Genomic DNA, 144,179 nt, shown 5'->3' on the forward strand with positions numbered 1-144,179 from the left:
AACAGTGTGATGTATGGCTCAACCAATTTTGAAAGTGCTCTCTTGGCACAGGTCTTTTAATATCACTAGGCTTTCTGAATGCAGAGCATTTCACTAAGGGCCTTATCTGAAACAATCCATTCGCTGATATTGGCAGCAGCAGCAGCATGTGCTATTACCGTCCGGTGATAAAATGCTGCAGAATGGGCTCACCTTATTGGCTGAGGGCACCTGTTATTCTGCGGAAACTTTACAAAGCACTCTTCATTTACACGCTGTACGGAGACAAGGCATTTAATGTAGTTTATTACATACATAAAAAATAAGATAGAAAAATACCGTATAAACTTGTAACAATGGCTGTTGATACAGACATACGTATTTTCTCATAGGCAATACTTGGGTAGGGGCACACACATAGCATGAATCTAACACAGAGACAGCTGTCTGGAACACAATCACTCAGATGATAAGGAACATTCACAGATAACTTGAAAAATTCAGGAAAACTTATTTGGAAAAGCAAAACAACCCAGATTTATACGTTCTTTGCTACTGAGGGTAAAACATCATGCGATATTGATTATGGTATGGCTTGCCCACAAATGGATCTAACCTGTACTTTACTGTTCGGATTTATTTTTATTTTTCTCTCCATAAAACATTCTTAAATTTGATCCGTTCTCATCATCTTAACTGTTAAAAACCAACATGTTTTCGACATACAGGCTATGTTTTAATTTTTATTCCAAAAAACACATTGGACCTTCATAATTACAATAATACTATCATGGCACTGCAGAATCGGAATCAGAAACAGTGGTGAAGTGAGGACGGGACAGGAAGACATGTTGATACAGAGACTCCCCACAAGACGTCAGAGGCCATTCTGTTGCATAGTAAAGAAAGGTTTTGGAGTGGGGTTGGGGGGGACACACCACAGTAGTATGGTGCAGTCCAGCAGGGGCAGTGCACACAGCTTTCACTGGAGAACAAGTCTTACAGCAACACTGGAGGAACTCTTGGGGCTCATTACAACCCATATCTCCTCTGCTACATGGACAACAGGTTTGTATTTTGTAGGCACCAACTCATTCAGTATTTTTTCTGATATTATCGTTATCCAACAAAGTTTGTTCCCCTCTGGCTGCGGTAACAGCTTGTACTGCTCTAGGAAGGCTTTACACTAGATGTTAGATCATGGCTTTGAAGATCTGATGGCATTCACCCATGGCAGCATTAATTTTGTCAGGCACCGATGTTGGAGGATTAGTTCTGGATCAAAAAATGCCGCTCCAACTTATTCTAAATGAAGTAGATAGTTTTCCATCACTTGATATCCATGATGCGTCCATATCTGTGCGTTATTTAGAGCTGCATATTATCATTATACCGTCTTTTTAGCTGTTTCTCACTTTTTGGCATAATATGAAAATGCCAATATACTTCTAGATTGTATAAAATTCTTTACCTTAATTTACATTTAAAGTAAATGCTCAGTATTTCACTTTGATTGTTGGGTTTTGTCCCAAAAATGATCTCATATATATATATATATATATATATATATATTTGGAAACCTCATACAGAGAGCAAATAGATTGATATTTGACGTATAAAATTGCTGGCAGGAGCCTAATTTCCAAATTAGTAACTTTTTACAAGAAAGAAAATGCAACTCATGTTGATTTTGGACTATTTCTATTGGCTCATATGGGATAATATTCTAGCACAATGTAAAGGGAGATACCTTGTGTGAGAAATTGCGTAAAACAAATGGAGATACAATAGGTTTTGTCTTAGAGATAATATGCAATTTAATTCTGGGGAAAAAAAAAATTATAACTGTGTATGCAGTTCCACACTCCACTACATAACTACATCATTACAGATTAGGTCCCAAGTAGTTTACAGTGGTTGCTGAAGAGTGGTCACTGAATTTAGATTCTCAGCAGGTTAGACCTTCACCCATCTTTTCAAACCAGGAACTGCAAGGTCTTGCTGAACTGCTGGGACACAGGAGGGAGGAGGACGGCACATTCTACAATTTCATTCCTCACCTAGAGAGAGCTGCGTGCACTGAGCTGTGGTCTGCTCATTCGCCACTAAATATGACACATTCAGATTGAAGAAACCATGAGAACCAAGATAAGGCACTTCATAATATTTCCATTTCAACCCCCCGTCAGCAGGCCGAGAGGGTTGTTTTGGTCATCCGTTTCTACATCCAATCACAGAAAACTGGATTGTTTTCACTTCATAAAGGGTTCGGTATGATTTTTGTTTTGTTTTGTTTTTTTATTCCACTTTACAATACTGTATAAAAGTCTCATTTGTAAAAATATATATCTGGTCTCTTCTTCCCCTGCACCGGAGGATAATAAAAGTTTTCTTCTCTGTACATGTGTTCTTTAACTCATGTGGTTTTAGTTTGTTTTCTCTTGAAATGTGTTTTTTTTTTATCTACAAATTTCATACATTTGTACAGCAGATAGGCAAGCATGGCTTATACATCCTCAGAGAAACTCGGCCACTGGAAAGTGTTGGATTGATTGATGGGGAAGGGGGTGCCTTAAAGAGAAATCTCTTCTGTTCTGCGCTATGAGGTCTTGCTAACGTTCCCTTTTGATGCATGTGTCACATTTCAGAGCAGGAGACGGAGCTGATGCATGCACCAACACACAATACATTCAGATAGAGCTGTAACCAACTGATGGGCAACAAGGGCCCTGTATCCTTTTCCCCATTGACTGGATCTGGGGTCTGTGTTGCCATGGTGGTCTACAGTCCTGTGTGACGGACTGTAGGCAGGTTATAGGGAAGTCTGTAGCCTCCATTTGGCGGGGAATATGGGTGGAGACGAGTGGGCTAATCGTTATTGCTTATTGCTTTTACAAATGACTGAGTGCAGGTCTAGAGTGGCAGGGTGGTCCGCATCGAGCTGGCCAGTTTGAAGGGTCTTCCAGCCGCTGACATGCGTCCGTACATCCGGTGCTTCTCCACCGCCATTGACCATTGAAGGCTGTTTAATACTCGCTTTCTTTTGTTCTTTCACTCATTGGTTCTTTTTTGTTTGTTTGTTTAGAGCAGAGAAGTGATCTGCAGGCAGGTAATGGGCAGGTCGTCATTGGGTAAAGTTGAGAGGTCAGAAGGTCAGGGGTTAGTTGCCGGTGGTGGCTGGGTGGGTTAGAGAAACAGAAAACAGAGGAAGAGGAGAGGGGAAAACAAGAAGAAAGAAATAAAGTGGGAGGAAAGGAAAAAAAGATAAAGAGAGGAGATTAGTTTCAGCTAGTGAAGGCAGGATGACAATATGATAAAACTGATCACAGTTAAGGGCTTGTATCATAATTTAGAACAATGCCAACAGTGGCTTGACTAGAGAAATGTTTGGCCTTTATCCGCACAAAGCCGTAAAATCAAAGCATGATTTTACTGACAGACAGCCTGGTCCAGTAGGTCACATGCTAAAACAGGAAGTAATGAGAGAAAGAAGATGCTTCATAAATGAAAAGAGAACACAACAGTGGTAAACATGTCTAATGGTTAGTAGTAGTCAAGTGAAGTTTGTAATGAAATGAAGGAACTGATCTGAGAGCAGCCGACACAGGGTTTGTTACCCGGCTGCTATTAAGCACTAGAGCTCTTCAGAGGATCAAGCAGCAGGTGGATAGTTATGATGGAGACAGATTAGAGTGTCATTTTAAGACTAGAGGCAGAAGGAAATTTGAGAATTCCACATTGAACAGCGAAATAATTTAGGGCCAAAACAGGAGCTGGTTGTTCTTTTTTTTTGTACTCAATAAAATTTTTATTGCCTTTTCAAATTTTTTTTCTCCTTCTATTTACAACAACATAAAAATCATGGCCTTAAATGATACAAAGCAACACTACAATGTATTCTCTAGATAGCATAATAGCCATGGAAACACAAGCTGTGGGAATTTTTAGCCATTACCCTCAGCATTGCAGACTATTGACAATTCACAGGACACAATATAAAATGCTTTTGCATATAAACACTGAAAAAGTCCTGTCGTTCATATATAAAGCCCTAACATATATATCCAAAAATATAGGAAATTCTCTAAGGTGGTGCTATAAAGCCACTATGATGCATATTGTTTTTTTCTTTCCTACAAATAGCCCTCTATAATATCATTGCTATCTCTTTGTAAAATACAAGTAAAATCTGACATTTCATATACATTCCTGCTTTTATATTTTTTCATATATATTTATATATTTATATATTTTTTTAAAGAAGCCACAAGTAAATACTATTTTCTTTGCAACAACAGAACAACAAAAAATAAAAAGAAGCTTACAGTAAAATGTAAAAAAAAAAAATAGTAAAAAAAAATATCAATCAATCACTGTATCAAGTGGAATATATACCATGAATGCATTTATATTCTCCACAAAGTGGACTCTGTTAATGTCCGCACCACAGTGGTCAGCCTTAAGACTATGCGCCTTTGTACTTGACAAGTTCTGGTCAGTTCCATCGTCTGAGGTCTGATGCAGTTTTCACGTTTTTCAACATGTCCGCTCTTCGCGGAGCAGAGATGAATGCTTCGGACTCGTTCAGTGCAAAAAATAAGTTGTGCCGTGTTGTATGTCTTTACAAAATGAGGCAAATACAACAGGTGGAAATAAAATAAAATAATAATAATAATAAAAATGTAACTGAACAGCTAAAATAAAAAAAGTGAGGCCTCTGTGTAGATTGGCAATCCAGTAAGTAATGCACAGATTGGAAATTTTGGAAGTTCTGTGCAAATGGGTTCTCAAAAGTAGACTTTCAGAGCAGTAGTACCATAATATAAAACATGTACAGTATAAAATAAACAAACAAAAATGTATGAGAATTGTAAGTTAAATGAAAATGAAAAAAAAAATCTAATGAGACAATTTTGAACTGCTTGGCATCCAGGATCTGTTTGTAGTGCCATGGTAACAATGGCATCCATCATGCAATCTTTACCTTCTCATACATAAGCTAGTCTTAACTAGGTTGTTTGACCTGGACAAACTATGTAAGTACCACCTGGACTCTACATGTCAAACAGAAGACATTTTGAGAAATAACCTAAACCCATGCATTGGAAACACAGTATTAAAGACTCTTAATTTCACAGTGAGGGTCAATAGCAGTGAACTGCTGGAATGAATGTAGAATTGTGGTCTCTGAGGTTGAATCATGTATTTCATGATAACTCCTTTCATGACGCATTCTATCATTATTACTGCAATTATCTGTGGATGTGGTCACTTCCCCTTCAATTAAATGTCTACTGAGGTGTTTCAGCAACATCTGCATGCTATTCCATAACGTCAATAACCTCAATGAGGATACAAATCCAGATTAAATTAAAATATTAACCTGCAAATTCAGCTTTTCAAACATGAGCATGTGTTTTTACAACAAAGAAAATTCCTTTCCAAAGACAAGGATTAAGGAATAAAGAAGCCCATTCCTGCCACAAACACCTACAACAATTTCTTCAAAACAATTACATTCTTGAAAATTTCAAAATCTTTTTTAGAAATATTGGCTTAGTATCTAATAATTATTTATTACATTGAAATAATGACATGGCACACAGATCTACTGATCTATTTATTTACTTTTTTGAGCAAATTACAATAGCTTTTAACCAAACAATAAACAATTACTTTAAGATACTAAGCCAATGTTTTAAAAAAGAGCCCTAAAACATGAAGTTGACAGACCTACATTTTGAAATATTGCTACCAGAAACAAAGAAGAAGAAAGGCAACGGCATAGGTGACTTTCTCCTCTAGCTGGTGGGAATTAGTTTGCATATTTTTGGTGTTGACTATGTATTACTGATACAGACTTCAGAATCAGGAAATTGTAGAAAAATGTTGGGACACTTTAGGATAATCATTTAAATATTCATTCTTTAAATGTTAGGGAAGTGACATGTAAGATTTTTATAATAATTTGAAAGATGAGATCACATGTGCCAACATAGCTCATCTAGTTGTTTTTAACCTGTAAAATCTGTCCAGGTAAATTCATCACAATGTGGCCAGAGCCACATTTGAGGAACTGGACAGAAGGCTCAAAGTTTTACGCAAAAGAAACAGCATCAAATACATTTGCAAGAATTTGGGGGCCAGAAAAAACAGCATGTTTAATCTTACATGTGGCTCCTTTAACAATGTCAAGCCTGTTATAGAGAAAGGTAAACATGCATAGAATATAATGACGTTTTTAAAATTGTACAAAATGTTTATTAAAACGTAATCCGTTTTAGGTTTAAGCAAATATCTGTAAACGAGGGTCTGTAAAATAAATAAACATAAATAGTGGATCATACCAACAAAGAGTGCTGGTGAGGCTATGGGAATCTGAGAAGGTCCATTATTTGTCATCAACGTCATGTCAGATTTACATGGTCATCGAAATAATGGAAGTAAGTCAACCACTTAATTACTACACGGCAGGTGCTCTTTTTCTTGTACGCATGCTCTCGGAGGGTAAGGGGCTTTTATAGATATATATAATATATATATATAACAAAACAAAACAAAAAAAAAAACCCCAAAACACAGGGTTCAAAACCAGGCTATTACTATATGTGGTGGAGCTGAGAATAGACCAACAATATAAGAGGTGACTGGTGAGGAAAACGAAAGCATGGGAGCTAAACTAACCTCGGTCTGTGGTCACTACCCTTTGGTAAGGATGGACCCGCATTTCGTGCCTTCGAACTTTAGTTGTCACTGCACCTGCTTGGATTGCAATAATATGACCAAAAAAAAAAACAGATTAGATCAATCAAATCACACAGTTTTCTACAATTCTCAATTTAAGATCAAGCTGGACAGATGTCATATCTGTATGACCAAAACATGTTTAAAAAATTGATTTGCAAATAATAATAATAATAAAACAAAAATACAAGTTAAGGCACAAATAATACTTGTCTTTCATCTGTAAAACTAGCAATAGAAAACCAACAAACAAACAAATAAACAAACAAAAACAAGGATGCCTTCATCCCAAGTGGATCCATGCGTTGCTTGGATACAGTATGACAGACATTAGCTACAAGCACACACATAAACACACTAACACACATAGAGGGGAAGCTTTACTAGTCACATAATCCTGCATTGAAGCAACAGGGAAGTGCATGTCTCCAGTCCCACATTTAAATATAATACTGATATACTCGCTCTCTGAGAATAGGCACAGAGAACTATAGCATTTAGGCACATCTGCAGTAGTAAAGAACAAACCAAAGGAGGCTAGAAAATCAGTGATGTATTAAGTGATTAGTAAAGCGAGATAATAGTTCATGTGTTTCAATCATTTCTCCGAAACCAGTAACCAACATAGCAGTCAGTAGAACAGTCCTGTGACTCTGCAGATCGGTATATATATATATATATATTTTTTTTTAACTGTTGATGGAGCATTGTGCACACATATATGTATAGTACATATATTGCTAAATGACATACATATATATGTGCTATGAGCTAAACCTCTTTGAGCACAGAGTGGCCAGTGTAAACAAAAACAGTAGTGTGTCTGACTGACTGCTAGACTCATATTCATGGTTCATCAACAATCAAGAAATAACAAGGCCTCTGTGAAACGAAAGCGCATGTGTGTTAACACTCAGACCGGATGAGGGGCTCAGTAAGGATCCTCAAAAGCGCTTTTAGCCTTTCGTGGGGAAAGCCACACCTAAAGAATAAAGGAAGGGAATGGGAAATTAGTGCCAGGAGTGTCTGTCCTTGGGAAGCAGCATTTGCATTACTGTTGCATTACTGTTGAATTTCCAAAGCTGTTGTAGGGCAGTCCATATCTCAGAGAATGCAAAGAAAGGCTACTCAGAGCCAGTTTGGTCACATATTTCAGGCCTGGTGTCAGAAAGTTAATTCAGTTAAGCCTCACCAACCAACCATCATGCCCCAATAAAACCAAGAGATTTAATAGGTGGCTCTAAAAAAATCAATCAAAGTGAAATGCACTTCAACTGATTGCAGTATTTCTGATACAAAAAGGCTATGTGATTTAACATGGTGTGATTAAATGCATTACTTTTTATGGGACTGATTTTTAAGGATGCAACCTATAATGTGAGAAGATAAGTAGATTTCTCAAAAGTTGAGGAAAGTTTCACCTATGCATTATTTAAAAAAAGAAGTGGTAAGAATCCAAGTGGCTTCTTTGAACACAGAAACTATACATATATATAAAGATTTTTTTTGGTGCGAATACACCTTTCCCCTATCTCCCTGTGGTTTTCAGACACTGAATTCATGATTTACTTCTGACACCATTCCTGATATGTGTTTTACCTTTGTTCTTACTGAACTACAAACAAACCTGGGAAGACTTATCAAACTGTCCTACAACAGCTGTGTGAATAGAGTTTTATTCAGAACAGATGTCCCACCGTAACATACCCCACCACTCACTGTCTCCCAAAAGTAGCCCATCTCTGACCCCCACTGTCCCCTCACCGTCGTCATGTTACCCCTCCTGATGCCCCCTCCGGAACTGGCTCACCCTGAGAGAGTGCGCAATGGAGGGAACATCTAGAGAAGGATTGCAGCAGTTTGGGGCTCAGTGCTTTTTTTTTTTTTTTTTTTCTTTTTAATCTCCCTCATTAACAGTACACACAGTTTCCACACAGCACATTTCCGTAAAAATGAAAAAAAAAATTAAAAACAGAACAATAAAAAAAAATTGACACAAAGCGTGGTTTCAGAAGAGAAACAATGAAAGAGCCTCCAGGCAGCCGCTTTCCGGTCAGTCCAATAAAGACAGGCGGTTGTGGGGTGGGGACTGCAGGAGAGTGAGGGGAAGAGGGAGTGAGGGTGAAAAGGTGGAAGGGTGGGGGACTCTGTTTTAAAAGGGAGGCCGGCTGGTCGGCTCTCCGCGCTGGACAGTGATGGGAAAGTGACAGGTCTGAAAGCCCAGGTAGAGGGGCAGCTCTTCGGCCTTTGAGGACGCTGTATAGGTGTACACAAGAGAGAAGACAGGGTGAAATCTTCCACGCTCCTCCCTCCCCAGACACTCCTCATCCCTTTTGCCCTCTCACAAAAACACCATCCGCACATATATGGATATTCTCTTTCCCTCCCTCACACCCATATGAACATGGTATTTTAGGTAATTTACAGTTACATTTTGAAGAACAATGTTACAAGATCTTTTAAAAAATTTCACTGTGTCAACTCAAAACACAGTATTTTGGGTTCTGGGATGGTTAAATTTTCTTTTTCTTGGTATCTCTGACGACCGTATCTTTACACAATCCATCCACACCCTTTTGTTTTTGTAATTAAAAAAAAAACTAATTGCAGTTCTTCTCAGTCTTAGACTTAATATAATTGAAGTGATTTGAAACTGTACGATGCATTATCACCTCCTCTTGTGCAGACATGCATATATGGCTATGTGGATACATATTTGAAAACATTATTCGTATGAATGAACACAACAAATTATAAAATACATTTTCAGTAAGGATGTCTCTCAGTCTGTAACACTGAGTATCCATCCATACTGTATGATATGATAACTGTTTTTCCTATATAAACAACTGTGCAGGAACAATCCAATCCAGTGTAGGCTGGATATCCTAAATGGCCAATAAATGATACAATAATATCACTTCATTTTCAGCGTGGAGAACGTGTGATGGAAGCTCTGTGACTGGATTGGGACAGGTATCTCATCAGAGATATCCGTATATGTGTGGACAAGGCCTAAAGCATCCACAGCAAAAACAGTCCAGCCCACCCCCAACCCCCTCACCCCCCAGCAGAAACACATTGAACCAGGCCTGTATGTCAGGGCTACTATAGTGGGCTTGGAAAAGTTGGGAGCAACCGGCTCGATCTTGGCTAAATAAAGGCTGCTTATTGGACAGTAGCTAAACCCTGCTTCGGCTCATCTCATTGGACACGCCGCTCTTGGCATGGGGACGCATTTTTTGTCATTGCTCAACTTAACACTGCGCCTCTGGGAGCAGCCTGTGTTAAACTGGCGGAATGCTGTTTGTAACATGATATTCATAATCGGCTTTTCTCAAGTGCCTTAATGAAGCCATAGAGCTTGTGTGGAGAGGGAAGGACAGGGCCTTTGAGAGGGAGCAAGAGAAAGCGAGAGGAAAAGGAGAGAGAGAGCAAGAGAGAGAGAGAGAGAGAGAGAGACAGAGAAAGAAAAAGAGAGCGCTTTCTTATAATTCACATAAAGCCGGCAGAGCACTTAACAGCCCAATCATTTATGCACACATTTCTTAAAAGGATTTTTTTAGCTGCGAGAGAGGACTTTTATGACACTAAATGGATTAAGTGGAAAAGGCTGGCAGTGTTATTGTTTTTGTTCTTATTTTGTTGCCCTTTTTACTTTCCCACTGTAATAGATGAGGATGAGGGCGGTGGCAGTAACTTTGGAGTTATACAAAGCGCTATACTATAATAGGGGACTGTTTGAGGAGGGACTGAGGGGTGGTTGGGCTTAGGAAAGAATGGGTGTGGACATTCAAATATGCAGATATACAGACCAGCCATAACATTATGACAGCCTCCTTGTTTCTACATTTGTTGCCCATTCTCTCAGCTCCACTGACCAAACAGGAGCACACTGTAGTTCTACAATTACAGACTGTAGTCCATCTGTTGCTTAGCATACATTAAGTGCCACCTTTCACCCTGTTCTTTCATTGGTCAGGACCCCCACAGCACAGGTATTATTTGGCTAATTCTCAGTGGTGATTTATTAGAGTTTGTTGTGCTGGTACATGTGGGTCAGAAAAGGTAGTAATACAGCAGTTTTTAATCACTGGGCCCACTCATCGTCCACTCAATTAGGCACACCTATGTTGTTGGTCCACCTTGAAGATGTAAAGTCAGAGAGAGTAGCTCATCTGTTGCTGCACGCACACTATCCCTTCATCAGTGGTCACTGGATGCTGCCCACAGGACACTCTTATGTTGCATATTTTTGGGTGGTGGACTATATTCAGTCCAGCAATGACAATGGAGGATTGAAAAACTTACAGCATCACTGCTGTGTCTGATCCACTTTTACCAGCACAACACAGACTAACACACCACCACCACGTTACTGTCACCGCAGGACTGAGAATGATCCAGCACCCAGAACATACCCACTCTGTGCGGGTCCTGACAACTGAAAAACAGGGTGAAAGAGGCAAACCAAATGCAGAGCAACAGATGTACTACAATCTGTAATCGTTGAAATGCAACGTGATCGTATATGGGCAATGGAGCTGAGAAAATGTAATGCAGAAACAAGGGGGTGGTCATAATGTTAAGGCTGATTGGTGTATATCTGAACTAAAATTTATTATAATGTTCCCTAACTATGTATTCAAATACTGCATATTTAATTTGGTTTAATACTAAACAATTGGTTATCGAATTGCATTGAGCATGTAATTCGATACTGCACCTGCAGTGTTGTGCAAAAGTCATAGACCAATATCTAATATATTAAATAATTTACTCTCCAGTCAGTTATTCATCCAGTCTTGCTTCAGATATAAAGAAATCAACAGGACCGTCTGTCCATCCTACCAATCTCAAGGAGCATTTCCAAGTGAAGGACAGAAAAGAAGAGTATATGTAATCAAACAATAAAAATGCTGGTGCACGGTTAATGTACTGTCCACCCAGGAGCCCAGACCTCAGCGTCATTAAATGTGTTTGAATTTAGCTAGCTTGAATCTTCGGGACCAGGAAATATAACCAACTTCAAAAAAAAACTTTGGAGAGATTGAAAAATATACTCTAAACTACCTTTGAATCACCTTTGAATATGTCCAAAAAAGGACTGGAAAATGCCAAACAATGTAGTTGTTAAGGCTTCTGTGTCATATTCTGTTTTATTTCTTGTGGTTAATGGCCGTTTGACTAGAACTTAAATTAAGGAACCGGGGTCTTTGACTTTTGCACGTGACTATGCTAGAAAATCTTTAGGAAACTTCTACATCTTCATTTCTATTACACCTCACACTGACATATTTCTGGGATTTCCAAACAAAATCCTTTTAAAAAATGTGTATATTTAAACAGTTCTAAGAGTAAAAGCTGCTAAAATGCTCATCCCTAGCTGAGGGTCTAAAGGGAGTGGTGCAGGATGAGGGCGGGTGCTGTGCTGTGTTTGAGGAGCAGCGGTGGACACTTGCAGGTGCAGCCGTGCTTACCTAACACTCCGCTGGAGTCGATGGGGTACTCCAGGATGGACGTGGCAGGTGCCAGGGTGTAGGGGTACTCATAGGGTGTGGCGTAGATCAGACCGGCCGATTCCGGGCCGGGTGGCACCAATGTGGCAGCGGTGGCTGGGTGGGCTGAGCCGTTGGGCATGACGGTCTGTATCTGGCGGATGAGGGGCATGATGGTGGGGCCGGCGGGGGTGGGGGTCCGCAGAGCGGCTGGCGGCAGGACGGGGGCGGGGCCAGCGATGATGCGTGGAGCCTGGGCACTCGCTGCAAGAGAGAAGGCAAGGGCAGCTGCGGTGAGCAGAGGAACGTAGAGGGGTGAGGAAAGAAGGGAGAAGGAAGAGGAGGAATAAAGAGGGGCAGGGGGGGAGACAAAATCAGAGTTAGTCTCATGCATGAGCTGTACATGGCACATAAAGCATGTCAGCAAAGACAAGAGCAGCCAGACATTAGTTAGTTAGGGAGAGAGGGGGGCCCAATCCAGCAGTACTTATACCACTGCTAATATAAAACTCCACAGGGAGGCACTTCGTCAACAAGCAGTGAAGCAAAGAGGGGAATAGCGCAATGTTCTGTGACATGAAACGAGGCTTTTTTCTCCTCCTCTTTTCTGACTGTTTGCAAGCTTTCGCAGGCTCACAGCTTACGGTGGCAATTTAGAATCAAAGCACTGAGTGCTCTTATCTGCAAATCAGGGTTACCGGAGAGTGCAGGGCGGAGCATTAAGAAAAGTTGGGATCGTGCAACCCTTTTAACCATGCCAGCAATGGTGGTGCAAACAAACCTTTGTCAAGAAGGGGCACTTACGTGATTTAATGTTGGCGTCCCTGTAGGTGCCGTTTAAAATGGCCAGTTCCATCAGCTGCATCTTCTTTAGACTGTCCTCTCCTTCAGCCTGGTAAAAACACAGAACGTGAGTAATCAGCAAGTGCACTGCACCTCTTTATGCGCACATCTCTCAAAGCTGCAGTAGAAAATTACTGTGAAGGCGAAAATCACCATACATTTCTGCACTTTATAAGACAGGATCAACAGGAAATGCTCCATCAATCTTTTTGCACTACCTCACTTATTCAGATTCGAAGGAAACGCCGGCTGAAATCTAATCACAGCGCGATCTCTTATATTTACGTCGGCTCTAATCTGAGTGGCTGGCACTGGGAGGAAAAATAACAAAGCTTTGTTTCACTCCCCACCCCAACCCACAAACCCCCCTCCCACATCACAGCTCTGTTTGATCACTCACAGGCCTGCAGCAGCAATTAACTTGCCAAGTGAAACGCTATCAAGACTTCACTCCGTCCCCCTCTTCTGATTTGTCTGAGGGTTCTGGGGACAAGGCGGGGAAGGGGATGCGTGTTTTGAGGCCTGTCGCCGCACGCCCGTCCCAGGGCCCCGATGTCCCTCCCAACCCCCCCAACTCTGCAGAGATGCTGGAACACCGAATACTCCCCTGCTCCGGCTGCGTCTAAATATCAATACTTTATTAAGTCAAGAGGCTGGTGATGAATCGCGTGGGAGGGAGGCAGGAGAGCTGTTATAAATCACTCTCTGTCTTTATGTAATCAGCCAAATGTGCTCTGTCCTTGAAAAGCAGACGCTCCAAAGGGCCTTTGGGGGGCTCTGCGACTTCAGGCCACTCTGATTTGCAAACATACAAAGGCCCTGAGTATGAGGTGAGAAAGTTTGAACGCTCTTTAGAGGCAGTGGCCTATATAAGTAAGCGAGAAATACAAGCAGCAAAGTGTATGAAATTGCCAGGATAGGATTTGAATACATTTGTTGGACTCGTTCTTCTCTGTTTGCAGAATAATTCATAACGATGCTGGCATGCATAAAATAGCGACAAAAGGAGAAATCGTGTCTAATTTTAAGGCTAAGGAAGCAGTGTATTATAATTTGAGGACTTATGAGATGATACAGTGCTGTGTTAGTTATCAGCCAGTGAGAGGTGCTGTGTTGTCATTCTAGCTTTCCGACAAAGACTGCCAATACAACTACACACCACAATGAATTGTAACGGCAACCTCAACAGCAAATCCCTCCCTCTCTCTCTCTTTCTCTCAGTGCATTACTCTCCACACAGGAACCTGAGCTCCTCACCAAATCCAGCCAGAGTTAGAGAGAGCTGTGGAGCAAATCCAGCTGATTCACGCTCTGATTTATACCCACCCCCCCCTTCCTTACCTCTCAGCTCTATTCTACAAATCAAAAGCTGTTTTCTTCATCCTCTGTAGTTGTGCTTCTGTCTTATCTCTCTCTGTTCATCTCTCCACAGCTGAACGTGAGTGATTTCACTGTGCTCAGTCCCCCCCCACCCCCCTGCACACCTCAGTAATCTATTACAGGTCTGCTGACTATCTCACTCACACTGGCCCCCTACCCCATGCCTCACTGTCCCCACTATTCCATGAGCCTATCTCACCCCATAATTCTCCCTTTCTTCTCCTTCTTTCACAGTTATCATTCCATCATCCTTGTCCTCTCTTTCATTCGCTTGCTCGCTCTCTCTGTGACAAACTTGCCCAAAGCATCCAGACAAAAGCCGAGCAAAGCCGAGTTCTCCGCTCTCCAGCTTTTTCAGTGATTACGCGAGTGTGTGTGGTGCAGGAGTTTGTCGCCGCTCCCAGCAAACATCAATACGGCTGATCTCAGTTTAATATAAAGGATGCTCTAGGATGGTGAAGCTACTAAATCTCGTTCGCCGTCTTCCGCCCAAGGCTTTGGCTGATTGTCTTTTTCTTATGCGGAACCCTGCTGTATTCAAAAGCACAAGACAAAGAACCCCAGCTGCACATCAACACTCCCTCTGAAAGCACCCAGCAAGACAACACAAAAACAGCTACATAATTAAGTACTTTCCAGAAAGTTCAGTCTCAAATCTGGCCAAAATTATCACGACAAATTGAAGAGAGCCATTTTGGATTCCTAGGATAGATTTGAGATTTGCAAGCAGTTGGAGTGATGATGGAGTGAGATTTGCAGGTAGCTAGAATCAGACTGGACTGAGATATTCAGGTTGCAGACGTGAGACCAGAGCGAGATATTTCTGTTGCTGGACTGAGATCTGTAGGGGGGGCTTGAATGAGACCAGCATGAACTTTTCAAGGTGTTGGCGTGAGATTGGCAGGGGTCTGAAGTGAGACTGGATGGAGATTTTCAGTGGTCTGGACTGAAAATTTCAAAATTTTCAAATCACTCTGGAGGCATTTACAGATTTGCAAAGTATTTTTTTCGGTTAAATAAATGCACCTGTCATAAGATGAAGCTGTCCATGGTGCCCAACTCCAAATTCACATAAATATGCCAGGCTGAGAGCACACGTAACAGCTGATGAGCCTCTAACAATGCTCTGAAGTAATGGAGATTTATAGGTATTGTGGTGTGGGCTCTATCCCCTGGCCCAGGCAGAGAGAGGGCGGGAGAAACTCGGTAAAGAGAAAAGAGCGAGCCGGAGCGGAGACAGTGGAGCAAAAAACGCAGGTCAGCCGCAGTGGAATGCTTTTTATGTCGGCCTGCATAAAGAGGAATCACTCTGGACCTATTCAGGCTGGGATCATAATGACCTTTGGAGCACAATGCCTGCCTGCCTAACCCTCTCCATCACAGCCTGTCAGGCTCTCTGGGCCCACATCCCCCCACTCCCCCTTTTTTCCTTTCTTTTTCACTCTTACTCCTTCTTTTCTGAACTCTCCCTTGCTCTCACCCCCTCTTCACTATCTCTTATCCTCTCTCTCGACTAACTTGCAAATAACAGTGTTCTTATTTCCATGACATTGTGTGTGTTTTAACGGTGTCATTTTTGCTATTACCACTAAAAGGAACACTAGGCAGTAGTTTAAATTAACATTACAGTTTCAGAATCATTAAAATCACAGAACTGTAACAGGGAGAACATATCATCTGCCATTGCTACATATAAGTTCAGCCCTGCAGAAACTGCACTATGTCAACTGTGGTGGGAGTCCAGGGGGGTGCGGGGAACCACCCCATCACTCTTGCCTTCCCATCAATTAATTACACTCTGTAACTGTAGGGGGAGTCCAGAAGCAAAATCACCAAATGTTACCTCATGTTCCTTAAAACTAGGGCTGTCCCAAATACCATTTATATTCGATCAGGGGTTGGGATGCAGTTGGGATTGTATTATTGTCATTCAGAAAATCTGCACCCGATGCTTGCATTAAAATCCCAATCTCCAGGTTGTGCTGCATCTAATTTAAAATACAAGGCTAACAAAATGAGCTGTGGCACTACCATGTTTCACTGTAAGTATGTTGCTTTAAGCTTCATTTGTTTTATGATGACAAGCCTGAATATGTGTGGAGTGGAGCTATGCATTTCCCTATAGCCTACATAATATATATATTTAAAAACCGAATACCTGCCCAACAAATGAATATCTGAAAAGCAGAATATTCTGAGCCAGCCTCAATTTTGTCAATTTGTTTAGCTTTTCTGGCAAATTCATATATAGGTTTTTCATTAACTACTTGCAGATGCTCTGTCAGGCCACTTGCAGGATATCGAAAAGAATTATGGTGATGGACACACCTCACAGACCTTTCTAAAGCAGTTTGACTGGGTTAGGTACTGACTGTCTGAAGGAGCACTGAAGGGTTTAGGTGTGTTTATTATGTTGCCGAGTTCAATTATCAACAGTCATTCTCTGAAATCATACAGAGCTCCTTAACATTTCAGGGGACTGGGCCATTTTCATAAACACCTTAATCTTCTTTTTCTTCTAATACATTATTCGAAATGTACTTCAGTAAAACATTTACAGTCAAAATTCAACATGACATTTTTCAAAGGCTAGGTGACCACAGACCATTGACAGAGATTGTGAAATCTGTCTTGCTATCACACCATCATTCTTGTACTGTCCTCCCTTTTACTATCATCTTCACTGTAACTGTAAGCTGACCTCCAAGTAACTTTTGTGTTTTCTCTCTCTCTCTCTCTCTCTCTCTCTCTCTCTCTCTCTCTCTCAGAGCAAACCACTCTGGCGATTGCTTTCTTAACAGCACAAAATATGATCAGATTTGGTACTCGGTACTCCTCCAAGCTTGATCCTGTTATGCGAGTGATCTTATTAGTCATGCTCTTTCAAGGCCAATGACACAGGTTGCTTCTGTCAGACGAGGAAGTGATTTGATTGGCTGAGCTTGTGGACAGAAGGACAGAGGGGCGTGGTGATTGGCTGAAGGAGGACTGGAAGGACATGGTCTGTGTGAATGGAAACCGGACGCCACAGCTCTAAGAACGTCTCCCTCTCCCAGTGTGCACAGCTGCTCTCGGTGAATGCGAACACGTACACACACCCTTGGCTGAAAGCCACAGAGTCGCCTCATCCCCTCTCCAGCCCTTCCTGTCTCCTTTCGCCACACAGGAACTCAGAGCATTCTCCCAGAGCAGGATCTATTGCTCGCTGCTGTCTCTTAGATACAGATGGCCTGATACTTTTTCCCACTGATCTCAGTCATATCTTTTAATATGTGTATTTTTGGTGCTTAATACAGAAAGCTTAGTTTAGCTTTGTTCTGATTTGGAAAGATTATTTTAAAATAGGTTACATGTGTGACTTTTCTATTTCAAACTGTACATTTAGCACCGTCACATTTTAAAAATAGCTAATTTAATAATAAATAATAATAGCTAAATAATAGCTAGTTCCACTAGCCAGCTGCCAGAGTCTCTCACAATCACATAATGCTATGCTGAGAGAGGGAAGGCTCTAACTCTAAGTCATGTGAAGCTGCTACATCTTTTTTGGTCACTACATCATGCACCTGACAGCTCAACACACTCAGAGGAGAACACTAACTAACAATTCTTTTAAAACAGGTAACAAATGCCTACACTGGCATCTCAGTGAGATGTGCTTTAAAATCAGCCATATTTTGCTTTTAGAATGGACATTTAAAGCTCAAACCCTTCAAGCAAGCTACTATTCCACAGAAGTATATACAACAATCACATCACACAACGAAACTGATATTTTTGGGTGCATTTCTTACAGGATTATAATGGATTATTATCAGATTTATTCTTTTTATCCCCCCTCTAATAAGTGATCCCAGATTTTCCACTGCTATTGTCTAGTACAGATACTGACTGACAATGATACACTATTTCTAACCACTTTAAATAATTCCAAATCACAGATATTTAGGCTAGCTGACAACTTTTAAATAAAATAAAAAAGCTGAATATACTGGAAAAAAGCTTGCAACTAGGTCCATCTTATTATATCTGATACCTATTCTTCATTCAGAATTTGGGAGGCTGAGAGAGCTCAGACATCTGAGATGAGACTGTGCAGCAGACACAGAGAAAACCCAACTAATGTGGAACCCATTCTGGATGGTTTGAGGAATTGACCTAAAGTTTAGCACCACTGGCACTGTTCCAGGTTGAAAGCAGTTTTTTTTAACCTGAAAAGCAGTGAGATTCCACTGCAGCTGCAAAAAAGCTGAATTATATCCCACTGAGACACACAGCAGAGCTACACAGGCTGGAGAGCACACGCTGATTTCTGTCTCTCGCTATCTAAAGTCATAAACACATGCACACAAACAGAAACCCGCAGCTCACGCTACTCAATATTAGCCCACTGTTCATCTCAAGCTCTTCACAGACTTGTGGGAATAATTGCACCTTAATCCACTCTTAATGACAATCATACTTGCAGCACGTCACATAATTGGGAGGCTTAATGTGCTAACTGAAGAGGGGAAAACACACTCTGTGCTTCTTAGATTCCCTGGGGGGTGCTAGCACAGGAAAGGTGAGCGACTGGCTGTCACCAATATGCCCCACGATAATGAGCCACCTCTGATACACGTCTGATTGAAACGTTCTGTTAACGGTGAAGAAGCATCAAATGATTTATTTATTTGGAAAGGGGTGCTGTCTGAGCGACAATACAGAAACACAGAGAACACCAAGCTTTCTAAATAAAGATACACAAACACACACAGGTTATAAAAAGAGCAGGAAACAGCCTTTCCTGGATGCTTGGTACCAAATCTCAAGACCCAGGGTCAGCAAAGCATAGCAGACAGTGAGAGAGAGAGAGAGAGAGACAGAGAGAGAGAGCAGGCGAGAGATAAATGGGAGGGGGAGTGTTTACCTGATATAGTTAATTAGAGTGAGGTGTGTGTGGGAGGAGGATTACGTACACTGAATTTGCACGTTTGGGGAAAGAGTGTGTGAGCACGCATCAGCTTCAGATTTAACAGCAGCCCTCTATGTGTGTGTGTGTGTGTGTGTGTGTGTGCGTGTCTGTGGGTAAATAACAGGGAGATTCCAGAGGGCAGGTGACTGAGAGAGAAACTCAGAGCTCTCCCTGCATATCTACCACAGTAATCAGGAAGAGTGCAGCAGAGCCACTGTGCTGCTGTTAATTGGCTTTGAGAGAAGGACGAGGTGGAAGCGTCCCTTGTGTTGCAGCTCTGCGTGCGCGTGTGTGTGTGTGTGTGCTGCTAATGTACTGTGAATGCTAATGTAACATCCTTTTTTTTTTTTTTTTTTTTTTTTTTTTTTTTAAACAAAACCATGTCGGGTCTTGTCTGGCCGCATGGAGAAATGATGCAACACCAAATAGAAGCCAACACAAACGCTGTATTACAGTAATAAGGCTTAATACATAAGTGTTTTTTAATCTTCTTATGCTGAATCTGTAACAAACGGTTGATTACCGTGAACAGCAGTTTTGACCCATTTTCTTGTTTCTACCTCATGATAAAGGACACAGAAAAATGTAAGCACTTACTATTGTTGTTTTTTTCCCCACAGAACATAATTACAAGATGACTGATGAGTGTCCTGTGTTCCTATTCGTACATTTATTGACTGTGAGGCAGGTAAAAATATATAACACAGTAATCAGTCATGAGGGATCCTGCACTCTCAGAACAAAAACAGGTGCAGAAGAGGTACATAAAAATGCAAGTCTCAAAAACACAAAACATTGAAGTTGAATAAGTATTGAATACGTTCTGGGTGACTTCCTCTTTAAGCTAGAACCCTGGAACACATCTTGATGGACAGAGACTGAGCTGATTAACAGGAGTGGCTATATGACCGAAAATCAAAAGAAACCTCCTTAATACTATGTAGTTTGCCCTGGACATTATCATCAAATACAGCGTGTTTAAATGGCCTTTTTTGCATTTGATTGTTTTATTTTTGAAATAATCCATGACAAGAGGAGAAATATATAGTTATAAATATCAGAAAGATTAATCCCCATGTTTCACAGGAAGCTCAAGGCTCTTTGAGGAGGGGGCAGGCTCTCTCAGACTCCCCTTTAATTCAAACACTTGTTTTGAATCAGCAGGATCATCCATGTTCTCTCCTAAGTAAAGAGATATTTCTGTTTATGGTAATCAAGCATGTGCTATAGATGCTTCCTTTGTGCTACAGATGAATCCGTTTGCTCGTAGTCCGCTCTGAGTCATATCCCACAGGAGTACATCCAATTAAATGAAAGCAAACCCATGTAATCAAAGGGCCCTATATAAACCAAAGATACTCCCAGACACTAAACCTTGAGGGACATGATATATTTCAGAGCTGTTATTTCCCCGATAAACTCAATAGCGGAAATTGCTCAGTGTATACAAGTGAATGTCAAAGAAAATGAATACTGTTATCATCTTAACAGCTCACCTATTTGATTCCCCAGCCCCCCCTCCCCAAACCTGATTTGTCACTCTAGTGGAAAGCCATGCTAAAGCAAACCACACAGAGTGCACAATTTGGGTCTTCTGCACTATCTGTGAGTGGAATCAAGGCCTTGGGGTGTAGGATACACAAAAAAAAAAAGAGTTAAAAAGAGTCTTTGATGGCGATTCTGATTCGCATGAGTTGCCTGCACTTGGAATAGACGCCTCATGCGTTTTGTGTTCCAAGCTGTTGTGCCTGCCAGATCTACACAGCAAGACACCAAGGATTTAGCATAGAGGATGTGAGACTGAGTACGCCCATGATTTTTTTCTTACACACACACACACACACACACGTTTGTGTAATGCACATACACAAACGAGCAGTACAAATATGCACACATATAATTGTAATGTAAATGCAGGTTGAGGCAATGACTGGCTGTCAAAGCGTAGGCACTCTACTGATTGGAATTAAAGAGCTGTAATTAGGAGGAGGAGGAAGTCTCATACATCAAACCAGCTTTGAACTGAGGAGACTACAGACGTGGTGGGAGAGAGATGGAGAGAGAACGAGAGCGACCATTTAAACAATGCTAACTGCTAACCATGCTGAGTGACAGCCAGGGAGACTCACTTTATCACTCCGGAAGGGATGCTGATTGTTTAGGGTGCGAGTGTATGCGCACACCCACACCCACACACACACACCCACACAAACACACACACATGCTGTGGTTCAAATAAAAGCTTAAACTCTCTCTTTTCTCCCTTTTACTCACAAATGGCTCTGTCCTCCCTTCATATAATAACATGCCATCATTCCCTCTCTCCTCATGAAAGGCAGCCTTGGGCACCAAAAACAGGGACAAGGAAAGTGCTGCTGCGACAAGTCTGCTGGACACAAAGTCCCAAACATTATAAAGGCAGGAAAAAGGGGAGGGGAAGAAAAAAACCAGAAAGAAGAAGAGAAATTGCCTGACATCACACAGACGGAATCCTCACATCTCTCCAGCAGGACTGGAAGCCAATGCCTGTCCCAGACGTTCTCAAACAGATCCCAGTCAAATCTGTCCTTTAAAAATGCATGGCTTCTTTTATAATTCATTTTCCGGCTGCATCCAAATTCCGACAAACTCCCTGCATAAGACGGAGCATCTCCCCTCGTCTGAAAGAAAAGCATTGTTAAGCAGCGGCGGTATCAATGGGTAATGATCTGTGGGAACAATGAGACAATAATGAGAAACCGCATGTATTTTGGAGTAGCGCTAACTAAGGACAAATGAGTTTCAGAAAAAGGGGTTGTGTTCTACATAGCAGGACAATTCTGGTAAATCCTATGTGACGGCTCCTGGAGGTGTCATGTTGCTGGAAGAAAAAAGGAGTCTTGTTGGATTTTTTTTTAACATTTAGACTATGGGCTGCTAGAGTGGATGAGCGTGTCGAAAGAAATCTTTGATGTGTCTTCACTTCGCGGCGCACTTTTGCCCCGACAGCTCTCGGGAGTCGGGATTGTAATTTTAATAGAAATGTCTGTAGGAATTGCCTTTTAAAAACACAGGCAAATTGAACCACAGGTGTCAGGCCTTGTAGCTGGATTTGTGAGGATTCCGGGCTGAAGCTGGGAGTGACTTTCTATCCTATAACATCAGCTTTACCGGCACGATGAAGACTCGATGAAATCCCATAATCTATCAGCACACGAATTGAAGAGTCAAAATAGCGCTTTACGTTTTGTGGCACTTTTAGACAGTCCTGAACCACCCCAGCTTCGCTGACTTCTCCGGAGAGAAAGCTGCAGAGCATTCAACACAGTCAAACGGTGTATTAAAGAGTCAGAACACAGTGTTTGAGAAACCCAAGCTCGCTGTCAGAGGGTACATGTTGAGAATGGGTGCCTTTACTTCCACTGCTGACATTTTGTTCCTGCACAGCCTGGGGGAGGCTCCTGAACCGGATCCGTTTCTGAGCCGCTGGAGTCGGCATCTTTACTATGTTCCTCCACTTACTCTGGGATTAATGTGTCATTCAGCAGAAGACAGAATTCGGAGATGGAGGGGAGAAAGAGAGAGAGAGAGAGAGAGAGAAAGAATGTATGAGGAAGGTATGTATGAGGAAGAAGAGAAAATATATGGCTATAAATTTCCATTATCAGAACAAATTGTGTATATTATATGTTTTGATGAGGTTAAACTACAAATATAATTACTGAATATAAATATGGGTCGACCACAACATTAAAACCACTGACAGGTGAAGTGAATAACACTGATCTTGTTACTGTGGCACCGGTCAAGGGGAGGGAAACACTTTAGGCAACAACAGTAAATTCTTGAAGTTGACAAGTAGGAAGCTGGAAATATGGACAAGGGGAAGGATCCATACGACTTCGACAAGGGCCGGATTATTATGGGAATATTGTTTGGTTCAGAGCATCTGTGGTGTTCAAAATGTGTGTTTCTGATACGCAGTGTATAGCACATACAAAACTGGACAATAGACGGCCAACTGAAGAACCTCCAGAAGGACCAATGCCAGCCAATGCTCACTAAGTATGAGGGGAGCAAAGGATAGCCCTTCAGGTCTAATGCTGTTGTATAAATTCCAGATATAGGCAACGTAAACGATTGTTGTTCATACTGAAGTTGAAGTTGAACTTGTCTGTAAGTTTTTATTTTGCAGAATTTCCTGTCTATGTATATTTTAATGCAGTTTAGTCTTCTCCCAAATTTGAAATCAGTTCCACATTAAAATAAATCAATATCTTCACATATTTTCATGATTTTCAATGTTTGGAGGTCTCTCCACTGTCTAAACAACTCCCAAAAAAACTCCAAAGCCTGAGCACATCAGACCGACCACCATTTTTTGTCCACCCTTAGGTGACAATGTAAGAGAGAGCATTATATGGTATTGAGCAGCGTAAGGCAAATAGGCTAAAGCAGGGGTCTTTCTGGTTGAAGGATTAAAGCCCCCTCTGTCTCATGGTCATATGACCTTATGGTTGAAAGATGAGGCCGGAGGCTCTCTGAAAAGGTCTCCAAGGCGATGCATTTTCCAATCTCACATGCTGCCGGATGTGCTTTTATTCCTCATGTGAAACCCCAACTGTACTCTCATGAGTTAATGTGTTAAGAGAGAGAGAGAGAGAGAGAGAGAGAGAGAGAGAGAGAGAGAGTAGGTGGGAGCTTTATGCCGCCCTGTTGGATCTGAAAGCTCTGTTCTGGATTTCCACACTCCAGTTGTAAACAAAGGACCTTTTGATGCTCCCTCAGCCTCAAAGACCTGGATGACTACTCAATCATGTGACCAGAGTGAAGAAGTCCCCACTGTTCACACATCCACCACAGCCACACACACACACACACACACACACACACATAGCGATAGAGCCTGGTCTTGAGTCCATCTCCCCCCTGCTATAAAAACATATATTGGAATATTTATGTAATATTCAGCATTGCAAAGAAAGAAAAGCACTAGACTTATGTCTTTCAGAGAAATTTTTCTGACAGCAAACAGATGGAATTTTTTCAGCTTAATCAAAAACCTGGATTGGGGACACTCTCTCTCTCTCTCTCTCTCTCTCTCTCTCTAGATAGACAGATAGACAGATAGATAGTAAGTAAAGTAAATATTGTTGAAAATGACTCCATTTCTAAAAAATTTCAAAAGAATGCAAAAAATCCCAGAACCTTTTACACACAGCCTGACACACACACACACACACCCCTAAACAATTAGAGGGAGGGAAGGAATGAAATGCTCACTCCCACACCCAACCCAATTCCCACACAGAGTAAGGGGTGTAGTAAGGGAGGGAGGACAGGAAAAGACAGAGAGAGAGAGAGAGAGAGAGAGAGAGAGAGAGAGAGAGAGAGACTCCCTGCCTGGGCTGAGCCACTCAGAGAAGCAGCGAGCGGCACAAAAACATGTCATGCAAGAGGGAACCTATTGTGCAGCGCGGTGAACAGATGGGAACTCCCACAAACCACTGCGTCTTTTATTCCACCATTCAACTGCACTCATAAACACACACACAAACACTCACAGAAACACACAGTCACAAACAGCAGCAGCCCATGGGGATTCTTCTGCTTTTGTGTCCACTTGAGGTCTAAACAAGTGTGAGTGTTAAATATTGTTTAGGTTATTGTGCATGGGGCTGATTTTGGGATGGGAATCCATCCAAACTGAACATACAGAGCTCCCCACCCTGAATAGCTAGCAGCTCTGAGCCCAGAGAGTTAGGACATTCATGTTTGTGACTAGTACAAGTTACATATATAATCTAAGACAACATAGTGGCTCAGGATGAGCCCAAGTGAGTGATTTAAGGTGAGAAATATTTTTACCCTAAAACATGAACCATCAAGACAGAGATCTTAGGAGAAACAAAACAAAACAAAAAAACAACAACACAAAACCAAAAACCTGAACGGATCAATAAAACTTGTAGTGTATTTAAAAAAAATCCTCAAAGCTATCAGCTAACGTAAAAAGATCCGAATCACTACAAAACCCGACTTAAAACAAGTCATATCTAGAAATGTGTAGAGTCATATGACAATTTCAGACTAAAATATTGGAAATATTGACCCTATTAAGATATCCTTAGCCAAAATATAATTTGTTGCACCATGTATCTTTAAAGCCTCAATTTCTCGTATGAGTACATTATGCAAACGAATGAAACTAAATGCTAAGTAAATCCTGGTTGTTAATTACACTCTAAAACCACTCTAAACTATTGATTATACCATAGTTTTTTTGTTTACTCAGTGTAGAGGCAGAGTATTGTTGGAACGAAGCCTGAGGCTGACGCAATGGCCAGATTGAGAACACAGGGAGCAACCTCCACTGCTTCCCTGGAGGCCACAGGCTCCGCCAGATAACTGCTGAGTATAGAGCGTATGAGCCGAAGGAGCCGGGTCTGTGCGAGTGACAGGCTGAACTGGAGGGAGGATCTGTTTATCCTCGCTGTTTATCCAGCCTCTCCATCCACACGGCTGGACAGAATGTGCTGGTGTGCTTGTGCTGTATTCATGTGTATAACCACCTGCCCAAACCTCCACTTCAAATTCCACTTTATCTCCAGCTCTGACAATTAAAGTTGTCTTTATCTGTCCTGACTGTGGCTGGAAGCCACTGTGGGGAAGCTGACGGACAGGACTTTAATTAAAGTGGCCCCTTCAGGAACAGACGTTTAGGCCCAGCTTTGGCAAGGATGGCTAACACCCTTCAGCCATCAACAAGAGCTTCACTTTATGGAGGTGGAGAAATGGACTACTGGCTTAGGTTCTCAATCTTAATAGGTTTTGTTTTCTAGAAAATTGATTCTTAAATTTGGATGCTCAAATCAGGAGCTTCCTGTCAGACGGCTAGACTGCAGAGAGGAGCACACATGCCAAAAGAAGTAGTCCTGACTTGGGGCATTTCTGCTTGAGGATATGAGGAACTTTGTGAAGAAAGTGCATCAAAAAAGAAAAGTAGAAAAGCTAAGCTAAGAGCTAAAAGCTATATTACCTTGCACATTTTCCGACTTCAAAGTATTGCAGTTGCACGCAGTAGGACGCAGGCTGAATGTCGCTGACACAAGGCAGAGGCAGAGTTCTAACTCCTGTGGCAGTGTGTCATTGAGTGTGTGTGTTGTGCTGGGGGTGTGCCTGTGTGAACTGCTGCCTCTGTCAGCACAATCAGGTGCGATTGTCTGCAGAAAGGCAGTTTTTTTTTATTTGTGCCACAAAGCCATTGATGATAATTGCTTGTGACTGTGTTACTAGCATCCCGCTGGTCACTGAGCTCCAGCCAGTGCTAAGCCTGACACTGCTGAGAATGCTGATTATGAGCCACAAGGACGGCGATGATGATGGTAATAATGATGGTTTGACTGAATTACAAGATCTTCAGCCCTGATTGGGGCTGTGTACTGCCTGGAACTCAACACTGAACTCAATCAGACAGGATCTAGCTGCATTTGACTGGGTCTGAACACGTTTAGACATTTTCTTTTTATTTTAGATCTCAGATTCTGATCAAATTTCACATGCAAGATTCAGATTGCTACACACAAATATTTAACCATCTCAGCTTATAAACAGGTTAGATTTTCAGTTTTTCAGTGTGCTTATCTGATGACATACTTCCTCCCCATAATACCCCACTGTGTATTTTCTAAACCCCGCTAACCTAACATCGACAGCTCAACATGTATGGAGAACCGACACTCAGGGTTCTAGTAACATAATGTAGCTGGTGACGTTGCAAACCAGTCTTTATAGGAACACAAAGTAAGATATTTTGGGTTCCCCTAGAGTAATTAATTTAAAAGAACTTTACCTAAATCAATGGAGAGGGAGAGGGGTGGTTTCCTGCCCTCCTCCAAAAGTTACACTGTGCATTTTCTACAGTGCTAAACCCACAGTAGTGATGTCACAGGCTCTGTTCTGACTATTACTGGTCTGTAAAACATGTCAGTAAAGGGTGTCAATCTTCCGTTCTTGTCGAACCATCCAGCTCTTGCTGAATTTTTTTTGTTGGCCACCAATTCAAGGAGTGTATATACACCTCTCCAAAAGACCATAATGCAATTTTATGTGCTGCCATTCAGTTGCGATCACTACTGTAACCTGAAGATTGTACAAACTGCTAATTTCTTCTGGAGGTCTCCATTTCGACAGGTAGAGTGACAAGTCTTTTTGACCAATCAGCGCTCTGCAAGGCTTATACATCCTGTTGTAGTCCCTACTGAGCTCATTTGGAACCATGAGGGTTCAGGTACTAAAAAAAATACCTAGTTTCATCCAAGTATAACAATGTTACATTTTTACCAACATTTAACATTTAACAAATATTCATAACCTTAGATTCAAAATTTCAGGTCGAGTCATGGCTGTATTCCTAGAGGGCAGGCCTCTTTACAGGACATGAGTGCAACTCTAAAGGCTGCCACTCTACCACAAAGCACACCAAGTCCAGGTGTGATGGGAACTCTGCTAATGCATGTCATTAAAGTTGCTGCATTTCCCACAAACCCCTTGGACGCTGGGCCACACCACCCACCCGCCTTCCCGCAAGGGAGCAAGGCTGGCAGTTCACATGCCATGGGGCACCTTCAATCTGTATGTAAATGTGGTGGGGATTAGACGCACTCTCAATGAGTTGGAGCAGAACACTGGCGGCTCTGATCTTAGGACAAACACACAGCAGAAAGAAAAACAGACTCTCTCCATCTCTTTTTCTGAGAAAAGCCTATGGAGGCAAACATGGGCACATTAATGGCTTTTACACAGGGACACAGGAGTGTGCTCTTCACTGAAAACCTGTGCTGCAGAGCAACAGTGGGTTAATGAAGCAACAGGGACCTCTCTCTCTCTCACTGCCTGGGAGAGTCCACAGGTAAGTGTTACTGGACATGAGGTGAGAGTTCATGGTAATGTCACAGGTGTGACAGAAATGCGACAGGAATGGAAAAACAGCAAAAGCACCACTGACAGACATGGACAGCTCTCAACAATGCTCTCTATAATTCAAGCATGACTGGCCATGACTTCCAGGAGTAACATCTGGGTAATATCATGCTGGGTAATATATCTGGGTTAGTATACTAGAGTGATATCAAAAATCAAATCATATTATTGAATTGTTGTTCTAGTTTCTCACAGATCAGTAAAAACTGTAGTGAACTCTTTGGTTCTGTTTGGAGTGATTCTAAGAAGAGGAAAGAGAACTTAACAGATCTGCCAAAACAACCCAGGGCAGGTTTGATTGTTCATTTACTTACAAAATTACATTTTTGTCCTTTGTCAATATCCTTTTCTAAATAACGGTTTCTTGACAGCTACACGTCATTCCATCTAACACAACAGCACACTATAACAATGAATATTTAGTTTTATTTATTTACCACTGGTGCTAGAGTTAGGCTGGACAATAATTCAAAATTAATATACATCACGATATTAAATGTTTCAATAACAATGATTTTTAAACATTTTCAATATTGCAATATGCATTATTTACAGCATCTGATTATTTACACACTGACGTTCATTTCAGGACAATGTCGTCAAAAGTTTTTCAGTGTTTTTTATACGGTTCATTTCGAAATCAGAATTATATTGTATTATAAGAGGTTACAGATAATGAATGAATGAATGAATTACTTGTATATTGTATATTACTGGCCTCTCCTCCTGGATTTGGCTCAAATTATCTGGCTACTTGTGAAATCCAGCTTTTCCTAATATAGATGTAAACACCTAATCTAAAATAACTAAAAAAAAGGGATATATTATTATTTTTAAACATATTTTACGATTATTGATGTCCTATTTGAAATATGCTATAAACAGGGAAAGCATGAAGTGAACCGTTCAGAGCACTTATATGGTTAATTTCAGCCCCTACTCTCTTACTCTCACACACAGCCACACACACACACAGCAATGTCACGTGCAATCACGGTTGTAGCTGGAGGTAATGAAAGTAGATATCCATGCTAATAGTGCTAATATACACAGTGCCTACTCCAGTTGCAGCCAGGATCTCTGGAGGCTGACCCTGCAGTCTTGTGTTCTTCATTAATGCCCAGTGGCTAATGAAATCAATGAGCTGGCCTCGCCGGTCATGCCCTAGCAGTTAGCAGAGTCCCTGCAGCTTTGAAATCGTCAATGGCAGTTCACATAATCCAATGACCGTGACCTCCATGAAGCGGCTTGTGTATCACATGACCTCCATCAAAGATATCATGTGACATAATACAAGGATTCTTGCGATTCACCCAACATGTGAATCTGGCCTGTGTTGTTAGGATCACTGCTTGCATTTTTAATGCAGGCTTCACTACTTCAGAGAAAGGTGAATTCTGATTCTACTTTTAAATTAAGTGAAATTGCTGCAGGAAGAGCAAAGCATTTTACACAATAGGGAAACATGTATTTAATGCAATCTATAGTATGTTTGAACAACATGATCCATCCTGAACATGATTCGTTTTACATTTCACATGCTAATGGCACAGAAATTGGAACACTAATGTAGCAACAGACTATGAACTTGGCCATCAGTTAACCAGCATAAATGACTATTAAAACACTAATGCTATGTCTTCTTGTCTGACAGAATGTTACACCACACCTGTATCATGGCATCTTTGGGATGCCCATCATTAGAAAGAAGAAGAAAAAAACAAATAAACCTTGGGAAATTGGGTATCTAAAATGAACCCTTAATATATGTGAGGAATGTAACAATTGTTGTTTTTGAAGACATTCCTGTAAACATGTATTTGAGCTCATATTCAGATACACCACTCCATTTCAAAGTGTGTAAAACTGTTTGGAAATAGCCCTAGTTACTTTGATTTAGGGATCTGAGGGCTTGATTTTACTGTACGTTACGCAATTCTCATAGCATCTCACCCCTCACAACCACCTACACACAGATTCAGGCCACACTGGAAGTAAACGAGCTCTGTGGTGACTGCACTGGGCTTCTTCTTTCACATACTTTCTTATTAACTCATCTGAAATAGACTTGAAGGGAAGAGCCTAAAAGAAGAGAGTGATCTAAAACAGATTATGAAATTGCAGCAGTCTTGAAATGGCGCTTCCTCTTCCTCAGGAGTGATGGGCGAAGATTTGGCTTCCGGCTCATCAAGTGACACCATGACGAATGGAAATGTAGGGGGAAATGTGAACTGGTTGAAAGGAGAGTGCAAATGAACACATAAGCACACCCTCACAAAGGTAGACACAGTTCAACCCAGCGATTTAAAAAAAGAAGTTGTCAAAGATTTGTATGCTGGGAGAAAGCTGACTTTGGGGATGATGTGCTACTTTGTTAAGGTTTACAGTGGACTGCCAGGCAGTGCAATCAGAGATAATAGGTTTGAAAGGGCAAACAATTTGTCTGCTGATTTTATGATGCTGCTGAGTGAAATGAATACTCTAATAAGCACCCAAAGCTATCTGAAATGGCTTGGAGAAATTGCAAGGTAAACCCATAGGTCAAAAATGTAGAAAGCACCCAAACGCACACATTCAGACATGAATGGACCTTTGCATGTCAAACTCTGGAAATATCACCAGCATAACAAATCTGTTCCACTTCTATCTCATCTATACATCCATTTTTCACATTATATAGTAGCATTATGAAAGGACATAATTCTTAGCACTCAAAGTCTCATGATGTACACTTCTCAGTCACTTTGACATGCATGACATCCATTTCTGTGGCTAAAAAAAAAAATAGCCATGCTGTGCACATTTTGGAAAAAGGGGAAGAGTCACGAGCTGAGGAAGTAAGTGATATGAGTTGTGGCCACTCACCGCAGGCACAAGTAGCTTATTAACCTCCTCCACTGCCCTCTTCAGCTTGATCTCAGCACGGTTCTGAGCATCTTCCACTGTGATCAGGACGTGCAGGTCCTCGTTCAGGTGTTCCCAATTCGGCTTGCCCCGGTTCTGCTCCTCCTGATTGAAAAAAGTAAAGACAATAAGAGGACTTAAAGAAGAGATACATAGGCAAAGATTGGATAGGTTGACTTTAATAGCAAAAATTTTAGGATCAAGTATCATATCAGTTAAAATAGCGCTACTGGTGCATCCTTAATTTTATTTTGATTATGATGTTTAAGAAAGCAATTAAACAATAATATTAACACAGTCTGTATTCATTTTATTTAGTTTTGAAAAATTCAATATATTTCAATACAAATTTAGAGTGTGTTTTAGACCATTATTATTCAAACCTTCCAAAATCAATGCAGTTGAATCGCCCCAAGGAACTGGAGTTGAGAAAATGAGCAAGAGGAATATCATTTACATTCACTAACATTGGCATGGAATATAAATGAGTTTAACAATCTTTCCTCATGCACACAACGCGAATGAGGAAAGGTGAGTATTTGGTAGTCAGTTCGGGCCAAAATGCAAGACTCAGAGCTGTTAAAGCGTGCAGTCCTTGCTTTCAAAACATAGACATTCACAATTCTACTTTGCCTGCAGCTCTCACTCTTCGACACCTATGTGGGACCAGAACAACAGTGTTTTTACTTCTCCAACAAAGAACAGAACCAAAAAGTCCAGAAGAGGAGAGGCAATGGAAATAAACACATTAATAAACATAGATACTGGAATTTTGATCTGCTGCCTGCTACCAAAGAAGCCATGCACTTGCCATGGAGTAATGTGCTGATTTATAAAAGAAAAATCATGGAGCTGCAAACAGAAGCTCCAGACAGGCAGTGGCAGGGGCTTTCTCAGCTACGGAGTAAGGCAAGAAAGCATCCACCTGTACACAAACTCATATCCACAACTCAACTGTTCACTGCTCTGAAACTTAGTTCCACACATTCATTTTAACTAGAGGGAAACTACAGCTCCACAGCTCTTCTGTTTGCCTCCATGCGGCTTTGTTTCTCTGCTTGCCTTTGCTTTTTTTTATATATATATATGATTTCCCAACGAAAAAGAGAAAACAAGATTTGATTTATGCAATAATCAGATATGCAAACAGTGCTCATTTTTCTCCTTGTGCTAGCAAATGGGAAATTGATGGCAATCAGGGCCACCGTCTGTGTTGTTGCATTTTTTTTTTTTTTTGCCTGCTGATTTTCATTAGGGCTTCACTGTTGCCCCCCCACTCAATTTTTGTGACATGGCAAGGGACAACACTGCAGCATTAGCATCATCAGATCAGCTCAGTATGATTTATAACCTGACACTGAAACGGCACGTTCTTATTAGGTCACTTCCTTTTTTCTTCAATGTTTGTCCCTCTGTTTTTTTTCAATGTTTTTTTGATTTACTCTGCTCTCCTTGGTTTTGACAAGCGCTAAAAATTGATCCTCTGTGCCTGGCTGTCACAACCCAGCAGCCCACCCACCACCACCCAGTCAATAGCACTTGAAAAAACCTTGCAAAGCGGGCCAGGAGGATACCTGGGAGTGTGTGTGTGTGTGTATATATATATATGTGTGTATATGTGTATTTATTATTATTATCTAAAAAAAAAAAAAAAAAGTTAAAAATAATATAAACGTGAAAATACTCAATGGTAAATTGAAAAATCGAAAGCACCCAGCTTTCCCAGTAGCGTGGCTCCCAGTGCATTATTTCAGACCATAAATCCCTGTTGTTTAATCCAGAACAAAGCACATCACTGCTGGATTCTTGTGCTGTGTGGCTCACTTGAGCTATTGTGTTAGCAGTGAACAGAGGCTCATTCTTATTTAAAGAAACAGGCACTAAATCCTGTCATTCTGAACAGGGCTGTTTAGACAGGGCAAGAAAAGTGCTGTGCTGTTTGAACCTTGTGATATTTTGCACAATGCATGTCACAAATGTTTTATTAAGACCCTAGAGATCTGTGGAAACCTCTGGAAATGGTGGAATAACTTGTCCCCTTTAAATCCGCATGGTGTCAATCTCTAGTACAAAGTGAGCTGTGAGATACAGTCCTTTTCTCTTGTGGTTGTCCACACAGCGTCCACTTCAAGCTCAGTTGGTGACAGGCTGGTCGTCAAGGTGATGCTCCCTCAACACTCCACAGAGGAAACATGTCCAGCTGTGCAGCCTTTTGTTTACACCTCCTATCTATTTCTCTCTCTCTCTCTGTCTGCTCACTCCCTTCTTCCCTTCCCTCCTCCTCTGTAGCTGGGCATCCAGTAGCTGAGCAGTAGCATAATCAATGTCCATAAATCCATTGTCCAGTTCCTTTGTAATCCTCACAGAGGTAATAACACTACCCTGAAGCCAAGCTAGCCCTACTGCCGAGGCTGCTGGGGACTAATATCATGGCCAGCTCAGGAGGAGGGGGGAGTGGGTTTAATTGGCTGAGAAACATGCAGGGAAGAATGAAAAGAATTGGAGGGGTAAGGTGAAATAAGGCAGAGCCCTTAGTGTAATAAATCCAGTATAGTTGAGTAGTTTCTCCAGACTATACAAATCTGTGTCAGCCTCCTAGCCTCACTTTCCAGATGATATCATATTAACTGGATTCGTATGTCCACTACTGTAGCTATAGGAATAAACTCTGTTTATATCCCTGCCACAAAATGTCAAATGTATACAAAGGTATCAAATCCCTCAAGTCAAATGTATCTGATATACAACGTATGGTCAAAATTTTGGCTGCCTGCTCGTTCATCATTGTATCTGAAATCAAGGCGAACCATTTGTAATTAATCCTCCTTTGCTGCTGTTACAGGTTTTAGCTTCTATTTACAGATTAGATGAGTCTAGAAAGGCTTTACATTACATGCAGAGCCATTTCTGTGGGGATATGATGGCATTCATTCATGAAAAGATTGGTGAGATCAGGCATGGGTTTTAGGCATGGGAATGATTAGCTATGGATTACAAACAACACTCCAGCTCAGGCTTGTGTCCGTAATGGATGCACCTTAAAATAAATGAATTCACTGATAAAACAAGGTGTCTTCAAACACTCGGACTATAGGGGTAGTTTCCCAGATAGGGATTTAGCCTTGTCCTGAACTACAGAGTATTTTAAATTGTGATTTTCTACTGAAAGGAGGGTAAAGTTCTGGACTAGGCTTTGTTTCTGTACTGTGATGACTATGGTATTGAAATTTTTATTTGTGTGGAACCCCAATTATCCTTTCAGTTCAGCACTACTTTGGCTTGGATAACGAAAGACTGTCAGAAACTTGGTCCTCCTCTACCACTCTCTCTCTCTCTCTCTCCCCCGCTCTCTGTCTCCCAGGGGAGGATTTCAGGTTGAGGGGAGAGAGGCAGGAGAATGAGAGAGGGTTGCACTCTGAAATCCAGACGACTCTGTGATTGTGTAAAACCCCCAGCACATCAAAGCTTCTTGTTAGAGGATTTAGAGAACAGAAAAAAACAGGGTTATGTTCTTTGTTAGAGAACTCCCAATTGCAACATTCCAATATTCTCCCTGCACTGAAGATCAGCGCCACACACACACATACGCACACACCTTTAATTTAGTGGTTTTCCCTGAATCTGTCCTCAGCCACATTTCATCCTGGCTGACTAATAAAGACTGACTGAACAAAATGACGGTGCTGAATTATGCATTCATATTATGTACACTGTCAGTTTGGCTCTTATTCATATTGAGCCATGACAACACTTGATTTAAGTCTCTGGTGTCCTTGTCACAAAGGTGCAATATTTTTGAGAGTTTGTGCAAAGACAGTAATTAAAAAGTGAGTCTTAGATTCATAAAACTACCTCCCATTTACATCACTGAACAATAAGCCCTTGGCTAACTTCATGTTAATTTAGTCAAATCATGCCTCAGAAACTAGTTTAAAAGCTCAGGGTGAGGCTTAAATAAACAACTACATTGAAAATGTCTGCTGTTAGAAAGGTGGAGGAGGTTCTAAATAATAATAAACACCCTGCATGAAGAAATGCTTGGACACACACACCCACACCGGTTCTGCTTGGTGTCTGTAGTATGACTAGATGGTGTTGAAGTGATTGTGACAGGCCTAATAACAGTAATTGCTAGCAGGCTCAACACTGAAGCAGAGCCTCTGACAGGCCCAGCCTGAACAATGGGGGCACCAGCTGACAGCAGGACCTCGATACAAGCACAGCAACAATCTTCCATACACTCTTACTGCCCTCACACACTCCTACTTCCCACTTGAAATGTTGTAATTTCAAGTGTTCAGGTCTAAAGCAAGTTCAGTTAGTTAGTTAGCCTGATCTATTTTGGCGTTTTCTGTTAGCATATAAATGGAACTGATATGAAGTTTCTTGGCCATTAACATCTCCTTGTAGTGACATTAATAGGAACAACCAATCATTTTAATTATTACAAATTTTAAGCAGGTAATAATTTATACAGCCATGTCAAAGCTAAATCCTGCCTGAGCTAATGAGCTAACACTCTAGCCAGAAATATTACAATAAAGACTTAGAGCTAAGGCTAGACCTAAGAGGAAGAAAAATACTGTATACTGATGAGGTGGTCTTCTGTATAGTGGACAATGTGCCATGTTAGGTGTCATACACATTTTCACTGTTTCGTTAGGAGAAGATAGTCTTGTTAGGGAAGAAGGTGAGACAGAGCTAGCCATGCTACCTTCTGAATTACATCCTGAGGAATGCAACATTGAAAATGTGTTCATTTCTTTCAGTAAAACAGTACTTTAAGGTGATTTTGTAGCAGCAAAATATGATATAGTACTCTTACACACTATAACAAGCAAAACAATCATACTTTACTGTACTGTTAAAACAAGCTTGTTGTGTCACTTAAATTTTTAGCCTCTATATTTTCTCTGCCTTGCACCCAGTGATTCTGGGTAGGGTCTGGACCCACCGTGACCCTGAACCCAATAAGTGGTTACAGACAATGAATCAATGAATGAATTTTTTTTCTCTTCTTCTGTAGTAAAATGTACAGTAAAGGTCTTTTCACACAGAGTATGATTTATTCTCATGTAAAAAAATTGCGATTTTTAACACCCAGGAAACAAGTCAGACACATTTTCTGTCTCAGCACTTTGAAATCACAGGAAGACACCGGAAGAGGAAGAATGAATGGATTTATTGAGTAGGAACAATAATGAATCTGTCATTTTACTGTAAGCTGTACAGCAACTAAACACAGACCGAAAATGCAAGTGTCACTAGAACAACACGGGGAGTTCAGCAGTGTTTCTGAAGGTCACTGGGGGAGTTTGAGGCTCTGCTTCTGTGTGTTGCTCCCCTCATTAAAAGGGATTATATTTTCCTTAACTTCTGCATTTTAGTAGTCGGTGATTATATTTTAAGCTTTTGTGTTCTGCTACAAACAAGACAAGTTGTTCAGCTGCCGCCATCTTGTTCATTTGTTTAGCCTGTGACCATGGCAATGTGGCTCTGATTGGTCAGCCTGATTTTTAATGCATTCGTCAAACATTGCAGTCAAAAGTTCTTAAACCACAAAAGTTATTTCTTTATTTTATCTTTGATTTGTAAAACGAGTACACAAGCCCTTTTACAGATATAACTGCTGACCATTAAAACATAGTTGCATTTCATACAATAACTCACTGAAACTGTTATTAAAGACTAAATGTCATTAACATTAATATCAAATCCCTGTAACTTGAAGGATGTTCATGTGTAGCTTTTATTCTGGAGCATATGTCTGGAAATATGTCTTGTGCTCTATTCGGACTGGAGTAAATTTACATGGAGTCCTGGGGGATTTTCTTCTTTTGCAGGTTTATATTCCCCACCTTCTCTGAGAAAATTACAGACCAAGTTACTCAGTGTTTTTCTCTAAACTATGTGCTCATCTGATAATATTAGTCCCGTCCAGACAAAATATCTTTGAAATTGTCTTGGCAGATATCATCTCACGTTAGAAAAAACAAAATCATTTCATTTTTTTTTTGGACAGAGGCAGGGAACGCCAAAAGGTAGAGAAGATCGGCAAAAAAATTGGAGGCATTCCTGGATAGGCTGGAATGGAGCTGAAATGTGGCTGGTGATGAAATTGTAGTCTGTCCCCTCCATGACACTTTTGTAAGGACCGACAGGCACCCTATTATGCTGCCCCAGTATGCCCAATGCTGAACAGAAAGGCTGGTTATCACCAGCTGAAACCTGTCAGTGGCAAGGTGTGGGTGACACCGCATGCCGCATCTGAGGGCGAGAATCTCAGCGAGATGCCAGCGGTAAGATCGGGTGCTATGGGTAATTTCAGGGCACATAGGAAATAAAACACACCGTATTCTAGACTAGATACTCTAACTGTAATGCATGCCGATCAAATAAGTTTCATCACTGAGGAGATGTGTGAAATGTTTCACCCTGATACATTCAAAGTCTGAATGCCTATATGTGTATAAACATCTGTGACCCTGTGTATTTGCATGTGTGGCGTGTCTTAATCGCTCACTATTATTTGAGCATTTTGTAAAAGAGGATAAAGACAGAGAGCGTCTTTTGTTGAATTTCTGCTGCTGCCAGAGACGTGTGTAAATGAGAGCCAGATAGATGTGCAGGTTGGGGAAAGCTTTGCCTTGAGTGTTAGCAGAAAACGATCCTGCTGCCAGATGCCATCTCCACTCGCGTTAAAGTTGTGCTTTAGGCCGCGGAAAGACAAAAGAAGCTCAATTCTGTTTAGAGAGCTTTGATAAGTTCACTATTGTCTGGTTATGTCCAAATGATGTTGCTGCATTGTAGCTTATAAAAGCAGGAGCTATTGAAAACCTGCTGCTGAATGAAAAGGCCTCAGTGTTTGCTCTCATAATACATTTTAACAATGATTTTTTAAAGCACATTCAATGACAAAACACTCTCATGTCATAACACTACATTGAGCAGGATTTTTTTTTCTAGTGGATGGAAATAATAAGCATAGATACTTTTCCTGCAGCTTTTCCTCTGGGTTTTACATTTCTTTTCTTATCTGCACGGGCTACTGGTGGGGCATTCTGCATTCCATGAACATACACAGTGTCAGCTGGCATTTGTTTCACTTAAGCAGGGTGTGTATTTGTGCCTGTGCGTAGAAACATGTGTGTGTATGTGTGCCATGAAATATGACACAGAGGACAAGGACACTTGCCCAAGTGGAGAGTAATCTAATCAAATGTGTGCAGGTAGAATAAGCTTATACCTAGTGACAAAAACACACAGCTCTGTGCGGCTGGAAAAAAGAATGAGGCAGACAGCGCGAATGAAATGAAGGTCAAAGGGGATCTACAAGGACGTTATTTGCTATTTTCTTACTAAGGTTAGATACAGGTTCTGGACTGTCTACATGTTACATAGCTGTATCTATTACATTTAGCTAAAATGAATTACAAAGATAAAATGCATTCAATACATAATAGTGCTGTTAAACTAGTCTCACCAGTCGTACGGCCATGACCAGATGTTGTCCTGGGAAATTTGGCTTTATTTATTTATATATTTATTTTCATTTTACATTTTTCGATATTTTAAAAATCCACGAGCCACATCTAAGTTTCTTCCCTGTCAAGAATGTGCATGAATTCAGAAAATAACTATATAATTTCACAGAGGGTGTCCAAACCTTGCCTTACAGCTGTAGTTACTCAGTTGTCTTGGCTTCCTTTTCACAGCACTCTATAAATTAATACATGGGTTAATGCCGTTCTCCACCACAAAATTCCTGTGTCCATCACTGTGACTTAACTCAACTTACATCCGAGCGTGCTTGTGAATGTTTACGCTTTGAGACAAAGGCTTCAGATGACCCCATCAGTGTCAGGTGGACAGTGCAAATACACATACACACACATGGACACTTGCATACACATAAACACACATGTGGAGCTGCGATATGATATGCTGAAGACCAGCTGTGCTCCAACAGGATGCAGAACTGATCCAGATGTGGGAGAGGAGAGTGAGATGACAACAGGGCTTTTCACAAAGTACTTGTTTTATTTTCCCTCTCCCTCTCTCAGCACTGTGCGGGACGCCCTATGATAACCATCTCTGCTTCAGTCACTTGTCCAAATACTTACCATCCCTGCTGATGGAAACACAAATTCACCTCTTTCTTAGAACCACATCCATTTGTAATCACTAGAGAAACCTCATCCATCAGCTGTACCAAAGCTAGGGAACAAAATTTACTTTTTAAATATATTCCTTATTTTGGAGTAAGAGAAAGAGACTAAAACCTATTGGAACTATGCAGTGATAAACAAGGTGTAAAATATATAAATAAAACAAACCTCATATCTCACATTCATCAAATTAGACACTCCAGCAATTTTTCAAATGTTCTGCATAAATCAATAGTTGAGATGTTCAAATTTAGAGTGGTGTGAAGAGAAATTATGCATTGGGGGCAACTCTTTACACTGGTGGCAACAGAAACCAGGGTTACAATGTCTACAATCCAATGTAATGTTGATAATAGTGTATGGTTTTATTTATTAATTTCTTTAAGTTTTTATTTTTTATTTTATTTTAATAATCATTCCATGCACTTCTCTGCCAACATCTTATCATAAAGCTCTCCTAAAACAATGTTTGAGAAAGTAGGCAGTGCTTTCTTTTAACAACTTTCTGTGCGAGTAAACAATTCTTTACCATTTCTCTTTAACAGGGCATTTTCACATTGAACCACCCCAGATGATTTGTTTACGTCTTAATTCATTTAATTAAGTAGAAATCTTGAAAAATCTGTGGAATGCCTCTTTAATAAAGCTTGGCGTTCTCTCAAGCAGCTTCATGAGGAGACAGCTGGGACAGTTTCTCAACAGGCCTGGAGAAGTTCCTCATATGCTGAGCACTGGGTGGATGCACTAAGGGAGAATCTTATATAATGGTTAATATATCATTTTATTAATTAGCACAGCTGCTCCAAATTTATTTGTAAATAGTCCTGAATTAATGTCACAAAAGTTCCCTAACTTCCTGTGAGGTTTTAGCAAATCATGTCATTTCTGCTTGCATACAGTGGTTGTTGGTGTTCACAATTATTAAACAAAGCTTAAAAAGGACAGAAATATAGATCTTAGAGCAGAAGAAAATAATAAAATAAAAGCTGTGTCGCATAACACCTCAACGCCGGAATTATCCAAATTAATTTAATATGATCACCACACAGGAAATACGTTTCTGAAGAACTGAGAAGGTGGTGGTTAGAAATGCGTGGAAACCGAGTTTCAGAAACATAAAGTTTGGGATCTCAGAAGAATTAAAAGAAGAGCTGCAAAAACACAAGCAAGAAAATATGTAAAGTCTGTGAACTGAGAGAAATAAAGAAACAAATCGCTTTAAAGTTTTAAAATGAACATGAGGATAAAATGGGATCATGAATACATGAAATACATGAGTTCCAGGCAACAGTAGATGGACCAGATGGATGGGCAAGAGGATGAATTAGTGGATGGGCAAGTGGACGGCCATTCTGATACAGTACAACTCTTGTGTGGACAAGGCAGTGATAATGTCTTGTTCTGGGGCACATTGATGATGAACATAATGGCAATTTCTGTGTGCAAGATGAAGCAAGAGTTAAATTAAACTCAGTGCCATGGTGGAATGGCTGTTTATGCAAGATATCACTCATGTTTATGCAAGATATCACACCTTTTTTCATTTGCACCATTAAGAGCATATCTTTTTTTTTTTTTTTTTTTTTTTTTACCCCTCAATAAATGTTCACATGTAGTGGGAATTGTGTTGTCCAGTATAATTATTGTTAATTATACAATAATAATTATTGCATTGACCTTGGGTTTGTAAAATTAATACATAAATATATTAAAATAAAAAAATATAAAATAATTGAAAAAGTTCAAAGAACATAAAAAAGAAATAACATAAAACGTTTACTCTCCTGTATTCCTCTCACACTAAACCACTGTATTAATCTAGGACTAGAACTGTAATAAGTGTCAGCAATGCTTAATATGCAACCTATACTGGTGAAGTTGAATATCTGATAAATAACTGGGGTACATCCACTCACGTACGAAAGACTGAATGTGTGTATATTTACCCAAGTGTTCATAGACTGTGGTAATGGAATATGGACATAACCCGTAGCATAGGACCCTCCCTCCCTCCCTCCTGCTGACCCAGAGAGATAGAGCCCCCAGCATGTGGTGATCAAACTCTGGCTTTGAATGGGACAGCAGCCCTGGTGGGGCCACTGGAGCCAGGCCCCTTGCAATCTGAGGCCAAGGACAATGTTTGAACACCTGCCCAAAGCTCTCAGGAGCAAAACTGCAGTTTGGGGAGGGCTTGTTATTCCTCGCTGTCAGGAAAGCGGAACATTTCAGCTGGGCCCACACATAGTCCCACGCAGACTGGACTAGGCCGGTTTAAACACATTGCTACAAACTTACACATGAACATACAGTGCCCAGCAAAACACCAGGAACACATTACCTTCATTTAAAATCTGAGCTGTGTTTATTGAATAACTGGATCAAACATGCTGACATGGCTAACAGTGAATGGAAGCTAGCATTAGCATAACTACTCAAAAGCTACATTCACACAGCAGGTAAAAGAGGCCCAAATCTGATTTTGTGACCAAATCTGATTTTTGTTCTGCTGTATACACTATCTGACTATCTGTATACACTATATAATGACATATATCTGACATCAGTCTGAACAGATCACACACCTAAACTGCCCAGTGCTTCAAGCTCTGACCAGCAGGAAATGCCAGTCTGTTTCATACAAAGCAATTTTTAAAATGAAGAAACGGGGACGGACTCTTTCACTGTGCACCGCTGTATCACATTTTTTTCATTCATTCATTCATTCATTATCTGTAACTGCTTATCCAGTTCAGGGTCATGGTGGGTCCAGAGCCTACCTGGAATCATTGGGCGCAAGGCAGGAATACACCCTGGAGGGGGCGCCAGTCCTTCACAGGGTAACACACACACATTCACTCACACACTCACACCTACGGACACTTTTTGATTCGCCAATCCACCTACCAATGTGTGTTTTTGGACCGTGGGAGGAAACAGGAACACCCGGAGGAAACCCACGTGGACACAGGGAGAACACACCAAACTCCTCAATGAAATAGGGTACAAAGTTTCCTAGATACGTGTAAATGTACTTTTTTTATATATATATTCCAAATAAGTTCTATGTTAAAAAACAGAGTATTCATTAAAGACTTTAAAGAATATTTAAACATGAACTGATGTTTCTTTAAGCACAGGTTTACATGTTCTCTCGCAAACACAAGATCTCCAAAGAGAAGGTGACACGTGCCATCAAAATGACTATAAGATTTGCATGAAATCCATTTGAAAATTATAAAACTGATATAGAACTACTCTGAAAGAAGCTCTTCTCTGATTTATAAAAACACTTAAGATAAATTTCTGTGAGTTTTATTTTCTCATTAATGGGAGACAGAATCCTGAATTAAGACGTTTCACACGTTTGCTGTTTTCAAATAATTTTTTTTTTTTTTTTACAAAAAATCCTTTTCCATGTCCTAAGCACCTCAAATTAAAATGAAAATGCTTTGGATCATAGTCTGGAAATCATTCTCAGTGGCCAGAGTGACATAAAATCACACGAATTCCGATCTGGCCATTCAGTGAGTGTCACTCTGCCACAGATCGGATATGAATCGGATTTCACATATAAAAGTAGCCCAAATCTAACGTTAAAAAATCAGATTCAATGCTATTTGTGCTGTTCACACAGCCACACAAACAACACATCTGTGTCACATATGAAGAAATAGATCAGATTTTTTACCTGCTGTGTTAACTTATCCTAAGTTAACTTATATGTTGGCTTCACTGACTGCTAGCTATTTGAGTTTAAGGTCACCATGATCAATGTCAAGAATCAGTCCTCAACATTAAGTTGTGGAGAAATGAAAGTGTGAGTGATGAAGCACCATTCGATATCTTTGGGATGACTCAGAGTGGTGTTTACAGTCCAGAACTAATCATGCAACTTTAGAACATGATCTCACTAATGCACTCCTTGCTGAATGCCAGCAGACACTAACAGCCTTGTTTTAGCATCTAGAAGAAACATTTCCCAGAAGACGACACATTTACATTAGTGAATGTGGACAAACAATGTATTAATGCCCTTGATCACAGAAGAAATGTTGCCCCACAATTCTTGTCACGTTCTGTAATTTTGAGTTAAAACTGCAAAATAACATACATCACAACAACCATTTTGTAACTTGTATTTCAACAATTTGCTCTTGAAATGTGATCAGAATGGGCTGTATGTAACACAGGACCGGTTACTGAAGCACTTGAATTGTTAAAAAGGTTGAAACACTTTTAGAAATAAAAATATGCTTTTAAAATAAGCATTTCTATGGTCTCTATGTACTCACAAAGCACACCATCATACTCTAAATGAGGTTACACACACAAATTCACAAACTACCATGTGACTGCATCAAGGATGTTCAGCAAATGTCACTTAGGGACATCAAAATTTAAAGTGAAGGATAAAGCCGTGTAGAGAACTTTCCAGACCTTATTATATGTTTGTGACAGATATATCACCGGGGGCTCTTCTGGGGTACCATATACTCAGAGTGAAGTTTTTCAAATTCTGGACCATAACGTTAGAGCATAGGGGTAACTGTCTGAATGTGTGCTTTTTGAGGGTTTACCTTTTTCTTGTCTCTCATGGATCCTTTGCCTCTAACCATGATCTTGCATCCTGTCTCAGCTTCCAGCTGCTTGGCGGTGAGGCCCCGCGGACCCAGGATCCGGCCCACAAAATTAAACTGTAAAACACACACACAGAAACATATACAACAGTTACTTCTCTGCTTCAACACCACATCTATGCTACATCAAATCCAATAGATGAAAAGCCAACCTTTCCACAAAACAATGCAGTACATTTTCACAGCGCACTGCACAATATTTCATCACTCTGACCTTGATGTAATTGTATTATGCGAAACAGCTTTGCTGAAACATGTAAGACCTTGTTTTCCCAATGCATTCAGTATTTACAAAACCATTCTTAAAAAGTAAAAGAATGCACATGTAGACAAGCGCCACTAACTGATCATGGCACTGAAAATGCTAATGCACATCCTCAGGGTCATAAAACATCACCTTCAGAGACATTGCCCAGCATTTATTAGATTAAATCAAGCTTTAATTCTTGAGTTGTAATGCAATATTCAAATGCGCTAACTGCCTTAAAAAGAAGGCTTTCAGCACTTCGTGTTCTTCAGTCTCTAGAGCGTCTGCCTTATTTTATTTTAAAATTCATTTTAACAGATTTACAGAAGTAGTAACAAATCAAAACAGTGTTAAGTGTCCTAAGAGAGTTATATATATTTTTTCACATGTATTAAAGCGCTCCTCTGGTCTGAATCCTTACCCATTAAACATTGCCATTATTGAAAGCAACAACAAACTCATGTATTCACTAATATTATCTTTCACTCGCTGTTTGTTGCATGTGCAAATTTCCAGGCTTTTAACAGCAGATTCATGATATGTCCAACCATTTGTGGAGATTCCTTATTAATTCCTATTTTGTGCGCAGACAGTTTGAATGATGAAACAAAATGGGAAACTCTGCAGTGGTGGCACATGAACTGAAGGTCACTATGCCCAATGCCAAGGGTCACCATTGTGTATAAAGCTCCCCAGCACTACGTTGTGGAGCTGTGTAACTGAGCTCTCTGGAATGATAGAGCTCTATCCTGTACTTTTGGGATGAGCCGGAGTGCTATTTATAGATAATTCAGCACCCTGTGGCTTAATTACATCAAATCCTCACAGAAATGTTCCACCATCTAGGGTAATTCCTCAGAAGAGAAGCTATTGTCATATATATTGGATAAGCAGATGCCATATCATGTGTCCAAATTATATTAGCAGAGCTCAAGAGGTTAAACACCAACAAAGAATTCCTGGTTGATAAAGAACAAAAAACAAATCGTGTTTAAGAACCAGCAACCCAGGAGGAGAGAGACCCTGGGGAAATGAGAATGAGATCCCTGTGAGGCAGCTTGTTTGAGCAGGGCTGTCTGAGCGTTATCTCACGAGCTCATCAGGCCAGGCTCTGACAATCGAGCTTGATGTGAGGTGGATGGGTCCCAATAGTGTGGAGTACGGCCCCCCACCTGCTTCGGGCCCACCATGACAAGATAAGAGCCCCCCCGATCGTTCACCCGATCGATCAGCTATCAGCGCTGACCTGAAGCTTGTCCATCAATAGACCAAGGGCCTGTCCACACACAGGCAGCCACACGGATTTGAATGACAAGCCTTAAAACAAAGTCAAAGCCAAGAGTGGTCTGAGAGATAATGGGGAAAACTAACTGCCATTCTGCTGTTTTCTAAGTGCTTTACAGCACTAAAACTGAGCGATTAAAAGGCTGAAGAAAACAAACTCATCAGTGCAGAATCTATGAAAAAACCACAGGTAATCAGTCGATAATGAGCATTAATAAGACATTCAGGATGCCTTACATTCCATCGCATTGAGGCCAGACGCTGCCACAAAGGCTATGCAGTGCACAGAATCCCATCTATGATCGCGCTCAAGTGCTCGGCTTAATTTGAATCACATCCTTTAAATCCAACCTAGCTCTCTCTCCCTCTTCTACCACAAGGAATTCCATTCATCAAAGAGACGGAGTCAATATGACATCTAACAAAGGTTTGATTTTGGAGGTGAGGCGGTGGGCACACAGCTTTGCCAGCCACAAAGAAAGATCCCGTTTTACATAAAAACTCCCCCAGTTCTAATCAATAATCCTCCAAGGCCTGATTTATCAATGTATTTGGTATTCAGACGCAATGTTCTTCTCACACGAGCGACTCTGTGCATAATCGACTGCTTGTAAAACACGAACTTTGGACACTGTTAAGTTACTGAAAATGTGTGTGTGTGTGTGTGTGTGTGTGTTTATGTATATTTGTGCTTGATAACAGCATGTTTTTTCTCCATGCTGCATGCCTGTCCAAGAGCAATTAAATTGTGCACCATGGTACAAAAGCAAGAGTGCATTCATGACATTTGTATGCATGTGCACTAGTCCTTGGGGAGAAGTATTGTGTTTGTGTGTGTGTGTGTTTGTGTGGTTGGATCACACAGTAAGCACATCAGACGGATGGCTAATACCCATATATTATAACTGATTCTGATACGCACTGGGACATAGGGCCATCATCTATATTCCACAGTGCATTGTGTGTTGCAGCAGTAGTATGTCTCATAGACAGCAGTACGAAGCACAGCTGTACCATGTAGGAAATCTAAAAGATGTAGTATAGATTTGCGCAACTTTAGCAGAACAAAAGCCTTCAGTGAATTTCTGCATATGGTATGAGCCCATTAACTCTTCCCAAACTGTATTTGGTACAAAGGTACCAGGTGTTGCTGTTAATACTAGCTGAGCTACAAAGCAATAAACATCAGTCTGTTTACCTTAAAGACTAAAAGCTGCTGTTAGCAGCATTTTCTGGTCTAACAAGCTGCATGACACTCACTATAGTCAAAAGTATGATCAAATGATCTGGCCAGTTACTTACTAACGGATTTTGGAATTTTATTTAGTTATTTATTTAATTATTTGACATGGACAATACAGCAACATTGGAACTGTAATATAATTATGCACAAAAACTAGATGAACTGTATACAGTGTTTGTATCAAAATACTAATTTACAACACCATTCTATAGGAGGCTATTTGAAAATTGTTTGGCCTTAATTGTTTAAAGATACAAAATATATATATACACATATATACATAAATACATGTACACAAAAATATACACATACACAAATAATATATGAGGACAGTATTGTTTTTCTTTTAATCATAATTTAATACCTCTTCTAAACAAAGTAACATTAGACTGCATTTTCAACTCAATGGGTAAACTGTTCCCAAGAGTTGCACCTCTAATGGAGAATGCTGATTGTCCAAAAGAGGATTTACACAACGCAATACGACAATTTCCATTGAAAAGAATATTTTCTTACTAAGCTAATGGAATATAAAATTAGTCCCAAATGTCATTATGGTTAATTATTGTGGAAAAACATTGATTTCAATCTTCAAAACACACAAAACACAGTGACTGGAATAGCACAGTAGTTTGGTTGAACATGGCTCAACTAGTCATTTCTAGGTAGAGCTGGACAACGGCCAAAATGTTTACCACAATAAAAAAGCCACTGAAAAACCAAGCCAAGAACTGAACACAACATGGCATCGCCATCAAACAAAAACCTCTTGGCTTTGTCAATATTTATTTTTTTAAAGTAACTTTAAAATTCAGTGCAATGAACTGATGGCATCGCCGTGTAATGACCGTCAGTCAGTGAAAATGACAACACTGAAATATTGTAAATGTATAACAACCATTGTCACTGAAACATTTTATATTGTGATATATATTGATATTACATTATTGTCCAGCCTTACATCTAGGTGATAAAAAAATCACTTGGAAATTCAAAAATGAGTGGAACAGGAACATACTTGTCATGAAACTGTAACAAAAAGTAAAGAGCAGCTGGAATTTATAACAAAGTAAAAAGATAGAGAAATAATTTTGTTGTTCCAACAGCAATGGCACAAATATAGCAGTGGGTTTTTAATATGAAAAGTTGCTTTAGCTCTTAGTCAGCTGCCATATAAGGAACTTGACATTAAATACAGCACAAAGGGCACATTCTATTCTATGCCATGAAGACACAGGCACATGTGCACACACACACACACACACACACACACGAACAAATGTCATAATGAGACATTTATTGGAAAAATGATCTCTTCTTCAGCTCGTGGCTGAATTCAAAGGTAATTACAACCTACCTGTTGAAGCGATGGCAGGTAAAGGTTATGTACGCTAAGCCTTCACTATGGAGATTGAGGGCTGTTCGGTATATCAATGGCAGACGAGCATCTTTTTCCAGACTTATATGGACAGATTCCAAGGTGCCCTTGGATAAGTAATCGGGGGAAGTAGAGGCGCTCCAGGAGGCCTTCATTTTCATAAGAGCAGCTTCGCTCACACAGAGGCAAAGGCAAATTACACTGACATATAGTGCTCCCCATACCCTGTCATCTGGATACATCTCCCACAGTGACACACCTCAGTGATGCCTCTCATACAGAAAAGTGTCTGCCTTAGAGAAAATATGGAAATATGAAAAAATGTGCATGCATGTTCATGAGGCCTTTTTTCAGTGCTATGTCATTGCAAGACAATAACACTCAAAATGCAATCTTTACACCAGCAGGGTGCTGTGGAAAGTATACGCTCCAAAATAATGGGGCTAAAAGAGCTTTATGCGATAGTAGAACCACTTTTGGTTCCCTGAAGAACCATGCAATGCAAGTTTTTTTTTTTTTTTTTTTTTAGAAACTCTCTAGCATTTTTCAGCTTGACCTTATACTGTTAAGTCACTTACTGTAGAGAACAAATTTTGCTTAGAACTTAAAATAACATCTTCCAGTTCATCCAGATATTAGCAAGTACTTTTATTGCCATTGTCTGCTAACAATTCTTCATATATAGCATGCTTTTTTATCACAGAGGCACACTATTTATTAAATATATCTTTACAGGATTCAATATGGAACTAGTGTGAATGATAAATAAATAAGTACTTCAACGTCATATTAACCTAATCTTTAACATGAGAATAATCATGAGAATAATGGTATAACCCAATCATTTCAATAAAATGGCCTAGAAATCTAAGAGAAAAATAAGAGCTGATCAACAGAAACGCAAATCATTTGGGTAATTTTGACTTTTACAGTATTCACAAAAAAGTTACATCTTTTCATATCATGAAACATCTCATGATATTTATAGCAGTTTTCCTTTTCACCCCTGACTAATGCAGTGTGGAGAATTTAGTGTTGAGACTATGGACAACAATTCTCCCGAAGTGGCTCCCTCCCTCTGGCCTATAGCCCAACTTTGTGATCTGAAAGTGCAAGCCCTGGCATAACCAATGCTTTGAATCTTTACTGATATCCTGGTTCCAAATGTACTCTACACACAAGCCCTATATATTGCCACTGTCGAAACAACTTCATATTCTTTTACAGAAGGGGAAAATTCTGACATTTTGGTTCATGTTCCTGGGAAACATTTGTTTCCCAAATGTATATATTTTGGCCCAGATTGTCTACAGTGTGTTAGTTGTTGGAGAATATAACATGAACAACCACCACCACTCAACCTATGAGTGATTTATTTTAGAGATTTTATTCCAGACTTATTTTCACTTGAATTGTGTCATAAAGTATATGCTTTGTACAAAATATACCAGCAGAAAGCTTGGATTTGATGCCTTCGGGGGCCAAATAACGGCCCTTCTTTTCTGTGTTTATTGTGTATAATTTCTTTACCCCAGTGCTTCCCAATCTCAATCTGTTCAGCTCAGGAAAGGCTGGTTGAGTTACTGACAAGTTGAGTCAGGTGTGTTAAGGCAGGTGTATTAAGGCACAGTTCAGTGCTTTCCTTTATTTAACCGACCCACCTCAACTCTTTTTAATGCAATGAGTGTTTCTATCAGCTGTGTTTGGAGCAGAAAATCAATTTGCAATGGCCCTCTAGGAACAGGGCTGAGAAACACTGCTTTAGACTAGAGTCAGTAGCTGGGTCCAAAACCACATACAACCATATCATACATACTTAACTTACTATTTAGTGTAGTAGCACACAATTCTGAACCGCCAGTGTCTCCCTACCTATTCTCAAAGAAGAGCGTACTTTGCATGTCAACACTTTAAGGTCTACCTTTTTTAGTAACTGTCACTGCACAGATGAAGCAATAGCAAACAAATTGCCATGCATTTGTAGAAATCTTGACTGTGAAGGCGTATTCAAAAAACTCAATCCGGCTACTCTTATCTGAAATTAGAGTGCTCACACTTGAATGCCAGAAGATGTTGGAATTTCTGAAATGAGTGGGCCTACGCACTTTGCTTTATTAATATCAGTTCCTTTAATTAACAGCATCACACAAATCCAGAGTAAAAACCTAAGTATGCCGTGGCCTGATAGGAGCTCTGTGACTATTTTCACCTGCTCTCCACCTCCTCAGCTAGAAGCATCACTCTGAATTTCCCACTGACTGTTCTGTCAGCACTCTCCATTTACAAATGACCACATTGTGCTCTGGCATTCCGAGTGAGAATTTATCAGCACGCTTTATGTCCAGAAAGAAATGGACACCAGGGTAACAGGGATAATAACAAGTTAGGAAAGTCATGAAACGTCAGTCATATCATGCACCGTGTGGGAAGCAAGTAACAGCTTCAGCAAAGAGAGGTGTCCTCTCTCCTCCTCGGCACTGTCCTTAAAAACAAGCCCCTGGATCTAATTGGGAGTATGTATTTGTGCAAATATCAGCAATAAATGTCTTGTCTGCTTTTTAAGTTTTTTTTATTATTTATTTATTATTATTATTATTTCATTCAAAATGTGAAAGTGTCAGATCATTCCTGAGGTCATGTGTAAGGCAGAAGGACAAACTAATCTAGATGCCATTTGTTAGGAGGGTGCTGTTTCTGCCGGAGTGAGAGGGGAAGAGGAATGTAAGATTAAATAAAGTCTTATATCTTAACACGCTCGTATACGGATATATAAAGTAACATTTATGACACATATGTCTTAGGCATTGGTGATGGCCAACCAATGGAAAACATTACATCAGGAATTCACTGGCCCATTAGCTGATCTAGCCCCTGAGCCAAACAAAAAAAAAATTCTGTCAGTTCACTCTCAATATCAGAACAGGATAAACGTATACACTTGAAAACTATATTCACCAGTGCTGAGAAAAATACCCACAAACATACAGTTCTGTACAGAGCTCAGAGACAACCCTTAATTAATATAATATTTATATTTCATCTTTATAGTTTTGACATGTAATAATTCTTATTTAAACATTGCCAGCCAGACAAATAAATATGACCACCACAGGGTGCAATAAAAGAAATAGTGAATACATTAAATACAGAAATATTATATTTAATAGTGGAGGCTTTCTGCTTTGTTGCAGTGTCTAAAAACAAGGTTATTTTAAGTGAAAATGAAATAAACTACTGTGTCCTGGGCATTTTGCACAGTTCTATCCATGTAAAAAAGTTAGGACTGCACAAACAAAATCTTTGAAAAATTTCCAGACAGCTGACATTTTTTGGCAAACTATAGCAACAGAATGTAAATGCTGCAGGCTTGATGATTTACAGCATTAAAAAGCAACATGGATTGGCCAGAATAATAAAAATGAAGATCTTCCTATCTGCTGTTGTTATTATATGCCCCAGTAATTAAGCTCTTAAAAAAAATCCTTCAGATTGTTGTGTCTTGCATCTATATCCAAAATCAAGGTCAGCTGGGTCTGTTCAGCATTTTTAAACATGCCTCAGAGCGTGGTAGGATGTTAATTGCTAAATTGTATTATGCAGTACACCTGACTGGAAGCAACTGCCCTCATTATGTTCCTCCACTCATTTATTCAGAGTTTCAGCTTGTCACACATCTGTATCGCTCTGTTTGTCCCTGCAAAGCCTTGCCAATTTCTTTGCACATTACTAAGCTGCTTCCTTTCCAATCTTTCTGACACCCTGACCCTTGGTCTTGTATTTTTCAGGTCTTCTGATTAGGGATTATCCCTGCTTTAACCTGTGTTGCCTGTGTATTGACCCTTGCTTGTTATGAAGAATGTGTGGGAGTTGGAAGTCCCCAAATAAAGCTACTCAGTGCTTGTATCCTGTCACCTCCTCGTTGTTACGATTGGGGTAATTCTGATGGTGCACTCTTTAAAATCCTTGTTAAATCCATTAAATGTTGTCCTTCATTGAGTTAAAAATCTAAATCAGTGAGCACTCTTTTCCACAAATTGATTTGAATGTCTGAGGCAGACAAAGGAATGACCAAGATTTCATATTTGTGGCATAGCTCTTTCCCACAAGCCCTGACTTCTTTCTTGTGTCCAAACACTCCTCTGGCCTGTGGTGGAGCTGACCACAGCCTAAATCTCTGCAGCTGCAGGACACTGCCTTCTCCCCCACAGATGCAGACAAATACGTCCTATTTCAAATAGTTTCATCCCTTGTTTGACAGCATATTATACAATTGCTGGTAGTTAGTAAGAAACCACACTAACAGCAGATTCTGAAATGGAAGCTATGTATATGTTGATAGGCCTTTCACACTGGAAATAAAAGCTAAATCTTTGACTCATAGGGACGCTTTTTAAAGAAGATTCAATAGAAATCTGACATAATTACGACATGAAACACATGTAAATGCAAGGTGTAAACAAACTCAGTGAGCCTTGAATCTGCATGAATGCTGTTAATGCGTTCCATTTACAGCACCTGGTCTGCCACAGATAAAACCGATTTAAACTTCCTTTTCATAGACGGTGCTTAGGATGTGACCCATTAAAGCTCTCCTAAAAAAAGACAGAAGAGAAGGAAGTGAAAGAGCAGCAGCTGACTGCAATGAGGCACACTGTTTGTGCCTCTGCACATCCATGGACAGAGATACACACATGGATCCATGCCCTGCTTTATTCATACGCTTCCTGCACACACACAAAGCCTATGCGACAGCAGCGTGTACTCTACCTGAGTGGATGCATCACTTCCCCACCTCTCCACTCTCAGCCTGTCATCGGAGCTTTGATGCCGCGCTTTCACACACGCGTGCTCCTGTACCTGGGCCTTTTGTGCCAGCCACAACACACACACACCCCTCCTCGACTGCTGCTGGCGTTGATGAATGCCTGTGACCGTGCTGGTGTTTGTGCGAGTGTCTGTGTGTGTGAAGGGCGTGGAGGGGGCTGCAAGCATCTTTTTTGAAAGGAGTCAGGAAGAGAGGGGCTGCATTAAAATTTCATCATCCCCTTCAGGTGCTGCCAGGACGACTGAGGGTGAAGCTCAGGAATGGGATTGAGGTTTTTTAACCGCAGCACAATGAGCCACCCCCTTCTGAACCGCCACATTTCTGCACACATTACAGCCTTAAAAACAAACCTGACAAGAGTGATGCCTCTCTTCTCCTCAAAGATGCTGTCAGTGTACCAAATGCACCTAAATGTTTACAAAATATAAATCTAGTGGGGCATCCTACATGAATAGTGTTGTAGACTGTTCTAGAACTTTGGCTGCTGAGCTGAACTGGTTAAACATGCTTCTCTCAGAAATATATGTACAATACAAATCAACATGCAGTAGGTTGGAATTCATTCTGAACGTCTATTTTCCTGCACATGTTACACCCTGCGGCGCGGTGGCTTGGTGGTTTGCCTCTCAGCACTGGGATCTTGGGTTCAAGTCCCAACTGGATGGAGTTTCCATGTTCTCCCAGTGTCTGCGTGGGTTTCCTCCGGGGTCTCCGGTTTCCTCCCACAGTCCCAAAAAGAAAAGAAAATTGTCCTGATATGTAAGTGAATGAGTGCGTATGCGAATGAATGTCTGTTTGTGTATGAGTGAATGTGTGTGTGCCCAGATATGGACTGGCGCACTATCCTGGTGCCCGATGCAGTCATCCAGGTGGATGGTCATTCCTGGTCGGAGTACACGGTGCGCGTTTGGCTGCCACTTCTTGCCAGTGTGTGTGTGGATTAAATGTTAAGTGTTGATTGTAAAGCATCCTTGGGTTTCTAGAAAGGAGCTATATAAAGTGTAACATTAAATAAAACAAATGCAAAATAACTACAGCATTAATGGTAATAGTAATCTTTGAATATGGATTATTCAGAAGTTATTTTAGGATATACTCCGTGATCTTTAAAAAAACTGCTTATTTGAATTATCATAATGAAGTATTTATTAATGTAGGTGACCTCAAAATAATATATACTGATATTGGCGATAACCTCAAATAATATTGGTCTACCAGTGAGAGATTTGGAAATGGATAAACCAATACATTCACACACAGTGTGTGTGTGGAGAGTGTTGTTTGTTGGTTATTTTTTTAAACAAATAAACTCCTATTGTTCCGATAAACAGCTTTATAATCTCATTTTCTCAGGTGCTTAAAACTTTCACACTGTACTATATACGTGGCAGTTTGAAAAGAACTGGGGTAATCCTTTGAAAAACTAACTATGAAAACCTGTTTAGGGGAAAGAAACATTATTTCTTTTATAGCATCAATCCAAAGAACTTGAAATTGTTTCCCCGGTTTGGTTCCTCTGACTACAAAAAGCATTTATATGGAAAAGGTGTTAAGAAGCAGCACCCTGAGCTGCAGGGCTCCATGAATTCTTTAAATGAAGGTCTGATTTTACACAAAGAAACAGCAAACAAACAGACGAATAAAAGATTATGTTATTTTTGCCAGAGAATGTTGGTGTGGCACTTTTATCGTTTGATTGGGTGCATGTACCTGTGTGCCTACTGGCAACTGTATAAATGTATGAGTCATTGCGAGAGAGTGTCTGTGTCACAGTGCTGAATGATGTAGGTAACAGCTGCAGTCACCACTGGGTCACAATACACATTCACTTTCAGTTGAAGCCTACACACTGTTATCTACCGCAGTTAACAGGTTACTGGACTGTGTGTGCTCATTGTGCAGGTGAACATGTGCTACTTAGCCAAAGCCAATGTTTAATTATTTTTACCCCATTTTTCTAAAGAGTAGACTAACCATACTGTGACTGTAGCTCAACGACAAAGCAGAGTAATTTCAAACGTAACTGATTTATGGCAGCTATGCACAGCATGCCGATTTGTTATTTGAAATTCCTCAGCCATGTATTTTCAACTGTGAAAGAGAGTGGCAAAAACATGGCTTGCAGTGCAGTAAGAAAATCTAAACTTCATGCAAATTACAAGCTGGAAGTGTGAAGGTCTGTCTACTTAGGCAAAAGCAAATATGAGGAGGGGCCTATGTACAGTACACAGCCCAAATGTGTGTGGCATGCTATCATCCAATATTTCATCTGAAATAAAACTATATTGATGCCATTCAGTCACAGGAACACAAGTGAGCTCAGGTACTGATGAATCGTCTTGGATCAGCAATGCCACTCCAAGTCATCCCAAAGATATCTAATAGAGCCTAATTACTTCCTAGGACACAAGTCCACAGCACCACATCACTCTACTCTTGGCATTGAGCATGATGAGCTTAGGCCCATGTGCAGTTGTTTCGGAGCACTCATGTCACGAGTTACTGTCAAGATTATACAAACTGTGTGCACAAGTCTGAATTGACCTCTGTCCACACAGCCGAATTCACTTACAATAAAAACATTTTGATATACATTCATTCATTGTCTGTAACTGCTTATCCAGTTCAGGGTCCGAAGCCTACTCAGAATCATTGGGTGCAAGGCAGGAACACATCCTGGAGGGGGCACCAGTCATTCACAGGGCAACACACTGACATACTCACACCTATGGACACTTTTGAGTCACCAATCCACCTACCAATATGTGTTTTTGAACCATGGGACGAAACCAGAGCAACCGGAGGAAACCCATGCAGACACAGGAAGAACACACCAAACTCCTCACAGACAGTCACCAGGAGCGGGACTTGAACCCACAACCTCCAGGTCCCTGAGCTGTGTGAGTGCGACACTACCTGCTGTGCCATTTAGACATACAAATAACTGTAATGGAATAGGGTACAAAGTTTCCTAGATACGTGTAAATGTACTTAAACATATATCTGATTGATGCGACCGCCCAACTATGTTTACTTCCAGTTACCACTGGAAGCTTTATGCCACGTATAAAAATTCTACTCACCAAATAAGCAGCAGCTTGCGAAAGTGGAGCTACAAAAGTTAAGCTAATTTTTAAATCAGATTTTGGCACCAATTTCCCACAACCAACAAGTGTTCATGATTGGAGTGAAAATCAGTTCTTGGAAGCTCAGCTTGGACTGCAGCGCTGGCAGTCTCCCTGAGACCTTCCTTGAGTCAATTTTTAAAGTCTGCAATTGACTCTGCAATCCAATGTCAGATTCTTTTCCCAGTCAAAGTCAGTGAGGGTGCTGCAGATGGTCAGGGACATGCTCTGAGATCAGGTTTAGAAAAAAAAAGTGGCTTATCTAGGGAGAGATACTGTTTTTGTTTTTTTCAGTCGTTGATGATTAAAATAATCCTGCGGTGTGTTGGCTGGCCTGTTTACTGTTTCCAGCGCTGCTCACAAATGCAACACGAGAAAAATCATTAGACTGTAATGGAATCTCTAATATCTGCTGTTCAAGGCCCAGGCCTATTTACACGATCTGCACAGTGGAGATTAAGCGTGTTTTCCATCAACTACAATAAAACAGGCAGCGGGGACGTAATTAGGGCCGTTTAAGACAGCGCTGGTGCGAGGCTGCCAGAGACTGGGAGTGATGGCATTATCTTATGAAGATAAACGAGCTGGCTCTGGTAATAGGCAAATTAATTATTGCATGGCTTCTAATAGCACTGCGCTCTGATTCCCAGCTGCAGGATGTCTTTTGTTTTCATTACTACACGGGACAAGGGGAGGAAAGCAGACAGGAGAGGCCACGCTTCCCCTTTAAGAGAAGGGGTGGCCCATCACAGAGAGCAGGCTTTAACATCTGAAATGCTCCATTACTGAGGCTTGGTTCAGTAATATCGCTTATTTCCTCATTAGCACATCACATGGGAGCCTTCCATTTTTACAAAGAAAGCTTTTTATGATAAGTTTCACCAGTTAATAAGCATTTAATAAATATTTTGGCTTTTTGTTGGTGATTCTGAAAGTCAGCTCTAGCTCATTCATGTCTTTGAACATATTAATCATAATTCATCATATCAAATAAAAGGCCAACTTCATGTTTTCATCTCAAAATCAAGATCAATGTAAAATTATTGTTTTTCTTCTTCAAATAAGTCATCCCAGTTCACATCACCCCACCAGTGGATGGGGAAAATAATATTAATCTATATATCTATATATATATATATATATATATATATCTTTTAAACTCAAATAATCCAGCCTGTGTATATTCACTAGTACATCAACACAGAAACATTACCTCCATAAAAACCAGCAAGTCTGTGGCTGCACTGATCTGAGTTAGCTGAGGGCCTGTGATTGCTGCAGATTGATCAGTGTACATGCATCCAACCCGACTGAGAAGCCGTCAGCGTTGCCGTTACAGCAGCATGAGCAGGAGGAGGCAGAACTGAAGGGCCGTCTGGCTGCTGAGAGCGGGGCTGAGGTGTTGTTGTGAGCAGCCATCATGTCCTAATGAACCCTAATTAACCTTCATTAGCCATGCAGTGATCCAGAACGCGGCCGTTCTTGCCGCAGCCCAGTCCCTGCGTGTGTGTTACTGTTTATTATCATCAGAAATAATGAGAGGACTCGTCCACACATGGCCGATCTGCACCTCATCACAGCCTAGGCTGTGTGAGTACAGAAACAAGTAGGTGACAAAGGGAGGAGGGGGTTACTAGGTAAGAGGGTGTATAAGTATTTTAATATATGACCTTCTCCGTGAATAGGCTACATCCTTATTGAGTGCGTTCACTCGTGTCCAATCTGCCACTGCCAAGTGCACAGTGAGCCCAACACAATCTCAGGTAAAAAGGAACTAATCTGTCGCCTGGGTGGGACCGCTCATGTCATTGGGAGGGGACCTTCAAAGGTGTGCGTTCCAAGGCTATAGTTAGAGAATATATCTGTTCCATCTTAACTTAGTCAAAGTAATGTGATATATGTAATATTTATGTTGCATTAAATCCAGCCTATTTTCCCTTTGTTAATGTTTCCAAAAGGCAGTGTATATTCTTAATGGTCTTAAGGTTCACTTGTGTGCCTTAAATGAGGTCATTTATGGCACACAAGTAAACCTCATTTAGTTTACCTCATTTAAGGCACACCAGTAAACCTCATTTAATTTACCTCATTTAAGGCACACCAGTAAACCTCGTTTAATTTACCTCATTTAAGGCACACCAGTAAACCTCGTTTAGTTTACCTCATTTAAGGCACACAAGTAAACCTCTTAGTTTACCTCATTTAAGGCACACAAGTAAACCTCGTTTAGTTTACCTCATTTAAGGCACACAAGTGAACCTCATTTAGTTTACCTCATTTAAGGCACACAAGTGAACCTCATTTAGTTTACCTCATTTAAGGCACACAAGTGAACCTCATTAAGTTTACCTCATTTAAGGCACACAAGTGAACCTCATGAAGTTTACCTCATTTAAGGCACACAAGTGAACCTCATTAAGTTTACCTCATTTAAGGCACACAAGTGAACCTCATTAAGTTTACCTCATTTAAGGCACACAAGAGAACCTCATTAAGTTTACCTCATTTAAGGCACACAAGTGAACCTTGAGACCATTAAGAATATACACTGCCTTTTGGTGAACAAACATCTACCTGTAAGGAGTAGGAATAAACTAGGAATGAGATTCAGACCACACACACACCTCTCCAAACACACACATATTCATATGCATACACCCACATGAAATTAAGTCATATTTATCAGGACCAGCTGCTCCAGCTACTGCAGCCAATCCCCCAGCTAATGTCCAGTAGTTTGGCTTTCATTAGGGCCTCATTCAGGGGTGAGTTATGGGGCCATCCTCTTCAGCCCCATTTGATTAAAACAACGACACCTGGAGTGGCAGGGCACACGGCCAAATCCCCTCCAACACTGTGACTGTTCTGGACGTTTCACATCACAGCGCAATGACCTTTACAATACACAGTACACATGACCACACACTGAAACTCCCAACAACACAAACATATCTCACTCTTCATAGTAGGAAATATCATTAAAGAAAACATCATGGTGACTACCTCATTTAATATCAGGATCTCTTCATGCATCTTGGATAAACTGCCCGTGAGGTCAGGCTAAATAAGTAAAATGTTATATGCTACTGACACAAACTGTCACTACTTAAAATGGGTGCTGTCAAACAAAATAAATTATAGTGATTAATTCAATTCATTTTCCATAACCACTTATCCAGTTTAGGGTTGTGGTGGGTACGGGTGCCTACCTGGAATCATTGGGCACAAGGCAGTAACACACTCTGGAGGGGGCGCCAGTCCTTCACAGGCAACACAAACAAATTCACACATACGGACACAATTTTTTTTGAGTCGCCAATCCACCTACCAACGTGTGTTTTTGGACTGTGGGAGGAAACCGGAGCACCAGGAGGAAACCCACGTGGACACGGGGAGAACACACCAACTCCTCACAGACAGATACCTGGAGCGGTTGGTAACATTAATATAATAATTAATATAAAAATATGTACATGAATAATAAATTATCATGTAACTGGACGGTAACTAGGAAGATCTGAAGGGTCAAATTATGAAAGTCTATGTTTAATGCGTCAATTTTGACAGCCCTGACTTAGTTTAATATTAGGATGTAATGTAAACTGAGGATGCTATATTTCTACTATATGCTTCATATACTACAATAAATAATATGCTATATCAGAACTTAAATATTTAGATTAAAAATTAAAAAGGTATAAAAGTAATCATTTTAGTATTTAGAGGTTTTCTCAAATAATTCTTAATCATACACAAAATCATATCATTACATCATTATACTATGACCACCCCACATAACAGATCCTCTCCATTCAGGGAAAGAAAGAAATTACATTCTTGATTTCATATTAGTTCCACTTTAAATAAAAATAAAATACAGAATCTGTTTTTTTTAAAACAGTAGCTACGTTTTAGTGGCAAAGAAGAGTGATAAATTTAAAAATATTAATTTTCATGTCCTGCTTGTAATACCCCCGTTCGTTCAAAGCACTGTGCAACACAATCCCTTACACTGAAAAACTGACAAGCGCACACTCGCTCACAAACATGCATTGTGTCCCCACTCCTGTCTTTCTGAGCTTGCTGAACGATGACCAAGGCCAAAGAGAGGACTGAGGCGGAATCAATCCTGCCGTGCATGCTTATAATGATTAATAATCAGTGATAGCTGCTCATCTCCTCAGCCGACGAGCGTGACCCAGAAAAGGACACTGAGGGAGGAATGATAGATGACGGCATTCTCTCATTCACCCTCTCCCCTCTCCTTCTCTCTCCTCACCACACTGGCTACAATTAAAAGCTCAGGCCCACTGTAGACTCTAAGAGAAGTATTTGTAAGAGCTTTATTTACCTTCGTTGGACAGAAAACCTACTGGTTTCCTTCAGATCTGAATTGAAGCTTGGTGGAGTTTCTCTCCTGACCATTAAAAAAGGTAAGTTTATTTGATGGTGGTCGTCTTAATCATTCTTTGAACTCCAGTTTTGAAAACAAAAGTGTTTTTTCACTTAATTCCCTTTCTTATGCAAGTGTGTGTCTAACTCCCTGGAAATAGCTCCTGAAAAATGAATATAACATGAATTTAATGGATGTTTTAGACTGCTGAGTTGTCTCTGGCAAAACATACTGTACAAGAAAAACTTCTCTCGTGTACTCCCTTGTGTTGCCAGCTATTTGGACATCAAAGACTGTGTGTTGAGTTATTTTCAGACATATAGTGCTATACACACACACACACACATTACAAGACCCCTATACATGCTCACATTCTCCCAGCCAGTAGTAAGTGCAGATATGAGCAGTGAATGAATGGTAACGATTACAGGGAGCAGTGATGTTCTGTAGCTCTGTTGCGTTTCTCAGTCTAATAATATTGTTCACCAAATTGGAACGGGGTGTGTGCTGCCAAGAGAGCAGCGCCACTGCATGAGTTTGAAGGAGCAAATTAATTTCCGTGCGGCTGCATGCCTGTCTCAGAGACAAGTGTGTGAGGCACTAGGGTGTGTATGAGTTTGTTCTCTGTCTTTTATCAGACAGACCAGGCCACTGTTCTTATGCCCTGATTCCCTGACCTCATCATACCCTCACATTCATCACCACTCCGCACCCACAGCTGGTTATCATCTTCTCTCTCTCTCTCTCTCTCTCTCTCTCTCTCTCTCTCTCTCTCTCTCTCTCTCTCTCTCTCTCTCTCTCATGTACGTTTTCTTCTTTAAACCCATCAGCCCCCTCCTATTCCATACTCGGAAATACCAATGACCACCTACGGAGAGATAATTGGAGATTCTGAACCCCTGCATTTACACAAAGACACATGGAGGATGCACATGAGGATGCCCAAGTGTAGGCACACATACACACACCCACACCCCAGCCTTTCACCCACTATTATGGTGAGATAATTAGAGGGTCTTCAAGAGAATCTGTGATGGTTTTAGTGGTTAATAGCATAGTTAATGATTTTCTGGAGGGGGTCTGAAGCAATTAGCACAGTTGCAGCTTATCATATACTACCAGTTGAAGGTTGGGACACGACTAAATTAAAACTAATATATATATATATATATATATATATTCATTTATTAGTTAAGACACAAACATATGAAAAAAAAAACACACACACACACACATGCAGAGATCAAACAAATGTTAAACAAATTACACTGATTTGTATTTGAAATGCTTTTAGAAATTATCCACACTTTAAATTCACAAAGCTTACTCTTGGTCAATATAAATTTGCCAAAACATTCTCTTCTTGCTAAACGTCACTTATCTGGGGGCATTGGATTGCAAATTAATTTGTTGAATTCATGCCTGAGCTTCAGTGAACTGAATTTCTTTGTTAACAGCCCTCGTGATGGAGACAACTGCTTGTCCACCTGTTTAAAAACAGCATGAAAAAAAGAAGGTATCAAGTTTCAAATGACATTTGCAATTTCCATTCTTCAATAATAGCTTACTTATGGTCTTAGAAACCAAATTAAAAATGAACTACAACTTTTTTCCTTTTCATTTTACAAAGATTAAGCTTCATCTCTCATGCTGTTATTCAGCTAACTCCTGTGTCGGCCTTAGTTAAGGCCCTTCTCAAAATTACTGCATGAATATGAGTTGCTATTATTGTTGTTGGTGTTCAGCCACTCCCACACAGTTAAAGAGTTTATCATGGCTACTTTCCATATAATTAAGAGGACACAGGGCTAGGTAGTGTACAATGTGGTGTCTATGAATTTGCCATTCATTCCCATAGACTACACAAAAATCTAAGGATGGGTATGACATACCTTTATGGTTAATGGTGATTGCATAAAAAAAAAGTTAAATTATGTTTAGCAGAATACGCACACACACACACACACATATACACCTCTTATACCTCCTGGGACTCTATTCTCGGCTGGGGGTTATTTGAGGCCTATCATTTCATCTCTCATTCCTCCTAATGAACCCAGGCTCACTAATAATGATCCTGAATGTCCTTCAGAGCAGTAAGGACAGCCAGAACCTTCACACACACATATTCTCTCTCTCTCTTTCTCACTCTCTCTCATATATACACACACACATACACTCACCCACCCACCCACTGGCCTTTTGCACAGCCAGAAAACTCTCATAGCACTCAAGAGGACAAGTGCAGCTCCACTAAATGTGAACTTTTGCAATGCACCATAGAATGGAGAAGATGGATGGTGTAACACAAAGGGCAGAACAATCCTAGCAGTATTTGAATTAACATATTTTAAACATACTGCATCAACTCAGAAAACAGTGGAAGTTGGTGCCGACTGCAGAAGATTCTCAAAGTTGCACAGGAAAACAGGAAAAAGCATTCACTGTAAGACCTCCACTCTTAAACAGCATTTGAAATAAGGCAGCTCTCTCCAGTATACTGTTATTGCTACAGGCATTTTATGCATTATAAACTGAGTTCTCAAAACTAAATCAAACAGGACTTTTTCTTCTACAAAAATAGGGACTATCATGGTGGAGCTGTTCCAGTTTTTCCCCTTACCTATAGTAATATAAATGATATTTTAAAAATCCAGAATTATTATGAAATTTTGAATATAAATACATTTACTTGTATTTGTCCAAAGAGATGATCCTTTGTTTAGTGTATGACTATAATGATCTAAATTCTAATATAGAACTACATCAATTGGTAATAATCACCAGAATGTAAAAAGGCTAAAAAAATAACTCTTAAAGTAATAGAGATCGATGTATAATTAACATAAAAAAAACCCAAAATTTAGATTCCATGAAAAGCTTGAATAATTAGAAAACAGGTTTTGACGACAGACTAATTGACAGCTCTAGTTCTTCTCAGCACATAACATATAAAGATGAAAGATCCTATTTTCCACAAGGTATTCTTTTATGACTCTTACTCATGTCTAATTCTCTGAGTGTGGTTAACACAGGAACTGGTCGAACAGATGTGGCAGGAGGGCCTCAGGGGAGTATTTGGTGAGTTCTGGAGCTTCTGCCATTTCCTTTGGGAAATATAGCTAAATAAACAGCCCATTTAAAATGGGAAACTTCATCAAAATGGAGGGTCCTGATTCCAAACAGCACTCGGGACCCTGCTGAAGAGGCTCAATTAATGCTGGCCGTGCAGGAATCAAGCAGAGCTGGAACAAGTTAATTGGGATCAATCAGCTCGGAGCTGGGTGCGCTCCCCTGGGCTGCGAGGCTTAGACCGGCCGGATCTGACAGCGATTGCTTAAAAGATTTGTTAACCGCCGGAAAGCTGGTGACGCGGGTGAGTGCGCCTGACTCGACACAAACTGGAAAAGCAGAGGCAGAATTCAATGTCACCCCTGCAGAACACAGTCAAGGAGACAGACAGACCGGGTACGAGCTACCATTTTAAACTGTAAAGCCACTAAATTCTACTACTGCAAGCCTTCCATCAATCTTAAATGATGCCATGCATGCAGTCTACTGAGATGCGTTAATAAAGTCTATGGCCTTGAAACGATAATCGTGCTTCAAATGAGACAGAAAGACAAAATCCTCTAAAGCAGACGCTGTAAACAATAACAAAACCAAAGGCTTGAAAGCCCAGACGTCTCAGGCTTGCAGTAAGTGCCTATGACAATCCATCTGTTTGGTCCATAACAGATTAAATGGCCCCATAAAAAGAACCAAAACATAGTAGGAAACCTCCCTACTTAAGTTTCTCTTAATGAAATCAATACATTGGACGTGAGCCCATGTCCTAATGCAGGGAAAACTAGATTACATTGACTTGTATGCCTCTGTAATTAAATAAGGGCAATCCTGCATGCAGCTGCGCAGAGTTATTTACAATTCCATTTACTTATTTATGAAGATTTAGCAAAGAGCCTGTGTATGAATATTTATTTGGAAAGTAATCTTTTATTGACATCCAGGAGCACCCGGCTTTCATTGTGTGGTATGAGCAAAACAATTTTTGGCTCTCTAGCTTCGGTTTCTATTTTCTGCATACAGATTGAGTTTCCTCAAAAATAGCAAAACAGCGAAATGCAAATAGCATGCTTACACAAATTGTAATCTCCACTGACACTGTAAATGGAAACACTGTATATGTGTGCTGAGCGAAGGCCTACTCCACTACATTCTTAAAAATCAGGTTTCCTAAATCGTTCATGGCTTTGTTCTGGGGAAGATGGTGGAAAAGAAAACTGTAAATAAGACAAGAGCAAAGAGAAACTAGGCAAGCCTAGTTTTCCCCGGACCGCCATTAGCCATATAGCCATTGTCACAGAGGTGTCTCTGACATACCCTTTTCATTGAAAGACCTGGAGAAGCTTTGGTGCTACATAGCAATGTCTTAGTTTACATGTGGTTTTTCATTATCTGATTGTGTTGTACAGAAAACATGGTGGGCAGGACTAATAAATGCAGAAATGAAAAAAGGAAAACGATGTTTTGTTATAATATATATCACTGTGTTTTTCTTGTTCATTTTATTTAAAAATAAATACCAGATGATCTACCACCAAAGAAGACCAAGATAATTTAGTTTTTAAGAATTAAAATTACTTACTTATTCATTGTAACAGGTTAGAGTAAAGCATGTGAAGTTTAATATGGCTGTGCGCAACTGTATGGAGTTTTATAAAACGCACTAATGCCACAAAATGTCTCCCCACCACAAAAACACACACTCACATGAAATAAGACAAGTTGAGCAGTCCTCTTCTCTCTGTGAGATATAATACGTGTGTAAATGTTGCAGAGTTCTGAGCCATCCTGCTGAGCTTGTAAATTAACCATCACCGTGCCGAGGCTATGGCCAAACACAGCCCCAGAAACACACACAAACGAAGCATGTTCCTGTCTAATCTCCTATTATTTAGCCACGGGTCGTGCTGAAGAACCTACTGTTCCATGGTTCCAGCTGGAAACGAATATTTCTGGTTCGCGAACCAGTTTATGTCCATGGAAACGCACCGAATGGTTCCAAATTTAGTTCACAAATTGGAATGTAAAATATGGCTGAACTAACAACGGTGTAATAGTGCCACCTTAAGTTCTCTCTGTGAAATACGGCTGAACTAACAGCTCCTACTCGTGCATGCGGGTTTCAACATTAGGAGTCAGTCAGTCAGTCAGTGAAAATGCCTCTTCTAAGCCGACCTGGCAGGCAGTCCAGCAAATATTAAAACATAACTTTTATTTTGTGTGGAGCTTTTTAAACTTTAAAAATATATCTCACACTCACATGTCCCATTTATTAAAATAACGAGCCAATGATCCAGTATTTCAGAGAACCTAAAGTGGCTTTAAACAACCCTGGCAGCTTTATGTTTAAGCGTGTAAAGACTGAAGAGCTCATACTCACATCAGGGTATTCTTTAACAGGCACATAGAGCTTCTCTTGGAGCTGAACGATGGGACCCACAGCATCTGGCAGCTCCGAGCTCCTCTTCTCTGTGCTGCCATTTAACGTGTCGTTGTACATGTCCTTCCTTACCCTGCTGATCTCTGCAATGAACACACAAAAACACATACACTCTTTAATCCATGGCAATCAGAAAAAATATAGCAACACTGCCGGGATAAATCCTTGTCTCCATTTTTGCTGTTCAATTTTTTACATGTCACAACTGCTTTGACAGTGACAGTACATTTTAAAGATCGAACAATCTACTACTGCTCCATACGCCACCTGTAACGCAACTTCACTGAATGAACACTAGAGTTTGCAAACAATCAGCACCAACCAAAACCAAAACAATCCTATCATCTCCCTTCCCGCCTCGCAGCTCTAGTGTTGTTCATAAGTTGTGCACACCATGAATATTATAATTTTTCTCCATTTGACTTTTGTTCTAACTGTGAACCCAGGGTTGTGAACTGAACATTGAGTGAATCATCACACCTCTGGGTAGAGACTGTGGCAATGTAGCTGAAAATGAATAATTATCCTGCAGGTTTGTCATGGGATTCCCCTCTGCTGTCTCGTTGGAAGTCTGCCCCTCATTATCCCAAACACCTGTTGACAACTGCGGTAGTTTGCCTCTGGTTTCTGGTTTATCTTGTGCAATTTCTCATACAGTTCCTAGATAACTATAGATAATGTTTGCTTTTAATAATAAACATGCAGTTTTGGTTGATCAGTTACCCTCAACATAGACTAAGGTTATACTGACATATTGACAAAAAAATACTGGAATATTGATGATGTGATTTCATTCACAATTCCTGGATTGTATAAATTGCTAATGTAAAAAACTACATTTCTTTTCCAAAGTGTAATTTTTTCTCAATCATTTAAACACAGAAAAATATAGCTTTTGATTGTGTGAAACTACTATGAAAAATCGACCAATAGGAAACCTCCAATCTCGTTACATTATCTTACAACTGAAGTAAAGATTTTAAGTTGCCACAAAATTTAGCCATTTCATCAGAAACACAAAATACCAGCAACAACTCTGAATGATCATATGGCTGCATCCCTAATTATCACAATTGTTTAATTGAATCAAAATGTTTAAAAATAACTTTGCACAATGACAATAAAGTTGAATCTAATCTAATCTAATCTATTTTCCAGAGTACAAGTACAGGACCAATGAAATGTAGTTAGCATCTAACCAGAAGTGCAATATATAACATTATTTACATAATTTACATAATAAATAACTGAGGCCTGTGAAAATTATAGCGATCAGGTTAGGGCTGGACAATATGGCCAAAATTTATATCACGATATATTTCTTTATTTTGGTTGATACAATATAATTGCAATATTGATATGAACAGTATAAAAGCCACAGAAAAACAAACAAGAAACATGACATCACCATCAAACATAAGCCTCTTTGTCAATGTTAATATTTTTAAACCAACTTTAAAATTGAGTGCAGTGAACTGACGGCACTCTGTAATGAACATCAGTCAGCGAGAGATGCCTTAAATATTGAATATTTATAAAAATGATATTGTTATTGAAACATTGTGATCAGTAATTATTGTCCAGATCAGGGGATTATATAATAATAATCGAGACTAATTACAAGAATATTTTAAGCTGGGACAAACATCAAACAACAAAACTATTGTTAATGTTAACTCGAATGCACATTTCTAGAAGGTAACTTCGTCTGTCAGACCCAAAGACCCCTCTGGACTGTTAGGCAGTTCGACAAAAGCTGGGTTAAGATGATGCTGCAGGAAAGCTACTAAAGTAAAGTGCCCCATTTCGCCTTAAGGGCTGAAGAAGAGGTCTCTCCACTGCACCACTGTCCTTCAGCTCAATGTGGCTGAGGGCTGCAAAGGTGCCGCAAGAGCTATCTCCGTTTTAACAAACACACTCCTGGGACTTCAGAGGATACACTCTGTCACTGCTGCTGAGATCTACGGCAGGAAAGCCAAGGAAGACAGAGGAAGGATAATACCTATAATTACACACAATCCCTTCTGTCACTTAATGAAGGAAGCAATAACTCTCCATTTCTTAAACCAACCATATTATCCTTGAGCAGAAGCAGAAGTGAGGGAATGAAGCGAGGGGGGGCAGAATGAGAGAGAGAGAGAGAGAGAGAGAGAGAGAGAGAGAGAGCATTCTAATAAGGTGGGAAAGATAATTAAAACCACCAACTCTGTTAATATTTCATAAAAGACATTAAGTATCCAGGTCCCTAGCTGCCGCCGCCGTGCGTTGTGTAATTCTATTACTGGAGGATGAATTCTCTGGTGCAATTCTCAGGGGCAAACCAAGGAGGAGGGAGAGATGTAATTACAATGGGGATGGCTCGCTGCCATAGACATACTCTTGACACACACAAGCCTCCCCCATGCAGACACACACCCACACACACACACACTTAAATGCCTGCCAGTTCCATGACCTCTCCAATCCATATTCCAAAGCCTCCATAAGTCCTCTTTTATTTATGGGGACCCCCAGAAAAAACTAAACACACAAAAAAACCCAGAATGCATAGTGGTAAATACATCATCCCAAGCTAGGTAAATGAAAATGTGAAAGGTTAGTAATAGGCAATAAGCAGCACAGCTATGCTCTAATGGAAGATCAAAAACAACCGCACAAAAACACAGTGAAAAAACACACACCACCTAACCTCTCTTGAAGATACACAGCCTGTGGTCTGAGTATGCCTTGGACAGGTGCTTTGGTTAAACGTCTATTAAATGGTGTCTTGCCGCTCATCTCAATAAATCGCAGCCTAAAAGAGGCCTTTTGATGGCCTTAAATGACGGCCGCGTTGTTATCAATGGCGATTTATACCTTCCAAGTGACATCCAAGGCCGTAGCTGTGAGAGAGAGTGGCAGTAGGAGAGAACTTCCTTTGAAAGGTGACAAGAAATATGACAGGCACATCAGGTCGGCCGCACAGCACGACAGTGTGAGGAGTCATGCCGCCACATAAGGGATATCACTGCTACACTGGTGACAGAGTGGTGAAAGAGTGTGCGAGAGCTGAAAAAAAGAAGCCCTGTGCTTTATGCTCTTTTGCAACAGTAGCTCTTGAGAAATCCAATTACCTGATGGAACAGGAATTCTATGGCAATGTAAGACCTGAAAGCAGCCACTGAACTATTAATTATTTCTGTAACCGAACAACCTACTAATAATCTAACTAGTAGATATTGTAGGAGAATGCTGATTTCTGATACCTCATGTATAACTACTGATATCGGTACATGAAATGTAGGGACTGTATTTGCAAAATTACCTAGTATATTAATTATTTAAGAGTAAAATGAATAAATGACTGACATTTTACCAGCAATAATGCATGCCACTTGCAAGTAATGCATGTAAATATGACATCACTTGATTTAATTCAATAAAAAAGGTGCGGTACTGTATGAATTACAATGTTTATAATAAATTACAGTGACACATTGAAGCTAAATATATATAACTGTGTGTCTGTGGGGGAGGGCTCGAAAATATCTAGAAAAGGGAGCACTGCAGAAACGTTTGGGAAACACTGGTCTACTTAATGTTGTATATGAAATGTATAACTCTTAATGTTAACAACATAGAAAAAGTTTGGTTTTCTTTGATCACAAACAATTGCAGATCTAGAGATGATTATTGAATATTCACGTAGTTCAGATACAATAAAGGTAGGCAATGAGGCTACAAGGTCTACTAGCACACACACAGGGTGATGGACTGGGGTTATTTAAGGCCTCTTATTTCATTTCAAGCTTGTTCTAATAATTCCAAGCTTCATAATAACACTATATGTTGACTCTCACCGTGACCAATGTTATACTGCTAACTGTAACAGAGGGAATTAACCTTGGTTCTATATATACCTAGTGACAATGATCTAAAACAGTAAATCCACTCCACCCAAGCTTTGAGCTGGGTTGTATCTGCATGGTGCATACAACAGGCTGCTATTCTCCCCGGTTCCTGGCACTCGACAGTTCCAACACAGCGGCGGTGCTGAGGATTAGCCTGCTGCACGCAGGGAACAGGATACACGGAGTCTTTCATCAGCCGTGACGCCTGTGAATGTAGCCTCATTCTCCTCACTCTCTGGGATACTGCAGCTCCAGTTATTACACCCATACTTAGCTGTTGCTTTTTCACCGTTGCACTCTCTGCCTGTCAGACAGCAGACTGCTAACGGCTATGAGAAACCTCAGCACATGTACACACGCCAAAATAAAAAAACTAACCTGAATAACATGTTTTTAAATACAGGTGTGTTAAAAGCTAGTTCAAAGAGCAGACAATGACGTAGCAAGTTATATGCTTGGAAAATGAACTGGTGCATTAATAGACACTCCAATTTTGGAAAAAAATAAATCAAACCTTCCAAAGAATATTTTGGATACTTTGGATCATCTCAGCAAACATGTCGCTTAAAAATACCTTCTTCTGAAATCTGCATTTGATCAGCTTTCATTTCTGTAACAAACCCCAAAAGGTTCTCCATGCAGTCTGAGAATCTGGGGTTTAAATAGGACTGGACGGACGGTGTACTTAAGGTTGTGTTCTTTGGGCCGATTGGGGAGTGCTGTCCGGCTGGTCAGACGAGGCCCCAGACCTGAGGATGATTAAACTGTCAGAAGTGATTTATGAAAGATGTTATTATGGCCTTTTAAGGGCGGTTTTTAGTGATTTGTCAGCTTTCTTGCCCTCTGAATTCAATCACTTTTTCCCTGCGCTGGCCTGCAGGGCTAGACTAGCTGCACTAGTGAGCACGCAGCAGCCACCTGCGCACATATGCCACAAAGTCTGACACCATCATAAAGACACATATACAAAAAAAAATAAAATAAATAATAATAAATAAATTAACACATACACGCGGCTGAATGTTACAGCCACAGGGAAGTCTTAGCTTTACAGCAAAACACTGTCACCGACAGAAATCACAAATCGTGAATTAATTCTGAGTTGGTCTTTGACAATGTAATGTGACAAGATCCATGGTGGAAGATGTCATAGCTTTGACTCGTTCTACCAAAGTCTTGTTCAAAACGTGCCCAAGGATAAGTCACATGTTTAAAAACCAAAAGTTTTAATTCATTTGAAATGACTCAAGCAGGACATAGTGTAATTCTCATGTCATATATTTATCACGATAAGATCTTTATTGTATATTCTGACTTCAACAAATATCAGATCACACTGTGTAATGTGACCATACAAGTCAGTGCTTTTCAGTAGGAGGACAGTGGTCTGGGTCTGGACCACTGGTCGCACTCCATCTAAGTTCTGTGTGTTATTCTTTCATGATTTAGTCCATCAACGGTTGAATGTTCCACACATTGATATATGTTTATCAAAAGTCGCTTAACAAATAAAAAAGAAGGCAAATGTCATGTCCTGACTAACACAGCAATTAAAATTGCTGTGTACAAAGAAAATCGACCGTGAAAGCTGCTTGTATAATGATGAATTCACTAAAAAATACGCATTCATTCGTCTCGCTCATTTGACGTCCACTGACTTCTCCTCGAGCACCGAAAGAGTTCGGTGCGTGGACCTCTAAGATTCATATTTGAGTAGCCCTGATGTTATTCGATCAAAAAGATATCAATAAAAATTAGACATAAAGGCATCTAATACACAGTGTTAGTGTTTTTGAAGAAAAAAAAATTCTGCAACAAGTCTTTGCTGTCTCTTCTGATCTGCTCATCTCTCGAGAGGCTGGGACAGTCCTGCACAGCCCAGCAAAGCCTCAATCAATACGGCCAGATTAATTTCCCTGTCACCAGGACACAATCTGCCTTGCGAATCTCCTGCGATTGGCCTCGCCTTTGTCAGCATCACATACTATTAGTCCCAGCTCTGAGGGAACAAGCCTCAACAGCCACGAAGCAGGACCTAAGGGCTGCTCTGTAAGTCTAACAAAATCTCTATAGACTCCTAACACTATCCATTGATTTATCCCAGTTGTCTGTTTAGTTTGTTGATCAAAAACCCCAGTATTTCTGTTAATCTCACAGGGGACATACCCCATCAATCTGATTTATGCTTATAAAAATGCGTAAACTAACTAAGAATAGCTTGTCAAATTACACCATTCCCAAAAAATATGTATAATAATAAAAAACACTTTATTTAGCTCAGGTGTATTATTTGTGGTTTGTATAACCTCCATAAAAAACATAAATCAAAATAGAATCTCTGAGCAGCTGCACATGGGTTTATCATGCTCAGTTCCAAGTGTACGCTAGAAGGGCATGAATGCCCCCCCACTACTGGGACTTGTGTCACTGACACTGAGTTCTCAGGGGTGATGAAGCTCAATCTAACACCCTTGAGATGAACGAGAGAGCTGTATGTGATCCAGAACTAATTGTCCAACATCTGTACCCGACCGCTAATGTTCTCATGGCTGAAAGCCATGAAATCGCCATAGAAATGTTCCAACGTCTATTTTAAAGCCCTCCCAGAATAGCAGAGGGTTTTAGTGCAGTAAAGGGGGACAAACTCCCTATTAATACCCTTACCTTCAGAGGAAACGGCCAAACAGGTGTCCACAAACTCTGGCGGCTGATATATCATGTACCCTTATATGAACTTCGTTGAATTGCACTGAGAGCCCAGCTCTATTCATAGCTTTCCTCAATTGTAGAATTTAGCACTGCCAAAACCCAGCCTCTCCTCAGCTGACTGCATCAAGATTACATGTGACAAATTTCTGACACTGGGGGTTATCTTAATATTAATGAAACAGCTGCTGAATCGCTGGCGCTGGGCCCAGATGAGACGAGCCGCTCCAGCAGCTTCGGGACGGCCACATCACAGGATGTGACGGCGGGGCGGAGGGTGCCATCTTCTAAACAGAAGACCGCATCACCTTCACTCCTTCACAGGGAGCTCCACGCTAACATGTGGGCCACAAGAGAAAGAATACAGGGAGAGAGGAGAGAGGAAAGGTTTAGAGTGGATAAAATGAGAGAAGCGACAGAGGTAGAGTGAGAGAGAGAGAGAGAGAGAGAGAGAGAGAGAAAATGAGAGAAAGAGAAAGACAGAGAGAAGCAACAGAGGGAGAGAGGCAGAGGTAGAGGGAGGGCGAGACAGATAGAAAATGAGAGAAAGAGAAAGACAGAGAGAGGCTGCCAGTGGAGTCAAGGGAGAGCCAGTGAAGCGGACAGACAGGACCAAAAAAAAAAAAAAATAGAAAAGATTCAGTGACAATAGGAAAAAAAAGATGAAGACAAAAGGAAACTATGTGGAATTGAGAGAGAGAGAGAGAGCGCAAGAGAGAGAGAGAGAGAGAGAGAGAAAAGCGACCAAGGGATCAAAATGCAGCACAGCCACAAACAATGTAATAGGTGACCGTGTTTGATGTGGAATGCGGTCAGTCTGTAATGGCAGGGGAAATGGGGTAAGTGTGGATAATAAAGATCCGAGTGAATAGGAGAAAAGCAACCTGGAGCAACATGTGGAAACCAATGTGGCAATTTAGCTTCCATTTCGGAACACACACTATAAATGATTACAGAAATGTTCCATATTAATTTATGTGCTCTCTTATCTGCTCTTCCAAATAAATTTCAGCCTCAGGAAAAGAGACAGGATTCAAAAACACACATGACCTTCCTGTACAAAGCCCTTAACATGATCACTGTCACACATTTGCAGAACTTTTGACAGACCTAGAAATAATGCATCAATTAATTCATTCATCTTCCTTAACCACTTCATCCTGGACAGGGTCATGGAGGGTCATGAGCCCACCTGTAAACACTGGTAAACACCTGGTTGCAGGGCAGGGACACACCATGTACACAACATGTACACATTGTTGGGCATCACACATTCACCCAGTCACTCACACACTCCCAACTATGGACAATTTCAGACATTCACCCAGTCTCTCTCTGTCTCAGACACACACACACACACGTGTCTACAATTTCACATAACCGATTCCCACCAACATGTGTTTTGGGATTGTAGGAGGACGCCAGAGCACCCGGAGGACACCCACGCAGACACAGGGGGAGCACACCAAACACCTCACAGGCAGTGACTCAAGGAAAGAATCAAACCCGGAACCCCAGGACTCTGGAGCTGTGTGGCAGGAATACTACCTGCGATGCCACTATGCCACCACAAACTCAGCTGTTGTCATTTTACTTTCAATTTCTCTTAAGGATGGGCGATATTGCCATAAAATTATATCACGATATTTCAGGGTATTTTGCGATAACGGTATTCTTGATGATGTGAACAAAACACTGAAAAATACTTTTATTAATGTCAAAAACACACTATTGCAATGAAGTAAATGTTATATTACTATTAATTATATTAAGTAAAATATATTTTACACAACATTTGTTATACATACAATTGTACATTGGTTCTTTTGTAATCAAACCACCTTCATATGACTGAAGTCAAATTCCTCCACCTCAGGGTCACTTTCCTCTAAACTTCACTGTGTCTAAATCACTCATGTAAAGAACATAGGCCTTATAATGTGTACCTTTATGATGTCATTATGTAAACAAGTCAGCATATCACTATTATCACAATATGGATTTTTTATATCGTTTAAAATATTATGACGATATTGCAAACGATACGATATGGGACAGCCCTTATTTCTCTAGCTATTTTTAAATTAAAAAGGGCTTTCAGATTTTGCTATTTACCTATAACAATCAGTATCGTGCAATCTATTATGACCATTCCAGATATATACTTTCTACAGTCACAAGTGTAATTCAGCTGTAATGGAATCTGAGCTTTGGAAACATCTTTTGGCGTGCACGGTAACTAAACCCACAGTGAGGTCGGAGATGTACAAACCTGACGGAGAAGTAGCAGATCTGTAGGTAAAGGTAAGACGGGTGGCTTCAGTGAGTGAGACAGAGAGTGAATCAGACCTGGAGGGTGCTGAGAGAGGAAGGAGACAGGCAGGGAGAGGAGACGGATAGCTGGGGACAGAGTGAGAGACAGCGGGAGCTGGGGGAACTGACACCCTTCTGTGTTTGTAATTACGCAGCTCTGTCAGAGGGGGCAGGTGGGGAGGGAGGAAAAGGGCGCAGGCTCAAACTGAGACACCATCTGGGCCTGCACTCACTGCGGCATGGTAATACTGGCCAGCCACGCTGTTTCACCACAAACAGACACACACAAACGTACAGACACATTAGGGCTGGGCAATTAATCATAAATTAATCGAAATCGACATTTAGAACTTTTAATCTACATAATCTTGTCTAAATCGAGTACATCAATTATTTCCCCACTGTGTGTTCATGTACTGTTCCTTTAAAACCACGCTACCAAGCTATAGTCACGTGATTCTGCCCCTATCTGCCACATGGAAGCAACCTAAACACAGAGGCCGACAGAGCGACTCGAGCAGCTAGTACCAAATAAAAGCATAGCGCCATGCTTTGGTTTGACTACAATTAAGACGACAGTGCTCAAAAAACGAGAGGAACAAGCTCCCAGTAACATAAAAAAAATCCCATATTTAATACTGAAGGGAGGCACAGTGGTGCAGCAGGTAGTGTCGCAGTCACACAGCTCCAGGGACCTGGAGGTTGTGGGTTTGAGTCCCGCTCCGGTTGACTGTCTGTGAGGAGTTTGGTATGTTCTCCCCATGTCCGCGTGGATTTCCTCCGGGTGCTCTGGTTTCCTCCCATGGTCCAAAAACACACGTTGGTAGGTGGATTGGCGACTCGAAAAGTGTCCGTAGGTGTGAATGTGTGTGTGTGTGTGTTGCTCTGTGAAGGACTGGTGCCCCCTCCGCCCAATGATTCCAGGTAGGCTCTAAACCCACCATGACCCTGAACTGGTCACGCTGTAATTATCTGTAAATGCTTACAGATAATGAATGAATGAATGAATGAATTTAATACTTATTTTAAATAATTTAAAAATTATATTTACAGTACAAACCTCGTCACTGAATTATGAGGGTCAAAAATACAAAAACAACTTGCACAAATATATACATGCATACATTATACAATGACAAATATGCATACAAAACACTAATAGTGTACAATATAGTTTCGGTGTGAAACCAGAATAGTTAAAGAAAGGGCACTACAATTCTAAGCATCTCTCCTTTACTGTCCTCTGTGGAAATCACTGCCTTTAGGGGCATAATGTTTACTCCAATATCACAGTTCGATTCAGTAAATGATACTGGTTGACAGCTTGAATTAATCAAGATAATCTGAGCCCTTACTTGTTTGTTTTTACCACAGAAATAAAGAAGTTCCGCATTTGCTGAGCACTGTTTAGCAGTTCAAACCCTCTTAATAGCCACAGATACATACACATGTATAATGTATGTATGCTGATGGAAGAAAATTCAGACATGCCTGCTGAAAAGAGTTGTCAGTTAGGGTTCTCCTGCAAACCTTTGTAACTGTCCAGTAATATTATACTACCAGCAGTTTGAAAATAAACAGAGGTTGACTTCACCTGTCTCTGAAGTAACAGGCTAGTCCTTAATCTCCCAGCTTGGTAGCACAGTGTGTTGAGGGAATCCTAACTAACCAGAGAAAATGGCAATGGTTAAAATGACACACACAAACCAACTACCCACCCACCCACACCATTATGTCCTACAAGCCTCTCATGTAGAGAGAGCATATGTTTAAGTGGGACACAATAGGCATACAAGTGGTCATGTCTCTTAGCTTGATTGGAAAACATGACCACACTTGGGTGTAACAAGCCTTGAGGCAAGTAAAATGTCAAACAATGTAAGTGTGTCCCCATAAACAGAGCAGCCAAATATGGATCCTGCTTAGGGTCAGACAGTTCATCCAAATCAAATATCAAGATTTTTATTCTGTAACTACATCATCATGAAAAGTCAGAGTGAACGAATTGAAATCCGCAGTATGCCTCCTTTCTTATGAGAGTTCGAGTTCTAAACAGTTCCACACATCAAATGACCTCCAACAAACCTAATGGATTTCTGCTGTGTTTACTGTGACTACAGTGAGTAATGACGAAAGCTGGAGGAAAGTGTTCGCTGAGTGTTCCGACAAATCACAGATGTTCGAGTGAGGAAAAACAAAACAGGCTTCTGTGCAGCGTATTAATCCTGGTTATTGGCAATTAATAAAACACATTTGAAATATTAATCAACATGAGCGGGAGACTGTTAGTCATAATTTTTCAGTCCTTATATAACCATCACTAAGAGGAGAGTAACATTTACATTTATAGTTTAGTGTAACTGCTTTGTTGACCTTGTCTTTCACTCTTGAGAATCAGGTTTAATTTAATTTTTCTGTACCTTTTATATGTAATTACAGAAATATATGATTCATTTCACAGTTATAAACACAGGAAATCGTACATAGAATTTTGCAATTGGGACTGATTGTCATATCATTAGCACTGTTAACTCAAATAACATCTCTAACATTGTGAGGAAACGCAGTTTTCTGCTTTGTTTACATATAATGGTACGTGGCTGAAGTGTAACCTGCCTGTAAGCTGTAATTCACTGTTTGAATTACCACAGAAACTGAAGTTGTTTCATTTTGTAGCACTTTTGTCAGTTTTTTCTTTCATGCATTTAGTGCTCTCCCGAATTTAGAGTCAGTTCCATCCACAAACAAAAATAAGTTTATATTACCTACCTATGGAGCAGTTATAGAGCAATATCCTCATATTGGTTCATGCTTTTTACCTTTTGGAGGTCTCTTAATTGTCTAAAAACCTCCAAAATGCAGCTTCTCTGCCATGAGTACAGAGAGAGAATATCTCGGCTAATCTATGCTAACCTTGATTTCATTACAAATTTACAGACACTGGGGCTTTGTGAACACATTTCAACCACTTTCGAGCATGCAAACAGACTGTAGCAGGTAGCGCAGCAGGTAGTGTCGCTGTTACACAGCTCCAGGGACCTGGAGGTTGTGGGTTCGATTCCCGCTCCGGATGACTGTCTGTGAGGACTGTGTGTTCTCCCTGTGTCCACGTGGGTTTCCTCCGGGTGCTCTGGTTTCCTCCCACAGTACAAAAACATACGTTGGTAGGTTGATTGGCGACTCAAAAGTGTCCGTAGGTGTGAGTGTGTGTGTTGCCCTGTGAAGGACTGGCGCCCCCTCCAGGGTGTATTCCCGCCCTGTGCCCAATGATTCCAGGTAGGTTCTGGACCCACCATGACCCAGATAATGGGTGGATGGACACTGCTTTAGGTGATTCTAATTAAAAAACAAAACAACAACAGTATTTATAACATGGGAATTCAGACCATGGGTTAAGAGGATATGGTAATGCAAATGTTCTGGCCAATACATGTCTTTCCCCACCATATTAAACTTTGCAAACAAATAAAAACTGTGAAATAACTTTCCAGTATGTGCCACATTTCAGTTTATTCCACACAGTTCTCCCTTTAGTTCACCAGTCAAACAGGAAACAACCTGTTTCTGCTCAGACGTTTCACTGTGCAGTCAGTAAATGATCTCAGCACACCATTTAAATAAAGATCACAAACCTGACCCCTGAATCCCTCATCTGCAACAGGCCTTTCTGAGAATGGTTTGAAGGCACTGTAAATAAACAATGAGTCAGTGGCGAGAGCCAGGCTGGAAAACGTTCTGATAAATATAGATCTGCCTCTAATGAAGGTTAACTGCTGCGCTGGGTGATGGAGGCGAGAGCCCTCGCTACAGAAGCAACACATGCGAGTGCTATTATATGGGCAGAGCTTTGAATGGGAAATGTGACAGGCATGCCAACTGCACACACTTTGGTTGAGCTGAGGTGGAAATGTGGTGCTTTTTTGAGAAAGAAAATGGGAACGGGAGACCAATACAACCACATATGCTCCCATTCTGAGTCTGCGTTCACATTACAGAACTGGAGTGACACCAATATGATTTCTTGCCTAATCATGATTCATCAAAAAGATCTGATTTGTTAAGATCAGTGTGAAATCAAAATTCTATCTTTTCCAATTAGATTTGAGCTGCTTTCATGTGTAGTACATTTCTTTCTAAAAAAAAAAGGGAAAACCCTAAAGTAAAAATAATTAACATCTACTTTTAAATTAATCAAAAAATTAAAACAAATAGATACAACACATTGTTTTGACTGCATCAATATTGTATTCTGAAATAACACATACGTATTACATGGTCATACCACAAAACATAAAACATGTTTTTCTTGTCATTATACAAACTGTAATGAATCTGTGCCTCTGCATTTATTTCATCCATAGCAGTGAACACACACCAGAGCATTACTGGCAGTGAACAACCCCCAAGGGCACATAAGGCCACCTCTATGAGGTGGACCCACTTTATTGTTTCATTCAGGGACCACAAAGCAAGGCGATTCTTCATCGAATCCGAGCTGCACATTTTAAATTATAAAAATCACTTCAATATATATACTATTTGTGATTTTGGTTGGTAAAAACGACATTGGCCCTTTAAGTAATAAGGCTTGGTTGTGCGCTTTATAAATCCCTTAAATAGGCAAATAGACATTTGAAAGCAGCAGACCACATTGTGGAAATGAGAGAGGATGATGAGGGTGGTATAGCAGGAGAAGAAGAGGAAGATGGGATGTTGTCTCTGCATTACAGGCTCTGGCACAGACCCACTTCAATTAACTCAGTGTGGCGTAGTGCTGGAGCTGCTGGTTCACCGTGTCTGAAAGCATGCAGCATGCTTCCCCTGTAGCCTGCACAGACAGATGACAGCAGCAATGCCCGAGTGCAGAGTCATCAGAGACAGTCACGCGGAGACGTTACTTCCACCCACCATAAAGAACATCATGTTGCTACTAGAGAGTGTCTAATTGCTGCATTTTCAAAAAACAGAAGTCACAAAGCTGTTTAATGCATTTACAATTATATATCGTCCACTCTGTTTGATGTAGCCCTCACTCAACAGCAAGGACCCATAGTGTCAGTTATGAGAAACACCACTAATACATGGCATTCCTGGTGTTGTTTTGTATGTGTTCATCTCCAAAATCTATGTAAAGCTGATAAAGTTTTCTAAGCCTGGTTACACAGATCAAATGAATGTTCCATTTTTTAGTAAAATATAAGTGAAAGCAGCAGTATGCAAAGGAACAGGAGATAAATCTGGAAAAATACTTTCATAGCAGTTTCCGCCCATTTAATAGCCTATATTTTTGCTCAATTTTACTAAACATCTCTTAGCACAAACACTCAACGTTTCCAATGGCTTTTCCCATTGGATATGGTTTTGACAGAGAATAGTGTAAGGGAACAGAAGGACGGATCAGGGGTTAACACGTCATGACAAACACAGGTCATGTGATGAATCAACAGACATATTTCTTTTGGGCCTCATCCAGCGTTGTTCCAAAATCAAAAGCTGCCGAAATACAAAATCTGTATTAAGGGAAATTTCTGTTGAATGTCAAATCTACAGATTTCTTTCCAGTACTTCTACCAACTTCCACAGCAGTTTACCTAATCCTAGTCTCGGCCACAGACGCTCCACCCACGAGTAGATGGACAGTCTGATATTTTCAGTGCAGTAACCTGGCCTCACAGTTGCATTCTGAGTGGCCATCTGCACATGAGTGCATATGTACTTTAATATATTGTTTTGTACTGTTCTGGTAGCAGTTTGGTCCTTTTTCATGTCTGTCAAATTTTCACCAGTACCAACGTACATATATATGTAGAAGTGCAGACAGTCAATAAGAAAAGAATTGCAAATCTTGAGAATGTGTCCAGTTCAAGGCACTGCAGATATCAGACTCGGCCTGCATGTAAGTGGAGTATTTGTGACTGAGACTAGGGTCCATGCTACAGATTAGCATAATGGGACCATTTGGCCATCCAATGGAAAAACACTAAATGATGCAACCAAAAGCTACTTTAGCGATAATAGCCCTCCTTGTGAATCTTTCTGTCTACTAAACACAAGTGGAGTCTGTAGAGAAGTGGAACATCTTAATACATCCAGCATCTAACAGATTAGGGAGTAAGGATTGCTAGATCAAAGGATGCAGGTCAAAAATCCCAATCACAAAACTGCGCAGATGTACAGTCACAAATAAAACATAATGAAATTAAACACAGAACTCAATCTAAATGGAAAATATGAAGCAGTGTATACAGATTTTTATGGAGACTGAAAAAAATGGACATTATGCACTAAACGACTTGGTATTACACACTAAAAAAAAATCAGCTGCTGCTGAACTGAACACATACACAGAGAGGGAGAGAGAGAGAGAGAGAGAGAGAGAGAGAGAGAGAGAGAGAGAGAGAGAGAGAGAGAGAGAGAGAGAGAGAGTTATGTGAATAAAGAATGTGAATCAGTGAGTGTGTAATAGTTTTGGAGTTTTTGTTGTACAGACACTTAATATTGCTTCTACCATAAGCTAACATGTAAATGACAAAGCTGCAGTACACACACACACACACAGACAGACACAGACACAGAGACACATACACACAGGTCTGTTGGCATTCTTCTTCATTACTTGCTTTTTTTTTTTTTTTGTTTTCACACATTTTCATTAGTTACTGAGGGAATCTGCTCAGAATGTTGCTGGAGTCGTCAGTATGTGCTACAAGATTGTATTCAGTGTCAGATTCCTACTAGTGAGTGAGTTGTGTTAGTGAGTGAGTGAGAGTGTTTGTTAGTTATAGGCGAAGATAATGAGCTGCTTTTCCTGTGAAATCTGGATAAACAATGCTCGTATCTGCCCATCCTTGTAATTGGTCCTAATGAATATCACACAGTATCTGTTTTGTTTTTACATAGGTCCACTGGGTCATTCCCTGGCATGTTTGCAGTGATACTGAAACCCCAAACCAGTCCTTCTGCTCCTGTTGTCTAAAATGATTTCAGCTCTAAAAAAGTGCAAGGCAGCATATCCCCACCGCTCTAATGTTCTGGGTCCTTACTAAATACAGTTAGAAAAAAGGGGGTTATAGCATCAGAGGAAAAGATAGCCCTGGGCCTTAGAGCAACTTTATGCACGTGTGTGTGTGTGTGTGTGTGCGCATGCATGTGCTTGTGCTTAGTATCCAGCCTCAGCACTGCTGCCTCAGGAGGTGCTGACACAAAAGAAATGATGATTCTCAGTGGTAAGTCTCTAATATGCGCCAGGAGAGGCATTGTGCCGGGCTGCCCACAGAGGCCAGCATATGGGCCGCTCTGTCACCCCAACACACACACACACGTCACAATGCCTCCAGGCCCTGCTACAGGCCTTCCTTATGCATCTCAGCTCCAGATACACACTCACACAGAGGTGCTCAGGACATCAGCAAGAGGCAATGAGCCACTGTGAGGAAGGTACACACACAAGCAGTGAATGAGATGAGATGAAATTTCAAGTGTGACATAGTCACACTGACATGCTACTGACTTACTTTCCGAAGATAAGAGGCTAAAAATTGAACAGCTGTTAAACGGGCACCATGGTGAAAGGGCTAGACAGAAAGGGGCTGCATCCTGTCTCACAGGTCGTATGTCATAACTGCTCAGACCTGCGAACCGAGACTGTAAACAGAGAATGTTTAAGAGCATTTACACTTCTCGGGCTTAAGTAATGTGAAAAGAAAGCTTCTGAGAAGGGCGAGGTGATGAAAAGACTGTTAACAGTAAGCGACCACGAGTGGAGGGATCAGGTGACAGACGGACACAGTCTGACTACATCTGTGAGCAAACGAAGCACGGCAATGAGAGCCATGTAAATTCCCCTCTGCTCTGGATTCTCCCATTCGCCACAGCTTAATTGCATTGCACCGTCACGAGACGAGACAGTGAGGAGTTAGCTGCAGAAGGAGCAGCTGTGTTCATCACATGCTTTCCAGGACGGAAGGTCACACTCACGCTTGCAAAATGATTGACGGACTTGTCAGCACTGTCTGAGCCTCCGCAAGGGGGAGGGGAGCATTCTAAATCAGCGTGCGGCTTTAAAACACTTAAAGCTGCTGTAAAATATGCAACACCTTGAAGAGTGTGCGCTCTTTGTGAGCTAGCATGGATCTGACTAATCAAGAGCAATTACGGCTTAAGATTCACAAAGCTATTTATGGGGACATTTTTTGGCTGGAGACGTTGTATAAAAAACCCGATAGAGCCATTAGCCTTTAACAAAGGATTAAAATGCACATTTGGCTTGTAAAGGGTATGAGCTAAATCATAGTAAGGAGGCGAAGAATCGATCATCACTCAGGGACGGCTGGGTGGCTTTTTATCTGTATTAAGCAGATGAGTCTAATGGATGGCACATTAGGTGGGTACCTAAGAGTGTCCTTTAAAAGGCGGCTGCCTGGGCCCAGGCCCGGAAAATTTGAAAATCATTTAGAAGCGGCTGAGATCTAATTAAATGTCTCTCCCCGCACCTTGAACTTTGCGCTGCTGACGAAGGTAAACACATCAATCTCTTTTTGTTCCTCAAGCAGCAACAATCCTCCAATCTGCCCAAGCGTTAACTTAGTATCTGGAGCAAGAAGAAAAATGGCCAGTAGACAAAGAGCAAGCAGCCCAGCTCACAGCAAGACCAACATGCTGACATAGTTGTTGAACACAAAGGTAGATAAGATTCTCTTCAGCGCTGTTCTTTCTATGGTATTAAATGTTTGTGCTGACATTCACAACAAATAAAAAGCAGGCCACAGTAAGGGTGGGCGATAAAGTAAAAATATAATATCACCTTACCATACCTTACCCCCCCATGGATTCTGGAACAGAAAAAAAACCCCAAACAGAACTTCCACTATGACATACTACATGAGTAAAATGTGCAGTTTTATTTAATGTGAAATAATGTTCTGCACTAAATCCATTCCATCAAAATTTAGAGCAATCTGTGCCGGTGTTCTCCACAATATAAAAATAAAGTACCGTCTGAAACATTGCTCAGTGCAGGGCTTCATTAAAGGCACTAGATTAAGCTGTGGCTCGTATTTAGCGTATCACCGTTTAAACTGTATTTTGGTTCGGAACAAAACTGGCAGAGGTATTTAAACCAACACTGAAATAAGATGAGTGGCGTCTCTTCAGGACAGATCTGTCAGGCTTAAATTATCTCAAGCAGAAGCCTTTGAAATGTGAATCATTCAAAGAGCATGGTCCCCTTTTCGGGGAGGAAAAGACGAGGATAGAGACAGACAGGAGAGCAAAAGCGATTGATATAAATGTGCTCAGTTGCTGCCTTTTCTTTCGCCCCTCTTACCTTTAAATCAATACGGCTCCGTCTGTCGAAGTAGACTCCATTCACATTCCCCTCTGCCTCTCCTTAGCTCTCTGAAGCCAGTCCCACACTGCTACACGGGCCCAAGACTTAGTCAGCAGTCTGTGAGAAACCGTTTCAATTACACAGAGTGCTTTTAAAATGAGGGATGTGAATGCATTATAAAGCCAGACGTTGATATATTCACTAATAACCACGGCATCGCAGGAAGCCGGCCATAATAATCTGCAATAATATATAGAGCGGCTAATAGAAGAGGAAATGGGGAAGGGAGGGAAGAAATTGTGATTGATTTCCCTTTCAAAAGAACTACTGTTGTGTATTATGTGAGAAGATAAGTAGGGCACATGACTTCATGACACCATGACCGTGTGACCTCTGTTCTTCAACCTATCTGTGTGCCTATTGCTCCCTGTGGGATATATGTGTGCGTGTGTGTATGTGTTGTTGTTCCTTCTTTCTACTCTTCTCAACACACCTTTTAGTTTATCCTGTAATTGGAAGTGATAATCTTAAAAGAGGCTAAAAAGTCCATTACCGAAGACCAGACCTTGATCCATGACTTTAGGATTACCTCATAAATCAATAATATAGAGGCTCAGTTAGGGTTCAAAAATAGCCACTGCTGGCTTTCAGCGAGACTCAGAATATCACAGGCTGCTTAATAACATTGATGTAACAGTGAATTCGTGTAAGATGGCGTGAAAATCTCCACAGGGCCTTGTAGTCTGCTCCAGTGTTATACAGTGTTATGTAAAGCTATACAATGTGGTGAGGAATGTCTTTGTGGTTGCACTACACGAGTGTGGTTACACCATTTTAGACAAGGTGACACCTTTGTTTCTGAAGTCTTGTAGGTCATGGTCCAACAATGCTACTGTTGACTCTTCCCTGCAAAATTAGGCAAGGTCCAGTGCCTTGAAAAAAGGTTCACTGAACACAATATGTATTAAGATTTTTTTCACCCCAGGTTTGTGAAGTGGGCTCACATTAAACACACCAGCAGAAAAGTAGTGCTACATTTCAAAAAAACGATGAAAAATGTAGTAAATATATTATTTCAGACTTGTATTGCCCACTCCTTAATCTCTTAACTATACCTGTTTATGGTTGTGTTGTTATTGAATAAAAACCTTGTGTGGGAATTCAATGGAGTTGTCAAATAATTTGTAAATTAAATAAACAGAGCTACTATCCAATCAGCTTCCTGCTACTTCAGAAGTCAACGTCAAAATGACGTCAAACCCGAGCTGACCACGCTCCAGTTAAACATTTAGAAAGCTCTATGCCCCTGTTATAGCTTGTTCCTGGGTAGCACGGTTAGTTATTCCAGTTGATAACACGTTGTTTTACACGTTTAAACACCATGGAAAGGTGTTCACGTACAGCGGGTTGGACAGTAATGTGTTTAATGCCACAAAAATACTACTGCGTTTACACATAGTTAGTAAAGAATAACATCACAAACAAGGACAGCACAAGGAGCATAATCTTAAAATAATCTTGTCCATTCATGTGGCACTGGCCTAAGCCTGAGGTTGCTCCTCAACTACTGCTCTAAAAGTCTTTAACGAGTCCACAGCTCATTTCCTCCTGCTAATGCCACAAAGTGAGAAGGATAGTAGCACACTCCAGAAAGGACAACTACTTCTCAACTAGGGATAGCATCCAAGTTAATTCAGGATAAATCGACTCTGACCCCACTGAAACTCCTCAGAATTAATTAATTACTGCAATTAAGTGATGAATGTGGCCACTTAGACTAATTGTTTGAGGATCTATAAGGGCTCCGGGGTCCCAGGGGGACGCTCTGAGGCTCTTTGGAAAGAAGACCGCTCCTCTGAGCAAAGTGTGTTTTGCTTTTTAACAGTCAAAGTCATTGGAATCATCTCACTGAGGGAGATTATCACTCCTCGGCAGAACTTTCCTCCTATCGGGGTCTTCGTGTGCGATTAATGACCCCTGCTAGAGTGCTTATCCTGTCTGGGTAGTGATACAGTAGCCGTAATAGCAGGAGTTGCCCTGCTTCTCTGGTTAACCACGACTGTGGTAGGCCGCTCAATGGGGCTTCCGGGGACATATCGACTCAAACTCACTGTCTCCAGGAGGACAGTGGCACAAAACACTGAACACCGATAGTAATAACGATGCCAAGGTTAAGGATGAAATATCAGAGCTTGAAACTCAGAGGCAAATTTAGAGCTACGGTGTTTTAAATTTTATATCAATGCACTGGGCATGACGTGATCTCTAGAGACTTTGAACAATTGTGTGAACAAATAATTAAAATAAAGCTGCAGCCCTGGATATTGAGAGAGCATACACTGGCTCTATCAAAAGCAGAATAACACCAACAAAATGTCCTTATTTAATCAATGTCCATATCTAATCTAAATGGCTGCATGGAACATTGGATCATTCTTTCATTTGTGAGTGGAAATTGCCAATGTAAGTCTTTTCTGCTGTTCTAAATTTCAGTTACATGAAATTACTTGATGACTCCATTAGTCTAAAGGACTAATTCGATACATAACCCACAATATTACAGAGGCTCAGGACTGAGCACACATCTCCTGTTATAACAGGTTCTGGGCTGCGACAACGTCTCTGTTCTCTAAGGGACTCTGTGGTACAGCTTTGCCTTACGGTCCGCTGTAGCAGCGATAGCGGTTGCTCCCCTGATTAAATTCATCACCTTTATTACGGTGTGCAGTGCATGGCTCAGCATGGCTGACTGCTCCTGTTGCCCATTGAGGGCATTCATCTGTACTAACGGGGGAGGGGGGGGCACGAGGAGGGCAGGAGTTTATGCTTGGACTGTGCATCAGCCTGCACACACTGCGTCTGCTCCACATGACTGAGCAGACGCATCGCTCACGGCTAACATGCCACATCAAACCACACAACCAGATGCAGAGGCAGGTATTACTGTCCTACCGCCTGAAGATACAGTCTACACTAACTATAAATAACAGTGCAGTTTTGCACTATGCAGTAGGCACCATCAAAAGTAAAGCATGGAATAGCAGGCTTTGCGCCTACTGATTCTCTGCTGGGGGGATCCTACTGATGTGAACAACTGACCTCACATCATTCCATCCTATAATACATTTTGAAAAATGCTTTATTTGTCCAATGACAGCAGACATCGGTTTAGTGTGAATTTTGACTCTGATATTAAAACTCAAATGTCCACCTGTATTAATGTGTTTGAATGTATATTGATATTGCTGAGCATTAAATATTACGACAATCTGACGTCAAGTGCTAAGATTTTAGAAATGTAGCTTCCCCTCCCTGTCCCCAGTCACGGCACCCACTGGAAGCACGTTTATATGAGAGTGCAAAGACAAGATTTAAAGAAGTAAAACAAACATGTTGTGTTCTCATTAGATATGGCAAATTAAGACCATGTGAACAAACCGAAAAACTAAAAATGAGAGCTCTTGTGGGCACATGTTGTGATAATATTTGCCAAAAACAATACTTTAAGTCTGGGATGGGTATGGTACGTTCGGTTTAATAATTATACAGAAAACAAGATGAAAACTTATTTTTGAATTCAAAATAAGATCTTTCTAAAGCTATTCAATTGCTTCATTAAAATACAGCTAATTTATTTCAGCTAATTTTACTGAGAATTATTTCTGCAGACAAATGTAACTAGAACAACAAATTACACAGTGGTCTAATGTAGACAATAAATGAGCTAAAAAATCAGCTATAATTGATTACTACATAAAAAAATGCAGTTGAACTGCCCCCTTTGGGTATATTTTTTACACTTCCTATAAATAATTTGTTGTTATTTATAAAAAAGTAAAACACATCTGTATTATTTATAAAGGCTTCCTTCTTGTTCCGCTGAAGTTGCTGTTTTTAATGTCCGCTGAAAAGATACTGTCACCACTGGAAGGCTGCAAGTTTTAATGTCTGTGCCTTCAATAAAGCACCCAATCCCAAGTTGGTCTGGCTTGATATTTTTCTTTGTGATAGCCTTGAAGCAAACAGTGATTCCACCGTGGTCATACTGTGCATAAATGAGAGTAAAAACCTGACAATGGCTCTTTTTTACTTTGTAAGATGAAATCTGTTCATGGAAGCAGGGTCAGTGAAGAGGACTCTGAGTAAGAAGCTGTAGCTTAGCAGCCCATGTCTTGTCCTATGATACTACAAATGGAAATAGCTTGAACCATGCATTAAAAAGGCCTCATGCTCGCAGACCAAAACTTATTGAGTATTACAATTCTGAGTACACTGCAGGGAACATCACAAACAATTCACATTGAGTGTGCACACTTCTGATTGTCCCATGCTACTCACTTTTCTGTTTTCATCTTGCACTTGCACTTCTCACAATGGCAGATAAATAATAAAAGTTGCAGACAAAAAGTACCAACTCTGAGCCTTATGTATGATCAATGTAGTGAGCAGACACAATCTGTGGATGATAATTCATTTCCTCTTCCAAAAGGTGGAATAATGCTGAGCTGTGCAAAAGGCCAGTGATTTAGCATTGCTTTGGAGATACCACAGCAAGTGAGGCACAAATACAGAGACAGACATACATGGAAAGCTTTGTCCATTACAATCGTTATAAGTCCTGTAACACTGTGGTACAGCGGAGGACATTCAGTTTCATTCTGCTCTTTCACAAAAGGAACAGAACACCCTGTACGATGTGATGTGCTTGGACTTGGACACTGTGAAATATTCTAATGGCTAATATTACAGTTTAAAAATACATGGTCAAAAGTGATATCTCCATGTAGCAGCAGACTCTTTATCACTTTCTCTTCCCTTTCATTCACACATACACCAACACACACAATTAACGTGTTGCAGGTTTGTGTAGGCCTGGTACTGGAAGTGAAACTAGTGTTGCAATATCCTCACATAAACAGACTTTGTGATCAGTGTCACCACGAATTCAGCTACTCTAAGGTACAACCATAACTGACACACAGCTTGTATTTGAGCCTAAGGTCACCATGTTGTGAGAAACATATTTGCTGGAGGGGTTTAAAGCCACCTCAAGTTGGGAAGAATGTTTAGACAGGGGAGAAGCCTCTAAAAATCTTTTGGGATGAATTCCAGTGGCTTACAATGATAACAGACCCCAGCAGTGTTTCTGCATTTGAGTGCAATCAAACATTAATAGCAATGTTACAAAATCTAGCTTTCAAGATTTCCCAGTAAAATAGACACTGAAGAGAGCTCTGTTAATACCTTAAAAATTTATGACAACATTAACCTGATTTGTCTTTTACGTTTTAAAAGGAGACATATATATATATATATATATATATATATATAATTTATTTATTTATTTTTTTTTTTTTAAATAAATCACATTTTTGAGAGCAACAGCACATTATTTTGGGGATATGAAGTGACATGTGGTTTTCACTCATTCTGTGCTCGTGTTAATGTCATTCATAGTTAAAAGACATTCTGAATTCTGTGCCTGTTTATACAGGGAGAGAATGGTGTTGTGCTGTTTGATCCTGGTGTTATTTTGCCCAATGCATGTCAGATTCCATTATAACCTCAGGAAACTGTGCTAACTTTTGGAAAAAAAACTGTATAATGTGTCCCTATAAAACACAAAACGTATGTAAAATTCAGGACTATTTTCTATGACTGCTTTATTCTGGTAATGGTTCAAATAAACATACTCTTGTGAAAATTCCAGTGCATTGACAGTGTTTGTGCTTTGCACAGCCACGCTACTGAAGGAGATTTCATTTTACTGTATAGGCCTACAGGACCACGTCATCTGAACAATCCTTAAAGCGGCTATCAAACAGGAAAAGCATATCTGGGTGACTCATGAATCCATTTCAAGTGTGATGAGTCCAGTACTGTTAAACTTTCATCTCTGAGTTTCCACTTTATTACACTGTACTCTTCCTCCACAGCTGCAGCAGGGCAGTGCTTTACAATCAGGACTGTGACCAAACTGTAACAACTACAACAACCAATCTTCCACTGTATCACAGTTAATTACATTTCCACAAAACTATCACTGAACCTTCACTTCTAACATTCACTGAAGGTCATCCATGCAACTGATGCAAGACTTTTATTTCAAAAGACCGAATATGTCCAGCAACAGGCTTCTAATTTGTGCATTTCAAAATAACAATAATCTTTTTTCTTTTTTTGTGAGGAACCTACTTATGTTCACTTCCATTTAATCATTTTGAATTTAGTTCCCTTTTTCAAGTTTACTTTCTTTCTGTTTTGTTGTTTCACACCTCTCTTTATAGAGCTCTATAAATATACTTTCGGCAAAGAGAATGCTAAAAAGGGAAGAAGGGCATTTTTAAAAACAGTAGTTAATAGTTAGCTAGACTACACTAGTTACACTGCAGTTCTATAACTTGCCCATTCACAACAGTTTTACTCACTTGATCTGTTTTTTTTTTTTAACGTTTCTTATTTATTTATTTATTTATTTATTTATATTGCTAGGATACCATGTAAAAAGTCTGTGCATAATTTAAAACATGCTTCATTATTGTGTCAGTTTCTTTTATTTAAATTTATATTTCTGAGTGGGGAGACAACAAAATATTATAATAAACGTATCAATGTGCTGGTGCAACCATCTCTACAGTGTCTAATATAATAATACAACAAACAGAGTGTCAGTAGATTTTGCATTGGGCTGCTGTTAAAACAAAGAAACACTAAATATTTGCTAAAATCATTATTAGCATTGGCTGGGATTTTGAAAGTTGGGGAGAGCTCCATGACCAAGACAGGGTTCACAAGTGAGGCTAGGTTTACTTTTTATTTGCTTAACGGGTAAGATATTTCATATTTGTCTGACTTGCTACAAACAGAGGCAGCTAGTCTAACATTGCTGTGGGTTTTGTTAGCTGTAACATACTGTAAAATACATATTCAGCAAATTAGCAGGAATTCCTAACATTTTTTTGCCTCTGTTTTTTATAAAACAGAGCTAGTTCCTATTCTCAGAAAATGTAAAGTGCTATTCTTGCTGTTGTTTTGTAAACATCGCCTTTACAGCCACCTAAACATACCCCTGACTGAGTGGATGCCTTATATACCCTACATGCTAACCAGCTGTACATGAAAAACTAAGCTTGTTTGCTTGTGATGAAGGACATAACTAATTAATATTTTCTACATCTTAAGCTTGAAAAAGAGCAGTTGCTCACTGAAAACAACTGTTTATTTACATATAACTGCACCTCAATTAAACCACTGAGACGGCATTTTCTCCATTTTTATTTCATTTTATGTGCCTTAAAAGTAAAAAAAAAGCTTATAATAATTTACTACTGTGGCTATACCTGGGTTTTTCTGTAGACACTGACATCGCACTGCATGTATCTGCATTTCCATTATATAAACATAAATATGATTAATATGCTGATAACAAAGACAACAATATATCAGTAATACCAGAATGAAACACTCTTACAACCCCTGAACACATTTCCTTCAAGTTTGGATTGATGTCTCTTTGAATACTACACACTAACCTCTCATCAAATTCATCCAGAAAGGAGACCGCACCACACGCATTTAAAAATGAGGCTCCCATAAGCTCAGTGCAGTTACACATTCTCACCAGAGATGCCTCTAAATCCCCAAATCCACAAAATATAAGGAGTCATCCTAAGTAACATATTTTCATTCATTCGTTGTTGTTGTTTCACTGTACTTTTGAGGACCTCATTTAACTTCTGTATAAATGCTACACCTGAATGTAAAACCTGACCCTAACCTTATCCTCAGACAAAAGACACCTAAAAAGCAACGTCTTTCTGTTCTTTTAATAATAATAAAATAAAGGTTAATCTGTGGTTAAAACAGTACACTGTTTGGCAAAAAAGTGGCACTTTTAGGCGCTCTCACATTGTCCTCTGTAACTGCTTATCCATTTCAGGGTCGCGGTGGGTCCGGAGCCTACCCGGAGTCAAGTAAGTCACTTAAATATTTACATTTAAAAGGTTTATTTAACATTAAAACGATTAGTTAATGTATAAATATTAGGGGAGAATTTAGGGTAGAAAACCCATTCAGAATCAACTTCTGCACCATTCCAACTTTAAACATATTCTTAATTTTCTACTAGAGACATTAATTAATTGCACTTGAGCAAGGCTTAAAAGCCCTTAAACACTCACCCTCACTTCTGCCTACAAATGATTTCCCTATTTAAATGATACAGGAACTTCTCTGATACGTTCTTGGACACGTTCTTACCTCATGTCACCCTAATATGTAATCTACTATAAACAGCACTTTTTCGCACATAACATGAGATGGAGATGATTCATAGAGTGAAAGCCAACTCGTGAGCATGCGTCAGAAATAGTCTTATGCAACGGTCAGCATTTGCAACCCAGCTGGACAAGTGAAACTCTTTCTGTCGCTGAGCAAAGGACACAATGGTGAATTCAGCTAAACAGCGCAACCACTAAAAACATAAATTAAGTTAATTGCTTACTAGGATGTGCAAACATTTTTCAGGAGGCCTACTGGTGGAAAGAAATATGGTTCTCAAAATTTGTGAGCTTTGCCAAAACCGGGAAAAAGAACAAGGCTTTACCGCCACTGTACCACGACTGAAAATTCTTTTTCAAAATAAAATCTGTATTCAGTAACTGTATAATATGGATGGACAGCACAGCTATATCTGCTTGTATACTGCAGTTTGCTGACAATTAGAATTGTTCATCTTTATCATCAGTTATTCTCTGGCGGTTTTAACATTTTATTTTTTTTAATTCCCTCAAAGGCGTGAATATTAACACTCAATAAATCATTTACAGTCAGAGCACCTGATGAAAAGCTGCTTGTGAACAAGTGTTTTTTCCCCCTCTCTGTTCCTATAAATACGTGTGTGTGCATGTGTGTAAAGTCCATTAACAGCTGTGTAAAGTTGAAGAGAGTGAAAAGGCTCCATAAAGAAAGGGAAAGAGCCCCCTGGTGCTCCAGAAAACGCAAAGCTCTGCGGATCTCGCCTCACTTCTTGACACAGCCAAACGAACTGGAATCCGTCCCTCAGTCAAAACATTGACTCAGTCTTAGCAATAAACAGCAGCTTGCTGAGTGCCTTAAAGATGCACCTATACTTCAGCTTAAACAACTTTTACAAGTCGTCTCAGTCTCACATATCTCACATAGGAATAAAATGCATTTCTGATCATGTATTTTTTCCTAACGAAATGAAGCTTGAGATTTGCTGTAGACCGAGTCAATGGACTGTAGTCTGTCCACTCCAGATCACTTATAGCCTTAGAGCACAGTGACGCCCAGCTGTTTACCCAAAAATATAGCTTCAAGTCAGACTCACTCTGATGCAAGCAACAGGAGAAAGATTTCAAAAGTACTTCCAAAAGGATTTTCGAAATAGGCTCTAGTGCATATTGAAACTTTGGTTCATAGGAAAACTTTGTTGCATTAAATATAAAATCATTTTCCTCACTGAAAGCAATAATAAGGAAACCATTAAAGATTTATGTTGGTTCCTTGAAGTTTTTAAATTATGCTTAGCATTTTCCTGATGGGTTGATATTTGATATGACTGTAAACCTGAATTACAACTGACTGAAATATATTTGGTTTATTTATTTAATGGGATCCCAGTGTTTGAGACTGAATGTTACTAATAAGCCAGTTCAGTATGTCCTACGCAAAGGCTTAACTAGACTGCACTGAGCGCTACTCAAATATTTTTCTGCCTCTATTTTAAGAATATTAACCAATTTGATAGTGTTATGACTAAGTTCTCACTTCATGAAACTGCTGTCTGTGTCGTAGCATTTCAGTGCTGGATGTTCAAGTATTTTTTTATATTCAAAACCATATGTAACTTATTGGAATACACAATAAAATCTTGATATTTCTACAGTGGAACGGCAGTATTCCCATCAACAAGAAGGACACCACGCATTTCCCATTAGTAAACAAAAACCATCAGGGTTCAGTATGGTTTTACTTGTCTCTTTAGCTGGGTTTATATTTGCAAACGGGATGGACAGGGCGATCCTAACATCGTCAGGTAAACTTCTGTTGTGTTCATACTCAAATAAAAGTTGCTTAAAATTCTCCAGAGTCTCAAATTCAGACATGGCAGAGCTTCGTCTGAACTACATGAAGTCTGTACCCAAGCTCACCTTGTTTATATTATTGTTAAGAGTCTGTTCCTTTATGAACATGTCCCTGGTGTTTTCTTTTTTCCTGCTCTCTCCTGATGGATTCACTGGCATCTTACGCCACAGGTTCGCCACTTCCACACGTGTTCTTGTTTCACTGTACTTATGAGGACCTCCTGTGACTTGTGTATAACTGCTACACCTGAACCCCACCCTAAACTAAACCTCAGGCAAAAGACACACAAAAAAAGCAATGTCTATCTGTTATTTTATTTTTAAAATAAAAGTTAATCTGTGGTGAAAAACAGCACATTGTTCGGCAAAACAACAACAAAAACACCTCACTTTTAGTCACTCTCACTGCGAGTACATTTGGTCCTCACAGGGATAGAAATACCAGTTTAAACCGCGTCGAGCTCAAGCACGAGGCTGAAGTTGGCTTCCAATTCGAATTTGCCATTCCACCTTAAACGAGGGTACAGTTACATTCTGATGCCCAATTTAAGGTGGAAGTGGGTATTCGTGTAAGTAGATTTAAGGAATAGGAAGGTAACTTCAGCTTCGAGAAAGAGAAAACAAATATGAGTCTCAGAACACGCTGTGTGTGTCCTGAGACAAACCCAAACACACACACACACGATGTGTGTTCTCGTCGCGTCGTAAAGCTAAACTGCTCCTCTGACAGGAACACAGCCTCGCTGCAGCGTTTGTTTACCTTCGTCCAGAAGCCGCTCGAGGTGGTTGAAGATGCCACAGAAGTTGGGCAGACTGCTCATCAGTTTCTTGTCGTTCATCAGCTGCATGAGATAGTCTGGGCTTGGCTTCGGCTTCTCCTTCGCTTCCATTTCCCCCACCATATTCCAAAAGAAGAAAAAGCACAGCGGAGACCCCGGAGCGCAGAATAGACCAATACAGACACACACCGCGGAACGCTCAAAGGAGACCCGCTCCGAGAGACCAGCGTCTCAGTCTCTCTCTCTCTCTCTCTCAGCGCTGGAGCTGGTTCTGCTGTCTGTCAACCGCCGAGAGCTGCAGCCTCTCTCTCTCTCTCTCTCTCTCTTTCTCGCCCTCTCTCTCTCTCTCTCTCACACACACACACAAATACAAACACACAGACACACACTCAGTCAGTCGCACTCACGCCGGAGGCTCTTCTCAAGGCAGTTCAGGAGTCACAAACCCATAAAAGACAACGTGATAAATGTAACTGGTGGGCTTCAGAGGTAGTCCGGTAGATTCCACAAGTTTCTCGAAGCCCCCTCCAGCCACAAGGCGAGTCCGGAGAGTCAGAGCGAGGCGCAGGGACACACACACATTTACGGAGGATTCACTGAGGTCTTTGCCACTCGCTCCCTTTGGGTTCTTTTTGTTTTGTCGTTGTTGTTGGGGAGGCGGTGTGGTGATGTGCTGCTCCCTGTCCTCTCCCCGAGTTCCTCACTACGGATACTGACTGAGACCGCCAGTGGAGCTGTCCCCTCCTCCCTCTCTCTCTCTCTCTCCTCAGAAACTCAATGTCACGTGACTCTGACTCTGTCTGTCTCTCTCTCTCTCTCTCTCTCTCTCTCACACACACACACACACACACACATACACACACACACACGCATGTCTTTTATTTTATTTTGCTTGAGGTATATTTTCATCAACTGTGTATCTAAATCCCAATTTTAGAAATGCTTTATATTTCAGTTATATTATATTATATTTTATAATGCGTATCCCTGCGCATTAACCCTATATGCACTTGTTTGATATCCCATTTTAAAGGAACACGAGGTAGTCTTTTTTTTTTTTACACTTACAGCTTTAAAACCCTCTGTGATGCACTTTGAGGAACCGGTCTGATATAGAGGGAATAGAGCTCCTGTTGTTGCTACCCCATGCTCAGAACTGCAGAAACTGCACTATGTATCTTTTAGAAATTGTTTAGGAAACCACACAGACACCGTTCAAAAGGTTGTTGGAGGATTGGAGGTTTTAAAGAAACATTAAATGAGTTGGTACTTGTGCTCCTCGGCTCTGAGCCCAGAGTAGCAATGACAGAGGCTCAATTCTCCCTATTACAGCTCAGTGAAGCATCACAATGATTTTGAAGCTGTAAGTTTTACAGGATAAATATTACCTAGTGCTCCATTAATGTCCCAATTCCTCTCTAAAGTGTCACTGGAGTTCCTCCACCCAAAACATGACTGTATGCTCCTCACTTTGTGCACAGGGGCATGTTTCTACTACAATATGGTGAAAGTTTAAAACGTACCCTCTGCTGGAACTAAGGGGCTTAAAACCCAGAAGAAGAAGAAAAATCCCTTATATGTATCCCTCTTCCACCAAACTGTAGTGTTAGCGATATGAATTCCTGTAGGTAGAGTTCTCTTGGAATTCGCCAAACACATATTCATCCATCAGACTGCCAGACAATGAAGCGTGATTCATCACTCCAGAGAACACATTTCCACTGCTCCAGAGTCCAGTGTTGGCATGTTTTACACCACTTCAGCTGACACTTGGCATTGTGCATAGTGACCTTAGGGTTGTGTGCAGCTGCACAGGCAGGGAAACCCATTTCATGAAGTTCCTAATAAAGTTCTGGCAGTGTTGTTGCTTTCAGAGTTCACTTCAGTACTCACAGCTTGAGTTTGCTGTGTCTAGGGCTTATTTCCAAGGCAGTTGTGGCTCCTGGATGCTTCTGTTCCATAATAACTTACAGTTGACCAAGCCTGGCAGTATGACCTGTTCTGAGAAGGTTGAAGGTTACACGGCTATGTGCTGTATGTTATACAGACCTGATATCAAGGGATATGTCTGAAACATCTCAACTCTATAATTAGGAGGGGCGTCACCTTACTTTTGGACACGGTTTATCTGTGAGTTAGCCATTTTAAAAGCTTACCACCTAAGGGAGCAATTCTTCTGGAATCAAGACTAGAAAGTAGAGGTTGCTCCCTCTTTGCAATAGCACTCTTTTGTGAAGGTTTTGCATTCGAATTTAAAGCACTGCTGTGAGGATTTGATTGCATTCAGCCACAAGAGCTTTAGGAAATTTTGGTAGGGAGGTCTGCTTCTTCATTGCCCAGAATGAACTCAGTTCTCAAGGGGGTTATATTCCTCTTGACCTTAGCCACATGTGTAGCTGCTCTGTTAGCAAAGCTTTCTTTAATGCCAATTTCTTAATGCCCATCAAATGATACTTTAAAGTACTTTTCCCCAGCGAACATCTTTCTGCTCCAGTCTTTTGTAAAAAAAAGACTACCTTTATTTTCCACTTGAGTCTTTGCTTTATTGAAGGGACCATATCGTAAGCCTCTCTAACAACACTCTAAATGCACAGGCCCCGCATTTGTAGCCTCTTGGCAAGTTGCATGGGAATGTCTGTGATATTGTGCAAATGTGAGAAAGAGAGACAAAGTGTGATAGAGTAAATGCCAGGGTGCATCAGAATGAATCACGGTGAAAACAAGACCTTTATCTCAATGGGCTACTTCCTCAGAGAGGTGCTAAACACTGCAGATAGAGACTAAAGCCCTGTGAACATGTCCCACTGGAGCTGAGCTGTTACAGACCCTGATCCTCAGCATGACGGAATAGAAAGGGCATTTTAAAACATGAGTCACATGGTAAACAAGTGAAAGGATTCATATGCAAATTAGCAATAATAAAACCTTGCAAGAAATTAGAAGCCCTCGTTTCTGTAATACAATACGGTGAACTGTAACTGCAGAAACATTGGAGAGACCCAATATTATATATTTTATATCTTCCCTGTTGGAACAGAACTTTGGTATTATTGGTAACACTTGAGAACATGAGTTACGTTTTACATTGTGTGAATATGTCACAGGGAAAAGACCAATAGGAACGCGCCAAAATTGCTTGGAATTAATTCTTTCCTCTTTAACCACCACTGGAGATATCAGGTTTTTGGCCTTTGCTTGTTTAGTGCAGTTTTATCACCGCAAATGTTGACCATTTGTGCTCCTACGCTAATTGCAGATAGCACAGTAAACATCATTCTTTCTGTGGCATTAATATAAATATTTTTATTTGGCCTAAATATTTTTTCTCTCAGTTGTTTTTGTCATGCAGATGAGTTTGGACTGCCATTTAGATGGAGATGTTTGATTGCACATATTGGGCCATCAGTCGCTTTCACGTGAGTGTGGATAGAAAAGAGAAAAAACAGCTAAAACAGTGTTTTAGAAAGTGCCTGTAAACAAAAGCGATGCTGAATGTGTGAAGTGAGCTTGCGGTGGAAGGGGTGGGTGGTGGTGGTGGCTTGGACCCTGACGGCACGGAAACAAATGACCGTCTAGAACAGGAAAGGATTGTACAGGTCCTGCCCAGAAACTTTTTATCCTTTTGTGGCTCTGGGAGCTTTCTCATGTAGATGGGCTTGGATCATGAGGCCAGTGTTAGGGCGCCTCGCTCTCCAGGGTACAGGGGGTGTACTTGGTGTATTTGCCCCTCAAGACTCTACTATGTGTGTGTGTGAGCGAGAGAGAGAGAGAGAGAGAGAGAGAGAGAGAGAGAGAGAGAGAGACCCCCTCCAGTCTCCAGTCTGGTGGCCTCCCTCATTCACTCACTCAATCAGTGACGGAAGCCTTGTGTGAGAGCCGAGGAATTACGCTAATGAATGCATTCCTGCACACACACATCCCGAAACCAGGCAAAGAGCGGGCCAACCCAGAGACTCTCTCTCTCTCTCTCTCTCTCTCTCTCTCTCTCTCTCTCTCTCTCCCCCTCTCTCTCTCCCTCTCTCTTCTCTCTCTCTCTCTCTTGCTCACAATCTCTCACACAGACACACACCATGAAAATCAAGAAAAGCCCAACCACTCTCTCTCTGAATGTCTATCTCTACCTCTTTTCAAACCTGTCCTGCTCTCCATCTTTTCTTTTAAACTACTTTCTATATCCACCTTTGTCTCCACCATTTTTCAAACCTCTTGCTCTGTCAATGTCTCCATTCTAACAGGTTCTCTCTCTCTCTCTCTTTACTCTTCATCCCTCTCATTATCATTCTCTCTCTCTGTGCATCCTTCCACTCTGTTTTCTCTACACCTGCTCATTTATTCATCTCACTCTTTGTTTCTCCCACTTCTAAAGGATCCCATCTAAACTCCTTTGCTCTGTCACTTTGTGTTTTATTTTCCTTCTGTCTGTCTTTCTCATTGTCTTTATTTTTCCACCTCTCTCGTGTAAACGATTCTGCTCTCTTTCTCTCCTCTGAGGGTGTATCAGAGGGCAGTATGGGGTCAAGCCAAAAATAAAATCAGCTCATAAAGTGATGAAACCTTATCCTGTGTGTGAGAGGCAATGCAGGGCCCTTGTCATAGTTATGGCATTTTTACACGAGTGACACCATGTCATTAGTAACTGAAATCTGATTACACTTTAACTGCATTACAGGGTTAGAAACTGTATTTCACAAACACGTGAAAGTTTCATAAATAACTCTTTACATAATTCAAATTTAATGGTGATGGTAAGGATTGGGAAATGGAATAAATCGATGGTTTTGATTCCGTAGACCATGCAATTAGTGTTAGTCGTGTAAACCAGGGTGAAGCAAATCCATTCAGTCATGACAGATTGAATGCATTAGCAAAATAACTACAAAATATCAATAATCATTTCCACAACTCTGCTGCAAGGCTCATTACCTGGGCAGGATATCTTATGGGGTGTGTTATTAAATCTGATCATGTTCCACAAAATTAAACCAGACATTAGTTTCAGTGGAAAACTTGTGTTTCTAAATGTATAACTCAAGCAAATACAATTTGCATCAATCAGTGTTGCCTCAAGGGGAAAATCTTATTGCTCAAAAGTTGCTCAGTGATGGCTCAGGACACTTAATGAGGATTCTGTTCAAAATCCTGATCGGAAAACAGACAGACATAATATATTTTTGGCCCAGATATTGGTAACAATTAATTACTCTTCTGTAACCACTTCATCATGATCAGGGTTGCGTGGGTCCAGGGCCTACCTGACACCATTGGACGCAAGGCAGGGGACACACCCTGGACAGGTCAGCAGTTCCCACTCAATCACCGGTCATCACACTGCCACACATTTCCTTACACACAGACACACACACACACACACACACACATCTGGGAAATTTGGGATAGCCAATCGAACTGGATTATAAGAGAAAATTGGAACACCTGCAAGCAGGTAGTGTCGCTGTCACACTGCTTCAGGGCTTGTGGGTTTGAGCTACGCTCCAGGTGACTGTCTGTGAAGAGTTTGATGTGTTTTCCCTGTGTCTGTGTGGGTTTCCTCCTGGGGCTCCGGTTTCCTCTCACGGTCCAAAATAACACACATTGGTAGGTGGATTGGCTACTCAAAAGTGTCCATAGGTGTGAGTGTATGTGTGAGTGTATGTTGCCCTGTGAAGGACTGGAGCCTCCTCCAGGGTGTGTTCACACCTTGTGCCCAGTGATTTCGGGTAAGCTCCGGATCCACCGTGACCCTGAACTGGATAAGAGGTTACAGACAATGAATGAATGAATTCATATTAAACATGGTTGCCCCTGTCTAGGGGACCTGCTCTATGGAGCATAAACTGGGTCTTTCAGCAACTACAAATGATTTGGGATCATTGTCTCATGGGTGATGCAAATATAATGACAATAAATTATGAAAAGCCAGTTTTATAAATGTTGTTTGCTACTTCTTGGTGGTACAAGTGACTGTTTGCTTTTTTTTTTTCTTTCCACTGGGCTGTTCCTTTGTTAGCATTTCAGAAACTTTAGCACTGGGAGATAGCACAGAGAAGCCTGCTGGGGCTCCGGATGAGGTTGTCTCTCTGGGTTTTTATGTGTTCTTTTTCTGTAATGGGCCCTGTGTGTTAGGAATGGGCCGGGTGCTAATTTGACGTGCTGCAGAGATAAAAAGGGGAACTCATGTTAGTTTCAGCATCAGAGGATTGGAATGTGGGCTATTTAACACAGGAGTCAGACAATCCCTCTCTGTCAGGGACAGAACACCCCCCCCCCCACTGCCTGGCTAAATAAATAGACAAGTAATTAACAGAACAGCAAGAGGGGACCATTCTATCCATAGGGCATGGCATCACTACTAACATAGATGTGGGAGGGTTGGAAAGTACTTGGAAGCAAGGGGTTAGTGGGGAGGCAAAGGACCGGAGGACTGAAAGGGTGATACAGGAAAGGTGTGGGAGAAGGTAAAAAGAAGTAGCTATAAACTGATCAGCTGGGCAATGAGGGGATATCAAAGAAAGTGAGCTCCCAAGAAAAAGGAACAGAAAGGAATGTTTTGAGTCAGTGGAAAGGATTGATGTTTATTTCAAAAGGGCTTGAGGGCATCTCTGTATCAGAAGAATCACACACTCAGTGATGGTCTGTATCAGATGGTCAAGACCCCAATGTCTAGCAGGGACAAATCCTGGCCTTGAGAAGCCCCTGGGCTCACGAGTCTTTGAAGGTCTACCCTTACTTCAACAATAATGAAGAATAACAATATATAAAACATCCATACTTTGTGCAGTACCTTATTGTGTTTACAGAGTGACCCATATCACAGACTGTTACTATGTCATCTTCCATAAGACAACACCAACAAATACCTTTCACAAAAAAGACATAAACATACATAAATATTTATAAACAATTATTCCTGCAAATATAAGTTTATATAAAGATACAGCAGTTGATGTTAACCTAAAAAAAGGTTGACAGGTTAGTCTTGGTTCACAGACACTTTTACAATCGAAAGTAAAAAAAAAAAAAAAAGACACGTAAGACTTTTTTAAAAACATGTGGGGGATTTTTTTTGGAACATTGACATTTTTTCCCCTTACCTTTATTATCTCGGAATCTAACTTTCTGTGTTCAGTTCATTTAGGCCTTGTACTGTATTGCATTCATATTTGAAACAAATTTCATTAAATTGGTGTTCACACTTACTTTAACAAACCGCACTAAAAGAGCAATCACTACAGTGTTCGTTTTAACTGAACCAATGTTGACAATTCTGAACACACTCTTATACGTTCTTGTTTTGTTGTACATATGAACATTATTGCTGCTCTTGTAGCACTGATTAGTGTGGCATAGTGGGTAGGGGTGTCACATTACACATAGTAATATTAATTTTTTCAATACGAAGTGTGAATCGAATACATTGAGATTTTATTGTAAAAAACCCGCGTTAATGAGTTGCAGACATCTGCAGAGCAGGACGTAGTTCTGAGGCGTGCTGTAGTTTCATGGGACATTTAGTGTCACGGTGTGTAATAGGAATGCTGTGTTACTATGACGATGCCGAAGAAGTGTTTAGAGCTACTGGGGAAACTACGCCATGCTATTGTTTTGATTAGCCTGTTGGACAATTAGCTGGATGTGAAATGGCTAGCGGAGAGAGCAAGACTGGGCTGGAACGAGTGTTGCCAACCATCCCGTAAAATACAGAATAGTCCCGTATTTGTACACTAAAACATGCGTTCCGTTTTGAACCAATACGGGACATGTTTTGTTCTGGATTTTTGAGATCACACTGATATGGTGATGGTTTGAGACAGAAACATACAGCGCTCTCTTAACCGGAGCGAGCTGCATGGCCCCAAAATAGAGAACGCGCTTCTCATTGGTCGTCACCTTTATTTAGCCAGTCAGCAGCCAATGGAGTCACAGTCCCTCCTACAGGGGGTTGTTTTGCTGCGGCACTGTGAGCAGCAGGTCAGAGCTGAAAGACTGGGAACTTAAAGCTCTGCTTTTAGATAGAACTTATGTTAGCACCATGTCCCCATTTTTTATATATTTTTATTTTTCTATGAAAATTTCTGGTACCAGTCATCCTTTCCAAATATACTGTTGTGTTTTTATTGGCCTCTTTGTTCCTGGCATCAGAAACTAAAAAGGAAAGTAAAATCATGTTCTTTCTCCATGTTGTATCGAAAATGTATTGTACTGTGGAGAAAAAACAGCAATATGTTTTGTATTGTGAAATATGTGTATTTTTGCACCCCTAATAGTGGGTAATACAGTTCCCCTCCAGACAGCAGACAATGTTTCAGTTCAGCCTGGACAGGAGTCCTTAGGCAAGACTCCTAACACCACATTAGCCTATGTCTGTGGCATGAATAGAAATGTGAATTGCTCTCAATCTACTAAATGTCCTAAATGTAAATAAAAAACACAGCAGTGGCCCACATGAATGTATGGATTGTACCGGCTCAGCAGCAATCCAGAATAACCCGATAACCAATGACTGTCAGATGTTAGGTAAATGAATTGAAGATTCTCATGAAAGTGATGTATGTAATATAAATGTATATGCACTTTCTATTTCTGTCTATGCTAACAATGTTAATTGTCACTACAATTACAATACAGGGATGTACAGTATAATGAGCCACTTTCAGGCTACTTCTCTGATGTGGAAGTAATAATAATATGAAAACTGATAAAACACAGGTCATGTGAGAATAGACTGTAGATGGTTTTATATCATATTTACCTTGCTATGTGTGTTGACAAGAAATTTGAGCCAGTGAATTTGTCACATGAATTAAAAAACAATTTTAGTTTTATTAATTATATCATTATTTTAAAGGAGAGTGACTGCAATTCACATGAAATTAACAACCAAATTGCTTTGTATTCCCTGACAGAACCACATTATTTTCCTTAGAGCAGGTCCCCACATTAGGGCATCCATGTTTAAAAATTAGTTTATTTAAAGCTATATCCAAGCTAATAGATGTCAGTATAATGACTGTATCATGAATTGAATAATACTGGAAGAAAACAGTAATTGATATGTAAACAATTTTTGTGCATCTGAATATAATAATACTCACCACAATACATCTTTATTTGCTTTTAATGTGTCAGTATGTGCGGTTGATTGCTGTTATTCCACAGCAATCTCTCAGGAACTCTAGCTGCCAGATAAATTGTTGCTTTCTATGTTTTATTGGTTTGTTTGTTTGTTTGTTTTAATAGTGCACAGCATACAGATTTGGCATATAGTGTAGACTTGATTCAAATGTGTAACATATACTTTTATTTCCCCATGAATTAAATGAATGCCATCAAATATATTTGTCTTTCAGTTTATTTACTTTGGGTAGTCATTGTGTTGGTGTAATATATGTACACGTCTGAATCAAGTCAATTCAGTGCATCATTGTGTTCTGCTCGCATGTGAAAACGGGCTGCTATTCAACGGAGCTAAATTGCCTTTGCAATAACTGAGGACTCCTTTTTTTCTTCTTTCTGTGCTGAAGAGTGAGCGATGATATCATCTATTGGCATCAATACAGAGCTATTACATGCTGCCAATAAAAGAGCGAATACGATTTACATCACAAAACGCTTCTCTTTCCTCCACACACATCGTAATGTGGAGCTTTTCTCTCCACCTGATTGATACGTCCATAATGGTTATTGATTTTCCTGCCTCATCATAAATGCAAGGTCATATCTATGTCAATATGCCACAGCCTTATGTATTGATCCAGGCTATGCAAATTTGATTGCATTGTCTAATTTCCTAACTATTCACTGCAAAGTTGCCTTTTATATTCATGTGCAAATGTTTTGATGTTCTCAACCAAATCATATGTTATTTATCTAATTCAGGGTCGGAATCATTGGGTGCAAGGGTGCAATTTTAATCCATATCCACTGATAATTTGCAGGATTCAATACATTGGGGTAAGAATAAAACCTGTGTGGGTTGGGTGGTCCGGAGGTACCTTTTTGGGAAGCGTCTTGTTGGTGGAAAGAGGTACTACAGAGTCACCAATGAACTTCTCAGAAAGTGAGGGTTTAATAGTGATGAGCAAAATACCAAATGCACAAAAAGAAAACGAATGATGTTTAGAAAACATATACACTAATTACACATTTGCAAGGAGGAAAGCTAATTATAGTGGGTTCCGGCTACCACTAGTTACATCAGATGGCATAATAATTTACCCTAGTCAACAACAGAGTTCCAGTCATGAAGAACCACAGCAAACAAAGTCCTTTCCTCCCAATCCTCACCTTTCATCTGTTCTACACTGTTACATACTCAATTAGCCCTGCCCTGGACTAAACCTCAAGATGTGCTTTTAAGAACATTAAAATGTAAACACAATCGAGTACTTATATAACTGGTTAGATCTAGATGCATCCACACATTCTCAGATGTTATAGGTAAGTATAGTCATTCAATTACATATCAAAATATATCAATCAATGTTTTTCCTTTTTACAGGTTCGATGGATCCCCTGGCAACCGCAATTTCCCCAGTCCACACAAGATTTCAAAAGCTGGGTGACTTACACGCTACCACTCCTAAAAGGACACAGGTACCAGTTTCCTATTCAAAATTGTTCATTTCAAGTCTTTTTAAAGAAAGCATCTTTGGTGAGGTGTTTTAGAGAGCTGGTGATGTGTTGGGCCAGCCTACCTCATCTCATTGTTTTTTAATGATCAATTTATGCCCAAAACACGTTGCATGGTCATGGTTTTGTAAACTTTTGCAAACAAATGAGCTTGGTGCCTCTCATAATTTTGAACATGATAAATGAATATGAACATGATTGGGCAAGAGGATGGGTCAACAACTGCATGAATTAAACTCTTATTCATTTTATTTTACACTTGCTAAATGTACATTAGTTCCTTTTCCTATAAAGTTACAAATCTTTGTTAAGACAGTGATAGAATATTTCTGTGAGCTTCTTGGTGTCAGTGAACACAGGGTGTGTGTGTGTGGAGTCAGAGTGGACAGTGACTCTTCTGGCTAGCTGAGACAGAAGGAGCGATTGTTTTCGGGCAGTAACACTGGGCACTATTGTGATCTGCAGTTGAACTGGAGCAAAGAACAAGGACACAAAGACAATTAGCTAACTTCCAGCTCGGGGACATCACCACAACGGCCCCTTCTCAAAGAGCCGTACACACACATACACACACACACACACACACACACACACACACACACACACACACACACACACAAGCCCATCCAACACCACTATAAACAGCATTTAACACACAGCTACACACAGTTGTAGACCAATACCTTAAAATATATATTTTCTGGTCATTTTTGGTATTATGGGCATTTACAGTTACAGTTACAAAGTATTTACTGTCACACACGCCTTATGTTTTATTTTTACTAAACACAGTTACAGCTACTCAGCTACTCTCTTTTTGCATTCGCAGGTAATCAAAAAAGTTGCCATCTCTGATATTGTTTTAATTCATTTTCTGTAACCATTTCCTGCTGATCATGTTTGGGGTGGGTCCAGAGTCTACTCAGAATCATTTGGCACAAAGCCCCACCTTGGTCAGTGTGCCATTACAACACACACTCACACCTGTGGACAATCTGCCTACCCACATGTGTTTTTGCAATGTGGAAGGATATCCTTGCACAGGGAATAAAACCCACACCGACACTGGGAAAACACACCAAGCTCCCACAGTAACTGGAGGCAAGTACCAAACACAGGACCAGATTACTCCAGGACCCTGGGACTGTGTGGCAGTGACACTAGCTGCAGCAATGTTAGACTAGAAAGTACTAGTACAGTTTGCACTGTTGTTTTGGCCTTCCTCTAGTCCTTCATCAGTGGTCACTAGACACTTCCTACAGGATGCCTTTGGCTGGAAAGAGGGCAAAGAATCTATGCAGGGCAACAGATGGACCACAGCCTGTAACTGTAGACCTAAAAAGTGCTCCTGTATAGATAGTGGAACTGAGAGAATGGACAGTGAGTGGAGAAACAAGGCCATATATGATCCATATATTACGCATATGTCCAACATACTTGCATATATTTGTATAATATATGTGTATATATATTTAAAAAATATATACCTTGTATGATTTACAAGCATAAATGGAATAAATGGAAGACAGGGCCCGCTATGCTATAATTACACCATAATTACATTTATATTTAACTTGTCTAACTTCACTGAAATTTCTTAATACATCTAACATCTGTCAGCATAGGAACCGAAGGTGGTTGGGTTCAATTATCAAAACTTAAAATTTAAAAGAACAATATCAAAAATCAACACGGTGCCTAAGTGGAAAGCAGCACTGGTGCCATCACCAGTACAACACAAGGCATGAAATCACCCTGCCTCAAGCCATTCCATCTTGTACTGCACCAATGCTACAAACTGCTCATGGAACAGCATGTTCCATCAAGTGACTGTCAATGATTTCACCTCCAAGGAGTGTGGAAAAGCATGGCCAACATTGCCAAGGACATTTGCACTGCCTGTGGTAAGCTGCAGCGATGTGTGATCCCTGACCTGCTCCTACTATATATACACAGCCAGGCCCCAACTAGGCCAGATATGAGAGCAGAGGGATGAAGCAGCTCTCTGTTGTTTCCATTGCAGCAGACCTCTCTATTCAAGAGCCTTCGAGCGAACGTCCGTTGCCGGTGGAGCAGAAGAGACGCAGTGTGTCCACCATGATACAGAACCATAAACACAACTGCACTGACCACAACTAACCCCTTTAAAAGAAAAACAAATCAGTTCACTGCGACGAAAACCATGTATTTAATAAGTGACTTAGCTTTGGGTGGGTGCATTGTAGTTAAACTTCTTGGATTTATTTACAATGGTTGTGATAGGTACATAAGCTGCTAAAGAACCAACCAACATGTTCGTAATACTTTTACAAACATATATTATGATTCACAGTAACTTTATGTCTATAAACTCTTCAGACATCTGGTTCCATTCAGCACCACTGTGAGCAATTCAAAACTATCAAAAACCTTGAAATGACTTTGTTTACATTGTGAAGAGTTAGCTATGCAGGCATTTTGAAAAATGTGTGGAATTTCTCTTTTAAAATACAACCTTATATTTCCGATATTCATCTTAACATTCATTTTTCAGTAACTGTTGAGAAATTAATGTGTAAGTTATGTAGTTATTAAAGACAGGAACTGAAGTGTGGGCCCACATGTAGATCCTTGCAGACGAATGAGTTCAACCGCCTCAAAGTTTTGCATTTATTACCATGTCAGCTTCTATAATGTGCCTAGGCATCATTATGAACAATAAATCATAAACATGACTGATGTGAATTGTGCCTCAAGAAAAAGGCAATAAAGACCACATTACAATAAGAGGCTTCACATTAAAGCTCTTCATTTCCTGTCCGAAAAAAAGACGAGTCCGTATCATCAGTCATGCTTGATTACGAGGATGTTTTTATACTGTACAAGTTCTTGTTTGCTGTTATTTTGCTAGAAATTCCGAACTGCATTCTGATTTAATAAAACACTAACATGTTTGCTAAGCCATCTTTCTGTGATGGAACATGTTGCTATTAATATCAATATATAGAAGGCTGATTGTACACTGTATTTTGTAAGGATCATTACACTTCCCTCCTGCTCCTCTCTCACAGAAGGGTGTGTGAGGGACTGCATGAGTGCAGCAGAGCAGACAGAACATACTTTTTTCCTCACATTCCCGCCCTAATCCAACACGGGGCGAGATTCCCGCCAATGCACTCAGGTTCAATCACGGCAGATGAAGCTACCCAGGACCAAAGGGAATGGAAGACATTATCCATCCAATCCCATGTCCGTCCCCTCAGCTCCCCTCAGCCCAGTCAATATATCAGCAGTCTCCAGAGCTCAATTTCACCTGTTGGACATGGGGCGCTGCACTTCAGATAATACAGTGCAGACACACTCCACTTTTTTTTTACACCGAGCTATCTCTATCAGCGCTCATTCATTTTGGTGTAGGTAAGTAAGGTAATGAACCAAAACCCTCTGAGCACTCCTGAGTCAGTTTGATAGTGAAAGTTTCTCTCAGTCACATCAAGTCAGACTTTCTTCTGCCTGGTGTTAGGACAGGTCATCAACTGAACCAGAAAGAGCCATGTTTGTGTGGATTTCCCAAGGGACAACTCGTGTTCATTCAGAGAAAACCATGTCAGGTTGTGGTCCTTGTTCTCTTATGGCATTTTTATTTTGTCATACATAAATCATATGAATAGGCCTTGTTGTTGCTGTAAATGTACTCTTCTTTGTTTTTCTTGATATTTATCATTTTTTATTCAACATTTAGTATGTGGAACTAAATAATCTGATATTTTGATAAAACAAAGATTTTATTGTCGTAATATTGAAATAAATAATTATGTGACATTCATTCATTATCTGTAACCGCTTATCCAGTTCAGGGTCGCAGTGGGTCCAGAACCTACCTGGAATCATTGGGCGCAAGGCGGGAATACACCCTGGAGGGGGCGCCAGTCCTTCACAGGGCAACACAGACACACACACACATTCACTCACACACCTAAGGACACTTTTGAGTCGCCAATCCACCTACCAACGTGTGTTTTTGGACTGTGGGAGGAAACCGGAGCACCCGGAGAAAAACCACGCAGACATGTGGAGAACACACCAACTCCTCACAGACAGTCACCCAGAGCAGGAATCGAACCCACAACCTCCAGGTCCCTGGAGCTGTGTGACTGCAACACTACTTGCTGCACCACCATGCCGCCCACCATTATGTGACATGATAATATAATACATAATATTAAATTCATTACAGTGAAATAAAGTGAAAATAATATGCTAATGCTTCCTTGACCTGCTGCCCTCCAGACTGCATTCAAGGATGCAATTCGTAGCTTGGGCAAAAGAATAAGACTATACCAATGAAAGACCTTGGGCAAGACTTCTAACATGATATTTGCCTTAATGTAACAAGAATAAAGGATAAAAAAGGATGAGATTCTTTGCAAAATTTATATGAGAAATAAAACTCACACTGCTTTGCTGGTAATTATGTGCTGACCCCAGAATCAGAATATTTGATAACACTTTATTATACAGTCAATACTCACGACTCACCACTGCCGTGAACAAAGGACTATGCTTTGTTTTTTATATAAATATAAATTACTTGATAAATATCTGAAAGTTACACCCTGTTAACCTCTTGCTCCTTGTTTTCATTTGCTGTACATACCTTTACCAGTAGAAAAAGGTATATTGTATGTACTCCATAAAGTACAGGGTAAGTACACTTTAGAACACGAGCTGTATTGTAAAGTGTTACAGAATATTTACAAAGCATAGTATACAGTAACTCTTTTATGGTCATATGGTCTCATATTTTAGTGTAGAGTTTTACTTCACAAACAAAGAACTGCCAAAAAAAAACCTAGACTAAACAATGTGGTATTTATAAATATATTTTGTATAGAAAGAACACTGAACTAGACTTTGTATAGAAAGAACACTGCTTTGGTGGAGCAACGGCTAATCTAACAGAACTTCACTTACTTACCTTCTTTTAAACACAGCATTTATTGCATGTAGTGCTTTGTTCTGTCCATCAGACTGAAGGGTTTTCTTTGATGAAAGGCTTATTATTTGAAGCTGTCCAGAAACATTGCTGGGAGCTGCAGGAGAACAGCATTGCATTAATGACTGAACACGAGCACAGTAAAACTGAAACAAATTATTTTATTTATTGGCAGCATAAAGGTTAGCGATCATGATTCAGACATGGCTTTTTAGGATTTTTGTCAAATTTACATTTTCAAGCCTTGAGTCAGAGTCAAACAGGTCAACATGCCCATGGAGTAGCTGAATACAACCCCTGTCTGTGGTTTGATGGCTATATTTTTAAAAAATTGGGTTTATTATAAAGTTACTGATATTAAGACTTATTAAAGCACATATCGGTGAGAAATGGTGTTCCAGTCACCATGGTTGAACTGTGTTTTTAAACCTTTTTTAACATTTTTATACTTAAATTCAATTAATTATTAATAACAATAGACAGTCACCATCATAATCCAAGATTACTCCATGAACACAATAAAGGTGTAAGAAGGTAACAAACAAACAAACACAGACCACCATTATGGTCACTGTATATGAATAGTCATGCTGGTTAATAATAATATTAGCTTCCAACAAACATCATACTCTAGTTTTCCTGGCTAGGTTAAGCTAAAGTTTTTTTTTCTTGGCACTGAGAGGATGACATGGAGATGCATTACTTTTTCATTTTTTCTCAGATGCTTTATAATGTACAGCCGCGATTCTCCCTATGACATTTTCAAAACCCCTGTGGAAGAAAAGCGGCAGCTTAAGCTAGCACAGAACGGCAAAACCTGCATTAAACTGCCTTATGGAGCTTTATGCAATTTGGTGATTTTATTCCATGCCAACATCTGCACAGAATGTTCCAGCAGCAGGAGAAGGAGGAGGAGGAAAGCTCAGGGTGGGACTGTACAGCTGCTCAGGGGCTCGGTCTCAGAGCTCTGAGGAGAGAGCAGAATGCCGGGGTGTGGGCTTGTGGCTGAGGCCCCTGAGAGCCGGAGCCCTTCTGGCTGTCGTTATGTGGTCGTCATGCAACGGCGTAGGCCTTGGGCCTGGGGCTGGAGGTCAGGCCGAAGAGAGGTCAGCTTCTTAGCTGTGCAGTGCTGGGAGCTGGGGGCTGACTGGAATGCACATCTTGAATTTAGTGCTGGAACACTGGACAGTGATGTGCTAATCCTAAAATCTGGCGCAGGAATTCATCAGGAAGCTAGGAGGGCTGGACTGTCATAAATTAACTGGTCTTTTCAAATGCCTTAAAAAATTGGGTAAATGTCCATTGCTCTTAAAATATGTAGGGAGCCAAATGAAAATGTTTTCTTTATTACAGAAATAACTCATTACTAGAGTATGTATCCAAAACGTCACAGACAGTCTTGCAATTACTGAATTCTGATATGAAGAAGTACAGTTGTGCACAAGGATGTTCAGCCGAGCATGTTTAGCTTTTATATATCTTTATATAAATTAATTAATTGAAATGGCTACACAGCTCCAGGGGCCTGGAGGTTGTGGGTTCGATTCCCGCTCCAGGTGACTGTCTGTGAGGAGTTGATGTGTTCTCCCCGTGTCTGCGTGGGTTTCCTCCGGGTGCTTCGGTTTCCTCCCACAGTCCAAAAAACACACGTTGGTAGGTGGATTGGTGACTCAAAAGTATCCGTAGGTGTGAATGTGTGAGTGTGTGTGTTGCCGTGTGAAGGACTGATGCCCCCTCCAGGGTGTATTCCCGTCTTGCGCCCAATGATTCCAGGTAGGCTCTGGACCCACCACGACCCTGAACTGTATAAGGATTACAGATAATGAATGAATGAATGAAATGGCTACTCATAAGTGTTCATAGGTATGAGTGAATGCGTGAGTGTGTGTCGTCCCTTCGAGGGTGTGTTCCTGCCTTGCGACCAGTGGTTCCGGGTAGACTCTGTACCCACCACGACCCTGAACTGGATAAGCGGTCACAGACAATGTATGAATGAATGAATGAATAAATCAGTCAATCAATCAATTAATTATTTAAATGAAATGTACAACTTCACATAATGTCACTCTCCCAATAATGTTTAATGCCATGTGTTGGTTAAAAAGGAAAAGGCCACCCAGCATAGGCCTATACAGCCATGTAACTACGTTTTCTGGAGTGATCCAATCCAATACCTCTGAGATGAGCTGGAGCCGTGTCAGTGATACAAATTTGTCAGCTTAGAACTTAAGCCCAGTTTTGCTCTTGTGGCTGAATGCTTTCAACATTTTGATACCACAATATAAATGACTCAATAAAAGCTATAAGTAGAGGGACATTGTGCATTAGTAAAAAATATTTGACTTCGACTATACAGCATGCTTTAATAAAACTGGACACATGCACTTTGTTAAGGCTTATAAGTTTTAACAGTCGTAACTCTTTCCCTTGTTTCGTGTAGCATTTAGATGCCAGATAATTGACGTGTTTACTCTGTTAAACCAATAAAAAATATCTCTGTGGTTCCAACCAACAATTTACTCATGTACAATGTACGCATTATTGGCTACTACAAACAGTTATATTTGTCTGCACTGACATTCTCCAAACCACTGTGCTTAACCATTGCGGGCTTTGTGTGGGACTCAATGGAGCAGCATCTAACGACCTGTCAAATCTTCCCTTTAATTGCCTTTCCTCTTCCCTGCTGGCTTCCAATCGAACTGAGACGACCTCCACATCAGAGAACAAATATACATGGCTTTCAGTGTCAGTGTCTTGACAAGTCATTGTTACCCAAGGTTAGGCCACTGTTGCGCTGATATTGGAGATGTCCTTACTTGCTTCATAAATCCATGGCCCAGCGAACCGCTGGGAGTGAGGTGGCTATTTGTGGATGGTGCTCTGTGGATGCATGCTGTCAGTGGGAACTAGGAGCAGGTGCGCCCTTGTCAAACGGGGGCCAGGTGTGAATAGCCAGTGTAGACTGATGGTCCTAGTGGGGACATTCTAACCCCAATACCAGGCATCCTGTCCATTGGATCTCCTCACAAGATCTCACATAGCATCAGCGATGGGCCTGATTTTTAAAACAAACATGCCAACAAGTCTACTAGAATAAAGTCATGGAAGACCTGCTTTTGATTCAGTTAAAAATGGACACACACTTGAATATATAAATGCTAAATAATATAAAATCTTCAAAAGATGTTAGCTAAATATTTCAGGTATGCCTGGACTAAAATGACCTCTTTGTTTCTGCATTCAATGCTCATTCCATCAGCTCCAGTGACAATAGAGATGCACTTTGCAGTTCTGCAATTACAGGCTGCAATTACAGGCTTTTGCTCTGCATATTTTGCCAGCCCTTCACGGCACCCATAGGACTACCACCATATTGACATGCTTTATGTGTGTTCATCTGGTATGACTGGATCAGACACAGCAGTGCAGCTGGAGTGTAAGAAACACCTGAGTTATATTTCCTGTTCTGTGGGGATCCTGATAGTTGAAGGACAGGATGAATGTGGGGTAACACGCTATGCAGAGTGACAATTAGACAGTTGGATTTCAAAAATTGAAATATGAGTGTATAAAAAAGCAGTTATGTTAATGTTATGGCTAATTAATACGTATGTATATAAAGATGGCTTTTGAGAGTAACTCAAAATCAATGATTAATCAGTGTTAAGTTTTCTAGGATGCCATAAGTAGATCCCCACTTTCTCTGGAAGAAGACTGTGGGATACTTTCTAACCCCAAAATTACCTTAGCATTGTTACCATTTCCACTTGTTACCTAGGTCTCCCCCAAACACACAGTGCTACCAAAATGGAAGGATTAAGGCTAGCACACGCTTCCTCTGAGACATGTGAAATCTGCCACTGCATCTTCAAGATGTTTTGAGGACAGGGATTGAGGGGATGGGTGGGGTAAAAACATCTGATTTTTGGGGTGGTTGGAACTGATATTAAATATTACAACATATTTCCTATATTTTTGCCTATAAGAATTATGTAATATGCTTTAGACACCCCTAAAGTGGACCGCACTACCTCATCTTGTCTGTCCGTCTCACTCCAATCATTGGCTGTGTCTTCATGAAGGCTGTATGTGTTGTTAGGTGTTAACTATCTGGCTTGCTTAAATCACTACACTTTATTGCCTTCTGTACTTCTGAATTGGACGACGTCAGCTGCATATGAATGAATGATAACATCAGGTAGGTGCTAATTTTGGCTGAAGTTACAGTTTAGCTAATTGACTTTAGCTTATAGCCTGCTCTTTCATTTCCGGTGTTGGCTTGGGAAGAGTTAGACAATAAAGGATTTGTGGAGATGTTTTTACATCAAGTTAGTTCATTATATTGTTTTAATAACCTTTGGTGTGGGTGTGGTGTAGTTAGTACTTAGCATTTTTGATATTAGCTTTTATAATACAAACCTCTTTTGTGTTCACTCAGGAATTCAGAGGTTTTATCTGGGTGGGTATTCATTCACAGTCAATAAGAAATGTAAGACTTCAGTTCCTGAAGCATGTGCCAGCACTGTACTGATTTCACTTAATGTCCTGAAGAAAAACATAACCTACCCCAAATTATCACTGTATATTTCACACAGTTTGAGGAGAACATTAACTGCCAATTTTGTAATATTAGCTAACAGATGCCTGCACTGTATAGCGTCAGGTTGAGTGACTGGGGAAGAGGGAGTGCCATCCTACCTACCCAGAGAGAGCAAGGCCAATTGTGCAGTCATGGGGGTAACACTTATGATAGTGCCAGTGCTTAAGCCGTTGTACCACCAGCCAAGCCTAACAAGCTGGCTTGACATTTCTGCTACTCCCTCATCCAAGCCTATTAAAGGGAATATTTCATTTTTAAGGGTGTTGCAAAAGTAGAGGAGGCATTTGCTGCATTCTAAGAAGAGCTTTTTTCTGAAACTAAAGCACCTGTTGTAGTTTCCTGGCTTTGATTATTGCTGTGTGTTCAGCAGCTGCCATACGGCGCCCTGCATTATGTAGCCTGATGACTTATCAGAGACTATTACTCTGCAAAATTTGGATTGCTCATATCTTTCTGCTGATTACCGACAGAAAACGATAACAGAATTAGAGCTTTGATGTGATAAGCCTGGAAGGATGTTTCTTTAATGGTTAAAGTGCTCCGAAATCATTCTGCCCAAACCTGATTATGGCTTAAATAAGGCTTCTGTGTGTGCTGTACCACAGGAATATGGCTATTAAAATTCTGCAATGCTCTTATGATGCAGAAACAGATAGAATCGGGCACCATTGCATTGCCTGAGCTCATTAGCATGATGCCTCCACACACTGGTGGAGCAACCTGCCACAGAGACGGTGCTGAAATGTGCGGAGGTGAGTGTGCAGACGTTCATTTACAGAGAGGTGATAAAAGGCTGACCCATGGCTGAATGGAGTGGCTCTGGGCTTTATCTGTTTGTTTGAGGGATGGGAGGCAGACAACAGCCACGCTGCCATTAACGGCAGATGGGAGTGAATGATGACCATTTACAATTGCCTTCCGGCCTAATTGTAAACTAGTTCAGAAATGTGTTTACCAGCCGCTCTTAATTACAGGAGAAAATCTTATTTCAGAACCCAAAACCAAAGATTTTTATTTAGAAAGAGGTCACAAAAATGGCCCTGGTGATTCATTATATGTCTAAAAGTATTCAGACACCCCTTCTAATTAGTATTAGTAAATAACTATTAGCTTATAAAGACAGAAAAGCTTTCCCAATAGAAATTCATCTATAAGAGGGAGGAGGACAAAACAAGCGCCAGTCTTTTAGAGCTGGAAAAATCCATAGATGTTTCAGTGAGAGTACAACAGCCAAAAGTGAATGTCTGAAAGAATTTGTAGTAACATTGTAGCCACTGAGAAAAGGAAACAGACAAAAAAGAAGAACATCTGCATATCAAACAATGAAGCCGTCTGACCCGAAGCCTAGAACTCAGCATCATCGTATGTGTTTGGGATTAGACAACACAACCAACTCCTTAGACTGAACTAATCTCGACATTTAAACAGAAGCAAAGCCCATGACAAGAATGGTAGCAGTAATTTAAGCAAAAATGGATATACTGCAGCAGGTAGTGTCGCTGTCACACAGCTTCAGGGACCTGGAGGTTGTGGGTTTGAGCCCTGCTTCAGGTGACTGTCTGTGAGGAGTCTGGTGTGTACTCCTTGTGTCCGCATGGGTTTCCGTCTATGGTCGAAAAACACACGTTGGTAGGTGGATTGGCGACTCAAAATTGCCCATAGGTCTGAGTGTGTGAGTGAATGTGTGAGTGTGTGTCGCCCTGTGAAGGACTGGCGCCCCCTCCAGGGTGTGTTCCTGCCTTGCGCCCAGTGATTCCACGTAGTCTCCGGACCCACCGCGACCCTGAACTGGATAAACAGTTACAGACAATGAATGAATAAATATTTAGTAGCTGAGGCTTCTGTCTAATGCCCTGTTTAATAATAATGAAACACAAATAACTGTCATTTTTACCAGAAAATAAATAAAAGGTGGGTGGTGTCTGATTTTGTACAGTGCTATGCAGTGTATATATACATCTCAAGAATTTTCACAGAACAGCCTTTTACTTGTCTCATTTGCTCCCAGACTGGAAGACCCCAGAGGATTGCAAAGCAAGCAGCGTGTAGACGAATAAAAGCCCCCAGAGCACGAGTCCCAGGGGGACGCTGCTGATCATTCAGTTCAAAGAGGGAAAAGTAGCTTTAGTTTCCCTCAAACAGGTGGCTTTTCCCAAGTGACACTTCACCTGTTTATGAAAGCTCATTAAACACACACAACACAACAAAGAGAGAGAGACAGAGAGAAAGAGAGAGAGAGAGAGAGAGAGAGAGAGAGAGAGAGAAAGAGAGAGAGAGAGAGAGAGAGAGAGAGAGAGAGAGAGAGAGAGAGAGAGGAGTCAGAGAACATGAACAACAGGGAACAAATCAGCCATCAATCCACGAGTGAAGTGACAGAATAATGTAGTCAATAACACTTGTGTGAGTGGCTGCTTACTAAGAATAGGGCCTGTCAGGCGCTGTCGTCTAAATGCTGCCTGTCTCATCATCTGTCACCCATTGCCCGCTGCTGTTCCCCCTCGGGTACAGCCCACATTACATCACCCTATTTCTCCAACATTCTCCTGACCCATGTGGCCAGTACCCAGTGAACAGCAAACAGTCCATTGTCTATTTGCTTCATTTGTATTTAAAGGCGTATGGTTTTCAACATAATTAAAGGTCTGCAAGGAAACAGTGGTATTTTTTTTTTTAAACGTTTTTTTAAATAACGTAGTAAACAGTAACTCTGAAAGGAGCACTATTCATACATTTGCCTAATAAAATGCAAACACAATGAGATAAAGAACCCAATTGCTTTGTAGCCCCATACTCCATAGAGTGGGTCCCCCACACAGGGATACCCTTCTTTCCTGCATCCAGGCTAACATCAGAACTGGGCACTCTAAGTATTTCTTCCAAGCAGGCTGCACTGTCCAGTGCTAGCAGAAGTTTAAACAGAAGTGGTGGAAGGCTTCATGTGTCTCAGAAAGAGCATGTCCCGGTCTTCACTCTCCCACCTTGGCAGCATCTTGTGATTGTGGAAAATGTTGGAGAGTGGAAATGGTAACGACTAATGGGGAGAAAACTGGGCAAGGGCAGTTTGATTTGAAATGACATGTTCTAGAGAATACTCACTGACTCCCAGCGGCGGTTAAAGGAACCAGAAGTCTGAAGCATTCAGTGTTTTAAAGGTATATCACAGAAAGCTATTACATTAATCATTTATGTTGCCTGTTTAATGCCATTTTTAATGACACCTCAGTCAAATTAAATGTTGTTGTTGTTATTATTATTATTATTTATTTGTTTACTTATTTAACATATTTGAATACGGCATTTTCAGCCAGTTTTACAGCACAGATTTGCTTTATTTACTGAGATGACATATTGGAACTAAAAAATAAACAGTGAAATATAAAAAAATATGTCCTGATGTGTGTGTGGGAAAATCCAATGAATTAACAATAATTGCACAATATAATGTGAAGAAATGTGTTCTCTGCCAAGATTGTCAGCAATATTTCCCTCTGTAAATCCACAGAACATTTTTGCATGGTTGTACATGTAGGGTGTTGTAAGACAGAATAATCCAAATATATATGTTTTTATTTCAGAATTTTTTTATTAATATCAATAAGATCTAAAGACTTATAAGACATGTTTAGATTCATATAAACCATGTAAATAAAATTACTCTATTTTTTTTCTAGAAAGTTTTAAAGTCTTCAAAGTTTCTCAACAATGCATCATTTGACATCTAATCACTCTGAGTGACCCAGAGAATGAATTATAGAGAAATATAGTTAGAGAAATTTAGTTATAGAGAAATATTTGGTGGCATCCTCTTTAAGTCTAAGCTGTTCTTTGAACAGCATTTTTACAGATGGGAAGACATAGCTGTCTCCTCACAGAAAAGAGGTGAGAGAAGCGTGGGCAGACAGACATTACATCAGAGTGAATATGTAGGAAGGTGTTTTTGTCCCTCTGGGCTGGGATTATTTAAGATGAGGCTTTAAATTTAAGTAGACACTTTAATTGGTTGCACATTGATATACAGGTTGATGTCGTACTGTGACTCAGTTCTGCTCCATGATTCTTAAACAATGACATTAGGTACGGCAATGATTATTTTAATAAACTAATGTCGAAATCCTTTGTCCTCCAGCAAAAGCGTGTATAATTGGATGCATATTCAGGTAGTCAAATTGTTCACTAGAGGCCCTGGTGCCTGGGGCAAGTATGTCTAATTTACACTCTATCCACACCCTGTACCACAATTCCACTCAATCTGCATTACCATTATTCTCTAAATAATCCTCCAGAAATAATTATATTAATATGTAATTATACTAAACACAGTTTTTATCTATTTTTCCTGAATGAAATACAGCTCTGCCTTGCTCTGTGAGCAAACAATTAAGAGCAAAAAAAACATATTATTTTCTTTTGATTTTTAAAGTATAGTGTCTTTGGCTTAAATCATAAATTAAAATCAGTGATAACTACAAAACCATTGCACAGATTGCTGGGAAGTTGTGCAAAACGTAAATAAATACAAATTGCAATGATGTGTGAATTGCTTGTGAACTGAAAATGCTTTATTTAACAGAAAATAATAATAAAATATAATAAAACATATAATACAAATTTTAAATGTTGAAACTTAAAAATCTTGATTTATGATAAATCTGCTACGTAGCAAAATTTGATGCCAGCAAAATTCAAGACGGGAGCATGATTACCACTGTGTTTTATTAACAACACTCTGTAAACATTTGGGAACTGAGGAAACAAATTGCTGTTGTTTTAACATTCAATTGTTTCCCCATTCTTGCTTGCTATAGAATTTCATCTGCTCAAGAGCTCGGTTTTCATTTTTATAGACTGAAGATCAGCCAACCAGTATTGGTTTTGGGCTTTGTCCCTTGCATTAAGAGATTTTTCTAGATTCTCTGAACCGTTTAATGAAATTTACTGTAGATTGAAAATACCTAGGTTCTTTGCTATTTTAAGTTGAAAAAAGTATTTTTTTTGCAATAATTTCCTGTGTCTTTCACAAAGTGGTGAACCCTTTAGCATCTTTACTTTTGAAAGAGTCTGCCTCTTTGAAATGCTCTTTTTAACCCAAATATGGCACTGAACTGCTGCCAATTAACTTAAATTGTTATTTTGTTGCTGCATCCCAAATTTCAAGATTGTTGATGCAATTCATATTCGAAATGGGCAAATATGTTTCAAAACACAATTTTGCAGTACCAACATTTGAAAAATTGTCTTTGTACTGATTTCAATTAAATATGGGTTTTAAATGATTTGCATTAAGATTTTATTAACATTTTGCACAGCATCCCAAATATTCTAGAAATCAGGTTTTGTACACCTATTACCTATAAAAGCTAAATTTATATTAATGCTAATTTGAGTAGCCAGATTTCCCAGTTTACTTAACTTTCTCAGTTGACACATTAAGTGACAAGAATTACAACTACTCCCTCAATTAAATGATATATTATTGTCAATTTGCTAGAAAAAAATTGATTACCAGTAAATTGCTCTGCTATCCATTAGTCCCACATACATCCAATGGAGGTTTTTATCAAACATTGTAATTATGGAAATGGATTGAAATAACAGACTACCTCTTTGGTGAGTAAGGTGGCAGAGCTATCAAGAGTTTACCAAATGGTTTGGTTCATACTATTTCAATGGGGGCTCTGACTCCACTCTTATCCTTGCTAAAAAGAAAACCCTGGGCACCATTTTGAGTACAGTGAAATTACCTCTTTCACTGATCCATTACATTATTGTGATTGTGATACAACCAGAGGATCTGCAAAGGCTATAGAAGAGACTACTGTAGTGGATAATACCTATTACATTAACTGGAAGTGGCTTGTTTATACCTAGCTAGTCTCATATACCCTCTGTCCCAATCTTCCAAACACACTGCCTATAGTTTGTCTTCTCGGGGTTTGTATACTGCAGTTACAGCCTGTTCTGAGGAACTACCATGTGCTGATAAGGTCAGACAACATGGTCATGCTTTCAGTCAGTTCTGCCCTTGGGCCTGGATACACTGGTGCTGGACCTGCCAAACCAGTGTGTGTCATTCTTCGACTTTTTCCTCATGCAGGAATCAGTGCTTTACTTCAGGGCGAACTGTACCTCTGCTTCCCGTGTTCACTAAGACTTCTACTGTGTGACGTGCCCTCAGCGTTACTTTTTCTTTTTTTTTGTGCATTTGCAATCCACTCTCTGTCACAAGCAGGTCTCAAGTCGATCTCCCTGAAAAGTGCCTTTCTAGTGGTGATTACTTCAGCTTCAGTGTGTAGTGGAGTCCAGATGGTACGGATGTCATGCTATGGCCAATTTGGCATTTCTCTCCAAAGTTCAGTCTTTGAGGTATTAAGTGGACCTGGCCACTGACATTTATCACACTGGCCAACTTTTTGTTTGCCTCTGAGACAGAAGCAGAGGAGCTCTTCTGCTAAAACACAGGTTTTCATACTGGGAGGTGGACATCATATCTGTTGTGGATTCTCTTGAACAACAGGGCTAACAGGGTCTGGCTGTGCACTTTTCTAGTTTCATATGCTGCCATTTTGTTCAGGAGGAATGAAAGAGAATGCATATTAGGACTGAAAAATGTAGTTCTGGTTCTAAATAACAGCCAGACTTTGTCACTCAGAATCATTTTCTGCTTCATTCTATACAGGGTCGCTGTGGGTTAGGATGCTACCCAGAATCACTGGGTGCAAGGCCATCACAAGACAACACACAGTCACTCAGTCATTCATATACACACCTATAGGCACTTTCAAACCTTCCAGCATATGTTTTTGGATTGTGGGAAGAGACCTGAGCTTCCAGAAGAAACCCATGCAGACACATCAAACTCCTCACAGTCAGTGACCCTACCTGTTGTGCCATGGTGCCCCACAGCTTTTAAACCAAGTGAATTTTCAAACAACAGTTTAATGAAAATAAAACACAGCCAACACAAAATAGGATCATTAAGGGCAGCCTGGCTGGGTACCAACTAGTTTTGCTATGGGTTAAAGGTTGGCCCCACATATATAACCCCTGTATGCAGCCCACAGAAAAACACAAAATCATTCTACGTTAAAACACATATATACAGGGTGAGTCAAAAGTCGCAGGACACCCTTTTATTTCTTTAATATGCTACATCACCACTTTTCCATTGGAAAAACCTGCCCTTGATCCAATATGGCGGCTTTCAAGATGGCAACTTTTTACTTTGTATAACATAATATATATATATATGTCAGTGGCGGATGCTGATCTTTCAAGGAGGGGAAGCTCAATTTTGGCCTACATCATAAAATGTGTCGGTTTATTTATACGTAAATTCTACCCTCCGTTCCTTTTCAAGAAAATGATCTGTGACCCTGTCGTACCAACAAGGCATCTTTTCCAGGGACTTGACTAGTGTCCTCTCAATGGCCAGCAGAGCTAGGCTGCTTAAACGGCCTTGGCCCATGTGAAGTGTGTCCGCCTGTGAGTGTTTTGTGACGGTGGAGGGGCTCAGCAGCACCCGCTGGACAGAAACTGCGATAGAAGTCAGAAAGAGTGATAGAAGTCAGTCTCCAATCACAAGCAGCTACAAAAAACCCACCAGAAATAGAAGCTTGATTTGTCGCTAGTAGTTTTTAACAAAGAAAATGCCACTAAGAGGATTAAGAAAGTCTGGTTCAACGCAGAACAGAATGAAAGTGTAATGCTCCCTCGGATCTTAACACCAAAGGATCGGTGATTCGTTCATTTCGCTGTCAATCAAAAAGGGATTCAGCCTCAGACAGATCATCCAATCATCATGCAGAAGCTGAGCGTCCGGGCCGGCCGAGGCCAGCCCACTGCCCCATAGACCCCCAGAGACGCAGAGCGTCTGATGGGCGGGACAAAGCCCAGCATTTATCCAATGACTCATCTCGTTTCGCTGCACTTTGCTGCTTTTCCATTGAACTCACTGTGAATCTTGATGATTGAGAGTAAAGCTGCGTCTTTACCAGTGATAAGACGCTGATTCTGAACAAAAGTTAATCGCGTTGTAGTGCATATTTATTCAATGACATGTACACACAACAGTATATATTTGATCACTGATTTGATTATTTTGATTATTTTTTGACATTTTGGGGGAAGCTGAGCTTCCCTTGCAGTCTTAGAGCAATCGCCACTGATATATATATATATATATATATATATATCATCTGGAACTTATTCTGGAGCAACAGTTCCAACCACAACCACACTACAAATTCACTCACACTTCCTCTTTTATACACACCATCATAGATGCAGACTGGTCTTCTTCACTCTATGGATACTCAATGTCCGTTCTCTCAGCTCCACTGACCATCCAGGAGCACTTTGTAGTTCTACAATTACAGATTGTAGTCCATACGTTGCTGTGTATACTTTGTTTGCCCCCTTTCACCCTCTTCTTCAATTGTCAGGGCCCCCACAGGACTAGCACAGAGCAGGTCTGATTTGGGTGTTGCATATGTATCAGACACAGCAGTGTGAATTGACCTTTAAAACCCTGTTGGTTCCTATGCCTGGCAAGATTTATCAAGGATTTATCAAGGATTTATCATTATAGGATATTTAGGAGGACATTCTTGGTTTTGCTCCTGAATTGCTTAATTGTCTAGGCCTCAGGGATTCACTTTTCATCTCCAGTGATACCACAGCCAACCATGGCTTGGAGCACAATCATTCATTATCATCCAGAATAAATTTTAAGCTAATTACAGTTAACTATGTAGCTAACAAATATATAGAGAAATGTGTCATAGTACAGAGGAAAATGTGCTTTGATTTCCAATTCACACTGACTTTAAATTTTTTGTTAGTGATTTCTGTCTCTTTTTCCTTCCCCTGGAACAGGTATTTCAGTAAGAACATATATTTAAATGAAGAAAATATGAGTAGATTATAATTTGAAATATAACATATAAACATTATGTGTTTATATAAAACCATTAAGAGGATTATTGTTTCTAGGTTTCGTGACATGCTGCTGGAATAATTAGAAAATATATAAATCTGTCTGGTTTTGTACCTTTGCTTTCTTTTTGTTCTTTTTTATTATTATTCATATGTACAACAAATACTATTCCATATCTTTTCCTTAGACTTATACTCTAAGGAACTCTTCTAGGTACATACAAACACTTAAGCCTGTTTCTGCTCAGTATGACCTGGTCATGTAGAGTTGAATGCAGACATGCATTAAGAGTTTTGATGAGTGTCCCATGATACATGTGGTTCATCATTTTTGACAACATCTGTTGACCATTGTCTGCTTCTCTTTACAAAAACAATGGCTGCTGAAATGTCAGTTAGGCACTTTATTTTAGTTGTATCCTCTCCAATTACAGTGACCATGTCCTGAAACTTGGGTTGTGGTGAAAGTGCAGCGGAAGATCTGAGGACCTTGAAATTATTTGTCCTCATGACCTCTGGAGGTGGTGGTGGGGGAAGAACCCAGTTGTCACTGCTAACAATTAAAGTAAGAGTTGTGTCCAGTAGAGAAGCCAGTTTAAGACCTGCTGACACCATGTATGATTTATTTATTTATTTATTTATTTATTCATTCATTTAGTACAGAAAAAAACATGTAAATTTTATGTAGTGAAGATTTTACGCTAGTTTTTATATATAAAGATTTGTTTAATGCTTCAGGAACTTGGGAAGTAGATAGAATATAGACTCCTCAATTAGAAGGAATGATAAATATATAAGCTATTCTTGTAAAAACACATTAAAATAGGAACATTTTGTGGAAAATAAAAAACAGACATCTATCAAGACATAGCAAGATAAACCCCAATAAAACCATATACTGAGGTACTCATAATTATGGTATATATATATCAGCAGTAGATAGTAGCATAGTTCAAAGACAAACGTGTGCAAGAGCAAAGAGAATAAGGTGCAATAAACATGAAAACAGGAATATTCATTCATTATCTGTAACCGCTTATTCAAGTCAGGGTCACAGTGGGTCCAGAGCCTACCTGGGTCATTGGGCGCAAGGCGGGAATACACCCTGGAAGGGGCGCCAGTCCTTCACAGGGCAACACAGACACACACACTTGGACACTTTGGAGTCACCAATCCACCTACCAACGTGTGTTTTTGGACTGTGGGAGGAAAACGGAGTACCCGGAGGAAACCCCTCGCAGACACAGGGAGAACACACCAACTCCTCACAGACAGTCACCCGGAGCGGGAATCAAACCCACAACCCCCAGGTTCCTGGAGCTGCGTGACTGCGACACTACCTGCTGCACCACCGTGCCGCCCGAAAACAGGTTTAATAGGTTTAATTTATAAACTATACGATGTATACTATATAAAGCATAACAAAGTGTCTGGCTGCATCCACAACCACATAATGTGCATCCATGCTGGGTTTCAGCACAGTGTTCATTATGTTAGTGTTTAGTTTTGGGCACAGCTAGATCATGTTCTGCTTTGGGCAACATGAGTTCTGATGAGAACTGTGCAGTCATGGCAGCAGAACTCTGAGTGGTCAGCCTGACTTTTAACACATTCATATGATTCAGTCTGGAACCTTCAGACTCAATGTGAAAGATTGTGTTAATGTGTGTTAAAACTTGGCTTGTGTTTTTTCGAGGTGTGAAAAGGCTTTTAAGCTCAAAAACACCTGTGCACACATGTACTTGAAGGCTGAGTGCACATTCTTGCAGTTCTTACAAAAACAGGTGATACTCTCCCAACATTCCCTGAGGAGCAGTGCATCCAGAAAGGTCTTATTTGGCTGGGAGGGAGTTTGTGCTACAAATTTAGCTGATGTAAAAAAACAACAACCACATATTTGTATTTATTTATTTATTTATTTTTAAATAACAGTTTACAGCATTTTAAAGGACAACCATTACCAGCAAAGATAAGCATCCTATCATCTGCAAATGGACAAAGATTTGTTAATGTCAGTGAAACTGTTCAGCAGAAACATTTCTTAATCTTTTAGATAAATTAGTTTCATAGACCATTTGCCAGTGTAACAAAACAAAACAAAAAAAGCAAAAACAAACAAAAAAACCCCCACAAATCAACATTTTTACATTTCTAACATCTAACGTCCTACATTTCTAACAGTATAACCACAAAACACTTTGTTGAATCAAGCTTTAACATGGTGATTTGTTTACACATTAAAAACACTCACTAGAATCTCAAATCAACCTGTAGCAATGTCAACTACCTGAGGATCCGCATTCCATTTACTTGGAGCTGCAGTGGCCTTGTGTTTGATACCTTGTGAGTCATGTAAAGTAACTGCAGTCTCATGTCTGTGAACCCCTGCAGATCGATTCAAGGCTCCTCTTTTTAGAACTAATGTGGGCCTCACACTCCAACAGATCACCAGTCTTTCACTCCTCCGTCTTAAGCTCAGCTTTAACAGAACTAGCTCTGCTATGATGTTGCCTTAATGCTGAGAGTTATATTGTGGATCAAAATAACACTAATAACACAACACAAACACATACATCAAAATCTAATTATATCATTGTTGTAAATAAAACTATGTCCAGTTTAATTAACTGAACATATGTTACTTGGGGTTACTTGGGTGTACCACAAGGTTACATGTTTGGTTCCATTCATTTTTTTAAAATATATTTTTAAATATACATTTTAAGTTCCTCAAAGTCTATGGTGTATCTTTAGGGTACATTTACAATGTTACCTATAAATGTACATGTTCAGTACCTTTTTCTGACAGTGTGTGCCAGCATTAATGGTGGAATGTTTCTTTGCAGTTAGTGCTTTATAAATGACTGGTTAATGGAATGAATATAAATGCTCAGCACACAGAACAAGGGAATGCAAATGCTGAGGAGGCTGCATAAGATTAAAGTAGCGCACAGCCAACATGAACTGAGAATTTAACAGCACAAATAACTCTGACTGAACCCAGCTGTAGACATCCCGCCATTTTATTTGGGATGTGTGCAGTAATGGTTTGAGCCATTTCCCAACTGAAACCAATTCTGTTTCTCGAGGGGAAAAAGAAGCGAAAACAATAAATTAAAGTGTATGATCTAGTTGAGCTCTCACTATGAAGATTAAAGGACTGACAGGAAAAGCAACATCAAACATTTTACCAAAGCACCAATCCACTGAAAAAATGGTGGTCCCTGCAGTGCTGGAGTGGTCTCTATTCATTTAAGCAGGATGTGTGTGTGTGCTTGTAATATTAAGAACTCCTTGCCCGACTTGTTCTAGGACGTACAGTCCGTCTCTCCCTCACATCTCTATCTTTTTCTTCTCTCTCTCTCTCTCATATTTTCCATCCCACATCATTTAAAGTTCATATGAAACACTTTGCAAGCTGTTTTTTTTGCCTAATGAGGAACCAAAGGACCCCAGGGGCTGAATCGCACTACACTAAATATATAACTAGCTCCAAGAAGGAGGTATCACATGACTGTTCTCCATGGCAAATACTGAACATCATTTATTCGGAATCCTCCTCAGACGACAGGAATCACTCACGCAGACGATGGATTGAAGGAGCTTGGATGAGGGGAGAGAAATATATGATTTCATCAAAACAATTCCCAAAGAACAGATGGGCAGAAGAAGTCTGTCATGACAATTCAGTTAAGGCACGAAGATGATAAACACTTTGGCAATTTGAGAGATCGAGGAGCTCTTTGGTGGAAACAGGTGGAAATTGGACAATAAAAAAATAAATAGTAGGACTGTATAGGTTATTGTCAAGTTAATATTGAATTGTGCTTATTATATAGACTGTATATGGGCAATTTTTCCTTTCACTATAAATGAGTCAGTAATTTTACTTGCACTTAGCAATTGTATTCAATAGTTTTTTTCAAATGATTCATGTCCAGGTCTACTATTTACATAGATTTCCCCATGAAATTCAATTTGAGAAGGTGGAGGCTAATGCATGCTTCCACTGCAGCATCACTGGACAGCTCAGCATGCTTGGAGGAGAATATTATCTCCTCATTTACTGTTACTTGAGTCATTTACGTTTGAATTTTACAGCAAACAGACAACTACAGTGGCAGCCCAACTCATATTTTCATTCTTTAAAATTCTGCATCATAAGGACAATCAGTCCTCAGTTTAACTACTGTTGTTTATACATGAAACAGTGTATCCATGCATTTATTGGAGGGAATGTGTCTATATTTCTTTTTAAAAACATTTGGAAAACATTAATGAAATGTGTACAGGCCTATAGTTTTAGCCTAGAATCATATAACTACAGTGACACTGAGATAGTGGTGGTGTGTTAGTGTTGTGCTGATATGAGTGGATCAGACACAGCAGTGCTCCTAACCCTAGCTCCTTTAAACCCCTCAGTGTCACTGCAGCATCGAGAAAGATCTAGCGGCCAAGTCATACCTGCTCTTTGTGTGTTGTGGGGGTCCTGACCATTGAAGAACAGGGTATTAGTGAAAAAACAATGTATGCAGAGCAACAGATAGACTGCAGTCTGTAATTGTAGAACTGCAAAGTGCTACTGTGTGGTCAGTGGAGCTGAGAAACTGGATAGGGGTCAACATGGGTACTGACATGTTTGCGGCTACACAGCCCCATGAGCGGCAAGCTGGATGTGCTGCTGTGTGTTCTAACACCATTCTATCTGTTCCAGCTTTAACGTTTTCAGCAATTTGTGCCTCAGTAGCATTTTCTGTGGGATTAGCCTTCACTTCCCTCACATAGAGCCTTGGGTACCCATGACCTTGTTGCTAGTTCAATGATGTCCTTCCCTGGACCACTGCATATCAGGAACAGCCCAGAAGACCTGTCGTTTTCAGTCAGGTAGCCGTTATTATTTGGGCCTTGTCCTTGTCACAAGCCTCCAGATCTTTATGTTTGTGCATATTTCCTGCTTATAATAAATCAACTTCAAGAAATTTACTTGCTGCCTAATATACCACCGCTTTAAAATTACTTTAATCTTGTGGCTGATCTGTGTATACATACATACATACATACACACACATACACACATCCATAGGCCAGTAGAACGTATACATCACTGTTTACCTGTTATGACTGGAAATACATTCTGCATTGGTGCCATGTACAAGGTCCCCAGACCCTTGCCACAAACACAGATGGGAAACAGATGGTTGTTAATCAAGAGGGTCTAAAGCGCAAGAAGGCAGAACAGTGCCAGCAGATGATCTACTGAGCACTCTTCAGCAGGAGCTTATTTCCTGATTACGCTGGCAAAACAAAAATTAGACGTATGTAATTGACCTGAGAGTTGAGAATTGAAACATTCTTCAGGTACGCTCTGTTATTGTTTGTGCTGCTCTAATCCTGTTGATCTCTCTTGTTGTCTGAAGTATCGGTTGCATGTCTATAAGTTAATATGGGTTCCTCACAGTTTCAGGTGAGCTGTCTTTCTTCCTGTTGTTTATACATGCAGCTATGAAGGCAGGAAGCATTTTAATCAACGTTTGGTTGGTACAGAATAGTGGGAAAGTACATCTGCCTGCCACTCAACAGGCTGGAGTTAAGTTCTCTGCTTGGGCAGGCACACATTAACTATAGTTCTGGAGCAAAACACACAACACTACATTTACCTACAACTGTTACATAGTTATAGCACAGGTTGTGTTCAAAAACTCTGGTAGAAATGCTAAAAATGCAAACATGACCAAACATCAAAGCTCAAAAACCTCCATTAAAAATGTCAACATTTCACCTTTAAATAACTTACTGCCCAACATGCACTTGAAAGCACCATATCAACTGAAAGTGTAAAATAAGTAGACAGACATTAAATACCATTTTGATGATTCCAAACTGTGACTAAATAAATCACTAGGTACTGAGACCATGTGGCCATGAGGTCAGATAATAATAACTGCGTACCCTGCTTTTGACTGCAAGCACTTATGAGTTGTGTTTGTGTTACACAAACATATTTCCTGTCTATAGGTGACATTAACAACCACAAAAATGTATTTATGGACGATATGAGTGTAACACCATTATCTCATAATTTCCATGATTAGCTCTCACATAGAAAGCCAAGACCAGTTATATATGAAAAATGTCATGCCAAAATGCTTTGTAGGCCTTTACACATCTACTGAAACTCTTGTGAAAAACTGGAAACATCCCCAAATTGCTGCAAACGAAAATTCACCATTGATACAAAACCAATCTGCAGCAATTTGCTGCTGGTCTTAAGTCTGCTGCCAAAACAGCTGTGACACAACAGCAGATCCTTTAAGTCCTGAAATTTGCAAGTGGTGTCATGCCCAATCAGAATTGTTGTTCTAGCTCATCCCCAGGTGCCTGATCAGATTTAGATCTGGAGAATCTGAAAGGCTAAGGCAAAGCATTAACATTTCATCATGTTTCTCAAACTATTCCCATCAGTGTGGCTGGAAGCTTTACAAGGCTGAAAGAGGCCACAGCCATAACAGACATTACTGAAGGGGTGTATTGTAGTGAAACAATGTTTATGTTTATGGCACGTGTCAATCTGTAGTCCACATGAAAGCTTGGACCCAGAGTTACCCACCAGAACACTGCCTTTAGCAACTCCCTCATTCCACCAACAGCATTTTTAGGTGGCAATAGTTTGGCTCGTACTTATGCAGTATTTTGGAATGCAAGTATTTGCTGAGTCCTTTTTTGTGTGTTGCTACAGACACAAGAAGACAAAATACAGCTTTACATTACATTAAGCATCTATATGCAAGAGAATGTGTGGGATGGTAAATCAATGCCAACAGCATATGAGCTGGACAGACCTGCGCTTTACACAGCAATACGTCAGTGAAAGTGTGTAGGGCAGTTAAATTAGGAATTTGAGCCATGGCTGACACCCTATTTGACATGCAATATTGGACAGGCCCTTGAACTCACATGATTCAGATGCTCTCTAAAAGATGACCCCAAAACACCCTCCATCAAGAGGCTATAAAAATATCCTCTGAGCTTCTAAATGTCCTTGTTTAATTGAACAGCTTGGTCTTAAATTAGCCAAAATAAATTCATATCATCTTATTACCCAGACATGATTGGGGCTATGTATCTAACACAATTAATGTGTGGTCATGCACAGATATTAAACATGACTATATAATCCTTTTGTAGTTTGCTAATCCTCTTTCTGTGGATAGAAAAGCTCTGAGAATTGATGGATTTGCAGATTAGCATTATTCCGTGTCACTGTGTGATATGACTCTAATGCTCATGCAGTAAGTGAATGGCCATTCATTTTAACTGCATTTCTGTATTCATGGAGGAGAATACTGGGCATTGCAAAGCTCATGAAGAAGACTCAAACCAAGAGTTTGTCCTTTTTTTGTGCAGTTATATGTGTTTTGTGTTTGGGTGTGGGGGGTACTTTAAGTTAAGCTAATGGGTTTGAAGCAACTCTCATTTTTTATAGAATGTAAAGAGCTTTCAGCATCCAGAAAGTCGTTATATAAATGTTTGTTAAATTATTTAATGTAATAATACACATTTCTATAGCTTCAGCTAATACTCATTTGATAGCGGCTGAATGGCTAACAGAACTGTGTTACTGTGCAGGTATTAATGATACACACGGTTCACATGGAGTCTGGGGGTTTAAGGTCAGTTCATGTTGCAACACTTAACCTTGGGGGCCAACACTTTGGGCTCTGGTCACCTCTTTTCTGCTGATGAGCTAAGCCCCCTCCTTTCTGATCGTTAGTTGCTAACGCCACTAATGAAGGGCCTCTTTAGCCCTGTGCTGTTTAATGAAGGGCCTTCCCACAGCCGCCTCTCCTCTGGTGAAGAAAAAAAAAAAGACTTTCACCATAGCCGCTTCGTCAAGCCCCCTGCTTACCAGAGCTAAAGTTTAAACACTCAAGCAGAATTAGCAAAGTCTCCGCAGAGTGACTTTCCTCTTTTCCCTGTTAATTGGAACGCACAGAGCTGTACTTTTGAATGGTTTAATTAGCACTAATGGCTTTGTTTTGTCGGATGGCTTTGGAGATTGGGCTGAAGAGGAGTCTCAGTAGACCTGATACCCTCTTACTCTCTGCTCACTTTAGCCCACACTCAAAGACCTAGAGGGTGTTTTGATTGTGCAGCAAACTTGCTACCATTCATTTTGGAGACAGCATCATCAAGCTAATGCCTTCCCTCACACTACAGGATTTTGAAAATCCAAGCTCATGTTTAAAGTTTTAGACCCCACACATAACAGTAGAATTTCAGTCCTAACAGCACATACACAACAAGATATGCCCAGAAGCAAATAATGCTGCCAAAGACACAATCCAGACTTTCCCAAATGACAATGACAATAAATAGAGATAAACAGAGTCATAAATATAGACAGCAAAATGAACAAACAATAATAATAAAACCCCCATGCATCAAGATGATCAGTTAAGACGCTTGTGAGATTGGGATACCTTTGGGGTCACTGGGATGGGGCAGGGTGGGTCAGGAAATATGATCACTTATGACTGACCTCTTGGGCACAGTCTACTGTATTATCTGAGGATAATATCATATCTTTTGACAGTCTACAAGTGAAAAGGTACACATTTGAGTACAGCAATATATTCTGTAAGCATTTTCCAAACAACAAGTGTAGTCTCAGATTGCTTCCTCCATTGTATGTAGAGTACGGTTTGCTGTCTGTATCTGTGAATTTCACATCTGAGGATTCAATCAACAAATGATCAAAAATATTCGAGAAAAAAAATGCTGTGTGCTCAGCACCATTCTGTATCTGTGCAAATTAAGTGATGTAGAAGAATACCCTGCTGTAGCCTCCCACTATTTCACACATCCTCATCTCTCTCCAGCAGCACTTGTTTGAGCAATGTTAGTTTTGCCTCTCTTTCATTAACTTCTTGTGTTTGTACTAAACAGAATTCTTTTGTCATTATTCATTAAGTAATACAGAATAACATCAGTTTCCATAACTTTTACATTTTAATAGCTATTGCAAGTGATTTAGAAATGATTTAAAGTCGTTTGGAGGATATGTATAATTGCTAAGCCATTATATATATATGAAACCTGAGTATCTCTTAAGCATATATATTTTTAGTAAATGGATACAGAGGGAATAGTGTACTGCCCAGGATGTTAAACTAAGATAAACAGATCAACCGTAACTTTATGACCACCTTCTTGTTTCTACACTCACTGTCCATTCTCTCAACTCCACCGCCCACAGACTGGAGTCCACCTGTTGCCCTGTGTACACTGTGTGCCCCCTTTCACCCTGTTCTTCAATGGTCAGGACCCCAACAGGACCACCACAGATCAGGTAAGTATTTCATGGTGGATCATTTTCAGCACTGCAGTGACATGGACATGGTGGTGGTGTATTAGTATATGTTGTGATTGCACAAGTGGATCAGACACAGCAGTGCTTCTGGAGTTTTTAAAGCCCTCAGTGTCACTGCTGGACTGAGAATAGTCCACCAACCAAAAGTTGAAAGTATACAGAGCAACGAATAGATTATAGTCTGTAATTGTAGAACTACAAAGATCTCATGTACAATCAGTGGAACTCGGAGACTGAAGAGTAAGTGTAGAAACAAGGAGGTGATCATAATGTTATGGTTCATCAGTGTAAAATAAAATGTAGTTTGCTTCATATTAGAGGTATAATGCAGTACTACTGAGTAGACACCTTCATTTAATAAATTACATAATGCATAAGGAAAACAGGATGATTCACCTTGAGTCTGAGATGGGTAGTAGCACCACAATAAATCAGTAGGGTCAAGGAATGGTGTTTGAGATACAATGAATACATTCTAGCATTGTTTTTAATAAAGTACATGTAGCATAAGGGTTGTTTCCTTAATAGACAAGTTCCTTGCTGGCTTGGAAAAAATCCACGATGATGCAAATACACATGCGCAGAACGTACTTAGACTTTCCAACTGGGATTGTTATTTAAAAAAAGCCTTCCTCAACACAGGAGTCAGGAGGAAATTTAATTTGGATTGGCAGCCATCCGTTTACTCTGTGCTGACTGAGATGTATACATGAACATTTTCTCCTCTGACAGTGCTGATTTGTCATGGTTTATCACTCTACATGTAAACCTAGCCACTGAGTGCTGCTATGTAGGTAACACAGGAATGTTGAATGGCTATATTTAACAAACATCCATCCTCTGACCTGTTTTCAGTTCCTCATATACTTTTTCTGCTTTCTGGTTCTGCTCTCTAAGCAATGTGTCTTTAACAGTACATATATTTGTGTGTGTGTGTGCGCAGTGTCTTTTAACTCTGCTTACTCAGAAGTGTGAAGGGATGTAATTAACCCCCCACAGGGCTGTGATGAGCTGTGCCCATGACACTGGCTGAAGCTGTAGCAATACATTCTCTCCTGGTTGTAAAAGGACACAGGGTCATCCCTCCCTCTGCTCAACAAAATCCCTCCCACACTCTCAGCATAACAATTACAATATGTACACTCCAGTACATGAGCAGAGCCATTATCTTAAATAGAGAAGAGTATTAACAGGGAAATCACATTTTCGTAATACACAGTCAGACAAAAGGATCTATTTTCATGATGTATAACCAATGTAAATATACTTGTAAAGTTAAACGAAACCTGTGGCCTAAATATGGGTAATGAAGATGTACACTGAGAGTCTCACCTCAGTAATATTTCATTTTTTTTTCTGAGAATGCATTCATACTAGAGCTTAAAATATTTGTCCAACCCAGGGGTGCGTTTCCCATACAACGACGGAGCTAGCATTGAACTAACGTGGTAGGGTGCATCGTTAAACTAACCAACATCTGAAGTCGGACCGTTTCCCAAAACCGTCATACTTTGTTAGTACCACAGTAGTTTGAGCCATGTTGGTGTAAACCACTGTAGTCCGAACTACAACGGTTCCAGACGTGTTTGGTCTGGCTTTCACAGTGGGGAAACTTGCAAAAACTCACACATTTTGTAAAATTATGCGACAATATGAGAGTTGTGACCACAATTACTCATATTGTAATTGTATAGAATCAGCAGCAAAAAGAATAACGTTACTTGAATTAAAAATATATGCATATTTTTAAATAAAAAAAAGAAATAACAGTGGTAAAAGACAAAGATTGGAAATAATATTTCAGTGTATTTATTATTATAAAAAATAGATATTAAGAGAACTCTCAGCAGTGCTCCTCAGTGGCGCAGTGGGCTACACGTGAAAATCATGCATTTCTGTGTCACACAGGGGTGGGTTCGAGACCTGAGAGCGTTCATTTTGTTGTTTTTATAACAGCAACTGAAGCTCTCACTGATGAAACACTGATTCACTAACGTACTGTGAAGTATTCTATGTTGCCTCTTCTGATATATATATATATATATATATATATATATATATATATATAGATATTTGTAGTATGTACCAACATGATAACATCTTTTTACACACACATACACACACACACACACACACGGTACAGTTTTTTCATCCTTTCTTTGAACTTTTTTTTACCTCTGGGTGAGTCCTGTAGTAATTAAACAGTTTAGAGCAGGTGGGAAATCTGTGAGAAAACAACTGCTATATTTTTATGCCCTAATCTCACACTTAAAAATGGTTCTACAAGGGTTCTTTAGTAAAGAAAACGGTTCTATATAGAACACTTGAAGAACCTTTGCATGATTGAAGAACCTTTGCATGATTAAAGGTTCCTTTGCATCTTGAAAGTGTTCTTGAAAGTGTTCTTCAGATTGATGGAGAATGTGCTATTGATGGTTCTATAGAGCACCTTGTAGGAAACGCTTCTGTATGGCACCATAAACAGTTCCTTTATTGTTACAAGTTTGAAATCATAATAAAAGAAGAACACTTTTTGTGCCGAATAGAACCCTTTTCTAAATAGTGCTATATAGAGCCATCTACAGCACATTCTCCACCCGTCTGAAGAACACTTTCATAATACCTTTAATCTTACTAAGATTCTTCAAGTGTTTAGGGTTCTATAGAGAACCATTTCTTCCCCAGGGCTGGGCTGTCCCCTGGACCCCAGAATCCCCTCAGTCTGGGAACTCATCTGCCATCCTGCTGCCTCAACACAGAGGCCGTCACACCAAGACCCACTGGCTTTGAAGCATCTGCTGCCAGTGTAGTGTATAGCTCCTCAGATCCACAGTGTCCCCCACCCACCAGAGAGTAGTTAATATTGCTCTTTATTTGTATTAATGCACTGGTTGTATAATGAGTAGCTTTTTTTCACTTTTATAGACCTTGATTGATCCTTTCTGCATCTAATCCCTTCTACCCACTCCCTACTTTAAAAAAGGCCTGTAAATCAGGCTTACATGCTGCCCGAACTCCTAGAGGTGGGGTGTAGGAAATAGAGGTATTCTGTCCAACAGCTCTGCCGGAAATACGATGTGTGGTGCATTAAGTGATGAATGAATTTATAAATCTGTATCTGTTTAAAAGACATGTTGACAATCCTTCAGTGAACTGAAGATAAAATAATATTCAAATCCATCTTGAACTACTACATTAAACTTAATATATCCCTTACATATAACTTAAACATGTAATGTCTTTATTGTTTCAAGTGGGAGAAGATGAGACAGACTTCTGCTGGAAAACAATACCAGAACACAATGTTGAAGGAATGAAAGCTGCTGATCTTTAAGTATTTCTCTCCTGTTCCTTTTATTAAAACTTATCTCTAAGCTCACACAGCGTATTTCATAATGGTCATTCATAGTTCAAAACATCAGGTATAAAAAGCAAAAATCATGATGAGGTATTTAAAACCAGGGTTTAAATGATGACTGTGTATTAATACTAGGGTTTTTATATACATTTTTCAAACCATTTTATAATTGTTATAAAATTAAATGAAATATAAACATTATAAACATTAATAATAAAAACATTACATTTATGTGTAGGCTATATTGTTTTTATTTAATAGTTTAAAACTGCCCTCATTTCTGTATTAAATCTTAGGTAAACCTTGTATTATTTTATTTATGATTTGCAAGCACACACACACACTCTCACACACACACACACACACACACACACACACACACACACACACACACACACACACACACACACACACACACACACTATACAGTACCCTAATTCTACTGTGTCTTCCGTCATTGATGACAAAGCCACCAGGAACTAAGCTTCTAAACAAAGGTCTGAAAATGTAGTTCCAACTACACAACTTAATGACAGTGCTGTGAACGTTCGGTGGAACTACGGTTTTGAGAAACACTTGTGTCGTTTAACGATGGTTCGGACTACGCAAGTTACCAATGTTACCTCGATAGTTCCAACGAGTGTTTTGAGAAACACTTGCATCGCAACTGCATCGTTCCAACTATGTAAGTTGCTAACATAGTTAGAAACTATGCTTTTGGGAAATGAACACCTTATGATGACCCTAACTTATTGCCCACATCAGGTTTTGTTGGATTGGATGCAAATAAGCTGATTCTCACATTTCATATTCGGATTCTAACAGCCCAAGCTGTGCATACTTTATTTATTTACCTTATTTTCTTCCCAATCTAGTAATTGGCAATTCAACTTGCCCAATCACGCAAAGCTATCAAGCTGAGTGAGTACAGGCAAGCAAAAGTTTCCTTAATAGACATGTGAATAGCCACTGCCACTAACTCTAACACTTACCACGCTTGGAGGAGATCACTAACTGCTAATTCATCTGCACCAGCTAACAGAGACCATGATGAGGGACCTATAAAACTTGATGATGCAATGAAAGTCCATTCAGATCCAGACACAACATTTCAGGACTGAATAAAGTTTTAAAGCCCTTATCGTTGCTGTCTGATTAAAAACATGTATCTTCATTTCTAGCGGTTTTCACTTTATTTTCACACGTGTTAAATGTGGTCATAAATCTCTGTCTGTTCATAGCAGCTAATACCAAAATGACCAAAGAAAAGCTGAAAAATAACTTTCTTTAACAAATATCTCCATTGGCTGCCAGACCTCAAAACTGCATCAAAACTGCGTATCTCCCACCTCCCTCGTTCTCCCGGTACTGTTTGAGTGTCTGTACTAAAATTATTGACTGATTTCACATTTACTCACATAAAATATAAGACCAGCATCGCAATAATTAATCACAATAAATATGCTGATATCGATTATGTATAGTAATGATAGGCTGCTTTTGCTAAAACATGGATCTTTGGAATTCACTAAAAGAAATCTGCATTTGTCATCATTTGCTGTCTACAATACACCCAACTCCAATTTACATATAAAACTATTGGACATATGTCCAAATAAAGATATTTTTACATTTCTGAGCTGTAATGGGTATAAATCGTGTTATCTGTGGTATCCTGTTTCTGAAAAGTTAGCTTTTTGGAGATATGTGTTTTTAATCCAGCAATGACATTATGCAATTCATTCATTCATTCATTCATTCATTCATTCATTCCTTTTCTGCAACCAGTTTATCCTGTTTAAGCTATCACTTGGTGCAAGGCCGGAACAGATCCTGGACAGAGTGCCAGCCCATCATACACTCACCCACTCACAACTGTGGACAACCTGCCAACATGTGTTTATAGAATGTGGAAGGAAACCCATGCAGGGAGAATACACATAACTTCTCACACAGTGACCTGAGGTGGGACTGAACCGACAAACCCAGGACCCTGGAGCTGTGTAAAAATGAGGCTACTGTCAGCTTCACTTTGTCGCATCAAAGAAGGTTGTTCCACAGTCTTAAGTGATGCAAATTATTTTACAGCAATAGATTGACAATAGGTCCTCCATCATGGAGAAGAACCTTTTTAGCTACAGTTATACAGCACCAACAAAAAACCTTGAAGAACCCTCTATTTAAAAACAAAGCCCATAAAATCAAGCATAACGGAGTGTTGTCCTTCAGTATGCAGCTCATCCTCATTGCACATGCAGTTCACAGGGATGACCCTGGCATGCACTAGACGTTAGAAGGTTGTTCCCAGTTACTAGGTCAGCCCTGTGGTAGCTGTCAAAGCCAGCGGATCAAATGGGCTTTTATCATAAAGAGCTCCTCTAAGGGGGGCTTCCTTCTTCGACTTTCCTCGAGGAGCTCTGGGAAACTGAGTCAGAGTTTCCAGCAGTGTTCCTTTTTGGCATGCCATGGTTTTTGGGGGAGGGTGTGGGGTTAGGGGTTCAAGTTGAACAAGGCAGGGAAACCGGAGACCATCAGACTGACCGGTGCATAAGCCTTACAACAGCTGATCATAAATGAAGCCATCAGAGAGTGAAGCAGCAGGATGGTCAGTGCTGGAACTGACCTCTGACTTTTCGACAGGCACTCCAGTCATTCTGCTTGACTCACAACATGATGGAAACGAATGTCATGACCCAGAAGCTTGAAGGAGTGGACATTGTCATGCCAAAGCATGATCAGAGTGCTGTCTCAGTATAACTGCCTCCCTCTCAGATTCCTTCACAAGATGAAGAAACTGGTGGCAATACAAGAGAGGCTTTATGACTTTAGCACTGAGTGATGTCTCTCTCTCTCTCTCTCTCTCTCTCTCTCTCTCTCTCTCTCTCTCTCTCTGAGATCAGGGTTGATCCAAGGTCACTGCTCTATCTTGCCAGTCACTTTCTAACACCACAGCCATTTTCTCCTGCTCTTGCTTTGTAAACAGAATCAAACCAATGCCGAGTGCCTAAAGCAATAAACCAGCTTTGTGGTTGTTATACGTGCCAGGAACAACGATAACTGATAACCAAAAGTAGAATAGTTCTGAAGCTAAAGTTAGAGGGGACTTTGACTGCATTGTTTTTGTAACAATCTGAGTTGGAAATGTAGAGATCATATTACTGATGAGACCCCCATTAACTTCTCTCGCCTGTTCAATAGGCAGAAGTGCAGGGTAATTATAACTGGAACAGCCCTTCAAAAGCTCTGTGCACTCCCATTCTCTGAAAAGCCTTTTAGTCACCAAAGTCGTGCTGAAGGAATGTCGAAAGGCTTGAGTAGAGAAAATTGGAAAAAGAAAACAAGATCGTGAGTGTTGCACAGATACTGGATTAGTATCCATATCTCACTTGATATTCAACATAATAGTTGTATTGGCAACCGAGAATACCGATATCATGGAGCAATTTCTGACAGCTGCATGTGCACCAGTAGATTGATCTTAACTGAAGCAAGCCTGCTGGCAGTGTAGGATTATTTTACACCTGTCGTAAGCAGTACTAAACTTTATCATTGCAATCCCTTATAGAAAAAAAACCTGTACTAAATTAAGTTATTTTGGAACAACTAATTTTTACTAAATCACTAGTTTAAATTTAAATTGCATTAGAAGACTGTCAAAAATAACCTATGAGATTGCACTCAGTATATATTAATTATAACGCAATATAAATTAAATTACATATTAATAGTGATTTAGTACAAATTCATGGCTCCAAATGAATATAATTTAATTTCACAAAATAGCAACAGACAACCAGTCATTTCTAATGAGGGCAGTCCATTTGTGTCCAACATTTGGCAGCAGGTGGCTAACAGCATGACATCAGAGCAACAAACAAGAAATCACTGGAAATATTCTTTATGCAAATAAGATATGACTCAGGGATACTGTCACGTCCTGGCCCTGTCCTGTTTGTTGTTCTACCATGTGTTTACTTAGCACATGGCTCTCTGTTATTGTTTTGCTCCAACCTAGTCCCGCATTAGTCCTGCCTCTGTTTCATTATTGTCTCCAGGTGTTCCTCGTTTGTCTTGTCCTGATATACCCCTGTAGTTTGAGTGCTCCTTTGTCTAGTGTTGTGTGTGTAGATGTGTGTTTCACGGTCTTTCTGTTCACACGTGTCTACCCCGGTTCATGGCTCTTCCCTGTCTGTCCTTGTTTAACTCTGTTTAGTTAGTTTTGTCTTTGTTCAGTCTGTATTTATTACCCATGTTTATTTTTATTCTGTTAATAAAATGCCTTGCGTTTACGTCCATCTCCTCGTCCTCCCTGCGCAGCCGTGACAGATACAACAAAATAAAATTATTGGTTCTGACAATTCCTCAGCTTAGTCAAACAGATGCAGCTTCCAATTAATTTGTTTTTGGAAAATAAAAACAATCCATAATATTCCATTCAATCTGTTATCAGGTTAACTAGGACAGTGCCATCACTGTGTATCTCAGTGTAGTGTGACAAATGAGCCAAATGCAGCCTGATAGATATACTACAGATACTGTCTTGTTTTGTATGAAAATTTTGTTTGTATCTAATTTCTTAAATCACACACATTTCTATTTAATTATCTTTCTGTGCGGCTACATACTGAGGAAAATATACAGTTCATCTTATAACAACATATTGACAACATCTGGTTGACAACTGTTGCTACAGATATATCCACCTCCAACACATCAAACACTAGCCATTTCTCATCCCCTGGCTTGGCTTCCTGTGAAGCCCATTTAAAAGTGCCTGGGGACATCTAACTTGGACATAGCATAGCATAGAGACCATAAACTGGACAAAATGCAGGTGTGTTTGATACAAACACCAACCTTCATATGATCGCTGCCAAAAAAAAAAAAAGAATCTTTAAAACCAGAAATTTTACAGGAGATGACCTCAAAAAAACATAATTAAGGAATTTATTAATAACTGAAATAAATGTAAATTACATAATGTTTTACAGTATTAATAATTATGCTTTAATGAAATTAATTTCTGTTAAAAAATAGACTACGCATACACCATAGTTCATAGTTATGTCTGTAAGGGAAGGTTTTTTCCAGGAAGGGAACGTGATCCCACTGTATTTTGCGAAATCTGTGTAAAGAAAGCAGTTTTGGCAGCTTACTGTGCGTAAGTGTAGATTAGAGTCAGAGCAATTTGGACTATGGTACAAAATAAGCAAAGTGGCAACAAGAAAAACTAGCCGAGACCAAACCTAAGAATTACTCTAAAGCAGAATCCAGAGGCAAAATAGAAAGAAACAAAGAGAGAATGCTGTACATGCGAAGACAAAAGAGAAGAATATGCTTAGCTGAATAATAACCACACCTCACCCAATATTTGCATCATTAGAGCCATAAAACACTGTTTAACGCCTCCTTTACCTACTGATACAATCATCGAGAGCTGCTGTGAGCACCTGCTCCATGCTGTTTTCACCTAAGAACATATTATATTGACCTCTCTTCTTGTTTTTATTTATTTAAACACACTTATTTCCTATTAATGTTTGGTACCATTTTAAAATAAGACTACACTTATAGTTGGTTTAAAAGCTGGTTTATTACATGGATATTAATTAGGTTGTAAACACATTAAAAGTCATTAATAATCATTTGTAACACAGAGATATGAAGTACGACAGACCTTTTTTTTTGTTTGATAGTGAAAGTGTCAGCAAACCTACTGAAAATGTCCATGTAAAGAATAAACTAAGACCTGATGTGAATTTAGTCATTTCAAATGTTAAGGTAAACACCACATTATCATTAAAGTACAAAAAGACACTTCGATGGTGGTTAATTCATTAAATGTTTAAACTTATTAACAAATATGTGATGAAGCCTACAGAATTCATGCTGACTGCAGGAGAAGACCATGTAAGGTCAGTATTTGTTGCTGTTGCCCTGTTTATCCATGTGTTATAACTGATTATCAATTACTATTAATGTATTAACAACATATTAAATAACTATTAATAAACATATCTTAAACCATTTATAAACCTTTATAAGTGTTGTCTTATTCTAAAGTGGTACTGAATGTTCTCATAAATGTATTATTTTGTTTAAAACATTCAGTTTAGGCCATTATTTGTATGCTCTCAATAATTTGTTTTGTGCAAAGCATGCAAATTTCAAGTAAAAACATAACACAAACTTCCAAGCAAAAAATTCAAGCAAGTCTTTGCCTTATGCCACCCACCCGTCCCCACAACAGAGGAAAAATCAGGGGTGCACATGTTTCTGTGATAAGGCTCATAGGTTTTGGTTTGATAATGGGTAGTACTTGGTCTAAAAAGTTTGAGAAGCACTGTTTTATGTTAATTGTGGAAAGGGGTTGAAGATTAACCGATGAATAGCAGTGCCAGTATTTATTGGTCCAAAACCACTTAGATAACTTAACTAAGCAATTAATGCCATTAATGCATGCTTAGTTTGTTTTATTTGTGGCACAGAGCACTACTTTTACCCAAATTAGGGTTTAGGGATGAGATTTATGGCCACTTTTCTGTGCAGTTAAATCACGTACTTAGGACTGAATTATACTCAGTAACAGCAGATATTCGAGGACAGTATCAAATATTGAAAACTCAAGGTGTCCTGTTAGAGTTAGGTTTATGGTTAGGACAGTTAATGTTATAAGACAGTTCAGGCCGTCTAAGAACTGTTCTACAGTTTCATCCTGGCATTTGTGTAACCTGTGACAGACCAAGGGGTAATTTGGAACAGAACTGAGAGATGCTCAAGCTCACCATGACTCTTGAAATATCATAAGTGGCAAATTCAGAACCAGAGTGGGACTATTTTGTTGGCATGGAGTATTGTTATATATCACAGTCATGTAGCAGGGGCTCTTTGTCTAGACTTGCATTGCTGGTGTGTTAGATATTATCCATGGGCACAGCAGAGAGAAGAGACTAGGATGAAAAACTGACCCAGATACAGGACATTTCAGGGATCTGTTTTTTTTCTCTTTTCTTGCTTACGTCTGGCTTTCTCTGTCTGGGCTCTGTGGTCCTGGAGTGGCTAAAGGCTCTTGCTGTGGATTCACTGCTCATTTAAAAGTCATCCGACGTGGCAATA

The 144,179-nt window shown here is 40.1% G+C and overlaps 1 protein-coding gene across 5 annotated transcripts; it reads right to left on the reverse strand.

Annotated features, from left to right (window-relative positions):
• Positions 1–264: 264 nt before the first annotated feature.
• LOC136705161 (KH domain-containing RNA-binding protein QKI) lies at positions 265–95,930 on the reverse strand. Of its 5 annotated transcripts, none has more exons than XM_066678443.1 (8): positions 95,176–95,930; positions 66,010–66,152; positions 44,009–44,125; positions 31,225–31,368; positions 13,026–13,113; positions 12,204–12,509; positions 6,664–6,741; positions 265–3,156 (listed from the first exon to the last, which is right to left on the reverse strand). In XM_066678443.1, the coding sequence occupies exons 1-8, from the start codon at positions 95,315–95,317 to the stop codon at positions 3,140–3,142; spliced, it is 1,035 nt and encodes a 344-aa protein (XP_066534540.1). In that variant the 5' UTR covers positions 95,318–95,930; the 3' UTR covers positions 265–3,139. The 5 variants fall into 5 exon arrangements, with proteins under 5 accessions (XP_066534540.1, XP_066534543.1, XP_066534542.1 ...); XM_066678446.1 differs by having other exon boundaries at positions 3,018–3,156; positions 12,204–12,485; XM_066678445.1 differs by lacking the exons at positions 265–3,156; positions 6,664–6,741 and adding an exon at positions 7,424–7,705.
• Positions 95,931–144,179: the final 48,249 nt, after the last annotated feature.

This window comes from Hoplias malabaricus, chromosome 8, assembly GCF_029633855.1.
Source record: "Hoplias malabaricus isolate fHopMal1 chromosome 8, fHopMal1.hap1, whole genome shotgun sequence".
In the NCBI taxonomy this organism is placed as follows: domain Eukaryota; kingdom Metazoa; phylum Chordata; class Actinopteri; order Characiformes; family Erythrinidae; genus Hoplias; species Hoplias malabaricus.

Excerpts from the sequence above, each read along its gene's own strand:
- LOC136705161 (XM_066678442.1), bottom strand. The coding sequence starts at position 95,317 with ATGGTGGGGGAAATGGAAGCGAAGGAGAAGCCGAAGCCAAGCCCAGAC. Across the intron at positions 66,153-95,175 it reads CGAGCGGCTTCTGGACGAAG|AGATCAGCAGGGTAAGGAAG; the intron begins GTAAACAAACGC and ends TGTTCATTGCAG. Across the intron at positions 31,369-44,008 it reads CCATGAGAGACAAGAAAAAG|GAGGAGCAGAACCGGGGCAA; the intron begins GTAAACCCTCAA and ends TTTTTCAATCAG.